Here is a 143,824-nt window from a genome sequence, read left to right as displayed (position 1 = left end):
TGTCTGAAACGACACTGGAGTGCACCTTCAGGGGTGAAGTCAAACCACTGGAGAATCACAAAGAGCAAAACATCAACTGGGGTGGTGGGTGCAAGCCCTATGTAGTATACTGCATAGCATACCTATGTAGTAATACTACATTTTGGATTGGGTGATTGCAGAATTCCAGATTCATTGGGCAGAATCACCCAAGTGTATATATAACATGTCATTTCCTAGCTTTGATCTTACTCTTAGTGGAGTGTGTTGGGAAGTCATTAAAACTGCATGTAGTGGCATGGTTACACACACACTGTTTCAACTGATGAGACATCACCACCACTCAAAATAATCTCAAAAATGAAGTGATTGAATAGAAGGCACTAGTGCAAAAGACATTCACTTAGAATTTAAGAATTCTGAGCACAGGGATTTGAGTATGACAGCTGAACTGAGCTCACAGTCCTTCCATACAAAAAACCACCTGTGGTTACCCACCCACCCAGATTTCTTCATTTCACAGTATATCAAGGTGGGGTGGGTGAGTCATTTTGTTGCAGCCTTTGTTAAAACAAGTGGGAGTCCTAAAGCATTGCTGATCTACTTCAGATCACAGTGAGATCTACCAGCAGATGCCAATCTCCCTTCTGCCCTTCTAGATCTGGACAGGCCGCTGCAGAAGAGACTTCACAAAAGGTTTTGCAGCAGCAGTTACATGACTACTTGGACAGGACTCCCCTTGAGTTAAATGGTCTGGATATTTTAGCACGGTGCTCCAAATTCTAAGCCCTGTTACTTGCGACAACTAAATCCCATGGATTTCAAATAAACTTATTTTAAAATGTGCCTTTGGAATGCAGCCTGAATATTTTTGCACCATAAATAATTCCAGTAGTCTTAAAAAAAAAAAAAAGTTTGTATGCAGTGTGCATCCTGTGAATTTATGATGGGTGGCAGCAAATGCCAACCACCACCTGACTTCGTGTCAGGCCATGATGAGCTGCCTCTTACTCAGAGAGTAGAGTGGCTACTACAGCAGCCTGACCAAATGGTTGCTGATGTGGATTTTGCTGCAGCTGTTGTCCTTTGTCTGCTTTCTTCTATCATGTCATCACTGAGGATGCCAACTGGCAGCAGTACCCTGGGAAAGCACACCAGTGGCTATGAAAATACAATGGCCTAGTCGTTCCGAATCGGTGGTTTATGCCAACAAGATTTCACCTCTCTGCTGCAACACAGACCACCAGGACAAATGCAATGGCCTGGGATGTGCAACACGGACCAAATGAGCAAACAGGAGCCTGGCATTCTGTGCAAGGGGAGAGGTATGGATGTAGAGGTCAACAATCCTTTTCTTATGACCCAGGAGCCACTTCACAGCCACTCTGAGGTGGAGGCATCAAATAGGGTCCTAAAAAAAGATTAGGTTTGGCTGTATTCTTGTTTGTTTCTTTTATTTATTTATTTGTGACTTAGCCCCACTGTGCTCATAGAAATTGCAGATGAAAATAAAATGAAGGGGTGACAAGCAATTTGGAGGCTACGTTTTGGATTCCAGATATAATAGTTAATTTGGAGAACTATATTTTATCCTGTAAAGAATGAAAAGGAAGTTAACTTACTAGGTTTCTTTTAATTGATATTGTTATTGCTTTTAAATCAGCTTTTCCTCTTCCTCTTCCTGTCCCTCAATTGTTTTTTTTTTTTTAAATATTGCAAGCCTTTGGCAAGAAATGTGCTTTGTATGTGCATTTGACAATAAAGTGTTGCATTCAAAAATGGGATATTTTGTTAGATAACTTCATTGCCGAGAGGAATTGACTGCTATAATGGACAATAAACTGTTTGTGATTCAGCAGTGTAGTATAACTATGTCATGGATATTCATAGCATATGTAGATATATACTATCAAAACCCATTTTCTATTCCCATGTTCTAGGACAAGTGTAGACAAACTAAATAAAATTCTAAAGCGACTGGCAAAGATGGCAGAAGGTTTTGCAAGCACATCATTGGAAGACAAATCCAAGACATCACCTTTGTTTAGTTTGAAAAGAAGCTCAAGAAAGGACACGGTAGATATTAAAATGTCACAAACAAGATGGATGCAGAAATTGTTCGCTATATTATTGGAGACAGTGGTACAACAAGCAAGCAGAGAGTTACTATAATTCAGGCTTCCTTAAACCCGGCCCTCCAGATGTTTTTGGCCTACAACTCCCATGATCCCTAGCTAGCAGGACCAGTGGTCAGGGATGATGGGAATTGTAGTCTCAAAACATCTGGAGGGCCGAGTTTGAGGAAGCCTGCTGTAATTGACGCCTGGTTCATTTTTTTCTATTCTGACACCTCTCCCAACCAGTTCCTTTATATAGTCCTACACTGCCTTCTGGTCTGCTCCCAGCTCCAGAACCAACTATTTGTGCTTGCCTTCAAAACCTTCCCTGGCCTTTTCTTTCCCCTCCTCTCTCATATCCCACTATGAACGTGCTTGTGACCTTCTCTCCTGGCCCACCCCAGCTAAGAAAGCCACAAATCTGATACTTTATTTTTTATTGACAAAAGAAGCACTTGCAGCAACTCCCACAGTGCTCTGGATTAATATGCACACACATGCCTCTAGCATTAGGCAGCTGTCCCCCAGATATGTGTCCTACTGTCGTAGCCCCATTGCTGAGCAAGCATGGGCTAGGAGTCTCTGAGGAACCCTTGTCTGAGAGCAGAATTCATATAGTCAGGGGATCCAGAGGTCAGGGGATCCAGATGATCACAGAGACAAGGGACCAGCAGGAAGCAGGAAGGTTGGACCAGGAACCATAGACATTATTTCCAGCATCTGAGTGCTGCTGAGAGCTCTGTTTAAGAATGCTGTAGCCAGCTGATTCCCACCAGTGCCTTCTTCTCCTGTCCTTGAAAGCTGATCAGCTGCAGTGGAGACATTCTGCCTTCTACCCCTTCAGGCTGCTGCTCAGCAGGTGAAATGGACTCCTGGCCCATGACACCTGCAGAGCAGTTACAGCCACAGTGAGACCCTGCCCTTCTGCCAGCTTATATACTGTCCCCTGTTGGGTTGTATTTCTGCAACCTGAGACTTCTTCTGCATGGAAGTCGCCGCTGCTCTTCCTGCTTCAAGCCCCTCCTGGTTCTGAGACAACAAGGTGGGGAATCTACTGACCCATCTGTTGCCTGAATAGCCTCTTCTTCTTCTGCCACAGACTGCATCAGACCTGTCAGTCAGACATGTAGTGCCAGACTAGGAGTTGGGAGACCAGGGTTCAAATCCCCACTCAGCCATGAAGCTCATTAGGTGATGTTGGGCCACCTAACCTACCTCACTGGGTGGTTATGTGAATTAAACGTTGAGCTCCTTGCAGACAATTTGGGATAGAAATGCAATAAATAAATAATAATAATAATTAATGCATTTTCTCCTATTGACTGTTAAGCCTTGCCTCCACTTCTTCTGTTTCATTCCTATGTAGAATTTTAGCTTGTAGACTCACTGCCTTCTCGTACTCTCTATAGAGCATCATTCCCTTGACATCGCCATATATTTAATATACAGGGGAAAACACCAGACCATAAAAGTTATTGGTCAAGGGAATAAATTGGCCACAAGAGTAGGACAGACTCCCCACCCCCACCTCCACTGGAGGCTTTCCATGAGAAGCCAAATAAATCTTTAGGCAACATGGATTTTCTTTAGAAAGCCCTGCTTGGATACAAGAGGCTAGATGAGATTATCTCCCAATATGATTAGGGAGAAATATGGTTCTTTCTCTCTCTCTCTCTCTCTCTCTCTCTCTCTCTCTCTCACACACACACACACACACCACACATATATATGAAGCAAACTGGTACCAACTTCTCCCAGGATCAGACTGAACAACACAGGATGTCTAAACAAAGAAATCTAACCATGACCACCACAGATTGAAAAATACATACTGTGCAGATTCATTAATTGTTCACACACTTGATACCCTAGCCTAATAGAAAAATCAATGGAGGAATCAAGTATTAGGAATATACTGCTCATTCCCCTGTAAGATTAATTACTTGTGTCCCCTTTTAATCTTATCCCCTTCTATTATTCTTTCTGCATTTGCAACAGGTTTTGAAAAACCTACAGAATCCATCAGATGCTGCCATAAGACGATTATTTTTGCTCCCACACAGAAACAAAGGGCTGTGCTTGCTTTCCTTCAACCAAGGAAAATGTTCTGTCAGATGCAATTAGTGGGTCGGGATCTTACAGCATTTTCTTTTTTAACTAAATAGCACAGCCTCGCTAATGGCGCTGGGTGAGATTTGGCACTCAGCGTTCATGCAGATGGTCTGGCTGTTAGACCATGATGATGCATTTGTCTGCTGCATTTATAAGCCCTGGAAAAACAAAGCTTCTGCCATCCGTGGCAAAGCCCGCATTGTATTCCTTCTGCCATAGTTGGAAAACTTGACGCCGTTTGATCCTAGCACTAGGCTGTGGTGCACTATTTTAAGAGTACCTCTAGGAGGCAGTGTGGTCCAGAGAATTCCTTCTGAAAAACAGAAGCTCATCAGGTCGAAGAGCCAGGACTCAGCAAAGTGCTTAGTTTGAAAGGCCAAAACTGGGAAGAGACACTGAAAATCTGCGATTGGCTTCAAGGTGGAGGGAAATTGCTTGGTGGGGAGGAAGCTTAATCCCATTCTCCAAATGCCATGGTTCCAATCTCATTCATTTTCCCACCTGATGACTTGAAGAGAAGAGAAGAAGAAGAGTTTGGATTTGATATCCCGCTTTATCACTACCCTAAGGACGCGGGTGGCGCTGTGGGTAAAACCTCAGCGCCTAGGACTTGCCGATCGTATGGTCGGCGGTTCGAATCCCCGCGGCGGGGTGAGCTCCCGTCGTTCGGTCCCAGCTCCTGCCCACCTAGCAGTTCGATAGCACTCTTAAGTGCAAGTAGATAAATAGGTACCGCTTCATAGCGGGAAGGTAAACGGTGTTTCTGTGTGTGGCTTTGGCTCGCCAGAGCAGCTTCGTCACGCTGGCCACGTGACCCGGAAGTGTCTCCGGACAGCGCTGGCCCCCGGCCTCTTAAGTGAGATGGGTGCACAACCCTAGAGTCAGACATGACTGGCCCGTACGGGCAGGGGTACCTTTACCTTTACCTTAAGGAGTCTCAAAGCGGCTAACAATCTCCTTTCCCTTCCTCCCCCACAACAAACACTCTGTGAGGTGAGTGAGGCCCAAGGTCACCCAGCAGCTGCATGTGGAGGAGTGGGGACGGGAACCCGGTTCACCAGATTACAAGTCCACTGCTCTTAACCACTACACCACACTGGCTTGGAGAAAGTGTTAACCCCTCACCCAGTTCTGTGGCTCATATCTAATTTACCCCCCTTTTTCCAAAAAGAAAGCGAAAGAAATTAAAGAGATGGAGGTGCAGAACATGGCTCTGTAGGATGTCCTTGGGTTTGGCTTATGGTGCTGTAGCATAGCTGGAAAAAATATGCTTTTCCACGGAATTCCTCCAAGGAGTGAGTGGGATGCCTGTTTATGATTCAGAGATGAAGGGAAAACACTGGCAAGATGCAGGATTTGATGAACTGAGTCTGCCCATGTATCTTGAATCAAAGGATCAGTAGGATTACCTACTTTGTCACTTTTAATAAGCTCTTGGGAAGGGAACTAAAACCAGACCCCCTTTTACTTGAATAAAATTACAAATGAAATTTTGAATAAAAATTTAAACTGAGTTTTTAAAATGTAAACCAAGTGGTACTATTATTATTATTATTATTATTATTATTATTAATTAAAATGTACACACATCTTGTTTTAAATCAACTGGATAAAACCCCTGTTAAACCTATGATTATAATTACTTAAAACTGAACGAGCAGCTCTCCATCATGCACTGAATTAAAGGCAACTTTATGTGTGTCAGTGAAGGACTACATGGAATTTTTTCTGGACAAGAACTATAACTGCGGCACAATTGGTTTTGTACTATATTGTTAAAAGTGGGGGCCAAGAATTAGGAAGTCACCACAGATTTTGGAATCCAGCTCCTGGTCTTCACAAGAAAGATAATTCACTTTACCCATTTTAGCAAACTGGTGCATTTCTATTTTTATATAACTAAGGGGGGGGGGAGCAATTCTAACTCCCCAATTCACTAGTTTGAAGGGGTTAGGAGTGATTAGATGTGTGTCCAGCAGAGAAGGGTTTTGCAAGCACATGGGCACGTCTGCTGCAGAGGCCCCCAGTATACCTACGGATAGTTCCAAGGGCATAAAGATACAACTGCTAGTGGTTTTTGCAGTAGTAGTTGGTGTAAGGCTGCAAAACAAATCCACTGAATCCAAAGTCCCTTTATTCTTTTTTTTGGGGGGGGGGGCAAGCAATGGACTTCCTCATCTAGGCTTGGAGCTGTTAGTAAAACTAATTTCCACTGCATTAGAACCAAGGAGTGGAATTTTTAAAATGTGGAGATCAGGGTAGACAATTCACCACTTCACACCCTCCCAATTTCACTGTGAGCTTTGTAATTTGCTACAAATTTGTTTGAATTAGGGACACTTCCTTTTCGTCCTAGAAAAGCCCAGGGCCGTGTTTAGCAGATGCGGTGCCAGGGTGCAAATATCCGCCCAGCGCCCACAAATTACTATGGATAGTGGGGGGAGGGAGCGAAGCTGCGCACTGCCAGCCATGGGGGGGGGGGCAACTCTCCCCCATGCCGCTGTGGGAAAGCAATCCCCATGGAGGCTTGAGAAGAAAGCTGCACACCCGCCAGCCATATGGTTGGCGGGGTGCAGCTGGCAGGTGTGCAGGTAAAGGGGAGGCCACTGGCAAAGCCGCACAGTTCCCCCACTCTCTGGGATGCCCCTGAGAGGCCAGCGCCCTGGCCCATAAGCCCTATGGGACAGACAGCTCTGCATCTGCCCAGTATCTCCCAACCAGCCCCTGCGGCTGGAACGTTCTGAGCCATTGTTGTCTCTAAAAGAAACAGACATGTGCCGTGAGCAAAAATGTTGAAATTTGGTTATGTCTCATCAGTCCTATTGTGTTCAGTGGGACTTACTCCCATGGAAGCGTGTCTGGGATTGCATCCTTCATTTAATGCAACTTTGTACTGTTTTTCGTGGGTGTATCCTGCTTCTAATTAGCATTCTTAATTCACTGCAGCTTGACACAGAGTGAACATACACATTTAAATAAACTATGTATACTGTAAAATCAGTCAAAATACCAATGAACTTATAAAACATGTATACCCTCTTATTATTTGTTTGTTGCATAAACCATATATATCCCACTTTTTGAGGAACTTCCTCCACAAAGGAGCTTATAATCTCCAGTAAAAAACAAGACCACATGACAATAAAATATACAAAATGTAAAATACAGTAAAGCTAAAAGTTAAAGCAGCATAAAAGTACAAAAATAGTAAATAAAGCATGATGCAGAAAGAAAAACAATATTCTAGGCAGAGTAAATAGTCCATTTAATTGTAAATGAACTTTTGGTGGTTGAATTAATCATTTAGTATGTATCATTGTTTAAGAAATATGTAGGTAAGGTAAAGGACCACTGGATGGTTAAGTCCTTCCAATCGGTAAGCCCAAGAGGCTCAGCGGTTTAGACCACAGCATCACCCACATCTCTGTTAAGAAATACATGAAGTACTTATGAGAAAGATTATTGAATTCTTTTTTGTAAAAATAACCAAAGGAAGCTGTATAGGTCCATAAGAAAAATGCTACAATCCACAGCTGGGCAACATCTTAATAGGATCATCTACAGGTTCCCAAAATAGTAAACACACTTCTGAGCTCTTCAGAATTATCAGGATGGATGGATGTTGCGCAAAAAAAAGGGGGTAGACCGAAGGAGGATGTGTGCCAAAAATGGCTTTGTGTTGTAGCCATGAAGTCTGCATCACCTTAAAACCAAGATGGAGTGAGGGGAAGATTGCAGTGCTGATTTAAATCAGCTTCTGTTCTGCTATAACTACTTTTGTGTTATATCACTTCCTTCAAAGAACACTTTAACTGTACTTGGTAGGATGCCAAGAATTCTTCTCAGCTCTTTTGCGCCTCCTCCCGCCCCAGTCCAAGCTGCAGTTCCCTCAAAGATGGGACAGAAACAAAAAGGTATTGAAGCAATTTGAGGCTGCGGTGGAGACATACCTGGAGTAGATCATTGTCATACAAGAGTATATGAAGTTGTCTTATATCAAGTTAGACCACACCAGTGGTCTGCTGCTTTTATCTATTTACAGTGACTGGCAGCAGCTCTCCACCATTTCAGACAGGGGTAGGGGGTATTTTTTATCCCTACCTAGATCAGGGACCTTTTCCATGCAAAAGATCTGCACTACCACTCCCTGAGAGATGTACCCTCCCAGGTGAAGATGCCATCGCATTGCTGCATGTGGTTTGTTTTCAGGCAACTCGAACTAGAATGTCCACCCTTGCTCTTGCTCTTCATAAATGTTCCCCCAAAACTGTAGCAAAAATGTTCAGAGGTGAGAAAAGCTATTGAATGTGTGTAAGGGTTTTGATTTGCACAGAAACGATCCCTAGATGATCTGAGGTTTACCCTGTGCGCACACATATGGGCACACACATGCCCGTCCACCCATTTATTGTAAGGGACTGAAATCAAAAAAGATTTCATGAAGAGCATGAGGGAAGCCCCTTAATTATATTCCGGTTGGTGAATGGTGCAGCAGATGGAAACCGTCTGAAGATTTGCTTAAAATAGCTGCTTGTTGCCAAACTGTGCCACCCAGAGAGCAAACTTTTAGGTGGATCATTTGAGCTAAAGCCATAGGTGGGCATTCAATCTTTCAGGAAGTTTTCCCGTTGCCATTGGCTGTGTTGAAATTACTTGGCAAACATAATTCATCCATTGCACATCATTTATGGTACTTAAGGGTTTGTAGGGCACACCCCAAAGCAGCAGGAACTGTTTAAGATTATATCCCCTACTTTTCTGTAACCCATTTACAAGCTGTTCCTGCGTGACTGGGCACCCAATGACACTTTATGCAAACATCTATAATTAGCTATTTACTTTGCTTGCCCATCCCAGTATAAAGTATGAGCATATAAGCAAAATAAAAATCATTTGTGTTGTCTGAAAGAGCCTTCTTCAGATCATGCAATCTTGCCTCTAAGAAGCATCAGTAAGAAAGGTAAGTTCTAACCTCCATTTTCTCTCCTTACTAGATTTAGTTCTTCTTATTCAAAACAGGCTGTTAAACTTCGGCACAACATACAACCTCACTCCCCCTATTGTTCTTTGAAAAGAGCATAACTGCCATGTTTAAGATCAATAACATGTTGACTGTCAAAATTATGTCCCAAGTTCTAAAATATAATTGCGGGGTTTATGTGCCACTTTTCAAATTCTTGGAGAAGTTCAAAAACCCCAGCCTGCCAGCTAGTCTGAAGAGACCCATATTGGGCATCAAATACAATATGTTATGTATATCAATATTATCACAAATAATAGGGACCTTGGGTAGATAGTCCCTAGCCTAAGGATCCTACAACCCAGTCAGACAACAGGTAAAGACAATGGAAACAAAGAAACAAGAAGCAAAGATTTAAGATTTAAAATGAACTGTGTCCATATAAATAGTGCTGCATTCTGAGTAAGCAACTATTTTCATTAGATAGTCAGCAGTGATTGGGTAACTAACATATAGATACTAAGCCTGTGTCTGGGTAACTAACATATAGATTGGGTAACTAACATATAGATACTAAGCCTGTGTCTGGTTTACTTAATCGGCTCCAATGACAAGGCAAGAGTGTTGGTACCTTTGGAGCTAAAATTTGGAGCAAGAGCACAGTTAAGTCTTATTGGGAGAAAGGGTGCATGGTATGGTTGTTGATTGCAGTGGATATCCTCATGTTTTTCTGTCCCACCATGATATCCCATTGAATTGGTGTAAAGGCATCAGTAGCACTTCAGGTTTTACCCTGAGAAAACTAAAACTGTTCTCCAGAAATGTGTTCAGATCTGGAACAATAAATGAATTTATTCATTTCATTAATACTGCCCTTTATCCAAGGATTACAGGATGGTTTACAATATAAAAGCACCAAAAGACACAACATAGTAACAAACAAAACAATAACCCCCCATCCCAGTACGTTGGCTGCAAAGTTAGACCTACAGCCACATACCTGGAACTAAGCCCCATAGAACTAAATGGGACATACTTCTGAGTAGAAATGTATAGGAATGCGCCTGAAGTTAATTGTCCTGCTGAAATGAAATGGGTTTGGGACTTTGCTCAACTCCTATTGATTTCAGTGGGAATTAAACACAACAAACTTAATTCAACTACATTTTGGAGTGGTGGTTGCAATGATCATTTTAAAGTTTTCCAAAAGGAATTCTTTTTTTAGTGCACAGTATACATGTGGCTCGCCCCCCCCCCCCGCCAAAAAAGCAGTGTCTCCTTCTATTAGCCAAGCCAGTTTTATTATTCTGTTGCCATGTACAGAATTTAGGAAAGAAATTAAGTTTTGAATTAGGAAACAGAAATAAACAGGCTTTCAGTCCTAAAGCCAGGCTTTAATCTCAACCAGTACATTTGTATAGTTATCAAAGTGCAAAGGCTTCATCGGATCTCTGATGCTAAGCAGAAACAATCATTGACACACAGTAACAGACCACTCCATTTCTAGGCATTCAGGAAAAGTCCCCAGCATTAACAGTTTATTTTATTAATTTTCGGGTTCAAAAAAGAAAAATTCCATCAAATTTCCAAGGGGACCTAAGGATACATGTGATCCTGTACATCTGGGGCTGTGTACACATTACTGCCTTACAATGCAGCAAGGTTGTCCTGTTTCACTGTGTTTGAAACAGCATTTGCACATTGCTGAATGTATCAGAATGGTTCGATGTTTATCCAAGTCTCCCATCTAAGTCCACGCTAGTGGGATGTCTTCATCTGATGAGCGGTTCTGAATTTGGTTGAAGTTGGGGTTTTATTGTGGGGGAGGGAATGCATCAAAACACAGTGCCTCACAGACAAAAAAGCTACAGGATAGCTGTAGACTGTGTGCACAAGGCTTCCCAAAACGAGTGGTGGGAGCACATTGGATACAGAGTACATGGAAGTGTGTACATTGATTCTTAACTTATTCCAATGTCTGTTATTTCCTAGTCCTTTCTACTGATTTCTTTTTAAAATTAATTATACATATTTTTGGCTCTGAGTTATGTTGCAGAAATTGTTATAAGAAGGTATATCTGGAAGTGGTTCACAGAGTACAAAATGCCACTAGATCGCAGAAGATAATGATTTTAATTCCTGCACTGGAAGAGGCCTTTTGTCAGAAGGCAGTCATTCACAGTACAGTGGTACCCCGGGTTAAGTACTTAATTTGTTCCAGAGGTCTGTTCTTAACCTGAAACTGTTCTTAACCTGAAGCACCACTTTAGCTAATGGGGCCTCCTCCTCCTGCTGCTGCGCTGCCAGAGCACGATTTCTGTTCTCATCCTGAAGCAAAGTTCTTAACCCGAGGTACTATTTCTGGGTTAGCGGAGTCTGTAACCTGAAGTGTATGTAACTCGAGGTACCACTGTAGTTCCCTTAGGAAGATGGCGGCGTTGAACCTATTTGTTCATGGCCTGGTCTTTTTCCTCTCCAGGTTCCCAAGATGCTACTTTACTCTTCTCTTTGTTTCTGCGTTCTCATTTCCATTTCATCATCTTTAACCAAGGATGAGCTGTTATCAAAAATTGCCAATAAACATATGCTGACAACCAAGGACACTGCTTCCCTGATTAATGCTGGAAAAAACGTTTATGAAGGTAACAAAAAGCCCTGAAATGCTACTCAAATGAAATGAAAATGTAAGAAGAGAGGAAATTTGGTAAGGTGCCATTGCTACCTGATGCAGGGATGGAGAAGCTGTAGACTCTCCAAAAGTTGTTGGAAAACAACTCCTGTCAGCCCAGTTCATTGGCCATGTTGGCTTGGAAGCTGATGGGAGTTGTAGGCCTAGGCATCTAGAGAAGTCCCCCATCTACTGCTAATGATCACTGGTGATACTCATTGCAAATCTCTTCTGGTCTCCATAGGGCTTACGGTATGTCTGCTAAGGGAGGGGTTATGTAGCAAAGCCCTAATAGAACTGAATTGAGGCCAGCTGGCAATGGTGCTTCCAGATCATTTTAGACTGGTCTTAATGATGGATTTATTACTTCATGTTCATGTTGTAAGTCAGCCCTCTTGCCTATTCCGCAGAGCGGGGCCCTTGACCTCTTTCTCAAAGTGATGGCGCCACTGCCAGTGAGGGGTATTTAAAAGATTTATAAACTGCTTTATAAATTAAAAAATCAGAGCAGGGTACACAGAAAACCAACAATGTATGAAATGTACACCAGAAATAATACAGTTAAAATAACACCAGAAGACGTTCAGCAAGTCATCAATTTAAAAATGCATTCGGAAAAGGCCTTAAGCGTGCTTCGGAAAGAGCAGATTGTTGGAGCATGTCTTATCTCCAGTGGTGATAAGTTCCTTATTAAAGGGTCCACAGCACCAGTCCAAAAATCTCAGCTTGTTGAATTGCTTGTAGGTTTTATTTATTTCTGCCTGCAAGGTACTTACAAGGAGTCTGGTTCTTCTGTTTCAGAATACATTGCAAGGGACTGCAGAGCAGCTCACCTCCGTGGCAGGAAGCAAAGCGGCCTGTATGTCATCCGTCCCAAATACTCTCCCTTGCTGGCGGTCTACTGTGACATGGAGTATGATGGGGGCGGCTGGACGGTCTTGCACAGAAACAATGTCAACTCAAAGACAACCTGGTCATACCCATGGCAGTCTTATAAGCATGGCTTTGGGGACCTGCAGGGAAACCACTGGCTTGGCAATGAATACATGCACCTCTTAACCAACCAGAACGCCTTCTCTGTACGATTTGTCATAACTAACAGTCAAGGGCAAACCAAGTACGCTGAATACCAGAGTTTTAAAGTGGATGATGAAGACAGTGGTTATGCTTTGAGGCTAGGGAACTATACAGGGGATGCTGGGGATTCACTGACCACTATAGGTGAATGGGGAACCCATGACAACATGAGGTTTTCTACTGAAGACAAGGATAATGACCGGAGGGCCAGTACAAACTGTGCACTAGATAATGGTGGCGGCTGGTGGTACGATAACTGTTACTCAGCCCTCCTAACAGGCGACATTCGCTGGAGGGGGTTGTGCTCAGAGGCCATGCCCTGTACATCAGCATACATCATGATTCGACCCAATGGGAAAAATTGCAACATACCTCCAAGATATTAATGAATTGTTTCCCACCACTATAAGAGGCTTCCTCTCATTTTAGATCAGCTCCAAAAACCAACCACCAATATGTAGTTTTTATAAGGCCCCAAGATTTAGGACACAATAGTTCTCCAGGAATTTGTTGTAAACCCTCATTGAAAGGAATGAGAGCTACATAAGAGCACAGTAGCTGTGTTCTTAAGCAACTCCCATTCCTTTCAGTGGGGCTTATCAGGAGAACTTCCCAGTGGTATCTGCTTTCTTTTCCACCTACCTGAAACAACTGTTAAACATTTTGGCCAAAATCTAGTCTATGTATCACAGTGCTGATGTCAAGAGAATTACAATACTCTATTGCGCATTTCTGAGTGTGAAAAAGTAGTAGCTTATTTAAAAGAGAAGACCCATATAGAGCTGAAATGTCTTTATCTCTGTGCTTTTAATGAAAAATACAAAAATTCATTTGTGATTTACAAATACCTGCAATAAAAGAGAGGGAAATGGCTATTGTTTCATTGTCAAATAAACTCTATACAAGCATAAATGGAGAATGATTTTGAAGTTGTTTCTCAAATGTGATATTAAGAATAGAATCTTTTATATGCACATTTACCTGAGAGTAGGTCCTATTGGATTTGCATAAACTTGTATGAGATTTAACTGCATTTCTCTTAAAATTAGAGGTGTAAAAATATTCTTGAGGGTTATGGTTTGACACCTTCTGAACCTGAAAATTACAGATAGTCCAGCCCCTTACTACCTCAGTGGTGCACGATAGCTAGCATACCAGAAGGCTTACAGTCTCACATTTTTTATTCATCCTAGTTCTGTCCATCCCCGTCGCTTCCTCAATGGAGCTAAAAGTGGTGTGCACTGCCTGTTTCTCCTCTCTCTCCCCTTTTGTCCCCTCAACAACATCGTGAAGTAGGTTAGACTGAGAGATAGTGACTAGCCTAAGATCATCCAGTAAAATTCATAGCTGAGTGGGGATTTCCACCTCGGTCTATACAAACTGCACCACACTAAAGCTTAAAGAAAACTCCAGTGTGGTCTAAGTGGTTAGATGACTGGACTAAACTAAATCCCCATTCAACTATGAACCTCACTGTGGGATCCTAGGCCAGTCACTATGTGCATGTGATGTGTGTAGTTGTGGTGGCTGTGCCCACATTTTGGGCATGCTGGCATGTGGGCCCCAGAGGGGTTGTAAAGTGGTAACGCAGCCTCCAGGTCTAAAAATGTTAGCCACTCCTGCATTAAGTTAATGCACTACATGTTAATGCAATATATAATGGCACTTGAGGAAAAACAGACACATTTTCATGCAATGGGGGGGGGGGGAGCTTTCCCAGGAAAATTTCCTCCTGTGCCTTCCATAAACCTATGTCAAACTTCCCTGTGCCAAAGAGAACTTTCTGTTCTAGTGATATTGCACAAATGTAAAGAATAGGCGCAATGTGAACTGTCCTGCATTGACAGAACTCATATTGGTATATTCATTATACAAAATGTGCTCTATCAGCCATGTGTGGTTCATCAATCATGCAAAATTAACTGCTGTCCACAGACCTTTATTCCTCTTAAGAAACCTTTATCAGACTCTTTCAGTAGCACATTTTTTAACTTAATAGGGGCAGAATTACTGGTATATAGCCAGTCCATAAAAAGAGAAGAAAGTAACTCTCTATGGGCTCTCTGGCTGAACTTGCACTCTCTTTCCTTCCCCTCATAAACTATGAGCAGGAATCCTGGGTCTGCAGAAGAAAAGTGTAGCCTGCTCAGAGTTACAGGGAAATGTTAGCCAGGACAGGTTTAGCTTCCAGAGTATGAAGAACATTGCCTCTCTACTCTGCAAGAATGGGAAAGAGCTGTAGTTCAGTGGGTAGTGCCTCTGCTTTGCATGTAGAATGTCCCAGCGTCAACCCATGGTATCTCTAAGTCGTGCTGGGAAAGATTCCTCTCTGAAATCCTGGAGAGCTGCTGCCAGTCAGCATAGAAAATACTGAGCTACATGGACCAGTGTTCTGACTCAGTTCCTCCCCTCTGTTGTTTAGTCATTTAATCGTGTCCGACTCTTCGTGACCCCATGGACCAGAGCACGCCAGGCACTCCTGTCTTCCACTGCCTCCCGGAGTTTGGTCAGACTCATGTTTGTAGCTTTGAGAACACTGTCCAACCACCTCGTCCTCTGTCGTCCCCTTCTCCTTGTGCCCTCCATCTTTCCCAACATCAGGGTCTTTTCCAGGGAGTCTTCTCTTCTCATGAGGTGGCCAAAGTATTGGAGTCTCAGCTTCAGGATCTGTCTTTCCAGTGAGCACTTGGGGCTGATTTCCTTCAGAATGGATAGGTTTGATCTTCTTGCAGTCCATGGGACTCTCAAGAGTCTCCTCCAGCACCATAATTCAAAAGCATCAATTCTTCAGCGATCAGCCTTCTTTATGGTCCTCCCCTCTAGGCAACCTATTTATTGAGCATTCATTCTGGTTTGTTTGCTCCAGATGCTCCACAATCTTTGTCACTGTCCTCTGGACACATTCCTCTCTTTTTTTTTTGTAAATTTATTTATTTGGGTTTTTCCAATTAAAATTTTACAATAGGATATCAATATATAATATAGAAACAAGATTCTACATAATCTCCTGGACTTCCCTCTGCCGCTTTGTGGGTCCTATTGTTGGTCCTTTCCTCCTGCATCTTTTACAATAATCCAAATATTTTGCATCTCCATTATGTCCAAAATTCACCATTAAACTACAAGTGTTATTCCAGTCCCACTAATGATTTTAGCTGTTTACCATGGTTTGAAAGATAGATTGTAAATTTTCCCCATTCCTTATTAAGATTTTGCTCTTCCTGAGTTCTGATTCTTCCGGCCATTTTTGCCATTTCGGCATAGTCCATCAACTTTCCTCTGGACACATTCCAGTTTATCAAATTACTTCTTAAACTGTGATGTCTTCTGTCAATACATTCTAGAATATCATTAGCCCTTTGCCAACGCATCACACTGCTGCATCATGTTTAACTTGCAGTTTACTTAAACCCTTAGAGCCTTTCCCACGTCATCATGTCAAGATCCTGTATCCTGTTTCTATCTCTTAAGATATCTCTTAACCACCACACCCAGTTTAGTGTCATCTGCAAGTTTAAAGAGCATCCCCTCCACCCCTTCATCCAAGTTATTTATAAAGATGTTAAACACCAGCCATTAATTAGCACTCTTTCAGTTTCTATTAATCAACTGCAAACAGTAACACCATCTTGTCCACATTTTACCAATTGGCCAACAAAAATGTAATGGGGGATCTTATTAAAAGTCTTGCTAAAATTAAGATATATTATGTTAAGAGGATTCCCCTGATCTACCAGGGTAATAACAGGGCTGGTGCTAGGATGAGGCAAACTGGGGCAACTGTCTCAAGGAGAAGGTTTGGCAAATGGCACCCCTTGGACCCCCACACTTACTTCACTACTGGCCCTGCTGCTGCCATCAGCCCAGAGCCTCCGAGTTTTCAGCAGGGCTTTCTCACACAAACAAATATTTGTGTGTATTTATTGTATTATGAAATCACTTTGTGGTACTTCATAGGAAGTGATTCATAAATGAAATAAGCAAATAATATTATAATGGATGTACATTTCAACACACTTTTTATGTGTCTCCCTTACCTCACTGACACAAGTAAATGTAGATATGAACATTTAAAGCAAAAAAAGTTTTGGACTGTGTATTATTGTCAAAGTTCTTGCTTATTTCTGAATCAATCAAAACATATGCTCTAATTCAGTGTTTCCCAACCTTGGGCCTCCAGCTGTTTTCGAACTACAATTCCCATCATCCCTGAGCACTGGTCTTGCTAGCTGAGGATTATGGGAGTTGTAGTCGAAAAACAGCTGGAGGCCCAAGGTTGGGGAATGCTGCTCTAATTCAGCCACAAATTAGTAAACCATATATTCTTTTCTATAAGAAGAAAAGAATGGCGAAGTGAGACCCTGTGACTCTGTTTTTCTATGTTATTATAACCAACATATTCCAGACCTTAAAGCCTGTTAGTGACGGTACAATATGTTGAACAGAACTACAATATGTAAGAATGGATGCATGTCCAAACCCTGAATCAGATGTGGCTAAGCACTGATAGTAATAGCACAATAAACTATGGAACTCACTCACACAGAAGGAAGTGATGGCCACCAACTTGGATGGCTTCAAAAGGGGATTAAAGAAAGTGATGTGACGATAAGGCCATGATCACTAGCCATGATGGCTGCGCTCTGCCTCCATGGTTAGAAGCAGTCTTGCTTTTGAATACCACTTGCTGGAAACCACAGGAGTGGTGAGTTTTCTTATGCTTGAGTCCTGCTTGTGAGTTTCCCACAGGCATCTGGTTGGCCACTGTGAGAAATGGATGCTGGACTAGATGGGCCCTTGGCTTGATCCAGCATGCTCTTCTTATGTTCTAATGTTCTTGGATTATTATTATTTTATTCTGGACCCAGAAAGCCAGTTGCAGTTGTCACACTCGTTGTCCTTTATTTTATATAACTATCTTAATCTAGCCAGCACTTTCCCCACACCAATATGTGATTTAGCCTAGGACTTGCCGATCAGAAGGTTGGCGGTTCGAATTCCCGCGATGGGGTGAGCTCCCGTTGCTCGGTCCCTGCTCCTGCCAACCTAGCAGTTCGAAAGCACGTCAAAGTGCAAGTAGATAAATAGGTACCACTCTGACAGGAAGGTAAACAGCGTTTCCGTGTCCTGCTCTGGTTCACCAGAAGCGGCTTAGTCATGCTGGCCACATGACCCGGAAGTTGTACGCCGGCTCCCTCGGCCAATAAAGTGAGATGAGCGCCGCAACCCCAGAGTCGGTCACGACTGGACCTAATGGTCAGGGGTCCCTTTACCTTTAACCTGATTCAGACTGAAATTCTCAGGTGTCAGAAAAGGTTATTTATGTATACTGCAACTGCAGCCCATGTTTTGTTAGCCCCAAAATGGAAAACTAGCAAGGTCCGAACCAAAGAAGAGTGGCAACTTAAGTTGACAGAATATGCACAACTTGCAGACTTAACATATAGAATAAGAGAACAAACATTTAAAGAAGATTGGAAAATGTTTATTGAATATATGGAAAATAATTGTGTACAGCTGAAAATGCTGGCAGCATTAAGATAAATTCAACAGTGTAAATAAGTTTTGATGGATGCAATAATGGAATACTGATTGGTATATTTCTTGTAAAATATGCAGGGATTTTTGATACATAAAATAAACCATGGAAAGAGAAGAAGGGAAGTCACTGATATCTTAAGGAGATAAAATGAGTATTTTAAATTGTAAAACAGAAAACTGGAGAAAAATAAAATTATACACACACACACACGCGCGCACACACACACAATTCCCATCACCCCTGACCATTGGCCCTGCTGGCTGAGACTGATAGGAGTCCGACAACACCTGGAGGTTAGCCATCCTTGATTAAAAGACTTAAAGAGCAGAAACCCTATACACAATCTCATCTGCCTCCCTCACATTCCCTCAACAATATGAAAAGCAGAAAGATGTTCTTCCTTGTGACACCACTTTTAGAGGAAGAATGTGTGTGAATGTGTTAGCAGCCTAGTCACTTGCCAGTTCCAATGTATAAAACAGAAAGTACAGAATGACTTTCTGTACTTTCCAGATCTGCTGTTCAGCTTCCTTCTTCCTCCAGTCTTGAGTTAATCTTCATTTACAGTGTTTGCCATCAGGAGGTGGCCCGTCAGACAGTCTATATGTCCACGCAAGTCTGCTATCTTTCTAGAACTTGAGGTCTCTAGTAAAGATAACGTCTTAAGAGCAAACAGATGGCATGCACGCACATGCTGTGTGTTGCTCCTGGTAGTGCCCCGCTCATTAAATATACAGCTCAAAGTTTCCACTGTGGATAGCAGAAGTTGAAATCAAATGCCTTAGGAAAGCATGAAGCTACCTAGAACTGACTCAAACCATTGGTCCATCTAGCGTTGTCCATAGTGACTGAGAGTGACTCTCTAGGGCAGGCATGGCCAAACTTCGCCCTCCAGATGTTTTGGGACTACAACTCCCATCATCCCTAGCTAACAGGACCAGTGGTCAGGGATGATGGGAGTTGTAGTCCCAAAACATCTGGAGAGCCAAGTTTGGCCATGCCTGCTCTAGGGTTTCAAGCAGGGGTCCCTCCCAGGACTACCTGGAAATGCCTGGGATTGAACCTGGGACCTTCTGCATGTAGAGCAGATGCTCTACCACTGGGCCAAGACCCTAATCCATAGAGAAAATCAAGTCTTGTTATTCTCCTGGAGTAAGGAATATGCCATGAAATTATACCAAGAAATTGTGGAAGATGGTAGTATGGAATCTAGTGCAAAAGAGTTATGAGTTTATGTGCAAAGTCTGATTCTTGCATTTAAGCTGGCTTATTGTTTTTAATCATAGTCAATGGTACTGCAATGGCACAAATACAAGTCCTCACCTTTAATCAGTTCATTTAAAAACAAACAAACAATTTGCATTTTTAAAAAACTTTTAAAAAGATTGTACAAATTTCTACAAATTACAGTGTTATCAAAAAGGAGTTGATGACATTCTTCATAATCCATATATGATTATAGATCACTGTTGAACAAAAACAAACATAAAGTCAAAAGAAAGAAACCACAGGTACGTGAATGCATGAAAGGTAGCAACTGGAACTATTTATAGCACAGACATAACGGTGCACTATCAAGTCTTTATTGTGCAAATTTTGATTGCCCTCGTCAAATATAGACAAAAGGACTAATAGAGCTGTTGGGATAAAGTGGCAGTTTGAGATATTATCAATTTCTCTGAATACTGTTGCCCAAAATTCTTGCCCTCTAGTACAACCCCACCATAGGTGGAGGTATTGTCCAATTTCTAAACATCCCCTCCAGCATCTTGATGCAGATGGACTTATGCATATTTTAAATATTCTATGGCCTTTTAAATGTGTTTGTGGGAGGGGGTTATTGGTTTTGTTTGTTTGCTTGTTTTAACCATTTATTTTGTGTTAATCCTGTATTTTTATCTTATGAACCACCCTAAGATGTTCAGATGAAGCGTAGTATATAAATTTTATTATTATTAATAATAGTAACAATAATTTACTAGAAGTCATGTACCACTTATGAATCAACTTTAATGGCAGTTATTTGTGTTTAGCTGATGAAAAGGAGGACTCCGCCACCCAAAATGGCCAACCAAGTAGTTATGTCACATTCTGTGTTCCATGACATTCTTAAACACATTTGGTGTCCAAGCCCATATTTGAGCAAAATTTTATAAATATTTGAAATTATACCTTTTGAATAAAAATTCAAAATTATACCTTTTGAATAAATAAAAAAAAGAAATTTTACTTTTAATGCCTCTGAATATGGAGAAGTGAACATGGAAAGCTAGCAAGTCAGAAGGATGTTAGTCTCATTTTTAAGATATGCCTATTTTCTACATATTCATTTTTTATATGTGAAGCAATCAACATTTCCATTTTCCACCCACAATGTGAAGTGGTACATTCCAGCAAGAGCTATGCTATATGGTTTCACTGATAACAAGGCATGGCAATTAATATACTGAATGCAAAACTTTCTATAGGCGATTTCCCTTGCTCCTGGTGTCCAGGTGCAGCTGGAATGTTAATTGCTGAGTTATTTGCTTGCTCTGGATTTATGATGGGAGTGTAGCAAAAGCCAAGCAGAACAAACTAATCATAGATGTAGGTGCTGATTTTTCATGAGAATTATGATGGAGGGAATTTTACTGCTTTTTTGTTTGTTAATTTAGTCCTGTATCCTGGCATGGGTGTGACCTAATATATTTGCAGAGTTAACAAATAAAACATGTTCACAGTTGCTAAGAGAAACTAGGCCACATTTGAGATTTTTAAATTTTTTTGGGGGGGGGGCAGGTACAGTCTATAAAATGCTTTTTTATCATCCTGACTGTCAAATTTAACCAAACCAAAGTCACTGATGAATGGAAAAGAGGATCTAATAATGGCAAATTTGCATTATGATAGTGATTGCAGCATCAATGCTACAATCATATGATCTGTTATGCTTAGGCGAAGAGTTGTGTTTTCCATGTCATTTGACTTTGTGTGATTCTGGGTCTTTTATGGGAAAAATACAAGTAGTAGGTACAGAAGGACCCAAGCAAGATCTGGGCTGTGGTATTCAAAAGGCTTTAGCCTTTTGTCCCTGCTGTGGTCCTGATATAGCTCTATACATCATATAGATGTAGAGGAAGTGGCAGGGTCAGCCCAAAAAGTGCTTTTCTGAATCCAAGCTATTGTCTTCACTCCCTGAAAACAACTGGCTGGCCATTGTTGAAATCAGAGGGTGGAATTCAACATCTGCTTGCCAGATGGAATGATCTTTCTCTCCCCCCCCCACTCCGTGTGTTGTTCTGGAGGTTCTCCAACCCTCCCAAGAAGATTTGGGGAGGATGCAGCAGGGGGACAAGAAGGGGGAGAGTCACATTGCATTGGCAGGACTCATTGCGTTGGATTCCAATAGTGTAACAATTTAGCTGAATCTGGCCCTTACTACTGAAAATGACGGGACCTTTTGTTTGATCTGGCAGGGCACTCAATTTTTAAAATGTCCCTTTGCCCACAATGAGCTCTTCTCCAGACTAGCTAATGCTCCATGAAGCAGTCCTCCTTGTGGGAAGCCCTCCTGTAGCACTTCTTACCATTTCAGCTTCATTTTAGCTCTGGGGTGAACATTCTGAGAATTTTATTATGGGTCTTGTCATTGTAATCATGAATAGGCAACAGGCATGGCGTGCTAAAGGGACGTGGGTGGCGCTGTGGATTAAACCACAGAGCCTAGGGCTTGCCGCTCAGAAGGTCAGTGGTTCAAATCTCCGCGACGGGGTGAGCTCCCATTGCTCGGTCCGTGCTCCTGCCAACCTAGCAGTTTGAAAGCACGTCAAAATGCAAGTAGATCAATAGGTAGCGCTCCAGCGGGAAGGTAAATGGCGTTTCCGTGCGCTGCTCTGATTTGCCAGAAGCGGCTTAGTCATGCTGGCCACATGACCCGGAAGCTGTCTGCGGACAAACACCAGCTCCCTCGGCCAATAAAGCGAGATGAGCGTCGCAACCCTAGAGTCGGTCACGACTGGACCTAATGGTCAGGGGTCCCTTTACCTTTACCTATGGCGTGCTAAACCTTTAGCTAGCAATCAGTGTGCAGCACTATACACAACTTCTGGGATAAACTTTCTCCTCTCCACTATCTTGGGCATATTTCATCTCTGGAGGCAAGGTTGCCAGGAGAGGGAGAGATGGAGGGAGAGAGATGCTCACAATAATCAGAAGAATACAGATCCAAAAGTCAGTGAGCATTATGTGTAAGCAAACCTGAAATGCAAGCTGACAGGAAAACTCTCTCGTCTGAGCACCAGCGTTCCTCTTGGGAGTGTGTGTTGAGCTCAGGTTTTACATTTGCCTTATCTGATGCACAAGTTGTGTTTGTCTTTTTCCAGTCCTCTCAGGTGTGTGTTGCAAAAACGGCTCTAACAAGTTTCGGTCTGCATTTTGAAATAGCTACATTAGACGTTTAATTAAACTATCCGGACCTAGGCTATGTGACTGATGCTTTACAAAAGAAACACTGCCAATCCATTTGAAATATACTCAGAGTCGCAAAGTGATTTCATGCTCTTTATTCAGCTCATAGTGGTGAGGAGGAATGAATAAATGTCCCCTCACAGTATCTGCTTTATATACATTATTTACACAATGGGCTGCACATGATTGGCTAATTCTGGAATTCTACTGTAAGCCAATCAGGTTGTGGATTCACTTCTATCTGGAGCAGGATTGGGTGGTTCCTGCCAACCAATCATACTGCTGCATTGTTCTAGGACCAATCAGACTGCTGCATTCTGAATCCTATTGTTCTAGGACCAATCAGACTGCTGCCTTTTGGATCCTATTGTTCTAGGACCAATCAGACTGCTACAGTTTGGATCCTATTCAACTCAGTACATAACACCCCTCCCCTCTAAGTTCCAGTCCTGCCCGGGAGGTCGCATTCATAGTCCTCAAGGTATGCCGGCGGCCTACGTGTGCGTTGTGGCCTGGGGTGTTCCCTGGTCCGGGCTCCGGGTTCTGGCTCGTGTTCCAAGGATGCTGGCTGTGATGCGGCTGTTTGGTCTGGTGCAACCGGCTCGCTCAGTCGTGGTTCTGGTTCCGGTGTCCTTTCGGCCTCACGGGTCCTCTCTGTATTTACTGATTCTGCCTCTCCTGCTGGCCCCTCCTGCTCTATGGGCCTCACTGCCCCGCTGTTCCCTTGGGACTCCTCTGACCTGTCCTCCTCCTGGTTTTCTCCCGGGAATCGTCGCCGTATCTGGTCGCAGTGGCGGCGCCAGCATTGCCCCCCATCCGTTAGCACCTCGTACGACACGGGGCCAGTGACCCTGGTGATTGTGGCGGGTACCCATGCTGGGCCTGCCCCAAAATTCTTTGCGTACACTGGGTCCTGGGCCTCGAAGGTCCGGGGGTTCCTGCCTTCCCCCACCACTACCTCATCCTGAGCTCTATCGGGGTGAAGGCGGTCCAATCTGATTGCAAGGCGCCGACCCATTAGTAGTTCAGCAGGGCTCCGGCCAGTCGTTGAGCTGGGGGTGCTGTGCTGTGCTAGAAGGAATGTGGCAAGGCGGTACTCCCAGTCCCCTTGCGTCATGCGGCGAAGGGTGTCCTTGGTGGTCCGCACCATGCGTTCTGCTTGGCCATTGGTGGCAGGGTGGAACGGCGCCGAACGGATGTGGCGGATGGCGTTCTGCGCTGTGAAGGTTTGGAATTCTCCTGACGTAAATGCAGTCCCGTTGTCTGAGACGAGAGTGTCAGGGAGCCCGTGGGTTGCAAACAGCCTGCGTAGTACCCGGATGGCTGCGGACGTGGAAGTGGACGGTACCAGTGCGACTTCCAGCCATTTGGTGTAGGAGTCCACCACTATGAAGAATGTTTTCCCCTGAAAGGGGCCAGCGAAATCCACATGCAGGCGTGACCATGGTGCTCGGGCGGACTCCCAGGACTGGACTGGGGCCCTTGGGGGATCTGGGCGGGATTCTTGGCAGGCCTGGCAGTGTTTGACCCAGGCCTCTATCTCTCCATCGATCCCCGGCCACCACACATAACTCCTGGCAAGGGCCTTCATTCTTACTACCCCTGGATGTGTCTCGTGTAGGGCTGTGAGGACCCTTTTGCAGAGGGGCTGGGGAACAACGACTCTGCTTCCCCATAACAGGCACCCCTTGTGGGCCGACAGTTCATGTTTGCGGGTTGTGTAGCCGGCGAATTCTGGCCCGGGGCTGCTGCTGGGCCATCCCCTCCACACCCAGTCCAGGACCCGGGAGATGACCCTATCTTTCTTGGAATGGTGTGCAACTTCTTGTGCCTGAATGGGGCGGTCGGGAAGCAGCTCCAGGCTCATAACCTCTTGTGCAGGTGCTGGGTCAGGGCCTGTTTCCGGTAGTGGTAGCCTGCTGAGGGCGTCCGCATGGCCCATCGCCTTCCCAGGTCGGTGAATCAGTGCATACTGGTAGCTGGCAAGGAAAATTGACCACCTGAGGACGCGAGGAGACAGCACTTGGGGGGTCTGCTTTTCGGGGGCAAACAAGCCAAGCAACGGCTTGTGGTCAGTCACCACGGTGAAGGGCCGCCCGTACAAGAAATCATGGAATTTTTTTACTCCCTTTACGATTGCCAGACCCTCCTTGTCGATTTGCGAGTAGTTCCGCTCGGTTGTGTTGAGTGTCTGGGAAAAGTACGCCACCGGTACCTCTCTTCCATCCGGGAGTTGGTGCCCCAGGACAGCTCCAATGCCATAGGGTGAGGCGTCGCATGCTAGCACCACCGGCAGCCTCTCGTCGAAGTGTGCCAAGACCGAGTTTGAGACAAGCAAGTCCTTGACTGCCTGGAATGCGGCCTCCTGGCGCTGGCCCCACACCCAAGGGGCCCGCTTGTCCAGGAGTCTGTGTAGGGGCTCCGCTACCGCCGCCTTGTGGGGAAGGAAGGAATGGTAAAAGTTCAATAGTCCCAAGAAGGCCTGAAGTTCAGTCTTGCTCTTGGGCGCTGGGGCATCACAAATGGCCCGTACCTTGTCCCCAGTCGGGTGGACCCCTTCTGCGTCCACCATAAATCCCAGAAAGTCCACCTGAGGCACTCCTAGTAGACATTTTTCCCGCTTCACCTTGAGACCCGCCGTCTGGAAACGGTGCAGAACGGTGCGGAGGCGGTCCTCAAACTCCTCTGGTGTGGGGCCGGCAATCAACACATCATCGAAGAAGGGGGTGACGCCAGGAATCCCTTTAAGGAGAGAGTCCATTATATTCTGGAATATGCCTGGTGCCACGCTGACACCGAATTGCAGCCGCTTTACCCTGAACGCTCCTCTGTGCGTCACAATCGTCTGTGCCTCTGCTGTGGCCTCATCTACTGGCAGCTGTTGATATGCTTGGGCCAAGTCCAGCTTGCCAAAAATTTTCGACCCAGCCAGGGTGGCAAGGACATGGCTGACCACTGGCACTGGGTATGCGTGGGCCGTGAGGGCCTTGTTTATGGTACATTTGTAGTCTGCGCAGATGCGGACCGAACCATTAGGCTTGACGGGTGTGACGATTGGGGTTTCCCAGGGAGCATTAGGCACCGGCTCCAGCACTCCTTGCTCTACGAGTCGGTCCAATTCCTCGTCTATACGGGGTTTCAAGGCGAACGGGACCCGGCGGGCCTTGAGCCTGACCGGTCGTACTGCGGGGTCAAGCTGTAGCGCAATGGGGGGGCCCGTATACTGTCCCAATTTCCCATCGAAAACCCCTGGAAATTCCTTGCATATGGCGTCCACGTCCACTTGTAAGCTAGTGTGGTTCACCCCGGTGACAGCTAGCCCCAGTGGTCCAAACCATGCCAATCCCAGTAAGCTAATGTAGGGGCCCTTGACCACAAGCAAGTCCAGTTGCCGCGTCCGCCCTCGGTATTGCACCCTGAAGGTCCCCACCCCCATTGTGGGGACCTTACGTTTCTGGAAGTCCCGGAGGGTGAATGGGGCCGGCCTGAGTTTGGGACCCCCAGTGGGACACAGTTTCCTTAAGGTCCTTGCCGAGATTATGGATAGAGTTGAACCCGTGTCAAGCTCCATGCGGCATGGGGCCCCCTCTATCTGTACCTCTACATAAATTTTCTCTACGTTGGGGTGGGGCAACTGGTATACCTGGAAGTCCGTGAGCTCCGTCGAGTTGCCTTGGTGCGTTGGGCCCCGGGACCTGGGGCTCTTGGATTGGTCATCTGATGCCTGGTGTCGGGTGGGCCGAGCCCGACACACCCGGGCGATGTGTCCCGATTTTCTGCACTGCCTGCACTCTGCGTTGCGGAAACGGCAGGTCCTCCTCTCGTGACTCTCCCCGCAGCTTGCGCAGTTCCCTCCTTCTCGTCGAGGCAGCTGTGGTCTGTGCGCTGCTTGAGTGCGCTGCTGTACTCGGTGCACCTCCTCCCTGTCGGATCCTGAGTCGTCGGTGAGGTCTTCATGGTGGACCCTCGGTTGGGATGGCAGGCTCGGCCGTGCCTCTTGGGTCGACCTCTCGGCAGCTTCTGTTGCCAGGGCCTCCTCCAGAGCGACCTGGAACGTTAGGTCCTTCTTAGCGTAGAGGCGCCGTTGCAGCTTCTCATCCTTCAGGCCACCGACGAGGCGGTCACGAAGCATGTTCTCCAGCTCTGAGAAGTTGCAGAACCGGGCGGCTTGGCGGAGAGAGGTCACAAACCCAGTTATGGTTTCCCCAGGGGCTTGCCGCTTTGCGTAGAAGGCATTTCGACGAGCCACCACTGAGGGCTGCGGCGAAAAGTGCCCCTTCAGCTGTTCCATTATTGTTTTGTATGGAACAGTAGCGACGTCTTCAGGCGCAAGGAGAGCCCGGGCGATTTCAAACGTCTCCTCTCCGCAGACGCTGAAGAATATCGCCCTCTTCTTGGCGTCTTCTTCGTCGGTGACCCCTTTGGCTTCTAGGAGGAAGGTGAAACGGGAGGCGTACGCTTCCCAGTCTCCAGATGCTGGGTTGAATGGGGAGAAGCTGCTGTTGGCTGCCATTCTGAGTTCCTTGTGCCCCGGAGCTGAAGCCTGGATACACGGTGCGAGGCAGCGGTGCGGCAGTTGGCGGTGCTGCGGTGCTGTGTGTGGCAGTCAGCTCAGCGGGATCCCATCCTCGTCGCCAGTGAAATATACTCAGAGTCGCAAAGTGATTTCATGCTCTTTATTCAGCTCATAGTGGTGAGGAGGAATGAATAAATGTCCCCTCACAGTATCTGCTTTATATACATTATTTACACAATGGGCTGCACATGATTGGCTAATTCTGGAATTCTACTGTAAGCCAATCAGGTTGTGGATTCACTTCTATCTGGAGCAGGATTGGGTGGTTCCTGCCAACCAATCATACTGCTGCATTGTTCTAGGACCAATCAGACTGCTGCATTCTGAATCCTATTGTTCTAGGACCAATCAGACTGCTGCCTTTTGGATCCTATTGTTCTAGGACCAATCAGACTGCTACAGTTTGGATCCTATTCAACTCAGTACATAACACCATTCTTCTTATGCCATAAGTAAAAACATTATGTCTGAAATGTAGCCATAAGGAGGCACTGAACAGTAGGGGAGAGAAGAAGCAATGGAGAGGCAAGACCTGGGAACTGAAACTTCCAATGGATCAGAGATCACAGCAAGGAATTTACATAGGGCCCTTCCAGACCGGTGCTTTTTTTGGCGAATGCATTCTGCAACATGTCACTGGTGCAATATAGTCATGGATTTATTTATACTGCACCATCCGCACATCATTCTGCTCTGTTAATTGTTTTGTGATGCTTCCACGATGCTACTGCATTATTGCCATCCGAAAGAGCACTTTTATGCTATATATCACAACAAAAGCAGGACACAGAGAGAGAGAGAACATTTATGGTGTAAAAAGTTGCATGAACTGAGCAGGAAGTTATGGGGCCTGCAGTGATTGGAAAGCAAGCTCTATGTCTGCACCAAAATCTTTGCAGGCATAAACAGTATTGAAAACTGGATTCCATATAACTACCCTGAGTCCCTCATGATGAGCACAAGTCATCATGAATGCAGAATAAAAAGGATGTCTGGAGGGGCCCATACTATGAATTTTATGTACATTTCCTGAGAGCAGCTCAGGCATTCCCCGCTCAGGTGGCATATTGCTTTGGCATATTGATTGTGCAGAACAAGCAGCTCAGTTGTCACTTGCATTTGATGCTCCTTGACCTGTATTTTGTTTTACTTTTTAATCAATCAATCAATCAATCAATCATAGCTCACCCAGTAGAGTACGGTCTACAGAGAGCTAAAAAAAGAGCATGGATTTTCTAAAGCACAACTGGATTGCTTGAGGCAGAAGCTCAAAACAAAGCCACTGAATCTGCCCAAAAAGGAAAAAGAAAGGGGAAAGAAGGTGGTTGGACTCTCTCGTCTATAATCATTTGCTGTCAGGAAAGTCTGTCCATCAGTCTCAAGCAGATCAACACACAGAATCCAGCCCCAAAGTATGCCACAAACAGAGAGCTGTGGTCCAGGAAGTTTGACATGTTCACACACACAGTACAAATCTGAAAGAACCCTCTAAAAAATATCCAGGCTGGGATACAGACACAGGATGCAAGTATAAGGATCCTTTGAGTTTCTATTTTTCAGATGGATTGCTTATTTAATGTTAGGGATGTCTATTGTTCAAAGAGGTGGAAGGAGTCAGATTCCAAGAGCTATGCAGCTACCTTAGCCACTTGGCTACTGGCACCCATTATTCTTACTACTTTATCTGAAGCAATTTTTATCTCACTCGTCAGCTGAAAAAGGCTCCCACAGAGGCTTTCAAACGCAAGCAGTAAGGAAGCCCTTGCCCTCAGCCTTACAATCTAAAAGACACAACACAAAAGGAAAAATGATTGGGAGGGAGGAGGAAAAACAAGCAAACTAGGCACCTTTTCTCAGTTACACAGTTTATGTAATGAAAGAAGGAGTGGAAAGTTTTCAGAGAGAGAGGAGCCAAGAGCTGCTGCTCTTTCAGCAGAGTGGATGGAGATCCCTCTCCTATAACATGATGGAAGGTTGCTATATATGACTAGCAGTCATTGGCCACTCCCAGGTGATCTCTTCCTCCAAAAAGATCTCTGCAGGATCTGGTCAGACAGAATCCTGATCCCTTCCCCTATTAGCACTGAGCCATGCCCATATCCAAATTTATATTCACTGGCAACCTATCGTTTCCCTGCAAAGGATTTTCTGTCTTCTCTCACACACCAACATTACAAAGACCCAACGTGTTATCATTTAATTCTTAGAGAATGTCTCATCTTAAAGATGCACCTGTTGCTACTGAGGAACATGTTATATTGACTTTACAAAGGACAATCAAATAAACTTCCATTTAGGAAAGGCAGTAAAGTCAACAGCACTGAGGAGTGTAGCAGCTGTTATGGTGGAGGCACTGGCAAATATTGCATACTAAAGTTAACTAGTAACAAGGTTAGTCATCCAGGATCTTATCTCCACTTATAAAACATAAATGGAGAATCTGCCGCAGCACTTTCTCCATTTGAATTTAGCTTCAAAAAGTGCTGTAAGTTTGTCAAGCAGTCTGTTACATCTGAGGTGTTGGAGCCTCATATCTATTATTAATTTGCGTGTGGCCTCTTTCAGATATCTGTCTGCACAATGCATCCCCCCAATGTCCTGCTGGCTACAGTTGCTCTTCTTTTTCTGATCCCTGTGACAAGCTCACTGAATGAGGAAAAACTGAGGAAACAACTCAGCGAAATTGTCAACCTAGACTTGGTCAAGAATGTCACTCAGATTCGGAACTGGAGAATTATTGTGCAAAGAAAAGGTAATTTATGTTTAATGATTTGTGAAGTCACACTATTGTTTATTGCGCCTATGTGTTGCTGTTAAGTATTAAGGAGTGTGTGTTTGAGATGTAAAATAACTTTTTTTAAAAAAGAAAAAAGATTAAGAACAACTCCAGCATTCTGAACTCTAGCATTCTGAATTGTTATGGAAAGAACAGACAAGAAAACCATTCATTTCTGATATAGTTAGGATTCTGGAAAGCAAAAGCAGGTAATTTGTGGACCTTCAGATGTTATTGGACTCCAGCTCCTATCATTCATGACCGTTGGCCAGGCTGGCTTTGGCTGATGAGATTTGGAGTCCAGCAACATTTGGGGGGCACAATTTCATCATGTTGTTCTAAATATCTCACTGACTGGCTAACATGAGAGATAATTCTTCCCCCATAATAACGCTACTAGATTTATTTCTTCCTCCTTTCTAAACTGGTGAATTCCAGTGAATGCAGACTGAATACGGGGATGACTTTGAACACCCAGTCTCAGTTCTGTTGGATTCGTCCTCACAAAAGTGTTTTCCATGCCCCCATCAAAAGAAGGTTTTCCAATAATTATTTTCAAGATGCTGTGCTTAAATTTCAGTTTGGGTTTTTTCCTTAATTTTATTCTTAGTTTCCAAATGATGTTGCTTGAATCCACGTTTTCTGAGCCACTTGAAAATACAATCTCTGAAGAAACATTTAAATAACCTATTGGATTATTGGTCTTCCGTTTTTCGATAACATTTCCCTGCTAACTCCTGAGTATCTAACAAATGTCCAAATATTAGAATGTGTGGCAATGCTTTAAATGGATAAAATTGTGACCTTCATTAATGAGGAGTTATAAGGCACACTTTAAATGGTACACTCAGATTTCAGCAGCTTCACTGTATAAAATACTCCATACTTTGTTTGTATCCACTGAGAATTATATAACGCGTTTTATAACATCATCACAGAGAGGTTCATGTCACTGAAGATCAAGAATTATGCGGTTACAAACTACTCTTTCTAAAGAAGAATTCTTCCTCTATTCTTGTTTTAAAATATTTATATAGGTCTCTGGTTTTGTGACTGGATGAAAAAGCATTCCAAAGCTATTATGATTAAAATAAGACACCATCGAATAGCCTCTCATGTAGTTAGGAGTAGAGGCAGAGGGAGAATTGATGGATTATTACAGACTTCCTCAACCTGGTGCCCTCCAGATAGTTTGGGCTATAACTCCCATCAATCCTACACCTGCTAGTATGGTGAATGATCTGGGATTATAGGAGTTGGGCCAAAGAAACAGAACAGGGATCCGGTTGGCGCAGCGCCCACCCCACTGCCCAGCAGCTTCCCTGGCAGAGGTAGTCTCAGACATGGTGCTGGAATACTGTTACAAATATATGTTCACTGAGAGAAGCTATGAACATTGTTATTATTTGCTTAATTTATGTACATTGAGTGTCCCTGGTAGGTTTTTCCTTCTCTCTCTCTCTCTCTCTCTCTCTCCCTCTCTCTCTCTCTCACACACACACACCTCACATACTACAGATTTCTTCGCAATGTTTATGGGTGGCATTCAATTGACCCGATCAGCGGAAGCTTCCACTTACACAACAGGTCTTTGTTGTGGTCCTTCCCCTCTTTCCCATTGCATCCCTTGAAATTGGCTGTGGGGCAGATCAGAAGAACCCCCCAGATAGCAGCATGCAGAGGGAGAAAACGGGGGGGGGGGGGGTCATTTTATGCTCACCCTGTTGGAACGGTTGTCTTTGTGTGACATTTGCATTTCTCCCTGTGTCTTTAAATGCAGAGTGAGGCAATTCACGAGATGTCATTTCTGAAAATCTCAATCACATGCAATAGTGTAAATCTGAATGAAACTGAGGCTTGCTTAGCAAATACGGCTCAGTCCTAACAAGCTGGTACCACACTTTGTTAAAGAGTGTTCACAGTGCCCTTTGTCCCTGTCATGGAGTTCCTGGAAAATTAGGAGCGCCATTGAAGTGAGTGGCCCAAGAGATCTTCTGAAGGTGCAGCATGGATTTCAAGAGCTTGTATTTAGGAGGCCAAGTTAGCTGAAGAAGGGAAGCTTGTTAGAATGGCCTAAGAGGCACAAGTCAGTAGACAGTGGAGGTGATTTGCACAGTACAGTAAGAAGAGATGTGAAGGAAGCACAAGAACAGCTTTGCCATTCCCACTGGTGAGCCACTCCGACAGATGATAAGAATGCATGTTGGCAGAAGGCATCGGGCCCATGCGAAGGAATGCTTCTCTGGAAATCCAGCACTAGAGAGTCATTAAAGGCATCCTTTATACCATCAGCCTTAATGATTTGCTCTTCTCACGGCATTCAGTTCATTGGTTTTTGCTGCTATAACAGGCAGCGAGCAATGGTATTTGTCACATTTTTAGATACATGAATAAATGCAGATGAGTAATAGCTGCTGCTTCGCTGGCCGTTTTGGCAACTCAATCGCACACTAGCTGAGTTTTCACTTCACCTCACATCAAGACCCTCTGCTGCCTAACTCAGTTTGCTAACCCCCCTGCCTTACCTCTCTCTCACTGCCGCCCTTCACTCTTTCCCCATAACCCTTTATAACTAAGACCCTTTATTGCAAGTACGCTTTCTTATACCACTGATTTTCTATATAAAACAACAACATACAGCTACGCTCTGCCTCCATTGTCAGAGGCTGTAATGCTTCATAATACTCGTTGCTAGAAACCACTGCAGGGAAGAGTGCCCTTGGGGGCAGGTGGCGTTTGCACATTTCCCAAAAGGCACCTGCTTGGCTGCTGTGAGAACATGTTGCTGGACTGGACAAGAAAAACTTGAGTCCAATCCCAATGTCTTATATAACTTCCGTCTGTCACAGATTAGCAATTATTATGAGGGCAATAGGGAGGCGGGTGTAGCTGTGGGTTAAACCACAGAGCCTAGGACTTGCCGATCAGAAGGTCAGCGGTTCGAATCCCCGTGACGGGGTGAGCTCCCGTTGCTCAGTCCCTGCTCCTGCCAACCTAGCAGTTCGAAAGCATGTCAAAGTGCAAGTAGATAAACAGGTACCGCTCTGGCGGGAAGGTAAACGGCGTTTCCGTGCGCTGCTCTGGTTCGCCAGAAGCGGCTTAGTCATGCTGGCCACATGACCCGGAAGCTGTCTGCGGACAAACGCCGGCTCCCTCGGCCTACAGAGCGAGATGAGCGCTACAACCCCAGAGGCGGTCACGACTGGACCTAATGGTCACTGGTCCCTTTACCTTTATGAGGACGAGAAAATATTTCAACATATCAGATGTTTGTTTGACTAGGAATTCAAACTCACAAGGCTTGCACACATTTCTACAAGGATGCTGCAGAGAACTTGGCTGTGTTGAAACTCACCATCCAATCAATCTTTTGTTCCCTAGCGATCCCTTACATGCGGGACTGTGACGAAATGTTCCAGGCAGGCCACACAGAGAGTGGCCTCTATATATTACGTCCCGAGAACGCCATCAAGCTCGTAGCCTGGTGCCACATGGATGGATGCAATGGGTGGACAGTTATCCAACACAACACCCACAACACTGAACTCACCTGGTCAGAGACCTGGACAACTTATAAATATGGGTTTGGTAACTTGGTGGGAGATCACTGGTTGGGCACCGAGTACATTTCCTTAATAAGCCAGCAGAAATGGTACAAAGTCAGAATAAATTTAGTAGATGCAGGTGGACACCATAGATATGCAGAATACGATAGCTTTGTCCTGAGAAATGAGAACGATGAATATATGCTCAAGTTAGGGACCTACGAGGGTAATGCAGGGGACTCTCTCACTTCTTCCAAGGCCAAAAACATGCACGACAACATGAGGTTCTCTTGTAAAGACAAGGACAATGACAGATCTACCAAACAAAACTGTGCAGATGTCCACGGTGGGGGCTGGTGGTACGACTCCTGCTTTGATGCACAGCTCAACCGCAAAGGTGGGCTTCACTGGGGCACATTATGCGATGAGAACTGCAGGAGCTCAGTTATAATGCTGAAGCCCATCCACATGTATTGCAGCAGGGTGTAGAAATGCACTCAGCCTCTCATGTCGCGAACTGCTGTAATGGGATGCAGGGGGTGCAACAAAACTGCAAATTCCTTTGCTTCCAGACCTTTCTATATAAATAAATTAATAGTGGTTTCTTTTGCTACCTCTCAATGACATGGGAATGTATTTCTGACAGAATTGCAAGCCAATATTCCTGTATAACTTTTTCACTGATTTCAACACTGTGAAGTCTTCCAGTTCTTTATTAAAATAGTTTTTCAGCCGCAACAGAGAGGTGTCTTTTTTTAAGAACAAAAACCCACAACCCTTAATTTTATTCTCACGTCAATCAAAGACTCACAGGAAAGGCCAAGTAAAGTATGGACCAATCACTGTCATTATGCCAGTTAAGGACAGCTAGGGTTGCCATATTTCAAAAAAGTAAAAACCAGGACACCCTGAAAGTTGTTGAGCTTTTACTTTTACTTTTTAAAAAAAATGCCAAAGCACATCAATTCTGCCTTTGAAATCCCAGACGTATTATTTCTGCTGAACCACACATAACTCTTGCAAGATTTTGGGCGTAATCCATTTCCTTCTGCATCCACGAGAGGGCATCCCATAAGGACTCATTCAAGCCGCCACATGTCCTGTCCAACAGTGATCTTGGAGAAACAGAAGAGTATGTTGTGCAGCGGGGCCTTGGGAAGCAGGCCACTGTATACTTCTCTAAGAGGCTCAGCAGGACCTCATACTCACAGTAGTGGGAGCTGTGCACTCAGCACTATACACGCCTACCTGGTTAGTTCAGTTGGTTAGAGCATGGTGCTGACGACCCCAAGGTTGCAGGTTCGATCCCCATAAAGGACAGCTACATATTTCTGCATTGCAGGGGCTTCGACTAGATGATCCTCAGGGTCCTTTACAACTCAATGATTGGAATGCATGGAAAGTTGATATTTAAAATGTCCAAGTCATTTCAAGCAGTGTTGGACACATTTGTGTATACATTTTCAAGCCTCCAGTGGTGCATGTTAGGATTCCTGCTCTGTGTTTGCAGTCATGGGATTGTTGTCTATCACATGATGGTGTATGTTTTCATTCCACAGAGTGGGAAGTGACGGAGACAGGATGTTTTGGTATTACTGTGTTCCGGAAAGTGGGACTGTTGTCCTTTGTTCTTTCTCTCTGCTGTCTGATGAGAAAGAGGAAGGAACTAAGTCAGAATGCTCAGAGTGTATTATATGTAAATAAATGTAGATTAGCCAAAATGCTGAGCTACTGAGTTCTGTTACGCAAACTGTGAATAGTCTGCGGATCCCTAAGTGTGCTGATGCTTCTTGGTATCAGTCGCTGTGATGTTCGGGCTGAAGAAAGTTTTTGAAGCTCCTGAACAACCGACCAGGAGGGAGAGAACGCGCCAGTCGGGCATGTGTCTCTGCCAGGGCCTTACACGAGAGTAGGACTATCCTAACAGTGCAATGGGTCACTGAATCTGGCTGTTAATGTTAAGATTGTGGTTAGGATAACAATTGGCATTAAGGAATCAGAATGGGGGAATAGCATTTACACTAGATGCAGGTTTACACTGGGGAATAACATGGAACCATACAGGGCACCAGTAGCCTCATAGGCTCTGCTGAAAGTTTCAGCATTCTCAACACATGGATTCAATATTTAGCTAAACTTTCCTCCATAATCCGCAAGGACTAGAAACTTGCTTCCTCCATCTTTTCTTTAGATGTTCCTAAAGACACCAAGTTGCATGGCAGTTCTGCACCTGCCCACAGCTCTGCACACCACCCACTCTTTACATTAACAAGAGCACATCATGCTGCCCTCTGCATTTTATGTTCATTCAAAATAATATGCAAAATAAAGAGAATACTAGCTCTTCCAGCTCTGTGCTTGGCAAGCAACACTCCCTCAGAGTTTTAAGATGGAATTTAGAGGCATGTAGGACACAGAACCTTTGAAGCGAAGCTTTAATTTTTAAAGACAACCAGTGCATCCAGGACAGGGAGAAAAAATAAAATCAAGCCCCTTCTCCTCCCCGCCCCCCAAATAATAATAATGGAAATGCTAATGAAATCCTATGAAAAATGAAACCAGGCTGCAGTGTTCCAAAGAGAATACATAATCTAGAAGCTCAAAATTCAGCAGTGCCTCTACTCCTATGCCTGGGGCATGCTTAAAATATTGATAATCAAGTCTCTTCTGGAAGTGTATGATGCGTGCTTTAATCTGAACCAGTATCTTGGGAAAAGATTGCCACTTGGGGCATATATCTGCTCTCCTCGCTTGCCCATGAGCGTGCGGAAAATCTTGTTCTGGGACAGAATTTTATTATAGAACTCCACTCCACCTCTAGCAAAGCTGGTGGAAATGGTGGCTGTATTTCTGTCTGTCCTGTAATCCATTGCCTGACTCACAGCGTCGTACGAGAGACAATAGCCCACAAACCCAATCGCCATTACAGCAACGTTGTAAAGGCCTCTTAAGAGCACTGGACCCGAATACAAGCCCAGGAGCTGCTTTATGGCTACCCCAGAAATCCAAGTCCCAGCTAAACAAACGGGGGCAACGGCAGCACATATGAAGGGTCCGTTGCTTTGCAAGTACATGAGCTCTCTTGCAATGGCAAACTTCTGAGCCTCCGGAGAAAGGGTCAGGGCCTCCTTCAAGGCCAGGCCTTCTGTGCTGTCCCAGTCCACTTCTTTGCCTTCAATCACGACAACGTGGCTGGCAGTCCTGTTATCATCACTGTCTGCACCACTGAAATGGGCAGGAATGCCCACGACACAGCCTGCAGGCAACCATGGAAGCCCAGCGCTCACTGGGTGGAAGCTGTAGGCCACAAAGGCTTGGTAACGATTTGCTGATTTTACTCTGACGTCGCTGATGATGTCACGGAACAGGATCTGTAATTTTCCTGAGAGCTCCATTGGTTTCCCCTTGACCCAAGCCTGATACAATGGTCTGAATGTCTCCTCAGGAAAGATGTGAAAAGTCAGGTTAGCACCAAAGAGTCCAGCACAGGAAACTGCCAGGAAACCAGTCCTGTGCCTCTCCACCATGGCCACTGTCTTACAAAGGAACCGAACTGCCATATTCAGCTGCTGGCCTGTTCAATGTCAAGACAAGTGATGAATTAGCAGACTTACACATAAGCTCCATCTATGCTATACATTTAAAACAGTATCATGCCACTTTAAATGGTCGTGGCTTTTCCCAAATAGTGCTGGGAAGTATAGTTTCTTAGGGGAGCTAAGAGTTGTTAGCACACCCCTATTCCCCTCACAGAGCTACAGTTCCCCGAGTGGTTTAACAGTCAATGCCTCTGAGAATTGTGAGGGGAATGGGGTCTCCTAACAACACTCAGACAGTTCCCAGGAATCTGGGGGGGGGGGGGGGACCATGACTGGTTAATCACAAAATGGTGGCAGTGGGAGCCTGGCTAAACAGAAAGGACAGAGTAAATTGCTCAAGAAGCTGAGTACAAGGCAGAGTTTGGGTTCGAAACCACTCCTTTGGTCCCAGTGTTTTCTGCTGCAAATCGAAAAGCCATTTCAAAGGTGGTAAAAGTGAAATAAAACTTGTCCAAGAAATTGTGCACAGGGAAAAGCTGAAGCTCAGAACACAAAATCAAGTGTTCAGATGCTAAATACATTTTCCAAGATTAACTTTTTGTCCTGAAATCCGAGTTCCCATTTCACAGGTAGGGATGTGAGCACTCACAAAAATCAGAGTTAGTATTCATTTTCTTGGTCCCAGATGTTGTTGTGTAGTGTATACAGTGGTACCTCGGGTTAAGTACTTAATTCGTTCCGGAGGTCCGTTCTTAACCTGAAACTGTGCTTAACCTGAAGCACCACTTTAGCTAATGGAGCCTCCTGCTGCCGCTGTGCCGCCAGAGCCCGATTTCTGTTCTTATCCTGAAGCAAAGTTTTTAACCTGAAGCACTATTTCTGGGTTAGCGGAGTCTGTAACCTGAAGCGTATGTAACAGGAGGTACCACTGTATAACTAAATACTTTATTGCTAGTTAGTCTCAGGCAATAGATATAAAGAGAGTCAGTGTGGTATAATGGATATCAAGCTAGGACTTGCGAGATCCAGGTTCAAATCTCTATTCAACTCACTGTGATTGTATCTCAGCCTAATCTACCTTGCAGGGTTCTTATGAAGATAAAAATGACAGAGAGACAGCTATGACATATGCATGGTATGTTAAGGGTGCTTCTGGACTGCTTCTGTTTTGGGGGGTGGGATTCAATCACATACAAAATTTGAGTGTTTGTCAATCTGGCAGTATTGCACTACTCCCCACCCCACCCCAATCAGACTCTTTGCAATAAGGGAAGTGACAGGAAGTTGGAATAAGGCGACACTGTGGAAACCTCCTGCAAACAAATCATTTTGAATGCCCAAGACTGGTCATCTGGAAGCAACCTAAGTAACAATAATACATGCCTACAAGCAGTGCTATTTTTTTTTCCTAGAAAAAGAGGTGCTGGAACTTGTCATTAATACCTCCCTTGTTCTCTTAAAATGGCAATGGTGCCCACCTGAGAGGTGCCGGAACTGAGTTCTGGTGAGTTCCAGCTGAAAAAAAGCCTTGCCTACAAGGCCAGTTATTATGTCATTGCAGTGTAAGTATAAATGCCATGCTTTTTATAGCGTACCACAGACATAGCATAAAACAGATGCCACCCTAAACACTAATTTGCCAAAATAGCAGGTCATGCAACAAGATAACAAGTCAACCTATACTAATTGCAGATCGCAGAATTTAGCTGGGGGGGGGGGCCCTGAAACCCCCCCTCTAATTTTAACTAATTTTGCATCTAACTGCAACTAATTGTATCCATGCTTCGTTCCGTTTTGAACCCCTTCCATTTACAGAGGCAATTCTGAAACACGATTAAACGCGCATAAAAGCATCAAAAAACTACAACGCTCCCCCTCCGTTTTTAAGCACTGGTAATGGGCACGCGCTAAGGATAAGGACCTGATCTCCTACCAGCAGAATGGGCCAATACCTCTTTTAGCAACGCGGTGTTAAATCCCAACTCATTTCTACCTACCCACACTCCACCCGCAGCAGCAGCAGCAGCTTGAATTAATATACCGGAAAGGGAAAACGCACGTGGGTGCCGTAAAGAAAGTCAGCTGCTGAGAAAGCGGCGTGCTCAAGCTTAGCAAGAGAAAATAGCCGGCGGGAGTTCCGGGTTGCCTTGGCGACGAGGAACCCCTGCTGTTGCAAAAGGAATTGAAGCCCCCCCCCCCCCTACCGCCGGGCTATAATTGGACCTTTCACGTGTCTTCTTCTTGTGGTTCTCGATTTTGCCTTAGCCCGTTTTCCTGTCCTGGAGGATGGAGCGGGGAGGAAGACGCATATAATATATCCCACAAGGCAGCCAACACGAAGAGGTTTATTGAGCAAAGCTGAAATGCAAATTCGGGGAGTTTGCAAATGCAAACTGAAATGCAAACGGATAGAGAAAAGAAAGGAGGTGCCCTCGAAGTAATATATATGTGCAAATCATCCTTTGCAAGGGCGCGTTGCTCGGGCCAGTTACCCACGAGCCAGCTCCTTGGCGGGGCTTCTTTGCGAGAAGGGCCGCGCTGCTCATCTCCTCCCTGCAGCCCTTGCAAAGGAGGGCCTGCCTGACTCATAGCCACCCCCCCAACCCTCTCGTTTCCGCCAAGCTGCAGGCATATAGGCAGCGTTTGGCTTCGCCCTGCCGCCCCAGGGGCGCGGAGGAAAGGCGCAGACTGGGCAGCTGCCGAGCTGGCTTGCCATGCCTGCTGCCCTCGCCTACTACCGCGGACAGCTGCGCAGCCCGCCAGGAGCCTCGGAGGAACAGAGCAGCCATTGATCATGGCAAGGCTGGGCGAGATCTCTCACAGGAGAGGCATTCTGCGAGAAGCGTCCCGCTCTCTCTCAAGCCCTTCTGCTTTGTTGCACCGCCTTGTTAGGGGGTTAAGGTTTTTAAAAGGAAGTGTGTTTATGTGTGTGGCGGGTAGGCGGGGGTGATAAAGGCTACTCGCCTCGCAAAATAATCGCAATTAAGTTCCCTTAATCGCAGTCAAGAGGGTCGTTGTTGGGGGCTTCTTCCCCCCTTTTCTTTTGCACAACAAATGCACGCTTGTTATTTCTTGGGCCACGCAGTTTCCTCGGAGCTTGTGCTTCTGTTGTCATGATGGTGTGGCCGAGTGTGTTACAACTAACTTTCCTCCCCAGGAATGCACTGGTTTTTGGAGAGAGTTATGAAGCGCGCTAATGTCTGGGAAGGCTAATATTAGCCAAAACCTGTTGGTGTGATACACACAGCAAAAGAGCAGCAAAATAAACCCACCCCTCTCTTACCCACTCTTTTGTGGATCTTCCTTTAGAATAAATATATATTAAATTGTTTACAAATTGTATACACTCTTCTGAGATTTGTTATTTAGTCGTGTCTGACTCTTTGTGACCCCCATGGACCAGAGCACGCCGGGAACTCATGTCTTCCTCTGCCTCCCACAGCTTGGTCAAACACATGTCCATAGCTTCAAGAAGACTGTCCAACCATCTCGTCCTCTCTTCTGTTTATGATTTCTCTAACGTGGCTCATGCTAGCATTTTATGGTCATTACGAGACTTGCACTTTGAGCCTGGAAGGATAAACACCCATTGTCTATGACACAATGCCTTGAGGACCATTCTGGCTACATTGGAAGATACTCCTAGACATCTGTTTCATGTGGATACCCATATAAACAACTGGAGGGCTTATATTAAACCAGAAGTAGCTAATGTAGCCACCTGCTATTGTTGGCCTGCAACTCCCATAACCCCTTACCATTTACCATGCTGGCTGGGGCTGATGGGAGTTGGAGTGCAAAAACATCTGTAGGGCACCATATTGACTCCCCATGTACAGTGGTACCTCGGGTTACAGACGTTTCAGGTTACAGACGCTTCAGGCTACAGACTCCGCTAACCCAGAAATAGTACCTTGGGTTAAGAACTTTGCTTCAGAATGAGAACAGAAATCGTGCGGCGGCAGCGGGAGGCCTCATTAGCTAAAGTGGTACCTTTGGTTAAGAATAGTTTCAGGTTAAGAACGGACCTCCAGAACAAATTAAGTTCTTAACCTGAGTTATCACTGTATTAATGTTTAAGTTCGAATGGATGTATTGGTGGTTATTGTAGCCTTAATATGAGCCTTTGGTGGTTTTTAAGAAATTTGTTATTTTTCATATATTATTTCTTTTTCTTTCATAAAAAGGTGTTTATATTCCCTTAATATTTTCCCTCCCTCACTTAGTTAAATTTGCAAATAAAAAATTAACGTATGTTTTTAATATTTGATCTTTCTTGCTATGATCCAAGTTTCTCACTACACTCATGAACAAAAGTGATGGCTAAAGATCCTAGTTTTCAAAGATCCTTTAATTTGCATTGTTGTATTTATTAGCAGTGCTACTCTTAGAAGTGGTGATGGGCTGCTTGTGGACCAATGTATTAAAGCTGAATCCTGATAAGACAGAAGTGTTGCATGTCTGAGGACTGGGGACTGAGAAGTGGAAGAAGCAGGCCTGTAGATTAAGAATGCTCCTTGACCCAACATTGTCACTGAAGGCTTCAGGGGCCACTGTGGCTAGGAGTGCCTATTTCCAGCTACAGCTGGTTTGCTAGGTATGGCACCCTTTGGACACTGTAATCACTGTAATGAAATAAATAAACTATGCATAGTTTTCCAAATGCAGCTGTACCATAGATTTACATAAACAAACTGTGATACGTTAAATCTAACAGTGCTTCTTAATGGTACTGTACTGATTTTTGTTCAGACTGGGGTAACTTTTTCAGTCAGTCTGCTAGGTGGTGCTAGAGGACATGCTCTAAGCTAGTCATTTAGTGGAAATATATATTTATGTATTAACTGAAAGCAAAGTCCATGTAGGATTTTGCCTGATCTTCTGTCTGCACTATTCTGCATAAGGCTTTGTTGACTGCTGCCACATTAATTAAAGTGTTGGCTCTTATGAATGATGAGGTATGAAAACTCTGGCTGCATGAGTCCCTTTTTGGATAGTGAACACCATTTGTTTATTTGGAATAGTTTTCATTGTTAAGCACGTGGTGCTCTTTATGGAGACATTTATTTGTTCTATTTTTTGAACGTACCCCCAAACACCTCCCCACATGGTTCTTTTCTTCCCACCTTCCCTATTTACTAAGGAATAAAAACCACCTGTACCAAACCTTGATATTTGAAAACCGACAAATCTATAGATTGAGCAGCTGCTGTAATGCATTGGCTGTTTGATGGAAGAATTCAGGGTCATTGCTAGCACGAAGCCAGAACATGGTACCCAAAATATGAAGAGAAATTTATCCTGCCATTCACACAATATGGTAAATGCTTATTTTTCATACATGGAGATGCTTTGTGTAGGGAGGTTGTAGTGTAAAACAATAGCTAGGTGACAAGTTTTATTTGCTTATGAATAGCAAGTCACAAACTCTAGCATGCTATTTAAGACATGTCAACACATCATGCATTCCTATTTGTCAGAAAGCTCAATGATCCTTGTGATGCCTGACCACATATCACAAGGGTCCGAACATGGGAACATAGAAAGCTGTCAGACACCTGGTCCATTTAGTATTGTCTACACTGACTGGTGGTGGCACTCCAGGAGAGTGCAGAAAGGTTTTAAAATCAGAAATGCAATGCAATGGCTGGCAAACCTATTGAATTAGCAAGTGTGTCAGCTTCCCGCAGTTCATATATAGTACCCTGCAGTTGCACATCTGCCTTCAGGGATTAGGCAACTGATCTGCAGCACTGTTTAGGCTGTGAACACACCATACATTTAAAGTACATGGGAGAAAATATTGGGAACCATAGCCTACCCCCCTCACAGAGCTACAGCTCCCTGCACCTTAACAAACTACAGTTTAGGGGAAGTCACATACTTCAAATAGAGTATACATTTCATTCTGCCTCAGCAGTGTCGAACCCATTGCAAATTCCTGCCTTGGCAGCATAAGCTTAGCTGTCTTTTTCCTTCTAAGACGGCATTCCTCTTCCACCCCCGGTTTATGTTTTATTTGATTCCATAGGCCTTCCTGAAATGCAGCGTGTATAATAAAGCTGTTGGTTTGAGTATTATGCGTTAAGTATTAGAAGAAAAACAGCCCTGAGTCTAAATTAAGAAGCTGCTTATTCCTGTTTCTCATTCCAGCTGGTTTTCAGAGAATGAATTAATGCCCATAAAAATCAGAAATAAAACTACGTTGGAGCACATAAATACTTTTAATTTGTAGATGTACCATTTGCCACTACAGGAACCCATCTAGTAAAGTGGCAGTTGTAATAAATGCCAGTAAAGAATTAAAGAAAAGACCCTTTTGTTCAACCCTTCCCAGGAATAATGTATATAAACAGACAAGAGCGAGGACCTGTAATGCTTCCTGAATACAGGTCACTTGTGATGCAAGCGCCGCTTGCCATCTGCAGTTCACCATGCTGTTATGAGTCATTGTAACACCATCAGCAGCAGTCCTGACCCGCACATGGTATTGATCTCATACACATTTCTCATGGCAATCTGAGTCTACCAGTGTTCTGACACTTGTTTCCTGAGGGAGGAGGAAGCATTCTTTCCCAAATAGCCTGCGACAGCTGTGCATAAGAAAACAATCACATGCATCTCCCTATTGGCGTGCCCATTATGTGTGAGGAAATTTCCCTCTCCACACCGTGGCAAACACTGGTGGATTCAGTATACGGTGGAAAGAAACATCTCTTAGGCCTACACACACACCGTGCTTTGGGGGTGAGGATGCTTCCCTGAGGTATTGTCTCATAAGGTTAATGGTATTCATGCAGCCAAGTGGAATAGACCCTTGGGCCAAAAATGGAATCTTTTATAGGTGGGCACAAGCTAGGGGCCCACAGGGACCTAAAGTTACAGTTAGAACTGGTGGAGAATTGTAGCCCTCAACTTGAACAGTGCAGTGTAAGAGGAAGGATTTAAACCAGAATTGGGGGACTTCTGGCCTTTGGCCATGCTGGCTGGGGCAGATGGGAGCTGGATCCCAGCAACACCTGGAGGGCCACAGGTTCCCCACCCCTGGTTTAAACCCTTCCACTTCACACCCTAAACCTGAGCACAGTTGTGCTGCAGCACTGTGGAGGTTTTTATGAGGTTGGCTGAATGGTACAGCTCCTGGTTTTGTGACATTTCACATGCCACATAGTCACCTTAAGAAGCCCTCTGAGAGAAGCAGGTGCTCATGGATGAAGCCTGAATGCCCTATCAGCAGTGCTGGAAAACTGTGCACCAGCTACCCTAAAATGAGACCAATCAGAATCTGTCTGTAAATCCTCAGAACTCCTTTCGGAAAATATAATATTAGCTAAAAAAATGTTCACAGGGAGCTATTTACCCTAACTTGTTTTGCATCCCTTCCCTTTCTTTGTTTAACAACTACTGGCTCTATCACCAACACTTCTGTGCTTTAATCTGATTGGGCATTTCCAGATGACCTGCTTATTGAGTATTCAACTTGTTTTGTTTGCAGGGAGATTAAATGATGTTGCACCACAGCAAGTGTTACCTCACACTTTCCAGTGCATTTCCCCTTTAGTCTCCTTATCTCAAAATGTCTAGTCTTTTGGAGAAGCAGATTTGTTGTGCAGGGCCGTCCAATTGACGTTAATTGCACAACTTGAATTTGCCAGTGTGTGACTGAATCTCACCTGAAAAACAGTGACAGTGTGGAAGCACTCCAAGATTCAATTCACTTCTTGCACCAACACAGCTTCAGCAAGTTTGTAGTACCAGAGTGCCTGCCAAATGCCATCTTGCAGAGAAACCACTGGATTTTTAAAAATAAAAATACATTTTATTTATCATTTAAAAATATATCACAAAATCCAGAAGAGAACGAAAAAAACTCTTCACAGATGAATATTACATAAAATATCAGTGCATATAGTAATACAGTGGTACCTCAGGTTACATATGTTTCAGGTTACAGACTCCGCTAACCCAGAAATAGTGCTTCAGGTTAAGAACTTTGCTTCAGGATGAGAACAGAAATTGTGCTCCGGCTGTGCGGCAGCAGCGGGAGGCCCCATTAGCTAAAGTGGTGCTTCAGGTTAAGAACAGTTTCAGGTTAAGAACGGACCTCCGGAATGAATTAAGTACTTAACCCGAGGTACCACTGTACTTATACCCCATACCCAATGTTTAATTTATCTATTGTCATGGATAGATGGATGGAATGAAAGATAGATAAATAGATTGACAGATAGATAGATAAATTTGGGACAGTCCCCAAAGACATTATCATTTTATGTTCTTTCTGACATTTGTGTTCACCTCATCCATCAGCTTTTACTGTCATCTGCTGGTCACCTTTTCCATTCATTCCAAATGCAAAATGGCCGCCTGTAACTCACCAGTCACTCCCAAACCTTCCATTTTAATTTCCAAACACAATGAACTAGGGCTGGTTATCTTTCAGCTTTGAAAAGCAATCAGTCAGGCCCTCTGTCTGAAATACTAAGGGAAAGACTAATCCCTCCCTGTGGCACTGGATTCAGCCTGTAATCACTGTCACTTCCCTGGGTCAAACTCTGAATTCCATTAGGGTAGGACATAACTACAGAGAAAATCCATTGAAAGAAGCACTTGTGGAAGAGCTGCACAGTCCTTTCCCTTAATTTTATCTCTCCAATGCATCCAAAAGTGACAATTTTCCTGAGCTGATTCAAAGTAGGAGACTGAGTAGTACCAGACGCAACAAACCGCCTGACTTTCACCAGCAGGAAGAATGCATCAGCGATGAATTTCTGGCTTTTATGGGAAGAAATAATTGAACCCACTTCCTAATCCATAATTCCTTTAAAAAAATAAATGGACTCACATGCAAAATGTATGTTTATGAAACTGAAATCTCTGAAAATGTTTATTAGTGATCTCTGCCCCACTCATTGGCACTGTAGTGTAAGCCACTGAGCCTTGGGCTTGCCGATCAGAAGGTCAGTGGTTCGAATCCCCATGACGGGGTGAGCTCCCGTTGTTTGGTCCCTGCTCCTGCTAACCTAGCAGTTCGAAAGCATGTCAAAGTGCAAGTAGATAAATAGGTAACACTCCGGCGGGAGGGTAAACACCGTTTCCATACGCTGCTCTGGTTTTGCCAGAAGCGGCTTAGTCATGCTGGCCACATGACCCAGAAGCTGTACGCTGGCTCCCTCGGCCAGTAAAGCGAGATGAGCGCCGCAACCCCAGAGTCATTTGTGACTAGACTTAACTGTCAGGAGTCCTTTACCTTTACCTTTTTACCCCACTCATAATATTTCCTGAGGAGAAGGCAGAGTAGAGCAAAAGGGCCATAGCTCAGTAGGAAGGCTCATTTTTTGCTTGCAGAAGTTTCCAGGTTCAACTCCTCCTGCCTGAAACAATGGAGAGCCTCTCCCAGTCAGTCAGTGTTGAGCATACTAAGCTACATGACCAATGGAATAAGGCAGCTTCCTACATATTCCTATATTAAACTGTTTTAAATCTGTAGTGCTAATAAACCCATATATTAATCTATGCCCTGGTCTTCTGTTGTAAAGCAGTATCCTTGAAAATAGAGTCCCTACAGGTTGTCTAATACAAAGCTGACGCCTTTCTAGCCTGTCTGTGCAATGGTTTTGATGAAGAGCCATATATTGGTTTTTTAAATTCATATTCTGGCTGTCTGGAGGCATGACACATGTGTGCGTGATTTCATTGCTGCAATAAAGAAAAGAAGGAGTCAGAAGAGAATTAATTTATGGATAGCTCAGAAAGAGATGGATGCGGGTAGCGAAGGGAGAAGTGGAGCCAGAGATTATGCCGTTTTATCTTAATAGTGCTGGAGAACAGAACCAGGAAATGAGATTACAGTCCTATCTTTACATGCAAATACGATTCAGTTTCTTTGCATCTCTTAGTCATGATGCATTTGCTAGAGATGTGCATGTTTCTGATTGAAATGGACGGCATCCAGAGGTTAATATGAGCCAGAGCTCAGCTCCAGCATTTATTTTGAATGCTTGCCTTAGAACATAGGAAATATAGAAGAGAATGCTTCAGAGCATGAGCAGAGAGCCTTTCTTCAACTGCTGGATTTTTCAATCCATTTTTTCAGATTATGAGTATGCAGGGGCATTCCGAGGCAGGGGTGGAGGATGGGGTGGTGCGCCCCGGGTGTCATTCCAAAGGGGGGAAAACCAAATGCTGCCCCCGATTGGCGGCACCCTCAGGGCACATGCCCCGCCCCCTGGGATGTGCACTACGCCCCCTTGGACGCACACCACGCTGCCCAGGACGAGCACCGCTCTGGGTACTGGAGCAGGTTGCTCCGCCTCTGTGAGTATGTTGTAAAATCTGAGGATGAGGCTTCTGGGCTTGCTTCAGAATCAAGATAGGAAGTTTTAGAAGCTTAGCCTATCACACAACCATTGACAAAATGTTACTAACTGATTGGTTTCTGGTCAGATGTAAAGAGTAAAATCTGACTGAATTTTATTTTTTCGCATTAAAAAAAAAATCCCTTCACACAACAGCCAAAATGGCTCACCTTGACTATTTGCTTATTAATTTACTAAGGCTGCAATCTGAGCCTCACTTTTCTGTGTGTAAGCACCACAGAATTCCATAGGACTTCTGAGTATGCATGATTAGGAATCCAGCCTTACATCCTTTCTAATATATCTGTAGAGAGCCAGTGTGATACAGTGGTTAGGGTCCTAGATTGGGACCTGGGAGACCAGGGTTCAAATGCCCACTCAGCCATGCTGTTCACTGGGTATCCTTGGGCCAGTCACTATCTCCTAGCCTAAACTACTTCCCAGCATTGTTGTGAGGATAATATGGAGAGGGAGAGAGCCATGTACAGGTACACCAGCTTGAGCTCCTTGGAGGAAAGGTGGGATGTAAACAAAAGGTGGGATATAACAAAAATAAATAAATAAACTTTACTTATGTGCCTGCCTAATAAAGAAGTTCTCCCAGTGGTTCACAAACCAAACAAACCAACATTAAAGTAGATATACATTATGTTCTAGATTGTCAAGGTGAGAGCCTGGGAGCTGGTCAGAAATAATTCACAAGGTGTCGGTGAAGTTAACTCTTTCTTCAAAGAAACAAGACAGCTAGGAAACAAAGCAACTCTTCCCGATAGTTCTCGCCCCACTAAGGCAGTTGCAAGGAAGAAGAAGAAGAAGAAGAAGAAGAAGAAGAGTAGTTTGGATTTGATATCCCGCTTTATCACTACCCTAAGGAGTCTCAAAGTGGCTAACATTCTCCTTTCCCTTCCTCCCCCACAACAAACACTCTGTGAGGTGAGTGGGGCTGAGAAACTTCAGACAAGTGTGACTAGCCCAGCAGCTCCATGTGGAGGAGCGGAGACGCGAACCCGGTTCCCCAGATTACAAGTCTATTGCTCTTAACCACTACACCACTTTTCCACAGTTCTCTAAGTCTCCTCCTCCCCAGTTCCTTCCCAAGCAATTGGAGGCATCTTGTCTGTCTTTGCTCCACCCTCTTCGTACCTCTTCAGGTTCTGGAAGACCAGGGGGCAGGGGAGCTGGTCGCAGCAGGAGCAGAAGACTCCCTGGCTTCTTCAGCAGCCTGACTCATTGCTGCCTCTCGGCCCCGCTACTCTCCAGCCTCTGCTTCTGGACTGCTCTCTGCCACAGTCTCTTCCTGCTCACTAAACCCTGTTACCTCTTCAGTTTCCAACACCTTCTCCTCCCAGTCTGCTCCCTCTTCTTCCTCTGATCACTTATCATTGTCCCACCTCCAATCTCCTGGCTCTGAGCCTTCTTGCCTTGGGATTTCCCTTGGGGATTCCCCAGCTGATGCCTCCCACCACTCCTCTGTATCCAGCCAGTTTCATGAACTCGGTCATGATAGAAAAGGATGAGCAGCTACTCTGCTCAGCAATGGAGTTTCCTCCTTAAGAAAGGTCTACATATAGACAGATGCATTGAGATTTCAGATGGTACAGATAAATTTGGCTAATTTATTTGTTTGCTAAATGTAAATACCACCCTTTCTCCCAAAGGAGTTCAGGAAGATATACTGGGCAACATAATTGTAGAGAAAGATGATGCACAGGTTTATGTGCTTCTGGCATTGGTAATATCCTGGTATTGAATACATAAATTATCTTTCAGGTTAAATATTAACATTATACCAGTAAGCTCGCAGGAGACAAACTATCAACTCAGAGAACAGTTATTAAAGGCTGCTGATTGATTCTTTGAGAAAGAAGTGTACACATGGTATATTAACAAGACCATCATAAACGATCAGCGAACTCAATTCTTTGAACCCCAATCCTTAGGTAGCCGAACAGGCATGATTCATGCACAAGAGGAAGAGATCAGCAGGATTAGGGGAACACAAATATCTGCAGATGTACAAAAGATGGGGGGGGGGCCTTTAAAGGGGTGGTGGTGAGAAATCCAAACCAGCCCAATGAGGACTGTGCATGCTCAGTTAAAATGCTGACTGTTAGAGGGGTGGGATGGGACAATTGTCCCGGAAAAAGGCATGGTTGTGTGGAGCACAGAACAGGAGCATTCCACGCTGCAACATTTTGCTGAAGGTCCAGCTCAAATCCACTTAAAGCACTCCTATCACTTTAACGGTGATGCTCCCCCACCACCAAGAATCCTGAGAACTGTATTTTGTTAAGGCTGCTGAATGTTGTAGCTTCACAATGCTTCAGTTCCCATCACTCAGGAAGATTGTGGACCTTTGCTGTACAATGTTTTAAAGCACTGAATGCTTAATTCAATTAAACATATATTCACCCCTGCCTTCTTTTTTTTGAAAAATAAAGGCCTAATTTGTTTTTTGAATGTTGAAAAACTGCCAGAGGGTGGTTCATGATATTACCAGTACAGTGGTACCTTGGGTTAAGAACTTAATTCTTTCTGGAGGTCCGTTCTTAACCTGAAACTGTTCTTACCCTGAAGCACCACTTTAGCTAATGGGGCCTCCCGCTGCCGCTGCGGGCCGGAGCACGATTTCTGTTCTCATCCTGAAGCAAAGTTCTTAACCCGAGGTAATATTTCTGGGTTAGAGGAGTCTGTAACCCGAAGCGTCTGTAACCTGAAGCGTCTGTAACCCAAGGTACCACTGTACTATCCAGTCAGCTTTGCACTGGATACAGCTAGGTTCTCCTCTGTATGGATAGGCTCACAATAGTGTTGTACTCAACTAACTTTTACGAAGAATATGCCCATTGAAATGAATGAACCTTCATTAGTCACGGTAATTACTTTCAATAGGTCCACCCTGAGTAAAAGTTAAATGAATAAAACTAACAGTATACTAGGTGACACTTGACTTAAGAGTCATAGAATTGCAGAGTTGGGCGGGGTCCCAAGGGGTCATCGACTCCCTGCGATGCCTCTTAAAGCACTATACATTTAAAGCACATCCAAAGCACACACACCGCTCACTGAGTTTTGGGAACTGCAGTTTGATAAGGATGTGAATATCTAGAGCCCTGTGAGGAAAACCACAGTTCCCATGATTCTTGGGGTGTGTTCAGAAATGTACTGTACTTTAAATGTGTGAGTTTCATGTTGCTATTCTGTTCTTGAGATAATAAAAAGGTAAAGGGACCCTGACCATTAGGTCCAGTCATGACCGACTCTGGGGTTGTGTGCTCATCTTGCTCTATAGGCCGAGGGAGCCGGCGTTTGCCCGCAGACAGCTTCCGGGTCATGTGGCCAGCATGACTAAGCCGCTTCTGGTGAACCAGAGCAGCACACAGAAACGCTGTTTACCTTCCCGCCGGAGCGGTACCTATTTATCTACTTGCACTTTGACATGCTTTCGAACTGCTAGGTTGGCAGGAGCAGGGACCGAACAACGGGAGCTCACCCCGTCGCGGGGATTCGAACCGCCGACCTTCTGATCGGCAAGTCCTAGGCTCTATGGTTTAACCCACAGCGCCACCTGCATCCCTTGAGATAATAGTTCCTGTCTAACTTTTTGGCAGAGGTGCCCTCTAAGTCTTGAAAGGACAAAGGGAAGATTTGTCATGTGAACAAAATGGAGGACGTGTGCTTTCCATTGCTGAAATTATGTACATCTGTATGCATAACAAATATGGGCTTTAAACTGCTTCTTTTTCTTCATCTCATTGCGTTCTCCCACTTGTGTTCTGGCAGCTACTCACGTGCCTAGCAAACGCAGAGAATTTAGAAAAGAGGATGCCTTCGATTCCTCCCTCTCCAGACCCCACCATTTATCTGTTTTCCTTTACTTAAACTCCCTTTTCTGTCAAGCAAAAGAATACTGCTACCTTCCCATCTGCCAACTCTTACTAGAGACGATCGGCTGCTACACATTCCCTCTGAGCACAGCGTTGTCACTGCAAATGTGAGCCCAGAAGGCAGTTTCTGAAATGAAAGGAAATATGTATTTAAGGAGGGGGGGAGAGAGGAAAGCTTTCAAGTTAAGCAATGCTCCCACTTCACAGAGACCCAGGGGCACAGTGGCAGCTGGTACAAACACTCCTGCTTGAAGTGAAATACTACCTGAGGCAGTTTCATGCACTAGATTTTCCTGACTTTGTTTAAAGTAGTCTGAGTAAAACCTGGTGTCTTTGGAAAACATGCTTGAGATGCATCTGTGGCAACTGAGAGCTTTGCATTTGTTTGCTTGTTTATTCATACATATATACATATATACATACATACTTACAGCCTATCCGCATCATTCTATTGTGATATGAAGAGCCCATTTTGGACTCAATTCTGCTTTTTAACATCTATATGAAAGCACCAGGAGAGATCATCAGCGGGTTTGGGTTGGGTGTTCTCCAGTATGCAGATGATACCCAGCTCTAGCTCTTGTTTAAATCGAAACCAGTGAAATGTGAACGTCCTGTGTCTGGAAGTGGTTGGGGGGAATGGCAGTCAATGGATTGAGGTTGAATCTTGACAAGACAGAAGTACTATTTCTGGGGGACAAGTGGTAGGCAGGTGTGGGGGATTCTCTGGTCCTGAATGGGGTAACTGTGCCCCTAAAGGACCAGGTGTGCAGCCTGGGAGTCATTTTGGACTCACAGCTGTCCATGGAGGTGCAGGTCAATTCTGTGTCCAAGGCAGCTGTCTACCAGCTCCATCTGGTACAACGGCTGAGACCCTATGAGCCTGCACATGGTTGCGCCAAGGTGGTACATACTTTGGTTACCTCCCGCTTAGACTACTGCAATGTGCTTTACATGGGGCTAACTTTAAAGGTGACTTGGAAACTACAACTAATCCAGAATGCAGCTGCCAGACTGGTGACTGTGAGGGGCCGCCAAGATCATATAACACTGGTCCTAAGAGATCTACACTGGCCCCCAGTATGTTTCTGACCACAATTCAAAGACCTTTAAAAAGAAACCTTGACTTATGTTTTGTCAAAACTGCATGGCTTCCTTAGATTCTGCAACCATCTGTGTAAGGGCACCAGTAAACAACCCAACATATAGACATACAGATCTTTAACTTGCACATTTCCACATAGATCAACTTTTGTAAATTTAAACTGAACAATGTATTCCTTTAAGAAAAAGACAATGTGTAAGAAGGAGATGGAGGAGAGTGGGTGGTTAGTTATTTCTTTACTGCAGATTGACAGGCTGGCAGATTCAGAAAGAGAAAAAGGGCTTTTGTTCAGTTTCATATATAGTACAATACAGGCAGCTGACATTTTTTCCCCCTCTGACACCCACAACCTAGATAATCACACTGCATATTTTAGTTACTGTATGCAATGCAGCAAGAGAAACTTTAAGAGAAAGCATAAACACTTGAGAAAAGCTGTACACTTGATACTGATTAGCCAAGTAGTCAAACTATTAAACGATGAAACCAGAATTCATAAAAGACCAGTGAATCTTCTCTAAGGGTTCCAAAGAAGATACCCATCTAGAATGAGTATGAAAAAAGTGCTTGTATGCATATAATATTACCTTTAATTATTATTGTTATTTTCAAAAAATATTGTGGCAACTTAAAAACAGGCAGATTTATTGTGACATAAACCTCTGTAGGCTAGAGGACACTTTGTCAAAACACATCTTGTGTTTTCTACAGTTGGCAGATACATGCATTAGAACATAAATATATACAGCACCTGCTCATTGGAATGTCCTACACATTAATATTAGACAGGTACCTTTACTATACTGCTTTCGGCATCTGCTAAAAAACTTTTTTGTTATGGCAAGCCTACCCAGGCATGGAATTTTTGGTATATAATTTGATTATGTGGAATTGTTTTGAAATTGCTGGTTTTATTTACATTTAAAAGATTTGCATTAACTTGCTTTTCATGTTTCTTTTTAACAGTAATTTTTAATTGCTTTAAAAAAAATATGAAACAAGTTCTTTGTAAAGCACAGAGGAAGGCCTTTTGTCAGGTCATTTCAGAGAAGAATCTCTGTTATCTCCTGGCAGGGCTGGGGAAGTCCCTTGTCTGAAACCCTGGACAGCTCTTGTCAGTCAGTGTTGACAACCCTCAGCTTGATGAGCTAATAATGGCTTCCTATTTAGCCAGAATCTAGTACTAAAAGGGTTTTAGAACTGATTCAAGAATTTGGTCAAGTGGCGGGATTTAAATTGAATAAGTTAAAAACCAAGGTTTTAGAGAAAAATTTAACACCGATTGAAAGAGAGAGGTTTCAGAATGAGACAGGTTTAACAGTGGTTAAGAAAGATAAATATTCGGGGATTAATATGACAGCAAAAAATGGGAACTTATTTAAAGAAAACTATGAAAAATGCTGGTCTGAAGTGAAAAAAGATTTAGAAATTTGGTCAAATTTGAAGCTTTCACTGCTGGGCCGTATTGCTGCGATAAAAATGAATGTATTGCCTAGAATGTTGTTTTTGTTCCAAACTTTGCAGATTGTGGACAAAATGGATTGTTTCAAGAGGTGGCAGAAAGATATTTCTAAATTTGTCTGGCAGGGCAAGAAGCCTAGAATAAAATTTAAAATACTAACAGATGCAAAGGAAAGAGGTGGATTTGCCCTGCCAGACCTTAAACTTTATTATGAATCAGCAGCTTTTTGCTGGTTGAAAGAATGGCTACTTCTTGAAAACACTGACATTTTGGACTTGGAAGGTTTTAATAATGTATTTGGATGGCATGCATATCTATGGTATGATAAGGTCAAAGCACATAAAGCATTTAGAAACCATATTGTCAGGAAAGTGCTATTTAATGTTTGGTTAAGATATAAGGATTTGCTAGAAAACAAAACCCCAAGGTGGCTGTCACCAATGGAAGCGAAAGCCTTGAAAAAGGTCAATATGGAGGTCAAATGGCCGAAATATTGGGAAATTCTGGAACAAGACGGAGATAGACTGAAATTGCAGAGTTTTGAAAAACTAAAAAACAAAGTGCGAGACTGGCTTCATTATTATCAGATAATGGAGGCATTTAAATTGGACAGGAAAATTGGCTTCCAGGTGGAAAGATCCAAATTAGAAACAGAATTGTTAGAACCCAAAACTAAGAATTTGTCAAGAATGTATAACTTGCTGCTGAAATGGAATACTCAGGATGAAACGGTAAAATCGGCTATGATTAAATGGGCACAGGACGTTGGTCATAATATTATGTTCGCTGACTGGGAACAGTTATGGACCACACGTATGAAATTTACGGCATGTAATGCCTTAAGAGAGAATATTATGAAAATGATATACAGGTGGTACATAACCCCAGTCAAGCTTGCAAAAATCTATCACTTGCCCGATAACAAATGTTGGAAATGTAAAGAAACTGAAGGTACATTTTTTCACCTTTGGTGGACGTGCCCAAAGATTAAGGCTTTCTGGGAAATGATATATAATGAATTAAAAAAGGTATTTAAGTATACCTTCCCTAAGAAACCAGAGGCCTTTCTCCTGGGCATAGTCGGCCAAATGGTGTTAAAAAAGGATAGAACTTTCTTTATGTATGCAACAACAGCAGCAAGAATACTTATTGCAAAGCATTGGAAGACACAAGAACTTCCCACGCTGGAGGAATGGCAGATGAAACTTATGGACCATATGGAATTGGCGGAAATGACTGGTAGAATCCGTGACCAGGGAGAAGAGTCGATGGAGGAAGATTGGAAGAAATTCAAAGACTATCTTCAGAAACATTGTAAAATTAAAGAATGTTAGAGTGATGTTGGACTGAAAATAAGCGGTTTCCAGCTGTACAGGTTAAAGCCAATGAAAGACTAAGATTAAAAATTAGGATTAAAGATGTTTAAAGAAATGGAAATTTGATATTAAGAGGAAAAACCTCAACGGTATATGATACTAAGACTAAAGATCAGGTTTAAAGAAGTTGAAGTTATATATTTTAATATTTTATTAAAGCTAAAGATTGGGATTAAAAAAGTGGAAAAGAAATTGCTGGACAAACAATTTGGATTGGAATACAAAAGAGGGAGGTATGAGGAAGTCCAGAAAATAAGTAACTAAAAAACGGAAATGGAAAAGAGATACTGTTTTTAATTGTTATGTTTTTTGTTCTTTTATTGTTGAATTTTGTTTTTGTGTGTGTGTGTTTTTGTTATATGTATGGTGTATGTTTTTCTTTTTTCTTTTCTTTGTTGCTCAAAACTTTAATAAAAAATTATAAAAAAATAATAAAAAATAATGGCTTCCTATTTTTCCATGTCCCAGATGGTTTCTGAGGTTCCTGCAGCACAGTGAACACCATCAAGTTCAAAATTGTCCTCTGGAATTTCGCATTTGCTTACATTTTCTTTTAAAGAGCAAGGAGTACTCCAGAGAACTCTTTTACATTGCTAATAAGCCATGAACACACTCGAGAAAGAAATGAGAGGGCTTTGTATACTTATTTGGAATACAAGTTGTAATTTAAGGGAATGCCTGTTACTGGAAAATAATTAGGCTGGTCCCGTTGAGGCACTAGACATCCCCCTCCAGTGTGTGTTTACACTTTTTTAATGTCAGCTTTAGTCATCATCCTCTTGCTTGGCTGCTGCAGAAAATCAAGCAGAGCAAGGCTGAGTCTGGGCCTGCAGATTGTCCAAGTCTCAGGCCTGTGCTTACTTGAAGAACAATTCTCCCTCTCTCCTTGGTTCCATAGGGAGGCCTGGCTTCAATATGATACTCTGCAGATGGATCTTTGGACTCCAGCTCATCACTCATAACCACTGTAAATAGATGTCACTGTGCAGAGCTCATTTATAAAGGCAGATCTATGGCTTTGCTCCTAAAATCTGTACGTCAGGTTTATCCTGAGTAATGCTTTAGTTACTGGGGAATATCTTTAAGAATTACCCAGTGCTGTCAAGGGACCTACTTTTCTTTGGCCCTTATCTTTCTCTAGAAATCAGGGGACCACTTAATCACGATGAGATATACGTTGCCTGTAATGGCCTCTTTGATTTACGTCCCGGTCCCTGCTCTTTATTTTGAACCCTCCAGCATTATTAGCTGGCAGAAGCAGGAAAAGACCCCGTGAAATGGGGAGACTTTGTGCTGAATTAGCTCTATAGCGGTGTGAATTATTCATGGCTCTGGGATGGCTCTACAGCTAAAGGACTGGTGAACCCCATGGCAATTGACAGTGATCGATCAGGAAGATGGGTAGCCACAATTAATCGGCCAAAGGTAGGTGATGCACGCCTGGCTACTAGAAGTGGGTCCTGGAGGCAACACATGGTAAGAAGCTGGTAGAATGATGACTTCTGGGTAAATGAGATGAACTGGCAGGCAGACATTGAGTAAGGACAAAAACCAACAACAATCTTGGTGTGTTCATTTAGTAATAAACCACTTAAAATCACTGAGAGGTTTCCCCTCCCTTTTAGTGATTTGTGTATGCTTGGGCATTACACAGATCTTTTTGTGCACGTATGCAGATTTGTATTCTATCCTGTTCTGCTTGGCCCAGAGTGGCTAATGGTACTATTGAATGGCATATCCATGACTCTTACAGAGATGTTTGATGGGATTTGCTTGTCCTGCAGGTGTTTTCTTGGTAATTTGAGGCTGCAATTTCCTTGGTCAGTGCGTCCAGGCAGCTTGAGAGTACATGACTGAGAGGTGAGGCTGCCAAATCCAATGTTCCAGCAAAAAGATCCAGTTGTACAAAACGTCTGGCAGGAACAGAAAAACTCCTTATCATTCTGGTTATCTGTAGCTTGACTCTGCCAGAATGCAATCCATTTTTTTCCTCTTTCCATATTTACACATGGATAACACAAAGTCCTCTTGAGGCTTGTGTGGGTGTGTGTTTATGTATGATACCCTTAATTTTTAAAATGAAAACTGCTGAGTGTGGGTTTTTGTGGGGTGTGTCTATAAACAAGGACTGATAAAAAAGAAAGCTGTAATCTGTACATTGGTCCAGAAGACTTAAGCCTTCCTGCCTCCTAACAGTCTCATGTGACTTTAGGCAATTCCCTGCATTACCCTTTACTTAACATGGTTACTTAGTGTCTCATAGAAAGGAATCTCTCTGAATTATAAACCACAGTGAAGTTCCACCTGGAAGTCCTTCTCTGACAGTGGCTCCCACTGTTGGCTGATGCCCACTGGGACTGGGAGGATGGAAGACAAGGAGACAGACAGTAAGCAGAGCCAATGGCAGCCAGAGCTAATTCTAGTTTTGCCCTATCCTCCTCCCCGGCAGAGTTCTATGCAAGAGCAACACTGAGGAAGCTGGCAGGCAATTCCACCCATTGGACTTGTTGTCAATATGAAAGCAGACACAGAGGCTGGCTAAGGGCAGGCTGATGTTGGTGGGGTCTTAAACAACTATTGCCCAGTAGCAAATATCACTTTTTTATGTGCAAGGTGCTTGAGAAGTTGGTGGCGGTATCACTTTAGGTATGCTCAGAGGAACTGACTACTTGCATCCATTCCAGTCCAGCTTCAGATCTGGCCATGACATTGAAACTGCCTTGGTTGTTGTCCTGATTGATAACATTTGCCAGAAGAGACAGAGGGAGCGTGAGCCTGCTCGTTCTCCTTGATACCTCAGCGGCTTTCAATACCGGTGACAAACTTTTTTAGCAGGGGACCGGTCCACTGTCCCTCAGACTTTGTGGGGAGCCGGACTATATTTTGAAAAAGAAAAAAAAAGAACGAATTCCTATGCCCCACAAATAACCCAGAGATGCATTTTAAATAAAAGTACACGTCCTACTCATGTAAAAACATGCTGATTTCTGGACCATCCGTGGGCTGGATTTAGAAGGCGATTGGGCTGGGCCTTAGTTTGCCTACCCATGATCTGGAGTAAGGTGTCATCAATAGGCAGAGAACACCCAGCTTTGACCCGGGAGAGGTGATTGAGGTGTTAGTGCTTGAAGGTGGTGAAACGAAGAGGTGTTATAACACACAACTCAGTCTCACATCCAGGAGGTGGGGAGATGGCTTCTCATGGTGGGTTTGCACTCCTCTGGAAGGAGAAGGTTCACAGCTTGGGGGTTGCTTCTGGATTCAGCACGGTCAGGCGGTCTCAGTGGCTAGGAATGCCTTTCTCTAGCTACAACTGATTCATTACCTATTCCCCTTTTTTGGACAGAGATGAGCAGGCCATTGTATTCCATGCTCTGGTAACTTCCAGATTGGATCATTAGAATGCACCATGCTTAGGACCAGTGCTTTCCCCCTAGGAAAACAGGTGCCTGTGGTATAGGTGCAATATACTCTGAACAAAAGGCTAAATTAATTGTAAATAATGTGGTGATGGAAGAATTTAAGATAGAAAAAGGGACACGACAGGGGTGCCCAATCTCCCCACTGCTTTTTATATCGGTCCTGGAGGTTCTGCTGAATATGATTAGAAGGGACCGGTTGGTTAAAGGTATACAGGTCGGAGCCAAACAGTACAAACTGAGAGCATTTGCAGATGACTTAGTATTGACGTTACAGGAGCCAGAATCTAGTACTAAAAGGGTTTTAGAACTAATTCAAGAATTTGGTCAACTGGCAGGATTTAAACTGAACAAGTTAAAAACTAAGGTTTTAGAGAAAAATTTAACACCGATTGAAAGAGAGAGGTTTCAGAATGAGACAGGCCTGACTGTGGTTAAGAAAGTGAAATACCTGGGGATTAATATGACAGCCAAAAATGGGAACTTATTTAAAGATAATTATGAAAAATGTTGGACAGAAGTGAAAAAAGATTTAGAAATCTGGTCAAATTTGAAGCTTTCACTGTTGGGTCGTATTGCTGTGATAAAAATGAATGTATTGCCTAGAATGCTGTTTTTGTTTCAAACATTGCAAATTGTGGACAAGATGGACTGTTTCAAGAAGTGGCAGAGAGATATTTCTAGATTTGTCTGGCAGGGCAAGAAGCCCAGAATAAAATTTAAGATATTAACTGATGCAAAGGAAAGGGGTGGATTTGCCCTGCCAGACTTTAAACTTTACTATGAATCAGCAGCTTTTTGCTGGTTGAAAGAATGGCTACTTCTTGAAAACACAGACATTTTGGACTTAGAAGGTTTTAACAATGTATTTGGATGGCATGCATATCTGTGGTATGACAAGGTCAAAGCGCATAAAGCATTTAAAAACCATATTGTCAGGAAAGCACTGTTTAATGTTTGGATAAGATACAAGGATTTATTGGAAAACAAAACCCCAAGGTGGCTGTCACCGATGGAAGCGAAAGCTCTGAAAAGGCTCAATATGGAGGCCAATTGGCCGAAATATTGGGAAATTTTGGAACAAGATGGAGATAGACTGAAACTGCAGAGTTTTGAGAAACTAAAAAATAAAGTGCGAGACTGGCTTCATTATTATCAGATAATGGAGGCATATGATTTGGACAAGAAAATTGGCTTCCAGGTGGAAAAATCAAAATTAGAAACAGAACTGTTAGAACCCAAAACTAAGAATTTGTCAAGAATGTATAACTTGCTGTTGAAATGGAATATTCAGGATGAAACGGTGAAATCTGCTATGATTAAATGGGCACAAGATGTTGGACATAATATTATGTTTGCTGACTGGGAACAGTTATGGACCACAGGTATGAAGTTTACGGCATGTAATGCCCTAAGAGAGAATATTATGAAAATGATATACAGGTGGTACATGACCCCAGTCAAGCTTGCAAAAATCTATCATTTGCCCGACAATAAATGCTGGAAATGTAAAAAAACTGAAGGTACATTCTTTCACCTTTGGTGGACGTGCCCAAGGATTAAGGCTTTCTGGGAAATGATATATAATGAACTGAAAAAGGTATTTAAACATACCTTCTTGAAGAAACCAGAGGCCTTTCTCCTAGGCATAGTCGGCCAATTGGTGCCAAAGAAGGACAGAACTTTTTTTATGTATGCCACAACAGCAGCAAGAATACTCATTGCAAAGTATTGGAAGACACAAGATTTACCCACTGTGGAAGAATGGCAGATGAAGCTGATGGACTATATGGAACTGGCAGAAATGACTGGCAGAATCCGAGACCAGGGAGAAGAGTCGTTGGAAGAAGATTGGAAGAAATTCAAAGATTATCTACAGAAATATTGTAAAATTAATGAATGTTAGAATGATGTTGGATAGTAATTAAGTGGTTTCCAGCTGTAATGCTTTAAGGGAATATGAAAAAAGGGTTATAAATAGGTAAAAATCTAATATTATTACTTTTAAAGGATTTGCTGAACCAACAGATTGAAGTGGAATACAAAAAAGGGAGGTATGAGGAGGTCCGGGAAATAAGTCAAAGGAAAATAAGTAATGGAAAATCTGTGTGTTTTTAACTATTTTTATTTTGTATTTTTGTTATTTTTTTCATTTTTATTGTAATATTTTAAAAAATCTTAATAAATATCTTATATAAAAAAAAAAAAAGGAAAACAGGTGCCTGTACTCACCAAGAAGTTGTTACAGTAAGTGTAACACCTTTTAACAACAACAAAAAAGAGGTGCTGGTACCCTGAAAAAAAAAGCACTGCCTTGGGCTGCTCTTGAATATGACTCAGAAACTTCAGTTGTTCCAAAATGTAGCAGCCAGATTGCTGGTCAGGGTTCCATTTACCCCCTGTTTTGTTGTCAGTTCATTTCTGGGCCTGATTCAAAGTCTGCACATTAGTGTTTAAATATCTAAGTGACTCAGGCCCCAAATATCTGAGACTCCTTCTCTGTGGCCCCCTCCAGATATCATGAGACTCTAATTCCCACAAGCCCCAGCCAGCATGGCCAGATGTTACAGATGATGGGATTTGTAGTCCAGCAACATCTGAAGGTTCACAGGTTTTCCCATCCTTGCTTTCCATGGAGAAAATGGGGAATAAATGCAGAACGTCCCTGTTGTGTTTCAGCAGGAGGCAAATGGCATATAGGAACCTCCCCCTGCCTCCCCCATGCTTTTAATGACACAAAGTTATCCCACTTGGCCTTTTCATTGGCATCGCAGCCTTTGTTTCCAGTGGAAAAATACGATTACGCCATCACAGCCTGTCATTAGGGCTGAGCATGTGTCAGGTTGCACTTAACCTTGATGCCCTCTTGAGTATACGTATTTTTAAAAAATCACTTTCAAGCATATGCTAATGGAAACAGCTCCTGGAGCTGAGTACAGTGTACAGTGTAAGTTCCTCCTGCTCATGAGTTCATAAAACCTAACTGAAATATTATTTGTATATACTACTTCTGCTAATTTTGCTGCTAATGTCAAGCTGATGCATGCTTAACATTTCATGTATTGGGTGTTCATGATGGGTTATTTATTTAATGCCAGCAACTAATCCTCTTAAGTACAAATGAATGCACACTTAACTGCATGTGAAGGATGTGCCTGCGTATATAGTGGTTTTATTATGGCATGAGGTCAAGCCGATAATCTCCTGTTTTCCTCCCTGAATTAAAGCAGAACTGAATTTTCTTGTGCCCTTTGGGCAAACTGGGGGGGGGGGGGGCTGCGCAGTTTCTGGAGTCTTAAAAAGCAGACTAGGGAGGAAAAATAGATGAGCTGGAGGAGACAGTACAGAGCAGAAGGAAACATCTAGAAAAACAACAACAGCAGAGGTGGGCTTTTTGTGTATAAAAGCCAAAGCAAGAAGACTGATGCACCTCAGCACTCTCAGTCAATCTACAAGAATGTTAATGTGACCTTTGCAACCTTTCCATTAGGTCATTTTTGCCTTCATGCAACAGAAGCCCAGCACTGCAATAGATAGCCTGCAACACACACACACACACAGAGGACAAAGAAAACCATAGATGCTGGCTGTGGTACATGTCATAGCCCTCATTATAGAACCTTTTCATCTGGCTGGGTGGAGAGGAGAGGAGAGGAGAGAAGAGAAGGACACACACATTGCCTCAGGGACCATCTCTCCCTGTATGAACCAACCCAGACCCTGCAACCTTAATCTGAGCCCTTCTTCATGTGCTTCCTATGTGAGAGGTTTGGAGGGCAGCAACATGAGAATGGGCTTTTTTATGGCTCCCCATTTGTGGAATGCTCTCACCAGGGAGACTCACTTGGCGCCTTCATTACATATCTTTAGGTGCCAGGCAAGAACATTGCTCTTCTCCCTGGCTAATTAAACCATCTATGGTCTTTTAAACTGGGGGCGGGGTTGGGTTGTTGTTGTTTGTGGCATGTTGCTATGTTATGTATTTTTGGTGCTTTTATATTGTAAATTGCTCTGTGCTCTTTGGATGAAGGGTGCTCTAGGAATTCATTTAATTAATTAATTAATTAATAATTGCAGTTGAAGTCGGTGAAGAAGAGCAGGCACAGAGAGAGAGAGAGAGAGAGAGAGAGAGAGAGAGAGAGAGAGAGAGAGAGATGGCAAAAAGCTGAAGAGGACTATGTAGGTCAACAATGTGTGCATAATGTTCTTGTAGGAGGAATTTTCTTATGGCTACAGCAGGATTTGTCACGTGCCACACCCGCTCTTGATAATACACCCACTCTTTCAGTTGGGCTGCTGTGAAAAAGCACATCCAGCAATATTTCCATCTCCAGACAAAAATTAAAAGAAAATGTTAGCATCTTATTTGAAATTCCAGAGTGTGTTAATGCTTCCTGCATTCAGATCATGTTCAGTGAAGAATGGGGCATGTGATAAAAGGAGCTTCGTTTTCTGACATGATGTTTGGCTCAAGCAGCCAAAAGGACATTCTCTCTTTCGCCCGCTGACTCCAATTTATAATTCAAACTCAATTTAGGCAGAAGATAAGTCATTCTTTTACAGCAGGCTTCCTCAAACTTGGCCGCCAGATGTTTTTAGCCTCCAACTCCCATGATTCCTAGCTAGCAGGACCAGTGGTCAGGGATGATGGGAATTGTAGTCTCAAAACATCTGGAGGGCCGAGTTTGAGGAAGCCTGTTTTACACACTGCCCAACTACTTTAGTAACTTAGAGCCAGCACAACTTCGCCCTTGCATTTGTGGAGCTTATGGATCCCAAAGGCTTGTACCATACCATGCCAGGGCACATTTCATGCAGCTCCTAGTGGAGGAATGGATCATGTTGTTAGAGCTGAATAGGGGTCACTTGTCCATCCTACCACAAAAGGAAACATGGGCATTCCAACATGCTCTGCTGCATATGGGGATGAGGGAGGGACAATCCAGGCATACTAGTGGATACCCAGTTTCACTGTGGACACCACACATGCACTGTTTCAGAGTCCAGTCCTGATCCACTCAGATCCAAACTTCAAGCTAGGTGGAGACACACAGATGCTGCTGACCTGTATTTGCTCTGCCATGAAGTTGTGGAGTTTATGGGCAGGGGGAAGCAGTGGCGTAGCATGGTTTGCCAGTGCCCGGGGCCGTGTGGAGGGGGGGTGGGAGGGAGGAAAATGGACAGAGCATGCATGCACTGCCTAATGGTGTCTGCAGAAGAATCGTTCCATTATCTGGAGAGATCACCTCCTGGTTTGCATGGAGAAGCCGTTTTCAACAGAGACCGGCGACGGAAGCACGGAGCACTGGGTGCTGAAATTCTGCACCCAGGACAACCTCCTCTGTGGTCTCCTCATGCTACGCCACTGAGGGGAAGCAAGATGTGACATCCTCACATTTCCCCGAACTCTGCAAGCAGCAACCAGTACAGCTGTTGGGTAGGCCACAGACTCTGGCAGCTGATCTGATCAAGTCCCTAAATGTGGCAACAGATTCTGATTTATTCTGGAATCAGGCAACAATAGGGGTGCTTTTCTGTGTTGTCAATACACATGGATGACACAATATAAATAATAATAACAATTATAATAGTAGTAGTATTAATAATAATAAAAGTTACCCATCCCTAGTGTGCAAACATACTGAGAATCACTTTTCAGCAAGAAAACCTGGGAATGAAGAAATAGCTAGTTCTACCTGGGATGCTGCACAAACTACTTTCCCCATTATAAATATCAGCAGTAAATAAATTGCTGCTACAGACACACCCTTTCAGGAACGGGCAACCTGTGGCTCTCTACATGCTGTTTGACAAAATTTTCAATACCCCTGACTCTTGGCTGTGCTGGGTTTGGTGGCAGCTGAAGTCCAGCACCATCTGCAGGATCGCAGGCTCCTCACCTCTGCTCTCTCCTTTGCCTATTAGGTTATTAAATGCCTACCTATATTTTATTCTAGAAAGAGTCCAATTGTTACAGATCTGTCTATCTCTCAACGAAGTATCTTTGCACAGGACTCAGGATTCTTAAGAAGAGGATGGTCAGAAATGAAAATACCCTTCTCCAGGAATTTTTGTTGGCATCCATCTGTCTCAAAAGACAATGGAGTGCGCCTCTGGGGGCAAAGTCAAACCAGGAATTGTGGGCACATATATATGAGAGCATCAACCTTGAATGTATAGCAGTGAGGAGCATTCAGTTCAGAAACTAGGTCTTGGAAGTCAGCAGTGATGGAAGGCAGGAAGTTCAGAAAGGAAAGGGAGGATCCTGCTGGGTGCCCTGTTCACACCATTGTGTTTTCTTCCCTCTTCACAATGGTGTGAGCTGGAACAGGGTGCAGTGGCCCTCATTTTGGATTTCCTGCTTTTTCGTTGCTGCTGGTGTTGTGTTGCATCCTTAACGCTGTCTTTGTTTGGAATAAGTCAGTTTTCAGTCTAAAGTAGGCAAGAAAAGAGTGTGTGCTGTGCCAGAAGCCTATGCCCAGACTCTTTGGCTGGTTCCCACAGCTCAGGCGCTGGGGCTGCCGAGAGCAGAAAAGGCACTCATGCCATTAAGATGCAAAATGTGCACAGGAGACCCTCACTCTGTCTTAGAAATGCCTTGCCCTAACCTAATTGTCAAAGACCAAAAACGGTGGCTTCCATACAGCCACTGCATGTTAATTGCTCTTTTGGCTGGAGGATTAGCGGTTTTAACTGGGTAGCAAGAGAAGGAAACCTGGAATGGGTCACATCCACACCGTATATATTGCACACCTTTAAAGCACATGGTTTCCCTCTTGGGAACTGTAGTTTATCTGCCACTGAGCTACAATTCCCAGTACCCTGAACAAACAACAGTTCCCAGGATTCTTCGGGTCACGTCAACCCGCTACAAATCCACCTAAGCATATCGTGGGGGACTTTGTCAAAAGTCTTACTGAAATTAAGATACACTATGTCCACAGCATTCCCCTGATCCACCATGCTTGTTACTCTATAAAATAAGAAATGAGCTTAGTCAGGCATGAATTGTTTTTGAGAAACCCATGCTGGGACATGGTAATCACAGCATCCTTTTCTAAGTGCTCATTGACTGTTTAATTATCTGTTCTAGGACCTTTCCTAGTACTGATGTCAAGCTGACTGGCTGGTAGCTACCTGGGTCTTCCCCCCCCCTCCATTTTTGAAGATAGGGACAACATTTACCCACCTCCAATCCACAGGGACCTCACCTGTTCTCCAAGAATTCTCAAAGATTTTAGACAGAGGTTCTAAGTTCCTATAGTACCCTTGGGTGTAGCTCATCAGGCCCTGGAGATTTGAATTTATTTAATGTAGCTAGGTATTCCCTTACTGTCTCTTTTCCTATATTGGGCAGCAGCTCCCTCCTTGCATCATTTATTCTGTTATCACCAGGTTGGGCATTGCTTTCCCTTTGGGTGAAGACAGAGGCAAAGTAGGTATTGAGCAGTTTCACCTTTTCCCCCCTGCCACCCAACGGCATTTCTCTGTCATCTCCACACAAAGGACCTACCACATGCTTGTTCTTCCTCTTGCTCCGAACATAGCCAAATAAACACACACACACACAACCTCTGTTGCAAGCCTGAGCACTTTCACTCCTAGCTTGTTCACACGAGCAGGGCCTCATCATTCTCAGATTTGTTCCTGTTCGTTTCTGCACTTTGGGGGTTGACAGGACAGGGATGTCTCTATCCTATGCAAAGCTATTCACACCTTGGCTAAAGACAAATTAGGAACTGCTTAAAGGGCTCCAGTTGGTGTGAAGCTGGAATAAAAAACAATGTGCAGAACAGCAGTATTTTGTACCAAAATACAGTGGTACCTGGCAAGACGAATGCCTCGCAAGACGAAAAACACGCAAGACGAAAGAGTTTTTCGTTTTTTGAGTTGCTTCGCAAGACGAATTTCCCTATGGGCTTGCTTCGCAAGACGAAAAATGAAAACGTCTTGCAAGTTTGTTTCCTTTTTCTTAAAACCGTTAATACCCTATGGGAAACCGTGCTTCGCAAGACGAAAAATTCGCAAGACGAAAAAACTCGCAGAACGAATTAATTTTGTCTTGCGAGGCACCACTGTACATACGCATTTGGGATAGCATTGTGTGACCACAGATTAAAAACTCAGCACTGGAAATGCAGTTAATGGGAGTGTAAACAAAGCCACTGTCTCTCAATCTTACCTTACAGGGTTCTTGGGAAGATAAAAATAGGAAGGAGAAGAACCCTGTGTGTTACTTGGACCTCCTTGGAGGAGCGCTGGTATGTAAACATTCATTCATTAATAAAACTCAAAACTATTTGACTTCATAAATGAAAGGCAAGGCAAAGGAATTAATAAACTGAACCGAGCCTCACCCCTCACCGTTCAACACCAAAATGCATAGGCACACAACTGTATTCAATTTGCATCAGTATAAAGTTTCTCTCTTAAAACCAATCATACTCTTATTATTTTGTAAATAACGTTTTAATTTAAATATTGTCAGGATTAGCAAAATGACTGCTTTTCTCCTTTTCTCCCCTCATGGCAGTTTGCTAACAGAAATACAGCCCCCCCTCCCCAAACTGGGATTAATAAGAAGGACAATGACAACAAACAAACAAACAAACCCCTCCGTCCTTTCACTGGCATTTTACAGACGGAGAGCTGGCTGCCCTCCAGGATCTGACACAATGTCTGGAATCCCCAGAGCAGCTGGAATTCATTTTCTCCCTTCAAATCTATGCAATTTCATATGAAACTGCAGTTTGGCTGCATAGCCAAGTACTTCTGGGAGTGTACAGTGCAAGAACACACACACACACACACACACACACACACACACACCCTGCTGTTTCTTCCTCACTCCACACTTGCTGAGCAAGGAAGTTCCGACTGCCAGTCACCTCCCCCCACCCCAAACAACTGTACAAAATGGAATCATTCATGACTGTATAGAAACGGGCTGTGCCCAGAAATGTGTGCAAGTATAACCGAGAACACTGTGTCTCCATTACAAAACAAAAGATTGTCGAGATGGTGAATGTTCACAAATACTCCCAAGTCCGAGTAGTTTGCCCTCTGCTTTGGGGGCGCTTTCTTTTCTTCCTTTTCCTTTTTTTAAAATAAAACCACCCTGTGCCGTTTGTCAAGCAGCCTTTTGGCTGCGCTTCAAAAATGCCTTTGAGGTTCTGCTCCCCATTGAGTCCTTCTGTGCAAGGATTGCCGTTTTCGAAACATTACGTTGCAGTTAGGTGGCACAGGGCTTCAAGGCTGGATTCTTCCCCCCGCTTCCTCCTTTTGAGTTTCAAATTAGGTTCAAGTTGGAATGGATTGAGAGAAAGATGGGAGAGACAGTCACAAAATCACACACTGCAGTTTGTGGGAGCTGGGTGCTCGGTCCCCACGCCACTTGGTCTTCCTCTTCTTCTTCTGACTTTTCTCTGGGACCTGTTGCCTGAACAGAAAAGAAAAGAAAGAGGCTTTCAGGACATTAAGGATTTCTTTCCCAAAAAGTAACATGTGTTTGGATCTGCGCCATTGGCATAGATCAGTAAATTGTAAGTTTCTTTGAGTTTACAGTTCATTAGGACCAAGACTCATTGGTCCTAATGATGATGATGATGATGATAAGAAGAAGAAGTGGTGAATGTAGAAAAGGATAAGCAACTCACAAATCCCTCCTGCTTCCCTGATCTCTCTTGAAGAAGGGTACATAGAGATCACATATGTAAATAGTACTTCCAACTCCCCACCCTAAGAATCCTGGGAATGGTAGTTTGCTAAAGATGCTGGGCACTGGAGTTCTGTGAGATGTTAACTACAGCTTCCAGGGATTCTTTGTCTGAGGGGGCAGAATGTGCCCTGAATGCACTTTAGATGTATGGTGTGGTCACAGCCAAAGCTTCCTCCCTCTTTAAAAAAAGTGGTTGACAGGGTTTCACTACGCATACCTGCATGTGTGTGTACATTGAGTTAGGTCTTGAGCTTTCTGGGCTGGAGTCAATTAACAGGGTGTGCAAACAGTAGGGCTCCCACTAGTCCAATAGGACTTTTCTCCTCCTCCAAATCCACTCTGGAGGGTCAGGAGTGTGGGTAATTGCAGTCAAACATAACTATGCATAAGTGCTATTTTGTGCATGAAGCGGTTAACATAGAGAAGCCTCTTCCTGGACACAACTAGGAAGTTAACCTGCTTCTTTTCCTTTATTCTCTTTCTCTCTCTGTGCCATGTAATCAATCAAAGTTCAGACCACATGTTTGAAACTATATTGTGTATTTTGACCCAAGAGCAATCTACCAGTGTTCTTCTCGCTGCAGCATGGAACAATGCTTGAATCAGACTTTTGGATTTAGTAAGTAAAGCTTTTAAACTTACTTAACAGGGTGTGGTGTGTTCATTGCTAGAGTGGTAGAGAGAGGGGGCAAGCATTTTAAGGAAGACTAAATGGGATATGCAAAAGGGTTTGACAACCTATATTCCACACTATGCTGCGGGTTAATTCTAACAGTGTTTTTAACTATGCTGGGGGCTCTCTCCCACTGGAAAGTGTGCAAAGCCCTGTGTTTTGAATCTAGATGCCCAGCCGATTCTTTTTGTTAATTACCCACACGTGGGTCAGATCTATTTTCCACCTCCACAAGGAGAACCCCCCAGAACTGCACAGCGGGGGAGATCTTTCCATCTGGCAAGCAGAAATACTTGAGCTGATGGAATGATCATAAGAGTGTGATGCTGAATTCTTTCCTCTGTCTCCAGCATTCTGAGGCCCTTGGAGCGAAGCAGACTTCCCTCCCTAACAGCTGGTACAGAGTTGTGCCCTGAAGGGAGAGCAGATTTTAATCATTATGCTAAGTACTTTTCTAATTAGAGCCTGACTGAACTGGGGACCTTGCTGTGGCTAAATTCGCTCAGTGTAAAAAGTGGGCAGGGCTTGCTCTGTGCACTTGGTCTCTTGAAAAAGAAAAAATTGTCATAGCATCTGCTTAATCCTTTGTATTTGAGCACCACCTTCTGACCCCAGCTATTTCACTCTCCCTCTCCCAAGGAACAGAGATGGATTTCCTAGAGTGAAAAAAAGAAGAGGATGGTGGATCAATCCCTTCTTCCCCTTCACTGTTTCTCCACTAGATCTCACAACCTTCTGAAGCGGCTTTGGATTTTTATTTTTATTTTAAAGTTGGTATAAAGAGGCACATGACCTGTATGCAATAGTGACTCATGTCCAACGGAGGAGCTACCCTCTCAACAGCTTACTTGAACAGGACTCGGGGGGGGGGGGGCAGAGCAGTGGTTTGGGTGGGGCTGCATGGACATACCAACAGAGCCAATCTGGCACTCGTGGCCTGCAGCTCTCCATTCAGGTAAGCTGCAGCTACGCTGGGGTCAGGAGTTATGGGGTTGCCATAGTTATGCTGCACCCCCCTTCCTGCTATTCTTTCGAAACCTGTTGTGAGCAGAGGTGTAAGAAACATGCAAGAAACCAAGGAGAACAGCAACTCACTCACACTACTTTCATTTCCCTCAAAAACTATTTTCTGTCTCTAGTCTTGAACTTTGACAGCCGAGAAAATTCATGTCATAGAAAAGGTGTGTTCTTATAATAAAGGAGCTGGTAGTTTCATCTAGTGGCTGCAAGCCCACAGCATCTAATGTGGTGAGTTGAGAGATGGGCTCCTCTACCCAGCTCTAGTCTCAAGAACAAGAGACTTTGGCCCCAGGATGGGGAACCTGCAGGCCACTGAATGTTGCTCTCCTCATCCTTGAACACTGGGCTGGAGTTGATGGAAGTTCAACAGCCTCTGGAGGGCTACAGGTTTCTTTGCTTCACCCATTCCAAGGATGCCCTCTGTCGCTGATCTATAGCCCCCTCCATTTCCAGCTCAAGGTAGACCTTTGCCATTTCCTCCCATAGGACTTGGTACAAATCAGTGAATGCAGAAAGGTGCCAACGTAAGTATTTTCTGTATAGAATTTTGTTGAAAGGGCAGAACAAAATGTCACTATGGTGTGGCATGGCTGTGGCTCTGGTTCTGAAGTGTGTGTCATGTCGTTTAGGTGTAACACCAAGAGCAGCAGCATTTCTCAAGCTTTTCCCTTCCACTGAATCCTCCTTCTATCTCACATCCCTTCTCTGCAAGCCAGGAAAAGCCGGAAGAGTCTTGCAATGACTGAAAAGCTTGTATGCTGGAGAAGCAGAGTCTATGCTGCCTCCTCTGTGCAAAACTGGGGCTGGCAGGCATATAAAGCCTCCATTCTAGCAGAGCTTCCTAGAGAACACAACTGCAAGGCAAGGCTGGATTATCTTTCCTGGCTGAATGGGTCAGTGTGGCATAATGGACATATACAAATGCCAGATGTCCCATTCCAGTTAAAGGCCTACAGTTAATGAAGATGGGAAGGCAGCACAGAAATCCATTTTGAGATGGATTAATGCAGGGATGCCCAGCAGATCGATCACGATCTACTGGTAGATCCCCGGGAGGTTTTGGTTGGTCATGGTCAATCGCTGGGTCCCTTTCCTTAGTGTAAAATAGAATTCTGCAGAACTGAAGACGGAGTTTACTCAGCGAGGCTGTTTGTTTCCCCAGCGATCTATTGGTGAGTGGCTGTCCCCCTTTCTCCCTAAAAAAAGCTCAACAGAAAAAAAATATTCAAAGGGATATTCAAAGAAAGAGAGAGGCTTACAAATCAGCATTGCTTCACAGAAAGCAAAGAAATAAACAAAGAACAGCAGCTCTCCTTATTACCTAAGCTTGCAACAGATCTTTCTATTTAAAACATACTTATAAGGAAGCATGTCCTATTGGGCCTAATGGAACTTACTTCTTTGTCAACGTTTTCCCCCCTCACAGGATAAAATCAGCTACCTGTCTTTAAGGACACGGCAGAGCATGTTAGTGACAGGTGCCACATCATCCCTATGAAATTCCAATTGAATGTGCAGAATTTCTTATGAGTCACAATGAAAATGAGGAAGATAATATTTATAGCATTTTATTTTCAGTGCAGAATGGAATTAATGGTCACCAACATTCTGATTCCATGCATCCGCATGACGTCATTCACATATGGGCTGGGAGGCTCCCAGTCCTTTTTTGCAGAAACATTGGCTGTATATACACTATACCTTTAAAGCTCATTTGAAGCACATTCCGCCCCCCCCTCGAATTATGGGCCCTGTAGTTTACTGAGTTGCAACTCCTAGCAACTATTCACAAACCACATTGACAATAATTCTTCGAGGCGGGGAGGACATGTGCTTTGAATAGTGTGTACACAGCCCTTATGATGCCCAAGTTAAGCAAGTTAATGTTGTGCTGCTATAAAAATGGTTTGGCTTGTAACTGGTTAACTGCATGAGAAGAAAAGAATTGCAGTTTACTCTCAAGGCCTGAGAAATAAAATGTTTGGGGGTTTTGAGTTGCCAGTGTGCAAAGAAACTGTCTGACACATAGTTACCTCTTTAGTAACTGTGTCTTGTGAGTTTGGGGTGTGCGTGCGTGCGTGCGTGTGTGTGTGGAGATAAGAGAACCCTAACCAGAAGGAAGACTTTTAGGTTAAAACCCTCTGGAAAGCCTGTGAACAAAAGGGGTGTTAGTTAAAAAAAAAAAAAAAAAGGACAAAGGACAAAGAAATAGATTTCTTTAGAAGTAACTATCATTTTGAAGATAATTTCAAAGTATCGTTAAACATCTAACTTTCAGACAAGCCTGTTATATGACATTCTAAACAAGTTTTAATAAATTGTTTGAATTTTAAATTAAAATTTAAAATTCTGGAGGGTAGAACTCAAACCAATGGCTTCAAGTTGCAAGAAATGAGATTCAGACTAAACATTTGAAAAAACTTTCTGACAGTAAAAGCTGTTCAGCAGTGGAACAGACTCCCACGAGAGGTGGTGGACTCTCCTTCCTTGGAGGTTTTTAAGCAGAGGTTGGATGGCCACCTGTCAGGGATGCTTTAGTTGAGATTCCTGCATTGCAGGGGGTTGGACTAGATGACCCTTGGGATCCCTTCCAACTCTAAACTTCTATGATTCTAAGTCTCCCAGCCTGTTAGGGTGCTTCCAGACTGTTACTAATTTTGGTTAGGATTCAAGCACATAGCAGAAATTCCTGTTGCAAAATTACAGTTGACTGAAGTCTTGTGCAACAAGCCTGCTTCCCCAGAATGCCAGACTTTTGGCAATAAGGAAAGTGTCGGGAAAATGCAGTGGAAAGTGTGGGATAATACTTGCTTTGATGCAATGTCACCTAATCTCCCTGCTAGCAAATCAAGCTGATCGCTCAATAAGCAGGTCCTCTGGAAGTGGCCTCAGTCCTGTGCCTAGACCCAGCTACTGTGTGTGGGTGTGCAGTGATATGTGAACAGGGGAGTATTTAGAATTTATTTCATGATGGCAGCAGAGTTCAAAGGAATAAGGTTAGCAGGTACCATCGTTGTATAAGGGTTAAGTGGTAGGGATTCTACCTGTAAAAATACAAAGGTGGAATGGTAAAACAGGAAGGCTTTCAGTTCTGTATCAGACACAGAAACAGACACATAATTTTGGCAAAATGGGGCAGAACTGTCACAGGTATTTTCATGCAAGGGGATCAAAAGCGATGCTTGCTTCAGGTATGGTTTACTATATGAATGTAAATCTGGCACTGCCACTCACAAGTTAGGAATGGATGAATCTGTCCATTTCGGTCTCTCTTGGTTTACCATTATTCCAGTTTTAAATTCAATCTTAATTTCTTCAGCAGTTTGCCATTTTTTTCAAAGATCCTCATGAAAATGCATCATGGATCCATTCTCTACCAGATCAACTTCAACAGCAGAGATGCCCTGTAACAGGAGTTGGCAAACTAAGGCCCGAGAACCGGATCAGGCCCAATTGCCTTCAGGATCCGGCTTGCGGACTGTCCGTGGGGATTCTGTTTGGGCTGCGCCATTTCCCCCACTGCACCATTTCCCCCCTCCCTCTCACACACCACGGTGGTGCCTCCTCCCTCCCTCCTCCTGGCTTCTCCCTGCCCTGCCTAGAGGAGGAAGGGAGCTGGGTTGAGCTGGCTGGGCGCCATTTTAAGCAGCCCCTCTCCGGAGCCAGCCCTTTCACGCCGCTCATCTTCCCGCCGCCACCCTGGTGCTCCTGTGGGCAGTCCAGTGCTCTCCCCGCTGGCTGCACGGTGATCTGGCCTCCGCTGCCGGCAGGAAAGCTCCGGACTGTGGGAAGGCCTCTGGAGACCTTCCCGCAGTCCAGAACTCACTCCGCTGCTGCTGCGGCTGCTGCAATTCGGCCTCCGCTGCTGGCGGGAGGGCCCCCATCCCACCCTCAAAGTGCGGAAGAGGTGCCGGCAGCAGGAGGCCCAGCAAGCCACAATGCAGCCCCAAACCCAGGCGAGGACCCCCCATCCAAACAATGACTATCATCAGTGCAGGTAAGAAAAAACCAATAATTTTAATTTTTATCATCTACAATACTGCCTGGCCTACCTGGTGCTCTTGCATGGAATATATCCTTTTAAAATGCATCTGTGGGTTATTTGGGGGGCCTGCCTGGTGTGCATAGTAATTCGTTCATTCTCCCCCCCCAAAAAATAGTCCAGCCCCCCACAAGGTCTTAGGGACAGTGGACTGCTGAAAAAGTTTGCTGACCCCTAGAAGGCAATTAGCAAATGGAAAACCAGAGCAACCAGATGCTTCGCCATCCTTATGATGAAGATTCTTTGGGCAGAACCAGATGTTGCCCAATTTGCCACAGTGTCGTGCGGGCGCCTGTCCTTGACGCAAGATTTAAATGACGGGGGCTGCACCAGCTCAGCTCTGAGGGAGTCTTCTCAGTGCCAGCTTTACTAATGAGGAAAATGGTTTGAAAACAACATGGCACAATTCCAGCTTGCATCTGTCCTCCCAAAGCGACTTCTCACCACCACCCACTCCCTATTTCTGCTGCCAAAGGAGATGATCTAGGATGAGTGGGTAGTGGCACCTGCTTTCCTGAGAAACAGGCATAAATCAGCAAAAGATATGACTGCAAGGAAGAAGGAAGCGCCACGTATTCCTCCTTTCTCTGCACTGCTTGGGAAAATGGCCATGATAATGGTAGCGTTTCTGCAGGCCTATATCCTCAGCTCAGTTGAGGCAGGGGGAGGAGAGAGGCATCACACAACATGTTTTCCAACTCTCTTGTACATGAAATCTTGTAAAACTGACCATTTCCATGGAAGCACATTTTCCAGGTGGAGTTATTTTTCAGCAGATTCATAGACATGCCAGTTCAGAGGTGTCACTGAGTTCAGCGGGCTTATACCCAGGTAAGCATTATAGTATTGCAGCTTTAGTAGGCAGGTTGTGTAGAAATTCAGCAAACAAACCCCCTTGAAGAAAATCTGCAGCCGAACTGGAAATATAATCCCAGTTTAGACAGGAGAGATTGATGGTTCATCCATTCCACCACAGTGGGTTCTCAACTTGAACTGGCAGTGCTTTTTCCACTCAATGGGCGAGTAAAACAACTCGGCAGCTAAATAAATGGACAAAGACATCCAGTGCTTTTGGACTTTGGCCAAAATAAGATATAGAGGAAAACCAGACACTGTAATACAAGTAAGAGTAATGAAAACTTCCAAGCTAAGTGGCAGAGTTGAGAGGAGAAGCACATTAAGCCCATATTTTAGACTTTTGTTTACATAAAAGCCAACTGGACTTTTCCTAATTTTGCATGTGGCAGAATATGGGTTCACGTTACATTGGGCCACTGTTGCACATGAGATTCAATGGTTTAAAGCAGGTATTTCCAGTTCTGAGGAGTCTCTTCTATTCCAGAGAACCTTCTCTGGGGCTGTACTACCAAGCTGGTTTCTCGTTCCCCCAGCTAAGCACCCACACCCAGTCCAACAGCTTTCAGGCTAGATTGGAGCTAAGCACCTCTCGTCTTAGAAATGGACAATTACCCTGAGCTAGTGGTTCTAAGAAGGGTTCTGAGAAAACCTGGAGCTTATTTGAAACTTCTCTAGGGTTTCAGCATAAGAGAGTCCTCTTCCTTGAAAGGCACCTTGCCCACCATTACTGATCAGGGTGCAGCTGTAGAAGAATGTTCCAGGAGCACAGTAAGTTTGATTGGAGGCTTAAGACGATTGGATGATACCCAATGAACACTGAGCATGGATCTTAGGACCTGCCCCCAAATTACCTAGCAGGTAATTTCCCCCCCTCCCCCCAGTTTTCAAAAAGAAGAAAGTTTGAAAGTCACCGCCGTAGACCATCTCAGAAGGCATTAACCTTCAAGGATCAGGTGATACAATGGCCTGAGCTGGAAGGGGCATGTTGAGCTTAGATGACATCATGTCATCAGAACTCAAGGCTGACCAAGCTCACAAGGGCCATTTGAGTTGATCATGTGGACCACCTGTGATAGAGAGATCAAATGGTTCCACAGCTGATCTGGGATAAGTATTGTGCTACCAAGATGGTCATTTGTGTGCTGAAATATATATATGTAAACAGTGCATTATATTAAAACTGGCATTTAGCAGTGAGATATGAACTAGCTCTTGCTTCTAGCAGGTGGATGATAGATTCATTAAACCCTTGCAAACCATGTCAGTATTTGGCCAACTCAACAGGCTGATGGCTCACCTGATTACTCGAACAAGATCATGGAAGGCTTTGTCAACATTCAATGGGGGATCCTTTGCACTGGTTTCTATATATGGAATCTGGAAAATAAAGGCCCAGTAACTCTTAAAAATGTATATTATTGGGGAAATGGTTTTATGTAATGATTCACGAGAAAGAAAACATTTGATTGGACAGTAGGGATTCCATTATAACAAAGAAGGAAGGTGGCTTGCACCGAATATAGAGTTTCATTTTTATTTCCCCAATCTGCCTGAAGACAGTTTGAATAACTAGAAGCTCAGAAAGATTAAAGAGCTGTTCACAGATAGAGCTTGTCACACTAATACTTGATAATGCGGACAAGAAGAGGGTGGGTTACATGTTCCAGGGTTTCTTCTGCTACATGTTGTACACTATTCCATGGCAGAAAATAACTTGATAAAGGTGCTCTCTAGTGGCATAGTTGCACTATAACCTTGCATCAGTTTTATACCAGTTTAACTGACATAGTCTCATGTAAAGAAACTTGGGAATGGGTAGTTTGGAGAGAGCTTTGCCGCCCCTCTCAAAATTACAGTTCCCAGAGTTTCCTGGGGAGAAGGAATGGCTGTCTGCAAAATATATATGTACTTACAAGGAGATCCATATTATTATTATTACTACTTCATTTTTAAACCACACTTCATTCTGTAACATCCCAGTGTGGGTCACAACATAATCAAATAAAATACAGTAGCACATAGCAGAACAGAAGACCATGGAAAAGGGATATTCAAAAGCATTCATACGAAATATAGAAATTTGCTGCTGATGTAGCCCTAGCAATGATAGTATATTTTTAGAATACATACAATGCCTTTATAGTACAGTGGTATCTCTGGTTATGAACTTAATTTGTTCCGGAGGTCCGTTCTTAACCTGAAACCGTTCTTAACCTGAGGTACCACTTTAGCTAATGGGGCCTCCCACTGCTGTCGAGCTGCTGGCATGTGATTTCTGTTCTCATCCTGAGGTAAAGTTCTTAACCTGAGGTACTACTTCCAGGTTAGCAGAGTCTGTAACCTGAAGTGTTTGTAACCTGAGGAGTTTGTAACCCGAGGTACCACTGTACCTTATTTTTTTAAAGCCATCTTGTGGAAATTTTTGGTGAAGGCACCACAGAAATTTCTGAAATAAATATATTCATATATTCTAGAAAAGACATATACTTGGTGGGTTAGGTGTACAAATGGGCACATGTGCATGCAAACAGACAACCTAGTCATACAAAATATAGTGGTTTTTTTGCTGATGGAAGAACAGACCTAGCATCCTATGTACTTCCAATAGGCCATAGGCTCTTACAGGTCATTGAACGGTCAAAGAAAACATCATGGAAAGAAACCAAAATACTTACATTGTGCTTTGCTGCCATCTCCTTTCCTTGCTCCCGGGTGATTTTTCGCAAATGCATTAAGTCTACTTTGTTGGCCACCAGGATCATTGGAAAAGATTCCCTGGAAGAAGCGAATAAAGAGAGAACATCAGTACAAAAACTCCCTGCTTCTTGGGTGTCACATTATTTCTAGTATCTGAAGAAGACAGAAACCACGAACCAAAGCACTTGCTGCTTAATTGAAGAACAGAGCTTGATCAAATCATGAATGAATGCCGTAGTGATCTACCAAGGCTTTTCTTATCTTTTGCTTGTGCATTAAATAGCAAATGTTAATAGCAAATGTACTTGCAGTGGACACCTAAAACCAGTCTAGAAATCTGAGCTTTGGCCTGGTTCACACATGCAAGGACACTGCTTAATTTCTCTTCTTGGTCATTGTCAGCAACTAGGAGCTGAATGTATGGACTGACTACTCGGTTATAAATGTTATTTATTGATGATGTTTATATACTGCTTAACTATTCAAATTTCTAAGCGGTACACATAAAAACAATCCACAGAAAATAGGACAACGTCAGTGGACTGGATGCTGGGAGGGCAATTTACATTCAAGGAGGAAATAGTTTCCATTCTTCCTCCCTGCACTTGCAGTCACCTGTAACCCCCCAAAAGCTTATCTGGAGGGTGAGTAGGCACTCCTGAACAATGTGGGATGAGGCATGTGCCTGCTGGGAGACTGGGGAATTTGGATTCGAAGGCAACTTCAGGGAACTCACTGAAGGGAACATTTCTCTCCCTTGCTCCCTCCAGCATCTCTGTCACATCCCCAAATGTACTTGTGTTCAATGTAACATGTAAACAAGCATACTTTACACACAGGCTGGCAGCATAAAACTGAGGATGTCACTTTCAAAGATTTTATAACTGGGTATGACATCTTATTGTTACAAGAGACCCGGGCTAGAGAGAATCTGGTTTTGAATGGCCACATCAGAAACACCAATGCTGTTCATTAAAAAATCTCCATAGGGCAGCATGCAGATATTTTAAATATAACTAATGGGTTAAAGGATGGGTCATAAAAATATAAAGTCATAAAAAATGTAGGAGATAAGGATGCAAATCAATTCAATGTCCACTCAGTCAAGAGCCAAACAAAAAAGTTCAGTCTCTCGAGGGAGGGCTCTGGCATTTTTACTCCTCAAAAGAATCCATGGGAGTTCAGAGTACTTGCAGCTCAAATGCACTCACCTGTCTTTGACTCGGAGAATGAGCTGGTGGAACCTGTCCACATGCTCGAAGCTGGCTTTATCTGTGACTGAGTAGACTATGAGGAATCCATCCCCCGTCCTCATGTACTGCTCCCTCATTGCGCTGAATTCTTCTTGGCCTGCCGTGTCCAGAACTAGGAATGGCAAGGGAATAGAGAAAGTAGAAGATGGTCAGTTGGCCTGCACCCAAATTGTGTGTCCGTCCTGACTCTCCTGCCCTAAACATATCTGCTTGAGAGCTAAGCCTCCTTTGTACACGTTGCCAGGTCTATGCTGGAGGAAGGTGGGGCTGTGCATAGCTAACCCTGCCCCACTTCCAGCCCTACCTACATCTGCACACTGACCAAGAAAGGTAAAAAGAGTTTAAGGGTGCATGCATGTAGGTGCTCCTTATGGCTATGCCCAGCTCAACATTTGGATGTTGGGAGGGTGCAGCCAGGGCAGCGGGGTACAGCACTCCCCTACATGTGTTCAGTGCATGTGTGAAGTCACACGCAAAGAGGGTGGCAGATGTGCTTAGGATGACAGCTGAAGTCTCCCAGATTATTAGTTTTAGCATTGATGAACACCCCATTGTAACCCAAGAACTAGACTGAAAGGGGGATTGAGCCTTGCAACAGTAAGATTCCCCTCTGACAATCTTCTTCTCCCTTTGCATTGCGGATGTACAGCCGTATCTTGGAAGTTGAACGGAATCCGTTCCAGAAATCCGTTCTACTTCCAAAACATTTGAAAACCAAATCACAGCTTCTGATTGGCTGCGGGAAGCTCCTGCAGCCAATCAGAAGCTGCAGAAGCCCCACCAGACATTTGGGTTCCCAAAGAACGTTTGCAAACCGAAACAATCACTTCTGGGTTTGCGGCGTTCGGAAGCCAAAACGTCCGAGTTCCAGGGCGTTCGACCACCAAGATACGACTGTATATATTAAAACTCAAACCCCAGCATTTGAGGACCAAGCTAGACAGGGCATTTTGTCACATCGTATCTTGTGTAACTGCATTTTGTTAAACACATAGGCAGCAAAGGAGTCCCTGGACCATGGAATAATCCATAGAGACCAAGCCCAGGGCAGCTTCACATGGTACACTTTTGGCAGATGCACTAGTATATTTCTGAAAAATAAACTATGCTCAAGCACCTGTAGTGAAGAGCAGAGCAGAGGCCACTTCTATCTACCTCCATCCCGGCAACCAACAGAGGTTTGGCTCTTTCATGTTCTTATAGAAGTATTTAGCTACTCACTGTTAGAAACAGGATACTGGTCTAGAGAACCCAACGGGCCTGTGGTGGTTGTTGCTTTTTAAAACATCAGTCCCACTGTATGCTTGGTGTACGCTTGGTGAAATAAATGTTGCTGTTACAATTATAACGTCTTTGTATTCTTTAACCTGCCCCTTCTGAAACATTAGCTTCTCTCCTTGGCTAGGAGGAGGGAAGGCGAACCCTGCTCCATATATTTGCAGTCTGCGTGGGTCCAATTCTGAGGCACCCTTTGGGGGGGGGGGAATGGTTGAGAACATTCTTTCCTTCTTATAAAAGTTATTTTCCATAACTCTTTGTTGCCAGACGGAGAAAGGCATGACCTCAAGGCTACTCCTGAATGACTGTTCTAAAGCCATTAAGCAAAAGCAAACCAAAAGCCCAGGAAGAAAAAAAAGAGAAGGAATTATGCTATAATTGCTTTCTTTTAATATCGTGCCCTTGTTTCTCCGGCAGACCTTGTGAGTGGATTTAAGTGCCGAGGGATGGCACGTGGTACAGTCTTCTCATGGAACAATGACAATCTCTGAATGCATACAAGTGGAGTTGTTTGAAACTGCCTCATGTCAAGCTAGCGGGTTACAGTGGTACCTCGGGTTACATACGCTTCAGGTTACATACGCTTCAGGTTACAGACTCCGCTAACCCAGAAATAGTGCTTCAGGTTAAGAACTTTGCTTCAGGATGAGAACAGAAATTGCGCAGTGGCAGCGGCAGGCCCCATTAGCTAAAGTGGTGCTTCAGGTTCAGAACAGTTTCAGGTTAAGTACAGACCTCCGGAACGAATTAAGTACTTAACCTGAGGTACCACTGTACTTAGAAAACTAGCACACCAGAGAAGGCACCAAGCTTGGCCTTTATCCTGAAATGCTTTGCATATGCAGGGAGATTTTGACATGGAAGCACTTGACCTGCCCCCTGAAGCTTCAAATGGAACAGTTAGAATCATATTACTGCAGAGCTAGCAGGGACTGTGAGGGTCATCTAGTCCAACCCCCTGCATTGCAGGAATCTCAACACTTAAGGGTGTACCACATTTTCTCCTTAATATCTAAAGTAAGGTTACCAGACGTCCCCGTTTCCTGGGGACGGTCCCCGGATTTACGAACCAGTCCCCATACAAAATCCATTGAAGTTGAAAAGTGTCCCCAGATTCACTGAAAAAGATCTGGTAACCTTAAAGAGGTTCTTATGCCTCAGAGCATGTACAGAATGCATTTCCCCCCACCACAAACTATAGAGCCACAGCCAGCCTCTATATATTTGGGATTAGGGAGCACAGAGGCTCCAGGTCAAAGACTGTGGCCTCCAGGCAAGTTTACACCTCTGTTTTTCAAAGTCACCGTATTTTTCGCTCTATAAGACGCACCCGACCAAAAAATATTCTGAATCAAATGTTGTTGAAGAGGAAGGAGGAGGGATGATCAGGCTAAGGCATCATAACAAGAGGTTCTGCGCAGCTCTCCCTCTTGCTGTGCTGGGTTCAGCAGAGCAGTGCAAAGCCTCTTCAGCAAAGCGGGAGGAGGAATGCTCCCACTTCGCTGAAGAGGCTTTGCGCAGCTATCACTGAAGCCAGAACAGCAAGAGGGATTGCTGGGCAGCTCTCCCTCTTACTGTTCTGGCTTCAGCGATAGCTGCGCAGCCTGCATTCGCTCCATAAGACACACACACATTCCCTCTTACTTTTTAGGAGGGAAAAAGTGCGTCTTATGGAGTGAAAAATATGGAAAGCCCTCTGCTCACTAGATATACAGTTCAACATGTTATGCTAAGGTGATTGTTCTGTCAGTGCAAGCATTTCTGCTTGACAGACAGAATGACCTCCCTTCTCCTCCCACTGTACACTGTTCTGGGAGTTTTCCCAATTCTCCCAATAGGATTTGGGGAGGATGAGGGGAAGAGCGGGAAAAGTCCTGATGCGCTAGCAGAACTCATTGTGCTTGCTTCTGCCAGGACAACTACTTAGTTGAATCTGGTCCACTGTATCCACTGCTTGGTGAAATGTAAAGGCAGATTCAGGCCCCTAGATCTTAGCTCCCCCCCCCCATTAAAAATTAAAAAAGCAATATGTAAGGTATACACTTACACTATCTATTTAGAGCCCCTCAGATATGATTTTTATTGTGCATTGTTGTGCATTGTGATGATTTGTGCTCGTGATGGTATTGGGGTGGTTATATATGTTCTTGCTTTCAATACTTTCTGTGGCTACAAAATTTCAAAGTGGAAGTACTGTTCCATTTCTAATTAGTGTATATCCCATAATATCCTCCTGAAATCCTGAAATTTTTTTTGTACCACAAATGTCTTGGTTTACTTTTCGTCCCTCAAGACACCAATAATGACACAGCGTTGGGGAAGCATCTTAGAACAAATAATAGAGCAAAATGATCTGTGGCCGGTCCAGTGTAAATCCATCACTAATGCACTTTTGTTGTGTCAAAGACATGTTATGGAATACGCTCACACACAAAAAACCAATATGGAAGGCTTTGCATTTCTGTATCATAAAATATCAGAGTAGCATACAACACTTCTGAATCGCTGCTATGCTAATTTGTGATCTGTTGCTCTGATTCTGCATTTGCCATGATGTGATGGCATACCACATGATACGAGAAATCCTTAGAAGATTTACAACCAGTGAGGGTGGTGTGAAACAGCCAACGCTTTTTCCCCTTCAAAGAAAGAGAGAAAGGGATCTAATTTTGGGGAGAGGGGAGGGATTGATTCTAATACAAAAAAAGCAAACATCAGGATTCAAAACTATCCCTCTCCTCTGTAAGGGAAGAAATAATTTCACTTCTGATGAAGCATGGATTTGGAGTGCTAAGAAGAGATGGCAGAACTAGGAACCTGTTCACTGACCTTGGTGCAAAAAGGGCCTGAAGAATAGAGGCAAAAACCCTAACTGTTTAGCTTATTTAGATTTTAAAACAAAACAAGATTTTAAAACAAAACAAGAAACCCAGGCACCAGCTCCTCAGTGACAGCGACTATGCAAGCATGAATGCTTTCAGAATGATCGCCGGCCCTTCAACCTTCTGGTTAGATTATTCCCAAGCTGTTTTTTATGATCTTTGCAGAAGCGAGGCAGACAAACCAGCGTGATCTTGGTGTGAAGCAAGAGCACATCTGGAGGTGGGCCAAGACAAACACAGCAAGAAACGCTGACAGAACTTATGGGAAGAATTTAGGCAACCAGCTTACACGTACTTGTTTAGGGGAAGGCTAAATTGACCCAAGTGGAATTCACTTCTGAGCCAACAGAAGCATACATACTTGTGCAGTTAGTACCAGAGCATAAATGCATAAGATTGTAATTCTAAATATCCTGGATGACTATGGTGTTGTGGGCATAGCGCCTTGTCTTAACCAGATTTGCTCACGTCTCAGGGATTTTGATGGAATTTGTTTCCAATCAAGTAGGCTTACAATGCCAGCCAGAAATCAAAACTGTGAAGGTACCTCCCAAGCATCCTTTAAAACAAAATAAAATCCGCACCTCTTCTTTCCCATTTTTTTTACCTGCTCTGGTTCGCCAGAAGCGGCTTAGTCATGCTGGCCACATGACCCGAAAGCTGTACGCCGGCTCCCTTGGCCAATAAAGCGAGATGAGTGCCGCAACCCCAGAGTCGGTCACAACTGGACCTAATGGTCAGGGGTCCCTTTACCTTTACCTTACCAAGGTACACTTACACTTGGTTTGAAGGAGGGATGCAAGTACAGGCTGCAACTTTAGACTTGCACAGTTGAAGTTGATAAAATGGATTTGTCACCCTGGTGCAACAAATCCTACCCTGCAGCCCCCCCTTTTTTAAAAAAGAAAAAAACCCCAAAACTTTTTGCAGTTAGGAAAGTGAAAAGTGTGGAACAAATGAAGGATTAATGGGAAGACATATAAAACACCTTGCAAGCAAGTCAGGATGAATGCTGATTGTCATCTAACATCCTTGCACACAAATCACAATGAATGCTCAATAAAGATTGGCTGGAGCCTAACTTCTGTTTAAGCTTTGTGCAAGCAAATCAGGATGGAGGCTCAATGAACAGGTTGCCTGCGGGGGGCTGGTGCTCAGGTTCTTGTGAGCCAATATGCTCAGGAGACTTCTGTTCGCCTGCCTTGTTAAAGCATTTTTCTTTGGCTTCAGATTTGGAGCACCAGCACCAGACTGGCCTCCAGCAAATTAAATAATAATAATAATAATAATAATAATACTCTGTAAGCATCAGATTCAGCAGCAAATAGAAGATGTTGGGTGGTTGCAGCAGCAGTGGGAGAAAACAGGAGTCTAAAACAAGTTGTTTGATCCAAACTGTTCAAAACAAAGGTGGAATTAATTTAGTGTAGCAAGATTAATTCTTGGATTCCAGCCGTGTGTGCATAAACATTGCATGTATACAAATGCACCGAGTTTGTGAGCAACTGGACAAGCAGCCCCAGGAGAGAAATGATGAAAATAGCTACGTGCAGAGAAAGTGGTAGTGGTTATCAAAAAACATCCCTTGCATAATAATTCACAAGTTTATGAATAGCGCCTGCCTTGGTTACCTTTATTTTCCTACATTGTTCTCTTGTAAAAGTAAAAGTTCAAGAGGGGGTCAGATTTCTTTTCAGACCCGTAAGAGTTGCTTTTCAAGTGCACATGTCATCTGAAGCAAAAACAGCAAAGACAACAACAATGCAAAATGTGAATCTGTAGCTGAGTCGATTTCAGGAATGGCTTCAGTTTGTGTAAATTTGGGGACACTTTGAAGGGCTGGTGCAGTGGATTAATAAAGAGGGTGTTTGAGGAGACGTGGGTTCAAATCTTCACTTCACAAAGCTCATGGAGTAACCTAGATCAAGCCACATTCTCTCTTTCTCTCTTCGCCTCACCTGTTCCGTAGCATAGTTGTGAGAATTGAATCCCATATATGCCCCTCTCAGGTCCTTGAAGAAAAACCAGGAACTCAGCATGGCAAACAAATAAATACCATCAATCTCACCTTCATACCACTGCTCAGTCTGGGAGCCAGTACTGAGAGAAATACAGTACAATGCTAATGTACTGAAATACGCTCCTGGAACAACAGGTAGGAGAGAACTTCTGAGTTTCTTTATTTGAACTAGGGGAGGGTGTAGCACAGAAGTTTCATTGCTTCCAGCCAGGCCTAGTAGCCATTGATAGCCTTCTCCTCCATGAATTTGTCCAATCCTTATTTAAAGTCATCAAAGTTGGTGGCCACCACTGCACCTTGTGGCAGTGAGTTCCACAGTTTAACTACACATTATACTTGCCTCTAGCAAAATCTACTTCTATCCAAGTGTTTCATTCTTTTTGTGTGTGTTCTTGGCTTGACTTCTGTCTGGTGCCTTTTTGTCTGTTGTATTGTTTTCTCTCTCTCTCAGTGGTTTTTATATTTTCTCTGTAGCACGCTGCCTAGCAAGATAAACATATTTTTGAATACCAGGGCAAAACACTCCATTAAAGACCCAAATGCCTGTGTGTTCTGGCCATGATCTCCCAAACCAAAACTTCAGTGATTTAAATCATTATCATTAAAATAACTTTCATTTGGAGAAGAAATGCCAAGGCAGGTTGATAAATATACTCTGCATGGAATAAAGGGCAAATCGGAATAGCTCCACTTGATTCTTGCATCTCATTTATCTACACTGAGATATAACATATGCAATCAATAAGATATATGGAATTTATGCACACACAAAAGTTGAGCAGCATCAGATGAAAGCCCATCAATTCAAAATAGGTGGCTCACCATCTAGAATGGCCCACTGCCCATCTATCTCCGTATGCTTCAGGTAAGAGTCTTCAATAGTTGGATCATAGTCTGGCACAAAGATCTTCTGGAAAAACTGAATGGTGAGGGCACTCTTCCCCACACCCCCATCTCCGACCACCACCAACTTGTACGTGGGAAGGTTTTCACTTGGAACAGCACTTGTAGCCATGGTACCGATAGGTTAGAACTGGAAAAGAGAGAGAATTCTTGTGTCACAACAAAACAGCATGCAAGCTTTCGAGTTCTCCAAAACTCTTCGACAAGAAGATGGTAAACAAAGAAATTTGTGGGGTGGGTATTGAAAAAAGGTAGCTGGTAGTAAAGCTATGGACCTGGTTCTCATAAGCGCCTAATACGAAACACAGAAGGAGGTAGCAGTCATGCAGATGAGCAGGTACTATGAAGGAATCAAGGAAGCCATATGTCTCCCTAAGGATGGCATAAAAGTCAGAGATGAGGAAATGGCCATTACATGTTTCTCCTTCCCAAAAGGCCATGGTGCAACTCACTCCCACCTATCATCCTACAAAGCCTCATTTATATGTTTGCTACCTCCTCCCATGTTATGTCTTAAGACTCTGGCAAGATGCTCTTCAGGTCTGAGTAGGTACATGTTGTAGTAACCTGCCTGATAAAGCACTGGTGTTAATAGGGTTGTATTGTATCATCCAGTCCCAGTTAGTGATCTCATAGCCTTATTCTAGGCCAGGAGTAGCCCATGTGGTTCTCCCCAGAAGTTCTTTGACCACAACTCCCATAATCCCTGGCCACCGGACATGTCGACTTCACCTGATGGGAGTTGTAGTCCAAGGACATCTGGAAGACACCAGGTTAGCCGCTTCCATTCTAGGCTAACTGATGTTTCCAGATCCTTTTCAAAGCAGCATCATGTGCTGTTGTAATCCACCTTGGAGGTACCAGGACTTGGATACACAACTGAAGCCAGGAAAGGCCATAGTTGGCACCCCATCCTAGGTTGCTAAGAGAGTTCTCCATTCCAGAGAGACCACATGTGTCTCATTGTCATCTGCAAACTACAAACCTGATCCTTATAAGGGAAGTATAACCCCACAATCTCCTTCAGAACAGCTGGAACCCCACTCACTCGGGGCAGGATGAACCTCCCACAAAGATCTCTGTCTTCTCTGACTTGGACTTCAGCTTACTTGCCTTCACCCATTACCACACCCAGGATTTAGCACTACCCCTAAATTTTCAGTGTCTAATCCAGGTTTGGATTAGCTTGGCTTCATTTGCAAGACAAGCCTGATTCAAGGTCTGTAAGTGGGGGAGACAGGAGACAAAAGATGGCGGGAGACCTCAGTTCTTCTTTTCCCTTCTGGTCAAAGTCAATACATAGTCCATGCCTTTTAGAAGAGAGCATGAAGCTCAGAACCAAAACATCTCATCTTGCTGAAAAAAGAAATAAAAAGTTATCTGGGGGGGAAAAGCCTTTCTGAGTATGTATAAACTCCTCGGCTGAGAAACTGCTCATGACAATGATTTACAGTATCCATGGTAACCTGTGTGACGTTGAAATTGCCTAATCCTGTTATGAAACCTGTAAAGGGGGGGGGGCACTTAGATACAACAACAGCAGCTGGAGCTGCCTCGGTGTTCCTCCTTCTCTCTTCCAGATGGTTCTCTCAAAATCTGTAGCTTTCATATTTAGAAGCAGCTACAGGACACTATTGATGTTTAATTGTGGCCATGAAGCTGATAATAAAAAGAGAGGGAAACGTCCAGTGTTACAGACTAGGCACTAAATCCCTGAACAGTGCAACAGTGGTGGGTCTGCACATGGCTTTCCTTAGGGACATGGAGCTCACCCAGTACACCCAGTCATTGCGAACCTGTATCTCCCAACCTGCTCTCTGTCCCAGCCCAACTGCACAGGAGATGGAAATGATAAATTATCACCAGTGAGCCATTTAGAGCAACCTTGTTTGTTCATGACACGTGTCCCCAGATGTACTAAGCCTCTGAACATCGGGGTTAAACCAATCAGGAGAAGCCATCACCTTCCTGCCCCTGTTTCGGAATTGTCAGGGTCCCTGGGGCTGGTCTCCTTCCTAAATCAGACCTACGTTCGTCTAGTCCGCAATTCTGTAGTATCCAGCGTATTCTGGTTGGTTCTCACATACCAACCATTGCCCATTTCCCTAGCTCAAGGCAGCTTTGCTTGGAGCCCTAGGAAATCTTGTTGTTCCAGCTCAGGTTGGGAGCTTATACAGGAGCAGGTAGCTCCAGAGGAGATCAGGAGAACTCAGAGATGGAAGTAAACCTGGTGAGGGTCAGTCATGACTTGAGGCCTAGATGGCTGAACAGGTGTCTCTCCCCATAACAGCCTACCCCTTATAGCTGGTATGGCAGAGGGAGGCCTTTCTTGTTATCACACCATTGAGGGAGATTCGCCTGGTGGTGACACAGGGTAGGGTCTTCTCTGTGGTGGTGCCCCATTGTGGATTGTTCTCCTGGAAGCAGTTCTGGTGCCAGAGCTTACAGCATATTGGCACCAGGAAAAGACCTGCCTGTTTGCCTGGGCATTTATGGGACATAAGCTGCACCTGGGAGCTGTAAGGAGGATTTTTATTAGTTGCTGGGCTGAAACCTGCCCTCCAGTTTATCAAAAGATTTATTTCAGTTCAAATGTGGCTTCTGTTTTTTGGTCTCATTCTAATGGTACTTTAGAATTCACTGGGTATGAGGTTTTTTTTATTATGCCTTGTTGCACGGTGGCCAAAGGTGGGGTGCGCATGCTCTCCACTTGAGTTTTTTTTTTTTTTGTACTTCAGCAGCCTTCTTGATCTCAAAAATCACCATGGGAGGAGTTACCGGTACTTTGTGGCATCTTCTCCTGAGCTTTAATGGAAGTGTGGAAAGCCATGGAGGATGGCTACCAAACGCCTAAGATTGGTGCACTCACTAATACTGTTTAACGGAAGTCTTTCCTTTTGCATTTTACGTACCCAACAAAATGTTCCACGTGCATTTCTTTAAAAGTAAAAAACCCAACAACTTCAACTTAAAACAACCAACAAAAAGCTGTCAGGTGTACCATCCAGCTGAGGTCTTCAGGGAAGGTGAGCACTTAAGAATGCTGCAGAGTACAGACCCCTGGAGAGATAATTTGCAGAACAATACAACACTCACAGACCTCCCTCAGCCACCTTGAAAGTAGGGTCAGCTCAACACAGCTCTGCATCCCATCCATGAGAATGTCACTGGCATTTTCTCTCCACCCTTTGAGAATTTTCAGATTAAATCTTTTTTTTTTTCATTAACAGATGGGAAATTTTTTTTTATTATTATTAAAAAAGGACAATTTTTTGACACACCGCTAGTTTTTATGAATGAATGTTAGTGGATTTTTTTTTTTAAATGTTCTTAATTGTTTAGAATGGATTTTTTTTTAAATTGCATTGAAACTCTCCCTGGGATCATACAACAAAAGTCAGGCTAAACTATACATTTAATAAATAAATAACAACAAATAATGGAGAGGGGCAAGCTTCCTCGAAAGACGGAGCTTGCTCTCTCTCTCATTGTCAATCTGCCCTTGTAATGTGCATCTGCAGCAGACTGGTGGGCAAAGGGGAGGCCAAGTGATAGACTATCAATATTGGTTTTTGCTTCCCTGGATGTTTCAGCCTTATTAATGAAGGGTTTCAGACCCAGGGATGAATGCTGGAGTGAATGAGAAAGCTGTTCATTAGACCTAGAGGCACAGTCTCCATCTAGTTCTATAGTTATTGCCAGCAGCTCAACACATGTCTAGGATACAGCAATCAGTGGAACTACAGGGATGGTATCAGGGATAAACGGGAAATAAGAAAATGGGCACTTTAGAGTTGCCTTTCAGAATAAGAATGGACAATGACACCCATCTGTTAACTAAGTATGTGTCCTACATGCACCCCAGAACTTGCTGTGTAATCCATAGCGGTTTCAAGGTAAGTACATAAAGGGACCCACAGTGGACAGATCTATGTGGAAAATGTACCTGAAGGACAAAAGGTTTGAAAACCATTGCTAAGTACAGTGGAAAACTTTGTTCAGGCTGCATTTAAATGAACCAACCAAATTCAAATGTCTTAGACTAATACATTGGTGGAATGCAACAATCCTTTGGATTCCTCTGAATTTTGAGATGCAGATCTTGGCTCAAAGAGGTGGCAAAGTGCATAAAAACACATATTTTAGGATTACATCTGTTTCAAATTGTGTACATCAAGAGAAAAAATATGTTTTTAAGATTGTGAGGAATATATATTTAACTGTAAGTTTTCACTTTTTTTAAAAAGTAACCACAAATTACTGCAAAAATGGGACAGAATGGACATGTGAACATGTGTAAAACTGACATGGTCTGTTCGTCCCTAACTATGGCTTGAATGAGGGACGTGGGTGGCACTGTGGGTTAAACCACAGAGCCTAAGACTTGCCGATCAGAAGGTTGGCAGTTCGAATCCCCGCGATGGGGTGAGCTCCCGTTGCTCGGTCCCTGCTCCTGCCCACCTAGCAGTTCAAAAGCACGTCAAAGTGCAAGTAGATAAATAGGTACTGCTCAGGCAGGAAGGTAAACGGCATTTCCGTGCGCTGCTCTGGTTCACCAGAAGCGGCTTAGTCATACTGGCCACATGACCCGGAAGCTGTACGCCGGCTCCCTCGGCCAATAAAGCGAGATGAGCGCGCAACCCCAGAGTCGGTCACGACTGGACCTAATGGTCAGGGTTCCCTTTACCTATGGCTTGAATTACTATTCAAGTTCGGCTGGTTTATTTTTTAAAAAAAACCTATGGCTTATATTCAAAGCATTGCCAAGTCCCCCATTCCATTAGTGCAAGAATTTACACATGTGCGCCCAAACGTCCCCCCTCTCCTCTCCCTAAATCTGTTCTTTTGTTTTCCCCAAAGCCCTGGGTGCATATGAGGGAAAGGGTGGGGGTGGGGGAGAACTCTAATGAGAATGTGTTTATCCTTCCACTTTCGAAACAAGGGCAATGACTCCTACCCCCACTCTCTCACTGCCGCCATTTCTAAAATTCTCACAAGTCAACTTGGTGGCTGAAATGAGAACACTTCTGTACATTTTCCTGTGAAGAGTGAATGACCCTTCAAGGCTGATTCATATGATGCTGGCAATTCTTAACCTCATTTTACGGTTGCCAGCTGTTCTCTCCCCGCTACCCCCCAAATCTCACATAAGGGAACCAGAGCTCTTCACCTGATGCCCTTTCCATCTCTGCTGAAAGAGAAGCATTTGCTCGCTTTGCCATCTATGTGGAGTGCGTTTAAGAAGAAACACAGTCCTGGAATTGCACAAAGGAACAGCCAAAGGCCTTTGCTCCTTGATGAACATTTAACAGTTATTTCGGGAAACACAAAATTATAGCTTCAGTGATCAAACCCACGTCACCGTAAATTACTGTGGTAGGCAGAATCAGAGTGTCACGGCGCTGCAAACTTTCCAAGAAGACAGGCAGCTAAAGGGCTGAGTGGAGAGAGCAATTTCACACCCCCCTCCTGCTTATAGGTTAATTAGCAAAACTAAAAAGCGCCTGTAGATTTCCCAGGAGACCTGCAGTGTGAGGACAGAAGAGGCTCCTAGGATTGCACTTGCAAAAGCTTGTGGGATGGCTAGACGCCATTTTCATACTCTTCTTTGCCCTTTTTCATGCCACTTCCAGTTTTGCGGTGATGTGTGCAGTCGCATGTAAAAAGGTAAAGGAAAAGGACCCCTGACAGCTAAGTCCAGTCACAAACGACTCTGGGGTTGTGGCGCTCATCTCGCTTTACTGGCCGAGGGAGCCAATGTTTGTCCGCAGACTAAGCCGCTTTTGGCGAAACCAGAGCAGTGCACGGAAACACCGTTTACCTTCCCGCCTGAGTGGTACCTATTAATCTACTTGCACTTTGATGTGCTTTCGAACTGCTAGGTTGGCAGGAGAAGGGACCGAGCAACGGGAGCTCACCCCGTCGCAGGAATTTGAAACACTGACCTTGTGATCAGCAAGCCCTAGGCTCAGTGGTTTAGACCACAGTGCCACCCGTGTCCCGCAGTCGCATGTACACATGAATAAATGGGTAATTGCCTGTAGGTGTTTATATTCCCTCCACACTGCCCCCGCTTTTAAATGGAAACTTTCAAAAGCCAGCCCTGTCTTATTTCAGGGCCCACTTGTTGAGTGTGGCCCTAGACCTCTGCCCCAAAGTTGTTCCCTGAGGGCCCCACTGTTCCCTGTGTGCAGGTCCAGAACCCAGGCCATTGCAGCACATTGCTTTTCTCATTAAGTGCTTTTTAAATCTCCTTGCATCTCAATGAGAGGGTGAAATTTGCACTTAGACCTCTCCCAGCAGAAATAAATGACACATAAAAGGGCTTAACTTTGGCTGCACTGTGCCCTATTCTTTCTTCCTTTATTATTATTTTTTTAAAAAAATATTATTCTCCATTTTGCTCCTGGAGAAAATTATTATTGTTCCTTTTTTAAACAATAAAAAATACCGCCTTCAATGAAAGTACTTAATGCAAAGGAAGCGATTCTCATTTCAGTAGTAATCACCAACACGGTGGATTTGAATTAACTAGGCAGGAGAAAGAAATCCGATACTCGAGAAGTCCATATGCCTGCCTATGTAGACGTAACAGAAAGAAAGCTAATCCACACAAGGAGGAAATTGCTTGGAATTCCAAAATACCCCTGCCCTTCCTTTTAGCACAATCCCTGGAAATGGGCAAGTTCCCTCTTGGAAATCACAGCTTTCTAGTAAATGAATTAATAATCCCTCCTGTTCACCACCCTTGGCTGTTCCAGATCAAACTTCCTCAAAACACCAGGAAATCAAGGGGAAACGTCTTAATTGCCTTTGATCACTGTTATAACTGTCACTATTTTGGATATTTCTTTTGGATGTTGCACAAAAAAGAAGACTTTATATGTGTAGTATGTCTATTGGACTTTATGGGAGGAGGGTGTAAAGATGCAATATTTTAAAAAGAGCTCATGCAGCAAGACCTGGTGTCACAACCAAAATGACAGGCATGCAAAGCAGCAAACTGAGCAGCGGCTAAGCGCTTCTCCCATACAATTCAGGCATCTATTATTTCATATATTTTTTAATGCCACACAAAGGCTTATCAATTAACTTATCATGTATTCACTGAATAACACAACTTCCCTTCCCCATGCAAACTTCTTCCAGGATGGGGAAATTTCTTAATGACGTCACAGACACCAGCCAATCAGTGCCATGCACAGACAAGTTCTTATTCCACTTTGCTGAACTCATCCCCCCACCCCAGGCTGTACCTGCGAAGGGAAAATGTATTTTAGAATTTATTTTATTTATTATTGCTGAGTATAGGCCTTTCCCTGGTGTGCTAGCTTTACTGCATGCAGGAAGTTTTTGATGTGAAGCAGGGAAGGTGATTCAGAAATGTAAACTCCCTCCCTACCTCCTCCAAGCTACCCTTTCATTCTACAGGAATGGTTCCAGGATCCCACGGCTAGACTGGTAGCTGAACTCAGGCTCTCAAATGTGCATCTATTAACACTTTCATTAGCCCTTTGTGGTTTGGCAGGGGATCTGCATTATGGATTTTAACATAGTAGGTGAGCACATTTAGACACTACTTTGGGACAAGGCGCAATCATTTTTAACGGCACAAAGCTCCTTATGCGCATACACCTAAAGCTCTGAAATTCTGTACTCTGCTTGGAAGGTTTCAAAGCCTAGCAACAGCTCCAGGCTTGATCACTTGCATAAACTGTAGCTGAGAAAGGTGCCTTCAGCTCTGAGAGCAGTAATTCTTATTTAAGCTCAAGACTCCCTGTTTCCATCTGTTCTCAGACTCTCAAGGGCATCTCACACTTGTTGCAAAGGAAGTTTCAATCCATTTTAACTTTAGTCGACTACAAGCAAACAAAAACAGCAAATCACCAAGTTGTCAGAAAGGCCTATATGGACTTGTCTGCACACAACTAGTTTTGGAACTACGCAGAAAAGGCCAGTCTAGGATCACAAATCCTGTCGGAAGCTTGTTGGTACATGCTCTAGTGCCACACGGGTGCAAGACAAGAGTTCTCCATCTCCAAGATACAGGTGGAGGAAAAGCAGCTGGAGCTGACAATTTGAGGGCAGGAAAATGGCTGGGGTTGAATGTGTTTCACCGCCACCATTGCCACCTTCCTGTGAAATTGCAATCTAAGCAGCTGCATTTCGTAAAACAAAAGCCACCTGTAAACACAGATAACAGAACTACAGATTGCTTGTTGTTCTATCAGTAGGTGTTAGAGCACAGGGCTGCACACACACAACATTATATTCAACATTCAGTGTACACTGCCATCTTGATTTTGTTGCTTCGCACACACATACAATCTAGACCTACTGCATGTCCCCCCAAAAGAGCTTTTTCACAAATTAGTTTAAATCCAGAAATAAAATATCAGAGCAGGTTGATTCTACATTACAACCATTGTGTCTGAAGGAGTGGATGTGCTTCCAGCAACGGGGGGTGCACCCCCACACCCATGTTGTGGGTGGGTGCAAATACCAAGGGAGAAATTCAACATCATGCTGTTGATTGTTCTGTCTGGGCATGCATGTTAGCTCACCAGATCCCCAACTCTGGCAGTTTTCCTGACCCACACATAGTCAATTTCAGATGGGCATGGAGGAGGAAAGGTGAAATTGCACCATGGAGGGCTTCCACTGATGGGACTCATGAGCTGAATCCTGCCTCAAGATCACAATTACTTTTCTCCTTCTTCATTCACCTGGGGGGTGTGCAGGGACAAAAAAGGGATGGATAACCTAATTACCATATTTTCCTATGTATAAAACGCCCCCATGTATAAGATACCCCTATTTTGGGGGACTCCAAATTAAGAAAACACCCCTTAGCACTACCCATGTATAAGATGAGCCCCAATTTTAAACCTAATTTTTTGGTAAAAAAAATCTTATACATGGAAAAATACGGTATGTGGTGGGTTTTCACGTAAGTGTCATGTAGCCGCAGCCACCACAGTGGTAGAAAGGATCTAGACTCAAAGCAGCATGTTGAGGATGAGCATGGAAGGTTCCGTATAGAGGAAAAACCTATTTGCGTCACAAGTTCACACACACTGCCAGTGGATATACTTTGTAACAGTAAGTTGTTATTGTTATGAATGCAAGGTCCCTCTGCCAATTGGCAAGAGGGGTTGGTTCACAAAAGAAAAGTGGCTTCACGCTGCTTACATGCCCTCAGAGAGTCACATTTAATATTAAGAACCATCATTTAAAGGGAAAGCAGAGACTGCTGTACTAAAGGCAGGCCTCTGCAACTTGTGACCCACAAGAGCTCAATAAACCTTTGCTTTCTGTTTTGCTGTCGATCTGGGGCTGCAAAAATGTGTGTGTGTTCCTGAGCAGACAAAGCATCAGCAGCTTCTGGGGCTAAAAGAGGACTGGGCCACCATTTGGCAGAGAGACGAGGGGCAGCAGCAAGGCGTTGATTCTTTGCGTGTCACACAGACTGCCCATCTCTCCAAAGCTGGATGGGGAAGGGTGACAGCCAGAGCACCTGCCTTGTACACAGAAAATCCCAGGTTCAGTCCCCTACATCTGGGCTGAGAATGTCCCCTGTCTGAGACGCTGGGGAGTTGTTGCCAGTCAGTGTGGACGGTACTGAGTTAGATGGACCAGTGGTCTGATTTGGTCTAAAGCAGCATACCCAACTCCTAAGCAAACCTACTATCCTCAGGTGTGCTCCTACCAGCATGGAAAACAAACTCAACTCCTAGTCCAGTCAGCTTCTAAACTTGGAATGGGTGTGTTCATCTACTTCAGGCAGCCAAATGTTTTGGGCCAACCAAAACAATACTCTTCACATCAAAAGGTCCTAATCTTTGGTTCCTTTAGGACCAGCATGTGGAACTGTTTCAACAATTGTGCACACATGAAGGTGTATAAAGGACATCCACTTCTCCTCCCACTCTAAAACTGCATATATTCAATTTTGTGTGCTTCAACAGACTTCTAAACTTCAAGAACACAGCTAAGATCTGCCTCCAGAGGTTTATTTTCTCCTGGCCTTAATGGATGTCGACAGTGTAATGTATTTTACCTTGACCACCAACCCAAGAAGGCCCACTCTTGACATTTTCTTGACAAGCTCCTGGACAGAAAATCCTCTCTGCTGAAAAGAAAAGCACAAAAGGAAACAGAGACGCGTGCCACTGCTTTTAAAACAGAGTTCCTTTAAAACAAACACATGAAATTATACAAAACCTCCTTGGGGGATGATTAAGAAAGGAATTGCTCTTGGCCTACCACAACATGTTTTCATTTAGCCACTAGTCACATTCAGCAGTTTTTGTACCTCCAAGTATTCACTGTCAAACCAAGTGAACAACATTATCTACACATTTATTTTAACCAATGGAAATAAAAACACAATTTTATATTTGTGGAAGGACTCCAGTCCCTGGAGGCTGATTGTGAAAATTATATAGTAAACAAGGGAAGGAAAAGAAAAGAAAAGAAAAGAAAAGAAAAGGATCCAAAGTTACTAGGGGTGGAGGAGAAATTCAAAAAGTTGAACTTTCCAACAAAATAAGCAAACTGAAATGGACATCCCTCCTCCAAAGTTTGAAATGCACTTCTCCAGTCAAGTAATGTGTACAAAACTGTGTATAGAAGGGTAGAGCATGCATAAACACAAATATATTGGTGGAAAGAATATACGGAAATGCATTGTATTAGTGGAAATTGTTTTGTAAAATTGCATATATTAGGCAAAACTGCATACAAAAATGTCAGGAATTAATTCTCAACAAAATGCTGATGAATTTTCATAAGGACTTTTGAAAAATCACAAACTGATTTGGAAACGTGGAGAACTGAACTTAAGGTTGGAAAAACCGGGAGAAATGGAAATTGACATTTTTGCCCATCCCTAACTTAAACCCAAGGTACAGTAAAAGGCATTCCATAACACAACATGGACCTTTAGTGACTAAGGAGGAAACTGCATTTCCCTGTAATAAAAGATACACCATTTACGTATATATTTTGAAGACAAAAGTGTGAAAAGGGGAATTGCTTGTGCAAGTACTTTTCAACCCTTCTTGTAACATGACAGTTACAAGAGGTGTAATGACAGGGTAGTGTAGTGATTACAGCAAAGAGACTTGGGACACCAGGTTCAAGTCCCCACTCTGTCACAAGGTGACACTGGGCCAGATGCTATCCCAGTTTATCCTACCTCACAGGTTGTTGTATGGATTAAATGGATGGGTGCTGAAGGAAGAACCATGGATGATGATGATGGTGGTGGTATATATATCACCCTAAGCTCCTTGGAGGAATGTTGGGCTCTGAGTGTAGTAACCCAATTAAAAACAGCTCAGTTTTATTTAATTCAATCTTATTAGTTCATTTAATTCCTTTCATCTTTATTGGATTGGAAGTTAAGCTGTTATTTTGCTGGCATGTAAAAGACACATTTGGCACACAGGAACTAGGAAGCGGTATGCACTGTGTATACATCTTACAAATATGGACTCATCAATATGAGGGAAATGACCCACAAAACAAAGAGAACCCAAGTGAACACAACCACACTGTGAGTGGCAAGTATTTGGCAAAGCCATAAGAGTTGGTAGAACAACTTGGAAAAACAGAGGCAAATGTGTGATTTTTCTCAAAGCCATGCACTATAGAAGATTCAGCTTGCTTCTGATCTGGAGGAAAGCCCAAAAAATTCAATGTTGATTGGTGCAGCTATCACACAGGTTCTAGCGTTCAACTCCATCCAAGTTTTGTGATGTAGTAATATCTCCTGGCGCTGTGGGTAAAACCTCAGTGCCTAGGACTTGCCGATCGTATGGTCGGCGGTTCGAATCCCCGCAGTGGGGTGAGCTCCCATCGTTCGGTCCCAGCTCCTGCCCACCTAGCAGTTCGAAAGCACCCCTAAGTGCAAGTAGATAAATAGGTACTGCTTTATAGTGGGAAGGTAAACGGCGTTTCCGTGCGCTGCGCTGGTGCTGGCTCGCCAGAGCAGCTTCGTCACGCTGGCCACGTGACCTGGAAGTGTCTTTGGACAGCGCTGGCTCCCGGCCTCTTAAGCGAGATGAGCACGCAACCCTAGAGTCGGACACGACTGGCCCGTACGGGCAGGGGTACCTTTACCTTTAATATCTCCTGGGGACCTTAACCCACATAAGAAGTGAACATCTGAACATTCTAAAGTAACATCCTAGCGAATTCCTAAAGAAAATGGGGTTTAAATATTCCTCAGAAATTTGGGATAATAGCTTGTTGATAGTCACGGCAAAAGATTATAGCAACCAGAGCTGTCCCTTGAGTAGTGTGCAATTTATATCCCTGCTGAAATTGAGATGGAGTGGGGAGGTCTGACTGAAACAACCAGCACATGCAGTTTTTAAAAATATGGAATGGGATAGGGTTGCTCTGCCACATGTTTGTAAAACATCCCCATTTTGCTTTCATTATCCAATCTCTTAAAAAATAGGTCAATAATGGTCTGGTAGGCGCATTAGCTAGGGAACAAAAGCAGACAGAAACTGCTCTGTTATTTAATAATTCAAATCCCAAATGCTTAATTAAAAACAGTTTTGCTAGATGGGGAAAAAAGTGAGTAAGAAACCACATCTTCCTTCATGGGCTCCGCTGACTGGCATCAAAGAGTTGCCTCCCTCTTTTTACAACGCAACACAGAGCATGATTTGGGGAGAGGGAATGTGGGGGGCCTCTCAGGGAAAATAAGAGTGTAATAAAATACTCCTCACTTGGTATTCTTGTGGCACCTTTCTGCAACCTTAGTTTATACTTCAGACAACACGGTGCCAGGTTAAATTCACAGCCAGAATAGCATAAGCTGTAAAGACCCTTCAGTAGAATAATTCTAGGATGATGATTAATGTAAATTGCTTCTCCCCCAGCCCACATCCTATTTTTCCTGTGGAGAATATAAATTTGAACAGGATTACTGCTGCTTTGTTGCCTATTTGCACCATTCTTTCAGGTAGCTTGGAAAACAGCCAATGTCTGGGGTCTGCCATGCTGCCTTCTACGCAATATGCTGCTCATTAATAAGTTTGGCTTATTGACAGTAGACAACAGCACCCAAAATTATATACTATATAGACATTCATGGAACAGTCTCTCAAGAGTGAACAGAGTGCACATTTCACAGTAGAGTTGTGTGGCCAATAGCCCATAAGTGGTTTCTTGGGGGATCAGATGGAAAGGTCTATGCAGCCCAGATGTCTCTGGGAAGACCACAGATGGAAAATGAGGGCAATAGCACTCTCCTCCTTTCCAGCAGCTGCTTTTGACTGGTTATGAGTTGTGTTCTACTGCATTGTTTTCTTATTCTGTAGCCTTCTCTGGGAAGTTCTGGTGAAAGGTATGAGTTGGAGGGTTGGCTGAAAAAAAGAGAAGGTGCTGGTATTCCTAGCTTGATAAAAGTGCCATGAATGCTAGAACTAAACAGCTACCACAGGCAGCAAAGACACACTCACACGCAAGGTGATGAACATCAACAAAAAGAAAGCACTGAGTTTGGAAGGATGAGTTTGGGAAGACAACTGGCTGGACACTGTGAGAACAGGATGCTGGCTTGATCCAGCAGGGCTCTTCTAATATTCTAGGGTAGATTACTGAAATGTGTTATATGTAGGGCTGCCTCTGAAGATGGTTCAGAAACTTCAACTAGGACAGAATTCGGCAGCCAGGTTGCTCACTGGGTCAAGACAGTTTGAGCATATTACATCAATCCTGGCCCAATTGCAATGGCTGCCAGTTAGTTTCCGGGCCCAATTCAAAGTGCTGGTTTTGACCTGAGCTTAAATGGCTCAGGACCGCAATACCTCAAGGACCACCTCTCCCCATATGAACCTACTCAGGCCCTGAGATCATCCTCGGAGGCCCTTCTTTGTGTGCCTCCTCCACATGAAGTCCAGAGGGTGGCAGTGGCTCTCCATTTGTGGAACGCTCTCCTCAGGGAGGTTCAGCTATAGATTATAGATCTTTAGGCGCAAGGAAAAAATGTTCCTCTTCAACCAGACCTTTGGATGATTGGCATCCAATGCCCTTTTAAATACGTTGTGAGGGAGGGGAATTATTGGTTTGCTGTTGCTTTTATTTTTCCTATGTATTTTGTGGGTTTTATATTGCAATTTTATGTTGTGAACCGCCCTGAGATCCGGGGATGAAGGGCTGTACACAAATTTAATGAATAATAAGAATAATAATGCATTTTCATTACTGGGAGGAGACGATGCACACCAAGTCAAAGTTCCGTCCTCTTGTCATGTAAGGCTTAGAGGATGCTCGACTCGGGAAGACAGACAAGAACATTATTGTATCTCCTAAACAAGAACAGTAAGAAGAAACTTCTGAGTCCATCTAGTGACTAACTTAGCAACACTTTCAGCGCCCCTCCCCATTCTAGCATCCATGGGTGCATTTGGACCTCTTGAAAGAAGCACAAAAAGGTTTTTGAACTGGCCTTCCACCAGGTACCATTTCTGAGCTGAATCTGGCAGTGACATTATAACACAGCCTTTCGGAATAGCTATAGTATAGATTAGAGCTAAGTATTGCAAGAAATGAAAGGGTATGGTTGTTTTAATTGGAATGGGGGTGGGGGGAAGAGAAGAGGCATTTTAAAGTCAGATCTATTTTCCACAGAGAGAGAAAATCTCCACTTTTTTCTATTTCTTTTTTTAAAACAGCCTGGAACATGAACATATTTGAAATGCAGACTCCCACATAAGTATGCCATCTGTGAAGAATTTGCAGCAAATCCCACCCCCATCCTGCCACGGTTTGATGGGGAGGGCAGGGAGAAATTGTATTACAATGTTGTATTGAGTTACACCGCAACTATTAGGATTTTTTCTTTTTTTAAAAAAACAAAACCCCAGACCTCTCAGGGTTTCAAGCCTGGATATCAGGGAATATTGAACAGTTCAGCTGCAGCTGAACTCTCTGGGCATCCCAAGGCAGGAAAAGGAAAGGAGGTTGCAGATTCATGCCGCATGTTGCTGCATACAGAACACCTTGCTCAAACCATGTCCAGAGGAAGACCAGGGCAGTGTTCTGGAAACAGCTGAATGAGGAATGGTTGAAAGAGTTGGGTGTGCTTAGCCGGGAGATGTGACAACAGTCTTCAAATATCTGATCTGCTGTAATGGAGAAGATGGAACAGACTTAGGATGTTGTAGAGAGCAGGACTGCCCTGGCTACCAATTAGTTTCCAAGCCCAATTCAAGTACTGGTTTTGACCTATAAAGGCTTAAACGGCTCAGGACCACAATACCTCAAGTACTGCCTCTTTCCATATGAACCTACTCGGACCCTGATATCATTTTCTGAGGCCCTCCTTGATGTGCCTCCTCCTTGAGAGGTCTGGAGGGTGGCAACACGAGAACGGGCCTTCCCTGCAGTGGCTCCCCCTCTGTGGGAAGTTCCCCTCCCCACCAGGGAAGTTCGCCTGGTGCCTTCATTGTACACCTTTAGGCACCAGGCAAAAACATTCTTTTTTAACCAAGCCTTGGGTTGATCTGATTGGCATCCTATTCCTTTCTAAAATGTGGGGTTTGGGGGGGGGCAGTGGTCCATCAAGTCCAGAATCCTATTCTCACAGTGGCTGATGAGATGTCTGTGAGAAGCCTGCAATCTGCACAACAGCACTCTGCCCGCCTGAGATTCCCAGCAACTGGTATTCAGAGACATAACACCTCTGACAGTGCAGGTAAAATATAGCTATCATGGCCAGTAGCTGCTGGTAATATCAGAGGTAGCAACTCTGCCAGTCATATTTAGGAACGCAATGTGGCCAGCTCAGAAGGCCTCAACTGTTATGCTGCCTTCCACAAAACAGGCAGCATAGATGGGTCACAAATAGGTAAGACTCCAAGTAGGGTTGCCATACATCTGGGAATTCCTGGACATGTCCTCTTTTGGGGGTCCTACATGCACGTTTGGAGGAAATTTTACATTTTAAAGCAAATGCCCTGGATTTTGGGTTTTCCATTTTTTTTGTTTGTGTGTGCATGGGTGGTTTGGGTTCAGGCTCTGGCAACCCGGGCTCTGGCAGTGATTGCCCTAAAAAAGCTCAACAACTTTTTGTGTCCGCATTTTTACCTCTTGAAATATGGTCCTGGATATGATGGTCTTTCTGCAAGAGTCCGTTGCAGATACTCCGGAAGAAAGACACAGAACATATTTTGCATGATTGATCTTTCCCCCCTCCTCTCCCATTGCCTGCCAGATTTCCACACCAAGTCTAAACTGCTGCGACAAATGCTGTCCCAAAACCCATCCCGCTTTTGCCTGCTCTCTTATCTCCTGCTTTTGCACAAGTTCTGTTTCAAATTGGGACTCAGTCCCTCGTGTTCTTTACTTTCTCAGCATTTCACAGGAGTCCGGCCTCTTTGATCTTTAAAGCAATAGTTCTGAGTGATGTTTCCTTAACCTTTCAAGTTCCTTCTCAAGCTTGTGGATAATATGATCCCCTTGTAGCCTTGAAAGTGAATTACTTATCAGATTTGCCTTACACACACACACACACACACGTGTGTTATTATAGCACAGATTAGAAAAACACTTTCGCTTACCCTTCTACTCTTATTATTTTCAGAGCTCATACCAATCTTCAGAAATCAAGTACAAATACATTGGATTCCAAAACTCTGCATAAGGAAAACTCAGCTGTTCTTTTTTTCTTTTCCTTTTTTCACATTTAGATTTCCACAGAGTTGTGTCACACTGAAATGTCACAAATGACTGTTTTAAGTAACTGAAAGGGCATTCATGCTGAGGCAGCTTGCCATTTTTACACAGCTTTGGAAGAACAGGAATCATCTACCCTTCTCAAGCGCCTTCAGTCTGCAAACCTGTGTAAGCCCCACTGAACACCATTGTGGAGCAGATCCTGCACTTTGCTGGCATGACATATTACTATCAGTGTTGCTGCAGGGATCTCAGATAACAGGGATGGAAAATGCTTGTGTCTGAAATGTTGGAAAGCTGGATTTGTTATACCGGACTGTGGGAAGTAAGTGTCTGGCTGGTATGTGGAGACTTCTGCCTTGGGATGGAGAGTTGGCCAGATGACATCTTGGGTTCCTTCTAGCTTTGCAATATACCTATGGTCCATCCAGCCTATGACCAACTCAGAGGAAGACTCTAGAGTCTAAGAAGCTGCTTTCTATATGTTGCCAAATAAGTGAAAGACAAACAGGACGGTGTGGGACCAGTTTGGGATTTGGGTCTGATCCAGCAGGGAACTCCTCAAGTACAGACAGAATTTGAATTTTGAAAAATGAATCAATTATAAATAAGGAGAAGGGCTTTATTGTATTTGGTGCTATAGTATGGTATTTTAAGATGCAGTAAGGTAAAGGTAAAGGGACCCCTGACCATTAGGTCCAGTCGTGACCGACTCTGGGGTTGCGGCGCTTATCTCGCTTTATTGGCCGAGGGAGCTGGCGTACAGCTTCCAGGTCATGTGGCCAGCATGGCTAAGCCACTTCTGGCGAACCAGAGCAGTGCACGGAAACGGCGTTTACCTTCCTGCCGGAGTGGTACCTATTTGTCTACTTGCACTTTGGCGTGCTTTCGAACTGCTAGGTTGGCAGGAGCAGGGACCGAGCAATGGGAGCTCACCCTGTCGTGGGGATTCAAACCACCGACCTTCTGATCGGCAAGCCCTAGGCTCTGTGGTTTAACCCACAGTGCCACCCGCGTCCCTTAAGATGCAGTAGTCCCTTCCTGTTTTCACAGATGCCCCAAATGGAAAACAGCAAGCAGCACCTGAGAACAATAGCATGATTTCCAGCAACTGGTGTTCAGAAGGATTTCACCTCCAGCCGTGGAAGTAGAGCACAGTCTCCAGAATGGCTAGCAGCCATTGACAGACTTATCCTCCACGATTTTGTCTCGTCTTTTTTTTTATTTTTATAAAACCATCCAAACTGGAGGTCATCACTGCCTCCTGTGGAAGTGAGTTCCATATTTTAACTACGATACCGGGGAACTCAGAATAATGAGTTGATCGTATTATTAATAGATATCCCCTTTGATATATGGGGCGTGATGGATGCTTTTAACTGAATTCTTCTTGCATAACATATATAGATGGAAAATAATTATGCACACACACACATACTTGCCTGCCTCAATTCTATTTGCAAGAACTCAGGTAGGGGGTGATCACATGGCTGAGCACCTCATTCCCCACCTACCCCCCCCCCCCCATTCAGCCATCAACACACCCAAGAATGACTTATTTGTTCCACACGGAATAGCACGAAGTTTCCGAGGCACACACAGAGCAGTTCTTGCTCCATGCAGTCCTAGCCTCCTGTTGCTGCATCTTCTGCTAGGAAGCACACGCGAGGCGCTGTGCCAGTTACGAGCGTGATTCATCATCTCCATGCTCTCCACTTACATCACGATGCACCGCTGCCAATTAAAAGCACAAGCCTGCGTATGGCCGGGGCTGGCGTCCAGCTGCTTGGGCAGACGGAACCCATCAGGTTTGATTTTTTTTCATGTCTCTCTGGTGTCTCTTTGGCAGCCCCACCCTCACACAGTTAGCATTTCTCAGGCCGATAAAGGCAGAAAAAGCAAAAAGCAAAACCCCTTTGCTGTTTCAGATTGCGGATCAGTTGTTCATCCATCCCCTTTCACTTTCTTGGGATGTTCCACCCAGTTTAAGAATCTCTCTCTCTCTCTCTTGTAAGGAAAAAAGGGGAAAGGCGTTTTATTTTATGCAATGTTCACTTCCTCTGTAAAACTGTGAGTAAGTGAAATCAGCCCGCAAGTCTGCTAGTAAACAGAAATTGGGTTTCACATCCTTCCTGGACAAATAAAGTCGTGAGTGTGTGTGTGGTCACCAAAGCTATTCTTGAGATGATAAGAATGACAAGATCTCACTCTGCAACAGATTACACGGAAGTTCAATCAGAGTCATTATTACTTAAGGTCAAACTACGTGTAGCTTGCCTTTGCATCGTTTACAGCCTGCACACAGAGCAGATTGGGGTGCATGACACTGGGGTAGAGGGCTTTAACCCTTTGCCCCCCTCTCCCTGTCCTGTAATCCCAAATACAGCCCTCCCTTATGCCTGCTACTTGCAATGAGAGGAAAACTGTACAGAGTTATCCCTCTTTGGGGAAAGGGACATAGGCTAGCAGGCAGAGGAGGACTTGGAGTGTAAGCAGAATTGAGGGGCGAAACTTGTCTTGATGGGGTAGGGCCTACCTTGATCAGGCAGGGGTGATCAAATCACATAGTCAAGCACCCCAGTCCGTAGCTATAGAGCTTTGTTCCAACTAAGCAAGCATAGGGTTGCTTTGTGAACCTAGTAATACAAGACTCCCATCTTCTTTCTATAGGCTGCATGATAACCTCTGACCTTGCTGTTAAGAGTATGAGTCAGTGGGTCGGAACCCAGATCTGAGGGAGTGAACTTCCTTCTGTTCCTCTCCATTTTTGCAGTTATAATAAATGCAGCTCCACCAGCAAAAGTCACACCATGCCAAAGCTGAAGACACAACCCTCTTTGTCTAGACATAGCAAAACCGATAACTCTTGTGTGCTTTAGCAGAATTGAAAAATAAAATACCCAAAGCTAGGAGACAGGTAAATTAGTAATATTCACCTAACCAGCCCCATCAGCAAAAGCCCTGTGCAATAACCTCTACTTGCATCATGGGGCTTTCCTCCCCCCTGCAATTGGCCCTGGGGGCAGTGGTTGGGAGAAGCCCAGAAGAGCATATTGGAGGGGGGGGGGCATTGTTCTGTCTGGCAAGCTGGAATGCTTCTGCAGGCATGAATGACTGGAACAGCGTGAAGTTGAATTCTACCTTCAGTATTTAGAACACCCACAAAGTATATATTTCATAAGCTATCTGTATTTGCCAAAATTTAAGAATAGTTGGCAGGCCACCCCTTCAGCAGGCAGCATGTTTTGGGGGCCAATTCTGATGAGATGCTCTTTCTCCATAGGTCAGCAGGCAGGAAAAAAGAGGCATGAATCTGACAGGAAGATGGAGGCATCATTCCTATACTAACATACCTGTGGTAGCTGCTGATTCATTTTCAAGGGCAGCCCCACGTACAGTGCATTGCAGTAATCCAACCAAGAGATAATCAGAGTGTGGATTACTCTAGCCAGGCTCTGTCCAAGAATGGTCATAGCTGGCAAACCACTGGGCACCCAGGGTCAAAGCAGGATCTAAAGTGCTCCTGAACGACATATGGGTGTGTGTGTGTGTGTGTGTGTGTGTGTGTGTAACCATGTTCAGAGCTGGGCTACCTAATTCCCAGACCAGAGAAGCACCTAACCACAGCATCTCCATCTTGTTGAGATTCAGCTTCAGCTTATAGGTTCTCATCCACTCCATTACAATGGTCTGGCACCTCCCCAGTCTCAAATCCAGGCTGATGGATATGACCCCCTATAATAGGGGGCGGCAACTTTTTGTGCGTGTACCCATGGTAACTATTCATTAGTTGCCTGACATTAGTCCCAAGCAGAAGCTGCAGTTGTAGAGCACACCTTATTCCATACTGAGAGTTCTGGCAGCCAGAAGTATTTCACTGCCGTGGGCAAATTGGACTTCTTTGCCAGTTAACTTTTCCCTTGCTAATTTCTCTTAATTGCATCCATCCTAGAACCCAGCCCCACACAAATGGATTTTTGCAGCCATTTAAAATGTCCATCGATTTCCAGCAAATGTTATGGGAAGATTCAGTTTCAAGGTCAGGACCTTTCATGTTGTATTGAATATATTTAGGGTATATATGCTTCTTTTTGATGCTGACAGAGTCCCTCTAACACTACACATGCATTTTTATTATTATTATTATCAAGGGACTGATTCCTAAAAGGGAAATACATTTCATTAATGCATTTTTAAAAATTAAAATACTTCTATACCACTTTCACAGCAATTCAGAGTTGTTCATAGTGAATGTCTTTTTAAAAATCCAATTAAAACTGAAAACACAACAACATCATTACAGAATTTCTTGAACTATAAAAAGCAGTTTTTTAAAAAATTAAAAAACCCAGAGCTAAATGGATGAGGTGGGTCTTACACCACCTCCAAACAGATGGGAAGAAGATCCATAGTTTGTAAGCATCCAACAAGATCTGGAGGTTCACAGGGTCCCCACCCCTGTGGGAGGAGATCAGGAGACCTCATTTGGCAAGTGGGCTCGTATCTTAATCTGAAACATTTTGTCCAACTGGTTTGGTGGGGCAGTGCAATAGATCTTAGAAGATTACAAACTTGATTACAGCTTTTGGCATAGCACAATGAACAATAAAAGGTGGCAACATGTAGAATACAAGCTGCCAAAAAGGAAAACATAAAAGCATACACCATACAATACTATGAAGGCATAAATGCCTGTGAAAACAAGAAAGCTAATAGCTATATAAGTCATGAATCTCACTAGGAGGTCTTGCTTAAGAATAACCTACCATGCAAGAATGTTCCAATGATAAAGGTAGGTGTGTGTGTGGGTGGGGGTGGGGGAGTAATAGGAACACAGAAAGACTCAAGTGAGGCATATGGTCCTATTTAACCTTTAGGGAGATCAGGGCAGCCCATGGAAGGTTATCCTCATTCATCCGCCCAGCAACCCAGTGAGTTGGTTAGGCTAGGACACAGTAAATGGGCCAAGGCTGTCTGAGGAGTTTAGTGCAGCCTTTCGCGACCACCAGGTATTTTGGACTACAACTCCCATCAGTCCCAGGAAGAATGGCCAATGATTAAGGATGATGGGAGTTGTAGTCCAAAACATTGGGAGGACCCAGGTTAGTGAAATACTGTATGGCTTAGTGGCTGAATCAGCAGTTGAACCCAGTCAAGCACTCTATCCACTACAGCACGCTTGACTTGATTGTCACACACTGCATTCACAATGGATTCCTTCATACATCTCTTGTCTTTGGGGAAAATGAACCATCTATTTAGTTGTATCAATTGACTCTTCACCAAGACTTGATACTCTGTGTGCATGTGTGAGGCATCTTGGCTGTGAGTCCTGGAAGACCTGCTCCTTGCCTTGCTGGCCTTTTCCCACCCGGCTTGGGATGACAGAGCCCTGAGTGACTCCAATGACAAAAACAGAGGCTGTTGCACTCTTGTTGGTTTTTGGTATCTTTATTTTAGATCTTGTTGTGAGTTATGTGGAAATTGTTCAGTTTGTCTGCGTACTTTTGATGTTTGGTTTACTGATTATGACTGCTTTTGTTATGTTGCAGTTATTATTATTATTTTCATGTTGTAAGCCACCTTGAACATGGATAAACTGGCAACGTGGCATACAAACAACTTGATATATGTATCTTCTGATCCTCCAGTCTTTGCGTTTTATTTATTGAAAATACTTATACCCACATTCCTCTCAATGGATACTAAGTTAACAAATAAGGCAACCATACAGCAGAGTTACTAAATGTAGCAACAGCAAATTAAGGCAGCTAAAATCTGCCAATCGCAGAGCAGGTTAAACAATCCAGACTGAATACTCAGAGCAAATAAATACGTCTTAAAACTTTGGACTAAATCAGTGTTGGCTCAGGTTGCTCCACTTAGTGGAGGGCATTCCACATCACTGCAGAGAAATCTCTCCCCACCACAAAATAATACTTTTACTTTCTTGTGAAAGTGATGTCGACTCCTAGACAAAAAACAACACAAAAAACCCAGCCACAAACAGGCAATGCATTTAAAATTATGAATAAGCCTTGGTTTAAAAGTTCATTTACTTATACTATGCCATTCTTCCAAATCCATTCCTTCACTTTACAATAGTTGCGTGAGAAAGATTAATCTAAAACAAGGGTAAGCAACATGGTGCCCTCCAGATGTTGCCGACGGCAACTTCTATCATTCCCAACTATTGGCCATGCTAGCTGATGGGAGTGGAGCTGGAGGGTACCAGTGGCTACTGTGGAACTAAGGATAGTGACTGGTCCAAGAACTGTCTGCAAGTTTGATGAGGTGGCTATAGTTCCTCCCATCCATCTCCTCTCTCGTCTTTTCACCAGCCCTCCTCCCCTGTCTGCACAAAAGGAAACATGCTTGCAAACATTCCATATCTCTTCTATATTCCACCATGCATCAGAGGCATTCATGCAAGGCACAAATACGAGTTTCAAAAGTGCCTTTTAGTCCTGTGACAAAATGGGCTAGCAACAATTTGCATTCTGAACTAATGCAGCTGAGAATATGGAAGCAGTGAATCCGGGCACAAACATGGCATGTGGTGAATGGGGGTGCAGGGAGGGCAGCTGCCCCCCTAAACCATGTAAATAAATAAAATATTGTGTCGCAGATAACTTGATTCTGCCCCCCCCCTAAATCCTGGCTATGCCCGTGATGTGGCGTATGTAGTCAGTTTCCCCTCTTACAGGCTCAAGTTTGCAGCTACACTTGCAATGTGGCTGAAGCGTTGTTGTGACAAAGGGGCAACAGTTTCCATGCACGCCACTGCAGGAGACGCAAATGCATAGAATAGGCATAACACATTGTGCTAATTCCCCCCGCCCCCCCACGTACAAGGAAAATCACGTGTAAAGAAGCCCTAAATGTTGCAAGCTAGATGTGTGGCAATGCTGTCACATGGCTACATGCCAAAGAGTCAAGTCACATGCAACTTTTTGAGAGAAGCAGTTCATCACAAGGTTATTTTACCTCATCCATTTCACATTTCGACCCTCAGAGGGATAACCATATTAGTCTATTACTTTGTGCGTGACACAAAAGAAGTAGCTCCTTAAAAAGGCTGAAAAGTTTACTGTGACAAAAGCTTCTGAGGATGAGAGTCCATTCCATCTGATGCACTGAAAAACTAGTCTTGTTTTGACATTGTCAAGCACAGATACACCTTCTGAACTCTTAACAATGACCAGTATCAGTTACTTTCTTAAGGCTGCAATTTCCTGAGAATAAGACTGACAGGGGCTTGCTTTAAGAGCAGAAGAACAGAGGCTTCGGCTGTAAACTCCTACAATAAATTGGGCAAAGATGGGGTAATCCACTTTCCAACTATTCATATTTTCACTTAGCCAAGTCCACAGTGCCAGATTCTGGACAAACCCAACACTGCACAACACAGAATCAATCTGGTAGATCAGCCTTATGTTGCTTATATGAATTGGCTTAACTACTGACTGGGTTTTTCCGCATGAAATCTGTTTCATACCTAGCTAGAGACCAGATTTTCAGTCAGGACATTACATTCTGTATGCTAGTTGTTCTTTGTGTACAAAAAAAAATATTCGTTAAGGCTGCAACCCTAGAACCACTTACTTGGGAGCAAGTCCCATTGAACAAAGTGAGACTTATTTCTGAGTAAACGTGCATGCTACTGTGGTATAAGCTTGCTATTCATTCATTTCCTTCATCTTCCCCTGCTGTGAAGCAGCTTTTTGTTTTTGTTTCCAGCTCTTTATTATGTACCTTTCAGGCCAATAGCTTCAGTTCTGAGGCTTTCGGTTTTTGAGCCAATGATCTTTTAGAAAAGAGAGGTGTATGCATTTTCCTTTTTTTTTTTTTTTTTTTTTAAAAAAGTATATTCTTGAAAGGAATCTCCAAAAGCAGCCAGAGAAGAGTCCAAGCATAAAGGTCAGGCATGTGAAATATACTATGATCAACTGAGGCTGCAGTTCTGTACAAATTTAGCTTGGAAACAAACCGCACTTAGTACAATGGGACATGCTTCTGAGTAAACACAGAACCGACGCGGGGGGGGGGAGCATTCCTAAGTATGCTGCATAAATTATTATTGCTCACGAATAACTGTACTGCTAAACAGTTACCAAAAAAGAGGCTTCTCCCTATATCGCCCAACAAATTAGGTCATCCGAACAGAACTATATTTAGTCATTTAAAGAACAGAAAATAGTTTGCAGGAAAGAGGCGAACTACACAGGCAAAGTTCTTCACTGGCACCTCTTCGAAGGGGTAGAATTATAACTCTGGCCAGGCTAGTTAATACAAAGAGAGATCTACATTTCTGGAAATGAGAGATCTTCAAGTTACAGGGTGTGCAGCGTTTGACAATCGCAAGCTTTGATAGCAGAACTCTGCTCAAGATTCACATGCATCGCCTCTCGGTGGGGGAAAACAAAACAAAAAAGATTGCGCTTTATGCAGCCCAGAAGTCACTCACCGCCAGCACCCGGCTTGGCCCAAGCCTCGCCCGTCCCAGGACAAGACGCTCTCTGGCTCCAGTTGGCGCTTCTTTCTCTTCAAAGTAAATCCTTCCCTTTGGAAAAGCACTCCGAGGAGAAGATGGTCATGAAACCGCCCCCTCCCCGTCAGTCACGCCTTCTCCTGCCCCCTCCCCGTCCGCGTCCAATCAGCCCGGCTCTACCCTCTTAAAGCTACAGCGACCTCTCTGTGGGGTTCTTTAAAGGCCGACCGGGACGATTACAAATAGAATGGGCTCAAACGCGCGCGGGAAGGCGGCGGGGAGGGAAGAAAGCGATTGGCAGGCTTTATTTTTCTGAACGGGTTTGTTTAAGGCGGACAGAGACGGAGACAATCTTTTTGGCATCGGGGTCAGAAAGAGCGGACCCAGCTCCTTCAGGAAAATGGTCTGGTCCTTCCCCAGTTCCCTCCATGAATTGGCTTTTAAGGTGGATTTACAAGGTGCAGGCGTTTGGGGGGCGGCGGCGGCGGCGGCACCTTAAGGGGGCATTAGACGCGCTGCTCCTTCAGTCGTTTGGGATCCCTGGCTGTTTGCACGTGGGCTTGCTGGAGGGATCGTCCAGCAACGGTTAAGAAGGGAGGGGCGGCGGTTTTATTCCGCAAATAAAGCCAAGCTAGCGCTTCCCTAGCCATCATCGGTGCCAAAGAACGGCACGCGCCGCTCCCAACTCTGCGCTTTCCAGATCCCTGCCCTGTGTACGCGCTGCTATTTGATCCTGGCCACCCTTCGCTCCATCTTTTTTTCCTCCTTAATGGGAGGAAAAGATCCATTCCGCCCCCTTACGCTTCTTGCCTTTAGTGCATCGTTGTTGTGGGCTAGCATTGCGCGTCAGGACTCCAGAAGAGCCGTGCCGGGTCCCACCTAGTCAGTGCAGCATCCTGTTCTCACACCTGGCCGGTCAGATGCCGCTGGGAAGCCCACGATCTGAGCGCAGCATCCCATGCCACATTGGCAGGGCCCAGCACCTGGTATTCAGAAGTATTCTGCCTCTGCCTCTGAGAGTGGAGGGGGGAAAAAACACACACCTGGATGTACATTTCCAAAATATAAGATAAAAAACAAATAAAACTTACATACAGCAACAGTGTTTTGTATTGTGTAGGCTCCTATGATGTACATATTTTGTTATGTGCAAATAGCTTTAGATACCTATTAGGTCCATAAATTACCATATAGCATATATTCAACACAAAAAACAGTGACAATTTGTTGTTGCCAAAGGACAGCTGGACATACAAAGGGCCCCATTACCTTAGGGCCTCATCAAACCTAAATCCGGCCCTGGCTGAAAGCAACTGAAACAATAAACTGAGAAGGTACCTGGTTTAAATACCGTTTTTGCCACGTTTAGGTGGCCTAACTAGGCCAGGAATTCTCAGCCTCAGCAACCCCCCCCCCCAAGCATTAATACTACTAGATCTATCACAGAGGCCAGCTCATTAGTGGCTTCTAGTTATGATGGCTATGTAGTATCTCCAGAACCATTATCAGTTGCTGGGGTGTGTGTGTGTGTGTGTGTGTGTCACAAGATGGAAAAGCCAGTTGTGCTCATGTCCTCCATGTTGGCTAGTTGAAACCAGGGTTAGGATTGCATCCTTCATCTGGATTTACGATTTCTAGTTACTGGGGTTTTTTATTTTTTAGAAAAACACCAGATTTTCCATGGAAAAAGTAAATCCAGCTTTAAATGAGAAAATATTGTCATAGGTTTGAGGAACTGCTGAACTGGTTAAGCTAGTTTCTTTGTCAAACTGATGGCCAGTTAAATATCCTTATCTCTGTAACTGGAGGTATGGCCATGTTGTTATAGAGATTAACAGGAGATGCTCCCAGGAGGAGTGGGGTGGGCCTTTTCCTACCTCACCTGGATGGATGCCTTACCACCCTAGGAAGGAGAGCCATAGCCAGGAGGGTTAGCGTATGTGGGTGAGTTTTGCTGATGCTGGGAGCTCAAAGCTGACTTTCTTTGTGGGCTGAATCCAAAGCTATGGTTTGTGGGGCACCCCAGGAACTTAATGGAGACATGAGATCTGTTGGAGTGTTAATGCAGTCTCTCTCTCTCTCTCACACACACAAAATTTTAATTCAAGTTTTTGGGGGTTTCAAAAGCACGTCTATTGTCTATTTTCAGGTCATAGTATCTTTTCTACAAATCAGTTACTAGGTGTGTCTTGTTGTCTGGTGCGTCTTATAGAGCGAAAAATACGGTATGTCCTATGTGAGACATTGATGCTGTATACAGTATAAGGTTGGGGGAGGAGAGAAGTGGGTGGCAAACTTGCATTCTTTTACATAGTGTATGTGTGAGGTTTTGTGTCAGCGTCACTTGGGTAGATTCTCTTTCTATTCATTCATTATATTTCCTTGGCAGTGAGAGAGGTTGGGGGGGGGGGCAGAGCATGGTTGGTTGTCTTTAGTTGGCTGCAGTGAGATTTGTTTGCATGGAGGGGGGAGGGAGAGATTGTTGGGTCAAGTTAATCTTTGGAACTTGAGCTGTCATGTGCTAACAGAGTTGTACTCATTTAAATGCAAAAATCCTGTGCTTGTTCTATCCAAAATTAACTTTCCAAAACATGTTGTGGACCACAACATGGGAACCTCCCAACGGGATGCTTTTCCTTGGCTGCGTAACTTGTGCCTTTGGCATCAGGATGACTAGACGTTGCGCCAACTCACTTTCCTGCCACTTGGCATATCTGCACAGCAGGGACTATCTGGGAACTTGTAGTTCTCTGCGGGTGTGCAGGAGGGATGGTGACAGAGAATTCTCAACACCATCATTAAGGAACACAATCTTGGAATTGTTTGAGGGAAGCCATGACAATTACAATGGTACAATATGATGTACATTTGCAGTGTAAATATGCCTTCAGGGCTCCAGTGCTTGTATCCATTGTTGACTTATACACCAACTTGCAGCCATAGCAAAGGTGCTTTCACATACAAAAACCAAAAACACTGTCCTTCTCGGCATGTCATGAATGTAGCCTGGGTTTGGAAGGGGACCCTGGCAACGGTACCAGTTTTCAATCATTTATTAGTTCTATCTGTTCAAGAGTTCTCATCCATGCACACATGTTTGGCAGGGATAGCAAAAAAACCCCCACACATTTGCTCCGAGCCTCTTTCTCTGCTTACTCTGACGAGACAAGTTGGCATCATGATTACAGGGCTCTCTGGCCCTATCAGGATGCTTTTGTAAGACTACTGCCTCGATTGATGCCAATTCATGCCTTGCTGATTCGTAACTTGCAAGGAAAGTAGCTCACCTTCTCAGAGGCAAAGTCCTGTTTATTTGAGATAGCTAAACTGCTGAAAGCTATTGATGGCTAACATCCATTTAAACATTCACTCACTCCTTCAGTTCATAATTGATTACATTAAAAATAGTAAGAAGAATATAAGGATAAGTATCAAGAAAAGGTATCTGAACTTTGGTGCAAAATACTATCTGATTTATCATGATGTGTGACAGGCAGCTGGCTGCCCATGTCCATGACAATCCCTATTTTGGAAAACTTCAGTCTAGCCTTGTCAGAAGTGGGAATTCTTTGTTACTGGTGGAATAATGCAACATCCCATGTTTGTCCTTGCAGTAACCCTGTGAGGAGGTAGGTTAGGCTAACAGATTGTGACTGGCCCAAGTGAACTTAGCAGCTAAGTGGGAATTTGGACCCGGGGTTTCCTACTCCAAGTCTGACCCTCTAACCGTTATGTCACACTGGCCAATAACAGAAGTGGAAGCTGACTTCTTCCAGTTTCTTGCTTCATTCTGGCTAGCTTTACTTCTGTATATTTTATTTAACAACTTAGATATTTAGACTTTTCTAAATGTCCTGCCCCGTTGATTGGATTTCTTTCAGCTTTGCGTATAATCTGTCTGGGAGCATTTCTGGATGAGTCAACACAGGGTTCACTTGGTGTCCTGTTCTTCCTATTCATCTTGATGTGTGCAGCATTTCAGCCCATGGTTGTGCTGGGGGAGGAATGGGAGCTTCTGCTGACCCCCGCATCACTTCTTCTACACATGCCCCTCTGTACTTACATGGGGAGGGATCAGATCTGCCCAGATCTTGTGGTTGGTTTAGGATTATTAACGCCGATGTAACTCTGCAATAGGGGACGCAGGTGGCCTTGTGGGTTAAACCACAGAGCCTAGGGCTTGCCGATCAGAAGATTGGCAGTTTGAATCCCTGTGACGGGGTGAGCTCCCATTGCTCGGTCCCTGCTCCTGCCAACCTAGAAGTTTAAAAGTACGTCAGAGGGCAAGTAGATAAATAGGTACCGCTCGGGCAGGAAGGTAAACGGCGTTTCCATGCACTGCTCTGGTTCGCCAGAAGCGGCTTAGTCATGCTGGCCACATGACCCGGAAGCTGTACGCCAGCTCCCTTGGCCAGTAAAGCGAGATGAGCGCCGCAATACCAGAGTCGTCTGCGACTGGACCTAATGGTCAGGGGGTTCCTTTACCTTTAGCTCTGCATTACAGTCACGATTTTTACGCAGTGCTTGTCTTTGGATGGCTTTGCACAAATACTTCTGGTTTTCTTTTCTCTGCATCCCATTAGCAGTCACACACAGAGAGAGATGCCCATGTGAAAAGGGGATGTCGTGATTCATTTTAGAAAAAATGCCTCTGCAAACAGTCCCAGGGGGAAACGAACAGCGAACCTGCTTTTTGCCTTTACGATTGAGCCTGGCACGTTGCTGAACAACCAGATGTGGCATTTGACCGTGGCCTACGCAGTGTCATACGTGGAATAGAAATATTAAGGCGAGCACGAACGCTCCTTTTGTGTTGCCATCGAGAGTCGTGAAAGCCAGCGGAGAAGAAGTCAGCGACACCTAGTGGCCGTCAGATGTAACAAGGAGATCGTACAAGGAGCAGCGGTATGAAGAATAAAATAGAGTTCAAGCAATGTTGGAACATTGTGGGCAGCACATGCCTTTAATGTAGATTATGGGATGGGCTGGAGCATCAGCAGCCCTTGGTGTGGCAATAGGGGAGTTCTAAGCACAGAAATGTGTTTTCAAGTGAAATGGTGGATGATAGACAAACAGGCTCATTTTGTTCTACCTGAAACACATTGATGATGAAGGGGCCATTGGGAAGAGACAGATTTCATCTTCGAAAGATGCAGCACTCTGTTAGGCACCTGAGCATGAGTTTCTTGCATACTAGACATGATGGCTGTGTTCTGCCTCCATTGTTAGAAGCAGTAATGCTTCTGAACACCAGCTGCTGTGGACCACAAGAGGGGAGAGTGCTCTTGTGCTCGGATCCTGCTTGCTGGTTTCCCACAGGCATCTGGTTGGCCGCTGTGAGAACAGGATTCTGGACTAGATGGGTCATTAGCCTGATCCAGCAGGTTCTTCTCAGGTCCATACAGAGTCTGTCAGTCACCTAGATAGGCTCCTTGTAGAAGAGGAGAACCAACTGTCTTGTGGCAGCATAAACACGGACAAATTTATTGTGGCAAAAGCCTTTGAGGTCTAGAGTCAGTGCATGAAGATGCATTTCTCAGAATGCACGGGTGTAAGGGACAACAAGTATAGAGGCCGGAGTTAAATGACAATGAAACACACAAAGAACAGTACGTGACAATTCCATTAGAACTTGAATGTATGCAAAACAAACTTAAAATACCACTGACCAGACTGGAGCAGCTGTCCTACTTGCATGGCCATCTCCAGGGAGGGGGGTGTTGCTTGGGTGATGCTGTTTGGTCCTGTAGATCCCCCAAGGTGGGGTGCCACATAAATCAGTTTTATCCCCCATGCTGTTTAACATCTACATGAAACCACTGAGATGGGTTATCTGGGGATTTGGAGTACAACAATATAAAGATAAAATACAGCTCCATTTCTCCTTTGCATCTGTGGCAGTGGATGTGCCAGACCAGTGTCTGGACTTGGCAGTGGACTGGCAGAGAACCAATAAACTGAAGCTCAATCCAGGAGACTGAGGCACTGTGAGTGGGTGATTCCCTAGACTGGATAGGTGGTGTTCAGCCTGTTATGCACTGGGCTACTGTGGAAGAGGTGAAGATTGTCAGATAGCGATATATAAACCCGTTCTGTTTCTGACCTTACATGTACCCCCCCCCCCACCCTGGTGTGTGGGTGGCTTCAGCTTCTAGCCAGCCAAATATGTGATGGTTTAAAAACATATGAGATGCATCCCAAGAGGTTCTTAATAGTGATAATACATTTGATTTGCTTCAGTCTTCTGCCATTAAGCTCTGAAAGCCCTAGTTAGATTGACACATGCTATATCGTGGTGGGGGAATCATATTAGTCTGCGATGTGAGTAGCAAGACAAAGGAGATGTGGGAATTAATCATCCAGAGAGAACAAAAGCGATAATATCTAATGTAGCCCACTGATGAAATTTCCATGCAGTTTGCTTGCACTCTGTTCAGCAAATCCCATGGGCCGAGAAAGAATCTTGTAAGATGATGCAAGACACATTTGAACAATATCTCAGTGAATAATGCCATACAAAAACCATAATGTTTAATTTGTTTTTGCTGGCTATAGAAATTGGCTGCCTTCAAAGTTAAGGGGTTTTCTTTCTTTTTTTTGCAAACCATTAGCTTCTAGTTTTAGGAACTGACAAACACAGCATGGGAGCAAAAGCACAGCCTCAGTTGGATCCATTATTTGGGGGATAATTTATGGACAAGGGCTGTAGTTCAGTGGTGGTGCAATTGCTTTGCATACAGAAAGCCCAAGGTACAATCCCCAGCATGTTCAAGGAGGGCTGGGGGGGGGGGGGAGTATCTGAAACCCTATGCTGCCAGTCAGTGGAGACAATACTGAGGCCAATAGACCAATAGTTTGACTTGGTAGAAGGCAGCCTCTGAGTTCCCTTTTTGACTAAGTGAAATCTTACTGGTGAATCTGAATAGGGTTTTAGGTGTTTGCTTATTTGCTAACTATATCTGTCACACTGCCCAGTGACACATGTTCTCTGGGCTGATCACAAAGAAGTAGAAGAAAGAATAGATTTCAATATTAAAATATAATGTAAATTGCAGCAGAAAGCAATGCAAACATTTGTGGCTTTTTCCAGTAGAGGAATAAATAAAATAGTTAATGTGGATGTACAAATACAGTAGGAATCATAAATTGAGAAGCGCAGGATGTAAAAACAGAAGGTCTCTATATCTGGCACTGGAAAGGCAAGTTTGCTGCAACACTTTTTACAAAGTAAAAACAACAGCATTGACACAAACTTTCCCCTTCAGGCACATAATTTAGAAGTAAGCCACAACCTCTGGAAAACTTTGGGGATTTCTTTTTGCCACATCCCCCCAAAGCAACAGAAATTTCTCTCCATATTTTTCAGAGAGGGGTAAATGATTTCATGGGCGTGCCAAGCGATTTTCATGACACCACGAATCTCCATCTAGGTACTGCTGCAGCTGGCATATCAGCCAAAGCTGATAAAAAGGTGCTTCAAGTCATGGAGGCCACTTGAGTGGTAGCTCTGCAGATGGCTCAGTTTGTAGAGCATGAGACTCTTAGTCTCAGGGTTGTGGGTTCCAGCCCCACATGGAGCAAAAGATCCCCGCACTGCTGTGGGGGCTCTTAATTTTGGAGGGACTTTGAAACATGTTCTTAAATACCACATGCAGTTTAGTGTGGACTATGGAAAAGGGGCTGATTTGTTGAGAAGGGTCAAAAACATTGTTAAGCTGGAGTTCCCATGAGTGAAAGGAGCAGGAGACAAAGGAAAATACAGCTATAAATATGAAGAAGAGCCGCGGAAGGGACATGGAAGCGACTTAAGGGCCTCGGATATAAGATTACCAGGTTAATGCGCTAGATTGACGGGATAAAAAGGACTGACAAAACCCGGGACCAGGAGGAAGGGACGCTGGATGAAGATTGGATTGTTTTATTATTTCTTTTTTATTACTAGGATTGTTTTATAAAATTGATGAATGTTAGAAAAATGTTGGAATGAAATTATTTGGCTTTAGCAAAAATGTTTAAAGAATTATGTAAGAATATTATGGTTATGAGAAGTTGGTAAAAATAAGATTTAAGTTTTAAGCTTTAAGGTTTTTTATAGTAAGATAAGATTAAAATAGATTAAGGTAATGTAATGACAGAATATTATGAAATATGGAAAGGATTTGCTGCGACAATTAACAACTAGGATACAAAAAAAGGGAGGAGGAGGAGGTCAAAGAAAGAAGGTAATGACAGTTAAGGATTTGAGAATGTTGGATTTGTTTTTGAGTGTTTGTGGTGTATTTTTGTTTTTTGAATTTGTATTGTTTGATGTGGTTTGTTTTTTCTTTGTTTTTTCTTTCTCTTTTTCTGCTTTGTTCTTTTTTGTAATTCTAAAAAATTTCCAATAAATATCATTTAAACAAAAAAGATCCCCGCACTGCATGGGATTGGACTAGATGATCCCCCGTGGTCCCTTCCAACTCTGCAATTCTATGACAACAACGCCTGGTTGAATAAGCACCTTCAGACTGTGAACTTGATCCAGTAGCACAAGCCCATCCAGAAGGAGTGGAACACCATTCATTTGGGTGGATGAACCTCCGCCTTGTCTAGATTGAATCTCAGTTTGTTCACCCCCATCTACTACTGTGCACAAACGCTGATTCTGGACATCAGCAGCTTCCCCGGTATCTGATGAAATAAGAGAAAAAGGTGGGTGCCACCCAAATACTGATGACATCTCAGACAGAATGCCCTATATGATCTCTGCCAGCGGCTTCGTGTAGATGCTACATAGCACAGGGAAGAGAAGAGAATCCTGTGGGGAAAACATCTTTCATGGTAACATAATGTATTGTTTATATCGTAAATATAATACCTATTTGTTCATTCTCAGAATAACAAGTTTTCATGGGATTCCAGATTGCAAGCCGATTTACACGCCACTCTGGTATGTAGACTGAAGATTTGGTGGTGGATGGGAAGGGGTCTTGGGCCCATATTCTAATGTATGTTTTGTATTATTTGTAAACTGCTTAGAGCAGGGGACAGCAACCTTTTTCAGCAGGGGGCCAGTCCACTGTCCCTCAGACCGTGTGGTGGGCTGGATTATATTATTATTATTATTTTGGGGGGGGGGGAATGAACGAATTCCTATGTCCCACAAATAACCCAGAGATGCATTTTAAATAAAAGGACACATTCTACTCATGTAAAAACATCAGACAGGCCCCACAAATAACCCAGAGATGCATTTTAAATAAAAGGACACATTCTACTCATGTAAAAACACGCTGATTCCTGGACCGTCCGCGGGCCGGATTAAGAAGGCGATTGGGCCACATCCGGTCCCTGGGCCTTAGGTTGCCTACCCCTGGCTTGGAGACTTAATTTACAATTAAGCAGTATACAAGTTTTGTTAACTAAATGAATAAATAGGCCCTCTGATGCCTGTAAAACATATTGTGAAGCTGAGTGTGTTCCGAATGTCTTTGCACATGGATCATGCTGTTTCTTTTTCATTAGATACTTTGACTAGCCACCAGACTAAAGCTATGTTGGTTTGTAGGTTTTGGCTCTGTGTCTTGGGACTTGGTTATGATCCCCATTGTTCAGTGATCTTGAATACTGGGGCAAATGCTGCCCTTATGATGCTTTCCCTCTCCACCCCCCCCTAGTAAGAAAGGAAGGAGAGGTCAATTATTGGAAATGACAACCTGTTTTAGAATTTCATAGTACAGATTGGGCCACTTCTAACCACTTGCTTTTGTGTCAGGGAACTGCCATCAGTGCCGGAGGGAGAAAGCAAAATCCAGGGGGATTCCGGAGAGCGTCCCGGGAGTGGGAGAGGCAGCCCATCTTCTGGGGAAGAGAATCAGTGTAGCACCAGTGGAGAAGGGGGGCAGATGGGGGAAGCGGCGAGGCGGTCCCATGACTCCTTGCCGAGGACCAGCGGGGAGAGTAGAGGTCCTCCGCTGCCTACGCCCTCCTTGCGCAGAAGGCTTTTGCGCAGAGAGAGTAGGAGGAGACTAGGCGTCAAAGAGCTTCTTTGCTGGAAGAAGTTTAAGAAATGCCCACTGACGGATTCTGCCAGCGATTGAGACAGCCACGGGTGAGTGGCTGTTCAGACAGAAAAGGTTCACTCAGGCAACCCAGCCAGGTGTTTGCACCGGCTTACGCACGAGCAACCCCTAGAACCATTACATTTTGAATTTTAGTTTTCTGTATGCAAATGGCTAGCCCAGTTATGATCGGTTGCCTATGGTAGGACCCATCCATCTTTGAAACAATTATTCCGATATTAGTAGTTCCACTAGCATACAGTGGAAGAGACTGACTTTCATTTCACAGCAGGTGGAATAAGAGTAACCAAGATAACCGACCTCGGCAGCCCCTGCTTTTGGCCTTAGCAGCATACAAATCTCTCCTTGACTGTTGTGGATGGTTGAAGAGATGGAATGCAATGGGCCTGAATCTCCCATATCTGCTCAAGAGAGTGGGGAGGCCGCTTGACAGCTTCTCTGTAGCTGGAACAAGGCCATTATGAAGCTCTGCCAGAATGAATGAGGCTGAGTGAGCTGTAGAATCTCAGGAGAGAAGGCAGACCAGATGACCTCCCCCATTCTAGCTTCTGGCAAGTTGTGACACAAGACAGAACTTGGAAGATCCACAGGCTGAAAATGCCCATTGGCTGAGTGCTGGCAAGTGCAGGGAGGAGAGGCCTGTCCATTTCCTCCCCAGCAGGCAAAGGACCTGTCAAGATGCATCTGTGGGTTACTCTTGGCAAGCCATCTTCCCAGTTTATGCTCCAGTGACCGAAATTAGCTTTCTAAAACCAATATGCAAAGGTACAGTCAAGTGAGAATAGCTGGTTTCGTTAAAAATGAACAACACCTGTTCAAAATTTACAACTCAGTCAAAAGTGAAGGCAGACATAACTTGACACTACTTATCCCTGTCCCCCAACTGGTTTGATATAGTAGATAGAGTTTCTGCTCAAATCCTCTCCAACCTGGTGCCTTCCAGTAATGGCTGGAACCCTAACCATGACCAATACCCATGGATAATGGGAGATGAAATCCAAAACACGAGGCTGATGCATCAGGTCGGAAAAGGTTGCCCTACACATTCTGGATGATTTCAACAGCTACTTGAGGCAAGAAGGAGGACTGAATGGGGTGGAGAGACTTAAGCCTACTGAATTCTCCCAGGATTCTCTGCACCCTGAGTGGACTGTATCATGTCCTGAGTATCTCCCATCCATCATACACAGTAGTGTAGTGTTGGATTAAGACCTAGGAGACCAGGGTTCTAGTCTCTACTCAGCCATGAAGTTCACTGGGTGACTTTGGGTCAGTTGCTGTTCCTCAGCATATCCTACCTCACAGGGTTGTTGTGAGGATAAAATGGGGAGAGGGAGGACCCTGGACACCCCTTTGAGTTCCTTAGAGGAAAGGTGAGATATAATATAATAATAATTAATAATAATTTATTATTTATACCTTGCCCATCTGGCTGGGTTTTCCCAGCCACTCTGAGTGGCTTCCAACTGAATATGAAAAACAATACAGCATCAGACGTTAAAACCTTCCCTAAATGTAACAAACAAATAAATACATGCTACAAAACATACATAGTGATGATGCACACACAACATAGGCATATAATAATTCATTCCAATGATTATAGTCCCCAGCCATTATATTCACTAGCCAGTAGAGGAAACAAATGAAGTTTGTATCTGGCATAGAAATGTCAGGAAAAGGGTGCAGTGATTTTCTTCTCCTTTCTGACATTTTCTGCAGCTTTCCAAAAGACTAATGTTTTGATCCTCACAGTTCAAGTGAAAGCGCTGACCTTGTCACATTAGCTTGGCTCATCTTCTCTGGAATATGGAGAGTGCTGGGAGTCAACAGCCATGTTGGTTAAATAAATTGTCATAGTGTTTGCCTTTTGTTACAGAATGCTTGCCTGTTGGAGTGAAAGCACCCAGAAATCAGGTGTTGTTTTTTTGGAGGGGGGGGCAGTGGACTATCAAGTGCAAAGTTAAGACAGGAGGCTCACAAGTTCTGCTTTGTATGGTGAGGCAGCTCCTTTACACAAGCTAGTTAGATGGATGGAAGGAAAATGTTTCTTTGCTGATGCCAAGGTGGCTGATCGCAAGATGCAGACACTGACTGAGTCAGGTGAAGGAATGGAAGGAGCATAGTACAGTATCAAGAGGCAATGAAGCTGGTAGGAGGAAGAAGTTGCTGGGAGAAACTTGTTGCAAGGAGATTCTGCATGCTGCAACAACCAGGCATGAAGTCTACAAATAGGAGTCACAGGATTGGGTGCTAAAAGTAAAGTAGCCAGTGTTCTCCTGCTTTCAACAGCAGCTAATGTGTGTGACCCTGTATAACTGGAATGATGTAATAAATCAATATTTTGGCGTAGCAGCAGCTACACTATGGAACTCCCTGCCTATTGACATCAGGAGAGAATTAAAAACATTCCTGTTTGCCCAGGCATCCAGTGGCTGAAAGTTCTGGCCTGGCAAACTTGAAATTATTAGTTTGAGAGTAGGGAATTGCTTTTAGGATTCTCAAATTGTTGCTTTTAGAAGTTTAATTGGAGACTGGTATGCCTGGATTACTGAAGGATCATGTGACATAGCTGTCAACTTTTCCCTTTTCTTGCGAGGAATCCTATTCGGAATAAGGGAATTTCCCTTAAAAAAGGGAAACGTTGACAGCTATGTCATGTGACCATTTCCATGACTACTGCAAGAGCAGATAGCTCCCCACAGTGCTTCACCTCTCCCATATGACTGACCACTTTACGAGTGCTTCCAAACTGTTGCTATTTTCAGGTGATATTCAGTAACATGCAGGCAAATTCAGGATGCTTAGTTAAAGATGATATGATGCTCTTATGCCACAAACCTGTTTCAGTTTGAACGGCAAAATCACACTTTTTACAATAAGGAAAGTGATGAGGAAATGTTCTGGAAAGTATGGCATAACAATTGCTTGGTGTGGCATCATCTAACCTTCCCACCAAGTTTGTGCAAACAAATTGGGATGGATGCTCAATAAACAAGTCATCTGGAACCAGTGGGGGAGTTGCATCCTCCTCATACCACCCTCCCAGCACCCCCCAGAAACACCCAGGGCCATCGCCCCAGCAGCTCCCCCATGGTACATCCCTGTCTGGAATGCTTCCTGTCAGGAAGAAGTTTGTGCATTGTCCAGCAACCAAGAACTTGCAAACTCTGCTAAGGTTACAGTTACCCAAACTTTGCAGGTAAATGTCTAGATCAGAAGACCAAGAAAAGATTGCAGTCCCAGAGCAGCCAAGTTAACTAGTCGTTTTTCTAGTGGCATTTGCCTTACTCCTCCCAAACTGTGCTCCCCCCACTCCCTCAGTGACTCCCTGCGAATGTCCACTATTTCTATAAACTCCCACAATAAAGACCAGCAGGTTTTAAAGCTAGAGTTATGCAAGATACTTATTGAATGGTGGGGTCTTCTTTATGGAACGTTTTTAGGAAAATATGTTTTCTGGGGGGAAGTGGCAGGGCAGAGGTCAAACTGCTTGGACCCATGCTTTTCAGGCACGGAACAAGGGGAAGTGTGAACGACCCCTAATACATAGTGGTTTGTGTTGTTTTTTCTGAGAAATTTCAGTATAAACCTGGTTTTTTCCTATGTACCGTGCCCAAATTCTCAACGTTTCTATTTGGATCATTGTGTAGAAGGAAATATAATATTTTGATCCTTCTTGTGGGAAACAAATTAGCTTAATGTTAATTTCCATCCTCAAGCATCTGATTACAGATAATTTCCCCAAACAGTTTCTCCTAGAGTGGCACCCTTGTTATTTCCCCCTCTTTTCCAGGCAGAAAAATCACCACATGACTACTTTTCTTGATTACAAAATCAATGCAATCCATAGTGAAGGGGCAATATTGAACGAGAGGCGAATAATGAAAGGAAACCCTGATGTGAACCCATCAGGAGTCTGACATCCCCTCTTGCAGAGCTTTCAAAATAATTATATTAGCCATACATTATTTAGATGTACGACTCTTTCTTGATTTCCAGATTAAATACAAAGCCCAGCGCTGTACTTGCAAGCTAGTGCCACGTTTATATATCTCCACCCCCATTCTTCTTCTTCTGGAAGAAGTTACGCTTTGAAGATGTGACTGTTTTTGCACTGACAGATTGTCTGTGCACACATTACAGTAAGCAGTAAAGTGAAGTGGCACATTGACACCATCTTAACACTGACTGTAACATCTATATATAGTGTTGCTATAGTAATATAATGCTTTGTTAGAAGGGGAGAGGAAGGGAACATGAAAGCCAGACCCAATACCTGACAAACACGTGCAAAATCATACAGGTTGCAGGCATGTTGCAGCATGCACATGTTGAATCAATGGTGTTGCAGTTTGAATGTGGGTGTTGGACTCGATGGATTTGCTCCTCCCCCAGTAGCCTCCAGGATCAAAGAAGAAACAAGGAAGATCGTATTTGTCAGGGGTTCAGGAGCAGAGGCAAGGGCAAGGGAGGAAACAGAGAGCGAGGGGGAGGAGGCAGAAGAAAAGATGAGTGATGACGACGACCCGAGATCTCCGAGTCTTTCCAGTGAATCAGAAGATTCACAGAAAGGAGCACCAGTGGCCAGGGCAAGGGGGGAGCCTAGGGGGACACCCCAGGAAGATAGAGCCAGAGGGGACTCAGAGGGGAGCAGTTGGAAATCGGGACCAGCGTCACCGCCAGAGAGCAGGGAAGAGGAAGGGCGCCAGGGATCAAGCGCTGGCAGCTCACAACAGGGGGGAGGGCACGAGTCAGGAGTGGCCACACCTCCATCGGGGAGCGAAGAAACGGTCAGACGGAAGGTGGAAGGTTGGGCGCGCGCGCCTAGTTCAAATGCACAGGAAGGTGGCGCAGTAGGCAGCCCGGAAAGGGAGCCAGGTCCTAAAGCCCGCCGAAAGGAGGGAGAAGAGTCAGGGGGGTCAGCGTCAGCGTCAGAGGAATCCCGGAAGGAAGAGACCCCGGGGGGCAGAGGGACCCAGAGAAGAACAGTCAGGCGGAAAAGGTGGAGCAGGGCTAGGATATTAAGTTGGTGTACAAGGGGCGGAGACTCAGACGGAGCTTCGCCGATCTAACCATGAGACGTAGAGTTGCACGCAGCAGATTGAGAATGGAAACTGTAACTCAATAAAGACTTTTATTTAATGATCGCTGGCTAGCGTGATCCTCTGTGAGCTAGGATCTGGAAGCAGCTCTGACAGTAAGCTCCGTCCCCAAATTGTGGGCATCTACAGCCTCGCGGAGAGGAGAGAAAGCGGGTGCCTACTAGCGAGCTCACGAATGGCAGACAACATGACGGCCGAACAGCAGATAGCGGAACTCAGAGAAGCAGTGACACGACTGAATGCCGAGGCTCTTGCATCCAGGAAGAGAGAGGAGGACGCAGCTGCCGCCTACAGGGATCTCCAGGTCAGGTTGGAAGTGCTTACGAAGCAAGGGCAACTGACACCCAAACCGGAGGGGATTGGGTTGGGGAGACGAACAGGCGGTCTGGTCTCTCACTTCGATGGGAATTTGCAACAGTACCCCAACTTTAGAGCAGATGTAATGTGTGCACTGCAACTGCTGAACAACGACTTTAGAGATGAGCAAGAGAAGGTGGGATTCATCATGTCCCATTTGCATGGAGATGCTAAAGCATGGCTGCGCAATTTGTGGAGAGATAAGGATCCGGCGCTCCAAAATGCGGATGCCTTTATTAAAGCGATGGATGGGTGCTTTTTATCAAGCATAGACGTGGATCTTGCTCGGAAGCAGATACATGGACTGAAGCAAGGGAGGGCCAGCGTAAGGCAGTACCATGCCCGCTTTTTCGCTTTGGTCAGTGCCCTGGAATGGGACAGAGATTCGGCTCCAGTAAGAGACCTGTTTTGGGAGGGATTGCACAGCTCGGTTAAAGATGAAATTGCGAGGGGGGAGAGACCCCGGACCACGCAGGAGATCGTTCAGAGGGCGCTGGCGGTGGGGGTGCGGCTGGAAGAACGTCCGTGGAGCAGGGACGAAGGGCGTGGGGGGCGCGAACCAGCCAGGGGCTCCTCCTTCCTTCCCAGAGAAGCAGCGCGTGCGCAATTCACGCCTCCGCCAGGAGGAGGAGCGGAACCTATGGAGGTTGGAGGTGCAAGGGCTCAGTCAGCAGCCAGAGCCCTAGCACCGGCACCAGTGAAAGCGAAGCCTCCTAGAGGGAACAGGAAGTGTTACATCGGCGATGATCCACAGCATATGGCGAAAGAGTGTCCCCAGAGGCTCCACAAGCACACTGCAGCCTCAGCAATGGTAACTGCAGCAACGCAGCAAGGAGAACCACAGCAGGGAAACGACGGAGTCTGGCTGGAGGAAGAGGCACTGGGGCCCAGCCAGACGTGTCTGTGAAGCAGTCCCCAGAGATTTTACAGCCCATGGACCCCCTCCCGCCCAAACCAGTAGTGAAGCTCACCGCATCTCTCCAGCTGCCCAATGGAATCACCATGGACGTGCCAATCACCATTGACTCAGGAAGCAATGCGGACTTTATAGGGCAGGACTTTGTCGACCGGCACGCCATACAGTTGCTGCCTGCCACGCTGCCCCTGCAGGTTGTCACGGTGGATGGCAGGGAGCTGCTAGGGGGGCAAGTGGTGAAGCAGACGCCACCAATGGTGATGCGACTTGGGAATCACAGGGAAATCATCAGCTTCAACGTCACTCAACTATCGGACACGCCCATTGTATTGGGCATGAGTTGGCTGGACAAGCACAGCCCGACGCTGGCTTGGTACCAGAGGCAGCTGACCTTCGGCTCTTCCTTTTGCGCTGAACACTGCATCGTGCCCCGGCAGGAAGGAGAGGAAGAGGAGTCACAGCTGCAGCTAGGCACGCTGCAAGCGGTCCCCCACAAGTACGCAGACTTTTTGGAGGTTTTCTGTGAGAAGGAGGCAGACAGGCTACCCCCCCACAGACCATATGACTGCAAAATTGACCTGCTGCCGGGGGCGGCGCTGCCCAAAGGGAAGCTGTATTCCATGTCTGAGGACGAACTGCAGGAACTCAAAGAGTTCATAGATCATAATTTGGAGCGCGGTTTCATCCGAGAGTCCAAGGCAGCGGGGGGCAGTCCGGTATTCTTTGTTAAGAAGCGGGACACGCCCCAAAAAAGACTTGTAGTGGACTATCGCATTTTGAACAGTGTGACCAAGCCATCGGACTTCCCCATGCCCCGAATCGACGACCTCCTCGCAAAGGTACGGAAGGGCAGCGTGTTCACCAAGTTGGACCTGCGAGGGGCGTACAACCTCATTCGCATGCGGGAAGGAGATGAGTGGAAGACAGCCATGTTCACGCCCCTGGGCACCTACGAATATAGAGTTATGCCTTTTGGATTGCAAAATGGTTCCCACGTTTTTCAAGCTTTCATGCATCACGTGTTGGCGGGGCTCCTCTACAAGACGTGCGTCTGTTTCTTGGATGACATCCTGATCTTTTCGGAATCGCAGCAGGAGCATGACAGACACGTCAAGGAAGTGCTGAGCAGGCTACAGCAACATAGGCTTTACGCCAAGCTGGAGAAGTGCCAATTCGACGTGACCGAGGTGGATTTCCTGGGCTACAAGTTGTCTGACAAGGGGCTCGCCATGGACAGCGCCAAGGTTCGAGCAGTGTTGGATTGGAAAAGCCCACGCAACCGGAAGGAGGTCCAACGGTTTGTCGGCTTCGCGAACTTCTATCGCAAGTTTATCAAAGGCTTTGCCATGCAGACAGCGGCCATCACGGACACGCTCAGCTCCAAGAAAAAGAAGTTCATCTGGACAGAGCAGGCGGAGCAGTCCTTTCAGGCACTCAAGCGTCTCTTCGCGTCGGAAGAGCAGCTGCTTCATGTCAACCCCAGCAGGCCGATGAGGGTGGAGACAGACGCTTCGGACAGAGCCGTGGGAGCAGTCCTGCTGCAGAAAGACCCGCAGGGGGTTTGGAGGCCGGGAGCATTTTACTCAAGGAAGCTCAGCAAGTCCGAACAGAACTACACCATCTGGGACAGGGAGTTGCTGGCCATTCATGCAGCGTTCAAAGCGTGGAGGCACTTCCTGATCGGCGCCAAGCACACGGTGCAGGTCTGCATGGACCACAAGAATCTAGAGCACTGGCGCACGGCACAGTTCCTGAACCAGAGGCAGATACGTTGGGCTGAGTTCTTTGCGAATTTCGACTTCCGAATAGAGTATGTCCCGGGGGACACCAACATCATGGCGGATGCTCTCTCCCGTAAGCCACAGTATCTGGAGGAGGCAACGCCAGCGGCCGCCATGCACATCTTCGCACCGACAGTGTGGGCGTGCGCGGCGGCAACAGTTGACCTGGATGCGGTGCGACGAGCGTTGCAGGATGACTCCTTCGCGCAAGCAAAGATGGCAGAGGTGCACAGGGGCACGGCAGCGACCAACGAGTTCCAGCTGCGAGATGGTTTGCTCATCCGTAAAGGGGCCATCTACGTGCCGGGAGACGAACTTCGCGCCAAGGTACTGCAGCAGCTGCACGACGCGCCCACTGCCGGGCACTTTGGCAAGGAGAAGACGGTGGAATTAGTCGCCAGAGACTTCTAGTGGCCCGGAATGAGAGGGGAAGTCGCGGACTACGTGGCGAGGTGTGACACCTGCCAGAGGGCCAAACCAGTGCACAGACCGCCGGCCGGACTGCTGGAACCGCTGCAAACTCCGTTCGAACCATGGGAGAGAGTGGCCCTGGACTTTGTCACGGATCTGCCCAGCTCGAGGGGCAAGACGGCTGTGGTGGTGGACTTGTTCTCCAAGATGGCACATTTCATTCCGTGTGCGAAGGTGGCCACGGCGGAACAAACCGCCAAACTGTTCATAGACCACGTGTTCAAGGTTCACGGTCTGCCGCGGTCTATTCTGTCCGACCGAGGGCGACAGTTCATCTCGAACTTCTGGCAGAGGCTGATGGGCTTCCTGAACGTCAAGATCAACCTGGCGTCGGCTAGACACCCGCAGACCAACGGGCAAGCGGAGCGGGTCAATGCCATCATGCAGCAGTACCTGAGATGTTATGCGAATCAACAGCCTGCGACGTGGGTGGATTACCTGCCTCTCGCCGAGTTCGCCTACAACAACACGAAGCACGTGTCCACGGGGGTCACGCCGTTCTTCGCCAACAACGGGAGGCACCCCAGAACCTTCCCGGGACTGGAAAGAATGGGGGAGGGGGAGCCGCAGACAGCAGATGCATTCGCGTTGGAGTTGCAGGAGGTCCACGATCAGCTGCGGCGGCACCTGGAGCTGGCTAAACACGCATACAAGGTACAAGCGGACAAACACAGAAGGGTTGGCGAAGAGATCCATGTGGGAGACTGGGTCTGGTTAGCAGCCCACGCAGTGCCGGCCAGGTCGTTGGCGAAGAAGAAACTAGGGCATAAACAACTGGGGCCCTACCAAGTCGAAGAACAGGTCAACCCGGTGGCTTTCAGGCTGGCTCTTCCGGAGGGTTCCAGAATGCATCCGGTGTTCCACAGATCGGTGCTCACTCCCTACAAGGCACCTCACAGGTTTCAGGAACCAGGAACGGCACCGGGTCCGCTCCGAGAGAGAACCGGGCAGGGGGGAGTGGCACGGGAGGAGCGCATCAACGAAGTCACGGAGATTTTGGACTCCAGATGGGGGGAAGAGGGGGTAGAATACCTTCTCGCCAAGGAGGGCACCCCGGCCAGTGCCAACAGCTGGGTGCCGGGCTACGCTTTAGACGAACCTCTGCTCAAAGAAGAGTTTCATGCCCTCTTCCCACATAGGCCAATGCCAGCAGACTTTTTCGACGACTGGCTTTTCACGCCCACGCTTTCAGCCAGCACGTTCCGGGGGTTCGACTCGGACGAGGAACCGACACGAGACGCCCGTTCCCCGGAGGGGTCACCCTCGGGATCTGCTTCAGAACCCTCGTATTGGTGGGATGATCGACCAGAGGAGCAGTTCCGCAGAAGGTGGCTGGAGGGTCCAGGACGAGCAACGTCTCCAGAAGGCAACGAGGGAGAGACGGACATGGACGTTTTCGGGGACGACCCGGGTTTCGAGCACGGCGGCACAGAGATGGAAGCGGAGGTGACCGTCGTCAACGAGAGCAGGGAGGAAGAACCGGAAGACTTCAGATGGCGGCCCGCCACGGGAAGCGAACTGTATCCGACATTCGTCCCCCTGACACGGCAGCACCCAGATCCCGCACCGGAAGGAGGGGAGGGGGGAAGAGGGGGCTTCGAGGGGGGGATGGATGTCAGGGGTTCAGGAGCAGAGGCAAGGGCAAGGGAGGAAACAGAGAGCGAGGGGGAGGAGGCAGAAGAAAAGATGAGTGATGACGACGACCCGAGATCTCCGAGTCTTTCCAGTGAATCAGAAGATTCACAGAAAGGAGCACCAGTGGCCAGGGCAAGGGGGGAGCCTAGGGGGACACCCCAGGAAGATAGAGCCAGAGGGGACTCAGAGGGGAGCAGTTGGAAATCGGGACCAGCGTCACCGCCAGAGAGCAGGGAAGAGGAAGGGCGCCAGGGATCAAGCGCTGGCAGCTCACAACAGGGGGGAGGGCACGAGTCAGGAGTGGCCACACCTCCATCGGGGAGCGAAGAAACGGTCAGACGGAAGGTGGAAGGTTGGGCGCGCGCGCCTAGTTCAAATGCACAGGAAGGTGGCGCAGTAGGCAGCCCGGAAAGGGAGCCAGGTCCTAAAGCCCGCTGAAAGGAGGGAGAAGAGTCAGGGGGGTCAGCGTCAGCGTCAGAGGAATCCCGGAAGGAAGAGACCCCGGGGGGCAGAGGGACCCAGAGAAGAACAGTCAGGCGGAAAAGGTGGAGCAGGGCTAGGATATTAAGTTGGTGTACAAGGGGCGGAGACTCAGACGGAGCTTCGCCGATCTAACCATGAGACGTAGAGTTGCACGCAGCAGATTGAGAATGGAAACTGTAACTCAATAAAGACTTTTATTTAATGATCGCTGGCTAGCGTGATCCTCTGTGAGCTAGGATCTGGAAGCAGCTCTGACAGTATTTATGGTTTTATTCAGCAATTGTGGAGCAAGGCAACAAATCTAGTTCTGGACGCCATGGTGACGTTGCTCACTCTGAGTCCCTCCCTTTCATTCCCCAGCAACACCCTGTGTCCCTATAGGAGGTCTCAGGAGTCAATCAATGTTGCACTCTTTGCTCTTGAATTCTAAGTGACTGGTGAGTCCGTGGAGAGGGAGTTCCCAGACTCTCCAAGGATGTGTCTGCTCTCAGTTCTCCAACTCCTCCTCCTCCTCCCAATACCTCATAACTTGGCAGTTCAGCATCCTGTTGTAATTCAATCCTGTCTCCTCCTCCTCTTGCAGCTACTGGGGGGTGGGGTGATTCTTCCTCTCCCCTCCCCCTCTGAAGGAAGCAGAGGGGGAGAGGAGGGGGCAATTCCCAGCCCTCCTCTTCAGTCCGGTCCCTGGCAGTGGGGGATTGGGGAAAATCCCACACGGTATCAATTAAGTTCAGCCCTCAGCCCTTGTGATCCTGCCCCCACACAATAGGGAATGGGACTAGCCTTGGGAGTGTGTGATCCTGGCACGATGCAAATATGCACCCCATACCAGCTCGCCAGACACACACAATGCTCCCCACTTTTTGGCATATATATTACATATATTGGACATATATTACATATATATATTACATATATTGGACAAATCACACTAGCTAACATAGTGTAATGTCATACACATGAGCTCATGAAACTTGGCTGCAATCTAACTAAAGGTTCTATTGCACAGGCCCACGGTCACTCTGAAATGGCAGAAGCGTCACCATGGGTAAACAGCATCCTCTATATTAGCAAACTCTTAATTGTTGCATTGGTCCCACAGATCAGGAACAGAAAGCAGCAAGCACATCCTTTTGTCTAAATCGACAAAGAGATACACTGAGTTATGTAGGCCTTGGCTTCCAGATTTCTGCTCCAAAAGCAAATAGTATATGCTGTGTTGACAGGCGGCTGTGTTTATCTAGCCACGTCTGCCGTCTTTCAGTGTCAAGACGGAGGAAGTGAGTTGAAGCATTAATTTAATTACAAAAAGGCCCCACTGATAATTTGTTTTTAACATAAAGGGCCTCCAGGGACAAATGTCTTCATGGGATCAACGTAACGGAACTCTAATCCAATTAGCTCCAGTGAGCTTGCTGAAGAATTTATATTGTCTTGATGCAAACACATGGCAAGGCAACAAGCATGGACACACAACCTATTTTGTCATGAATGCTTCATTCTGAGGCTGGATGCTTCAAAAATGTGCACATGGCAAATTAAATGGCAATTGAATCTTAACTTTCACTAAGGAAAGCATGTATCTGAAAGAGGCAAGAAACCCCTCAATAAAAAATAAATCACATTTTAAAAATAAGCTGATGCTACAAAACTGCTTTTACGTACATAAGCTGAATTATAAGCCGCTGAAAAATAGTTTCAAAAACTTTGTGGTTATCTTGCATGCCCTACTACAAAGGAACAGCCGGTCCAAGCTAAGGGCTATGCAGCAGAAACCTATGGCTGTTTTCTCAGACCCACTGTGTTCAGTTAGGGCAATACTCCTAGTTAGGATGGCTGTGAAAAAGAAGACAGGAATCAAGTGGCAAGTTTTGAAACTCAGGATCTCGCCATTACAATCTCCATAGGCATGCCCCTAATGAGTCTTTAGAAAGCCGAGCATCTTTGTCAGTCCTTAAAATACACAAACCCAAAGAGCAGCAGAATACTGCACAATACCCACTTGATTAGGATCAGCATGATTGCAATCCTATGCGCCGTTTCCAGGGAGTAAGCTCCTACTGCTGAATGCATAGGTTAAACTTAAATTTTTTTAATGCTGATCTTTAGGAAAAGTCCATCTGCTTTTATATTAGACTAGGATCTGCACCCCTGCTCACTCCTCTCACCAACTCTGTTGCCATTCCCCCTATAATAACTCCCTGGAGCATCTCCTTCCAACCCCATGCAACTACTGGCCTCATTTTTCACCTTCCCAACTCCATTTCCGAAGCTTCTCATCTGTTCTGCAGCCCCACCTTGCACCCATTTTCACCTCCCCCCTGATGACCATGTCTTCCCCCTTATTTTGTGGACCCCCACCAAGCACACAAACCACCCCATGGTAACCTACTTGCAACTACCAAGTATCCTTATAACCTTTTGCCCAGCTATGAAGTCACCCTGCCATGCCCCTGCTCTCATCTTCATCCCTTTTGCCCATTCTTACTACAGTCATACCTCATGTTACGTCTGCTTCATGTTATGTTCTTTCAGGTTACGTCCTGCGGCGACCTGGAAGTACCGGAAAGGGTTACTTCCGGATTTCGCCACTTGCGTGTGCGCAGAAGCAGCAAATTGCAGCATATGCAGACACGCCGCTGCAGGTTGTACTCTTTTCATGTTGTGAACAGGCCTCTGGAATGGATCCCGTTCGCAACCAGAGGTAGCACTGTACTCCCTCCTTTTGTGCAACCATCCTTTGACTCCTGTGTTTACCTTCATTTCCTTCCCCAATTTCCCTCCTCTTTACTTTTCTCAACGCCCCCTTACCCATAGACTACCCCAATTTTCATGCTGTCCCTAATTCCATGTCACTGTATTTTTTAAGATGGATAGGCTCGTAAGCTTGTTAGCCTGTTCCGTCAGAGAAGGTTAAGTCCAGTTGCTGGATGTTGTGCATGCTCGGGTGTTCGCTTGTTAATAAGGTATCAGTTCTAAATTACTACATTGAATTTGAAGTTTTATGTTGAGGACAACACATGGTACCAAGAGTGAAATCCATTGTGTGAAGGTACTATGGAAAATTTGAGGTTTTCCCATGAAGAATGGAAGCGTGAGATGTTTGAGTACGGCAAGAAGCTAGAGACACTGAAAGGAAAAAAGTGGCTGTTTCAAACAACAGCAGAAGTTTAAGTAAAGCTGAGTGGAGGTACACTGAGGATGTTGGGATACTGCTGGGGAGACGGGGGCATCAGGCAGGCCACCAGCTGGCTCCAGCCACCGGCCAGCAGTCAGGCGATCACCAGTCTCCCTTGGAATAGCATCAAACAGCGACACGAGCCTCAGATACATTTAGAGACTCAGCATGCTCTATCAGCAGAGTGAATAAATCTTCTCACAACGGAAGTGGTGGACAGAGTCATGTGTAAGCATATTTACAGCATTTATTCAGCGTAGTTCAGGAACAAAGGAAAAAACATGTCTGCTTCCCTTCGTGTCCAAGCAAAAAGCAATAGCACAAAAGCTATATACAAATGGAAGTTCCCAGCGAGCCTGTGCTGGAAGTAAACAGGCATGTGACACACAACAGTCATGCCTGTACCCTTTTAAGGTGGAACAGAACCATATCCTAACAGAGGAAATGTGTTTCTTTAAACAAGGGCAAAGTAAAGGAGGGATGGGGAAACAGTAAGAGGGGGAAACTGGCTGTTTTAAACAGGTTGGAGTAGAACGAGGAGGGGGATGATGCTGAAGGAGGGAAGTGGCATTTTAAAACAAGGTTTGAGTGCAGTGAGAGGGGAGTTTGGAAAGGCTGTGCTGTGTTAGATTTTTGGTGTTAGCTTCTGTCTTGTACTCTGTTATTCCTCCTTGTTAAAACTGGTTTGTTTATTTACTTTTAAATTTTTACGAGGATATTTTTTAAAGTAATTGCAAAATGATGTGGAACTGTGAAGAAATGAATGGAAAAATCAGAAACTGAGTGAAACCAACATCCACCCAGCCCTACCCCAAGGCAAGTGTGTATAGGATTCCAGCTTTGAAGTCCCAGTGATTTCAGCAAGGGAACTGCAAGCATATTTTAAGCTTTCCCATTGAAATCAATCAGACCTGGAAGTGCTTAACTTTCTTGGATCGTGTTCTAGATTCACAAATTGGGCAGAAAACACTGTTGCATCTGGCCACCCTAAGCAATCTTGTGGCATCCAGCTGCTCAAATGCAGCTTTCCTTAAACTAAATAGATATAAAAAAAGAATTCCCCATTCCCCCATTTCTAAAGAGAGTAAATGAGGACATCAAGTGGAAGATCTTAGGAATTACATGCCAACGATTGGGGAAGGCTTCCATAGCAGCCTGTGGTTTGAAACAGAAGCAAAGGCGTCATTTCATTCATCAGCATCTGCAAATCACTGCACGGACTTATTCTGACAGCTTTGTCAGAATATAACACCTGCGGTCAGAGATCTGCACTGGTTGCTGATTTGCTACCGTGACAAGTAACTTGGGGCCAGCTTGCCTGAGAGATCGCCTCAACCCATATATGCACACTTGATGGCTTCAATTGGCAGAATTGGTGCTACTACAGGTGCCAGATAATACCCATTCCAAATTGATAAGATCTGTGCACTTTGGAACTCCCTGCCTATTGAGATCAAGCAGATGCCTTCACTTTACTCTTTTCAGCGCATGCTAAAAACATTCTTGTTTAGGCAAGCTTACCCAGAGGTTATTTTGGGTAATTTTAATCTGTTTTAGTATTTTAACCTTTGTATGTTTTAAAGTAGGGTTGTTTTATCTTTTTGTAAACTGCTTTAAGGTTTTTTTTGTAATCAACTGGTGTATAAATTTTGTGAAATAAATAAAATTATGTAAGAGTCATCTAGGTAAAGGTAAAGGGACCCCTGACCATTAGGTCCAGTCGTGACCGACTCTGGGGTTGCGGTGCTCATCTCGCTCTATTGGTCGAGGGAGCCGGCGTACAGCTTCCGGGTCATGTGGCCAGCATGACTAAGCCGCTTCTGGCAAACCAGAGCAGCGCACGGAAACGCCGCTTACCTTCCCGCTGGAGTGGTACCTATTTATCTACTTGCACTTTGATGTGCTTTCGAACTGCTAGGTTGGCAGGAGCAGGGACCGAGCAATGGGAGCTCACCCCATCGCGGGGATTCGAACCGCTGACCTTCTGATCGGCAAGTCCTAGGCTCTGTGGTTTAACCCACAGCGCCACCCGTGTCCCTAAGAGTCATCTAGCGAAGGTTAATCTGCCCTGCTTCTTCACTGTGTGAAAGTGCCCATTCTTTAACAGTGAACTATAATGGCTAATTATTATTATTTAAACATTAAAAACACAAGGTGCTCAGAAGCAGTTTGTTTCCACTTCAAACATGATGCTTCTGCATTTGAAGAAGAGTATCAGCCCATCAAATGTACCTTGTTTATATCCTTTTTAATTCTTAATTTAGATACAATATTTGTTTTATTTTATAAAATACTCAGCATACATGTAAGAGAAGGGCAAAGTTTCCATTTAATAATCAAATTGTTTACTTAAATATGTGTGAAATCATCAGAATATGTACATAACTACCTTGTCCCAGTTCTGTCATTTTGTACACATTTACCAGGAAAGAAAACTATGAAAGAACAAGTGCTTCCAGATGACCTATTTATTGAGCATTTATTTATTGAGCATCCCTATTATTATTCTCTTTATTTATTTATTACATTTTTATACTGCCCTCCACCTGCTGATCACAGGGCAATTCATAACATAAAAATACAAAATGAGAATACAAAATACATAATAAAACAAAAGCAAATAAAAGCAAATACAAATGTATTTGTGGGGGGAGCTTATACTATCCCACCTTTTCCAGCACATTTCTCCCATCACTTTTCATATTGCAGAAAGTGCAATTTTGGGCGGGAGGTGGTGATGGTGGATTTTAGTTTGTTGAACAGGAGCCCCAAATTAACTTTAATTGTGAAGCTTGAATTTGCCAGTATATAACTGAACCCCTCCTGCCAACCTAGCAGTTCGAAAGCAAGTCAAAGTGCAAGTAGATAAATAGGTACCGCTCCTGCGGGAAGGTAAACGGCATTTCCGTGCACTGCTCTGGTTCGCCAGAAGTGGCTTAGTCATGCTGGCCACATGACCCGGAAGCTGTACACCGGCTCCCTCAGCCAATAAAGCAAGATGAGCGCCGCAACCCCAGTGTCGGCCACGACTGGACCTAATGGTCAGGGGTCCCTTTACCTTTTAACTGAACCCCACTCCCAGTGGTGTGCAGGATTTTTGCTGTTGTTGTTGTTGTTGTTGTTGTTGTTGTTGTTGTAGGGAATAGTTAGGGCCAGAAAGCAACTGGGGGGCAGGACGGGACATTGTGTGCACGCTGTCCTCACACCCTGACATTGCACGCGTGAGCATCATACCTCCCTAAGCCAGGCAGACATGTCCTGGGCTTTGTGAAGGAGACACCAAGGCTCTGACAGGATGCTGGAGCCCTTCTGCCTCCTTCCAAAAGCCGGATGGCAGAATGGATCTTGGACCCATCAGAGCCTCATGCCTCCCTAAGCTGGGCAGAAACTTCTCAGGCTTTGGGAAGTAGGTGCCGGGGGAACATTTAGGAGCCAACAACAACAACAGTAATAGTAATAATAATAATAATAATAATAATAATAATAATCATTTATTACTTATCCTCCGCCCATCTGGGCCTCCCAGCCACTCCGTAAGGCTTCCAACAGGATATTAAAAACACAATAAAACATCAAACATTAAAAACTTCCCTAAACAGGGCTGCCTTCAGATGTCTTCTAAAAGTCAGATAGTTGTTTATTTCCTTGACATCTGGTGGGAGGGCGTTCCACAGCGCAGGTGCCACTACCAAAAAGGCCCTCTGCCTGGTTCCCTGTAACTTCACTTCTCACAGTGAGGGAACTGCCAGAAGGCCCTCAGAGCTGGACCTCAGTGTCCGGGCTGAACAGTGGGGGTGGAGACACTCCTTCAGGTACACTGGGCTGAGGCCGTTTAAGGCTTTTAAGGTCACCACCAACACTTTGGGTTGTGCTCAGACTAGCCTACTCCCCCTGGTCCACTTACCTCGCATCACTGCCCACCCCAAAATAGCAGCAGTCTGGAAGTGCCTTTGCTCTACCCAGCATTTACACTGATTGTACTAGAAAGCGAATGGCATTTATGCCACCCACCTTCCCACAAGGCCTCTGATCGCACAACCCCCATGATACTCTCTTGCCATAAGCGGCTGGAGGTGAGAGGGTTCCCTGACTGTTTAGGTCATGCACCTCTCGTTCCATCCTAAGGCTGCCTCCGATGATTTAATAATACTCCTATGGTATTATGGCTCCGAAGCACAGCAGATAAATAAATGAGCAGTGACAGCTCTTCCTTTCCCTTTAAGTGAGCAGTTTGCACTGATGGCTGCCAGTTCTGGTTATCTGCATCACAAGCCAGAGGACTGACAAGAGCATTTGTGCTGACATGTTGAACGAACCCCAGGAGATTTGATAAGTGTCCTTTGTGCTGCTTCACATCCCTCCAGCCTGCAGCTGAAATGATATTCTGCTTTTGACATCATTATTCCTTGGAACACGAGGCAGAAAAGGACCTCCCCTCCCCAGCTCTCCCAGCACATATGAGCTGCCTTCTATGCAAGGCTACAGTAAACAGTATGCGTAAAGAGGATTGAGAGGGAAACACAGAGACAGGTGACCAGGGACCACAGCCCAACACAGAGACGGGTCCAGACAAATGCTCTTTCACGTAAAAGAAGATGCAATGAGAATATAGCCTTGCCTGATAGACCATTGGCCATGCTTTCTGCCAGCTGCATGTCCAGTGGCCAGGAAATGGCCTGAGGCACATCATGATATACAGTGGTACCTCTGGTTACGTACTTAATTCGTTCTGCAGGTCTGTTCTTAACCTGAAACTGTTCTTAACCTGAAGCACCACTTTAGCTAATGGGGCCTCCTGCTGCCGCCGAGCTGCTGGAGCACGATTTCTGTTCTCATCCTGAAGCAAAGTTCTTAACCCGAGGTACTATTTCTGGGTTAGTGGAGTCTGTAACCTGAAGCGTATGTAACCCGAGGTACCACTGTACATGCATCGAGCTCCTTCATGCATGTTGTGTGTATGGATAGAAATCCTGAGCCAATAGGATCTTCTGCCATGTGGAGGAGCTCCATGTATACACAGGCATGTAGGCCTTTTTCACAGTGGCTGTGGCTGGTGGAGGCATTGGCTGGGAGTAGTCTGTGCAGCCCTGCACAAAGCCCTGATGGATTTAATCATTGGAAGCTGATTGATGCACACTGCCCCAATCACTGATGGGCACTGCCCCATCAACTTAAGTCCAGTCCCTGGCTGTCAGCTTTGTCCTCTTCAGTCTCAGTCAGGTAAAAAATGAGGCGCTAGCAGTCATACGTATATTGATAAAATTTCCAAGAGGGCCGGAATCCCCTCCCCACTTCCCAACATTTAAAATAGTGTTATATGACTGCACGCCAGTTCTCTGAGCTATGAGAACACCAGGGCTGCAGCATGTACTTAGGGGATTGGTTTCCTTTGGGTTGGGATGAGATGGCTGGAGTCTTGTGATCTATGGCTAGTTTAGACATCTATACAGATTGAGCACAGGCCAAGGTTTTTGTGCATAGATATTGCATCACAGAGGATATTAGTGTGGTGCCTGCAGGTTCCAGTGGGCCCACTATGGCATCCGTGGAAGTTCTCAGGAAATATTCCCTCAAAAATCTACAATACTGGAGAGACTGTTTAATGCATCCCTTCATACATAATACTAAACAGGGCTGCCTTCAGATGTCTTCTAAAAGTCAGATAGTTGTTTATTTCCTTGACATCTAATGGGAGGGTGTTCCACAGGATGGGCGCCACTACCTAGAAGGCCTTGTAACCTCACTTCTCACAGTTTAGAGTAGATAGTTTTAGAGCAGTGGTGTGACATAGAAGGAAAAAGCAGCAAACTGGAGAGAGGGTCGGAGAGCAATGTTTGATGTCTGTTTGAATCCAAGGCTGTGGCTATGGGAGAAACAAGACCCTTTTGGCTGTATATATGAAATGTGTAAATAAATGGTGTATCACGAAGACACCACAGCCTTCACTGTGCCTCCTTCCCCAAAGGAAACATGGACCCTGGGTCCTGGAACCTGTGGAATCTTGCACCACTCGGAGATTGGGTTGGGGTGCAACAATACTGTGGACCTGTTCTAGGACTTGTAAGACCTTGTGCCCTATATATTTACCTTGCTGTAATGGGAAGCACATTTTGTATCTTGTGTTCATATTTTCCTTTACCAGCTTCAAAATACATCTCCTGCCCGCTAGTGCCAATGATTATTTGAGAAATAAAAAGAGGCAGGTAACAGGTAGATATTTAATGGGGAACCTGGACTTCACAAAACCAGGTGGGCAATTTAATGAACGTTGCAAAGGAGTCCTGCTGATTCTACTTGCCTCAAGTGGAGTGAAACTAGAACTAATTGGGAGTAAAGGGTTTTGAAGCTCGAATGAAGTCTGCCTTGTGAGCTGATTGAGCAAGTTTCCTGCTTCTTCATAACTAGGCTGAGGGAACGTGAAGTTCAGGCATCAACTAATGCTTCAAAGTGGACCACACTGGGTATTTTTTAATTGAGTCTGCCTGCAAGAAGAATCCTAAACTGAAACATAGACAAAATGGCTAAAGTCACATTCAGAGTCTCACATGTTTTCTCTGTCCATGCTTCCTGAATTCATTTCAGATTTTCTGGGTAAACCATAAGTACTTTGCAATTTTCTGATATTTTCTCCATGACCATAATTTCATGGTTCATGTTCCTGGCAGAACCATCTTGCTCCAGCTTGCTTCAGACAGAGTGAGGCAACTGCCTCAGGCAGAAGGTGATAGGGGACAATGGTGGAGGCCCCCACTCCTTTCTCCTGAGGACCCCCCCCCCAGTTGTCTTCTACAGGTGGAATGAAGGGGCACAATCTTGCCTCACACTGCAACAGTTTTGGTTGGGCAATCCTTGGATCCTGCTGTCTAGAAGATACAACTTCTAAGGTAGACTTACATTTTCCTCATGGCTTCCTTAACTGTGTACCACTTGCCAGCTTCTGGTTTTCAAGTCTCAGTGCTTAGCAGAATTCTGGGGAAGACTGGCTCTCATTCAAGGCAATTGACCCTCCTAGAGAGGGTCAGAGTCACTACTGGTCTGAAGAACAACCACCCAAGATTAGCAAGCCAATATCTACTAGATGTCCAAAAATGTATCAAGCCAAATAAAATAAAATAAAATAAATCAGTGTGCAATGGTCTCCTGATATCATGCATTGCTCCTGGTATAAACTGGATCCTACTAATTCAGTCGATCATTAAAAATACAAATTGCCACACAATTCAGTGCTAGTATATAGTTATTTAATTTAATTTATTATTCATACCTCTGAGGTGTGAGCAGAGTGAGTGGGTGGTTGTTACAATTTAGTGGAATGTCATAAATACAGTGTTGCTGCCACACATTGTATCACCACATTTATTTGTTTGTAACGTTTTTACACCACCCATCAAAGGGGTCCTCCGACCAGTTTTTACAAAATGTATAAATCAGCAGAATGTAAAATACCATCAAAACATTTTTTTTTAAAAAAAAGAGCACAAAAGCAAAACAACTAGCATAAAATCAGTACAAGATCAACATAAAAACAATACTGTATAAAGAAGTTGTGTGTCGTTCTAGACTGATATATTTAGCCAAGATAAAATGGTTCCTTGAGTATCTTACCATTCTCCAGTGTGATTACCACAGCCTGAATACTTCCCCAAGTCAGGACATTAAACTATCAAGCAACTGTGTGATGTCTTTTACATATGAACCCAAATTAAAAAGAGTGGCAGACTGAATTAATAACCAATATGCTTCATGTTACACATGCACAAATGTGTCCTTAGTAAGACTCCAATATGGCCTGGAGTTTATCATGTGTTCATTTGTCTTCCTTGTTTGGAGCATTTCTAATGTGCATAATATGCAAGACTGAATGCACACCGATGTGAAATGGAAACTGTCCGAGCCTCTTCTATTGTATTTGTTACTGCATGCATCACAGACACTCTCAATTTATTTTGGCATTCATTATATAAAAAGAGAGGGGTAGGGAAGAGGATCTATAAAAATGACAAAGGGACTGCTGAGACAAATGCAGATACCGATACTGGCTTTTTACAGGCTCCTAGGCAGAAATTAAGAGGTAGGAAAAGTCTTGTGCTTTACAAACGACTTGGGTTATTGGAAAATAAATTAATTTGAAGGTAAATGGGCTGAGTTGAGGGTGTTGAAAAGAAGGTCCTTTGGGAGCCATAAACCTCTTCCCCCTGATTTCTGAATGAATGAGTGATGCTTAGCTTACCTGATCCCAAAATTCTTGGGCAGTTAACAGTGCACAACAGAGAACCAGTGTGGTACAAGCACAGGCAAATTTCTGGCCTTTGAGACTCTCCCTGAGGCTGGGCCACACCTTCTCCTCCCAAGTAGTT

General features: G+C 44.6%; 4 protein-coding genes and 3 long non-coding RNA genes across 11 annotated transcripts in view; 4 read left to right on the top strand and 3 right to left on the bottom strand.

Annotated features, from left to right (window-relative positions):
* The window catches only part of LOC308479623, a 17,508-nt gene extending 4,769 nt beyond the window's left edge, over positions 1-12,739 (bottom strand). The window contains exon 1 of the long non-coding RNA XR_013987762.1: positions 12,613-12,739. This is a non-coding gene — a long non-coding RNA (uncharacterized lncRNA). The remainder of the gene's footprint in view (positions 1-12,612) is intronic.
* LOC308478886 (fibrinogen-like protein 1-like protein) lies at positions 9,063-13,825 on the top strand. The gene is made up of 3 exons (XM_081009019.1): positions 9,063-9,168; positions 11,648-11,810; positions 12,638-13,825. Exons 2-3 carry the CDS (start codon positions 11,657-11,659, stop codon positions 13,297-13,299), a joined length of 816 nt encoding a protein of 271 aa, XP_080865145.1. The 5' UTR covers positions 9,063-9,168; positions 11,648-11,656; the 3' UTR covers positions 13,300-13,825.
* A 16,135-nt stretch (positions 13,826-29,960) lies between these two features.
* On the top strand, positions 29,961-34,564 carry LOC308478865 (fibrinogen-like protein 1-like protein). The gene is made up of 2 exons (XM_081008994.1): positions 29,961-30,232; positions 33,638-34,564. The coding sequence occupies exons 1-2, from the start codon at positions 30,061-30,063 to the stop codon at positions 34,288-34,290; spliced, it is 825 nt and encodes a 274-aa protein (XP_080865120.1). The 5' UTR covers positions 29,961-30,060; the 3' UTR covers positions 34,291-34,564.
* A 1,655-nt stretch (positions 34,565-36,219) lies between these two features.
* On the bottom strand, positions 36,220-40,599 carry TMEM177 (transmembrane protein 177). 3 transcript variants are annotated; one of them, XM_081008821.1, is made up of 2 exons: positions 39,338-40,599; positions 36,220-37,375 (listed from the first exon to the last, which is right to left on the bottom strand). In XM_081008821.1, the coding sequence occupies exon 2, from the start codon at positions 37,359-37,361 to the stop codon at positions 36,426-36,428; it is 936 nt and encodes a 311-aa protein (XP_080864947.1). In that variant the 5' UTR covers positions 37,362-37,375; positions 39,338-40,599; the 3' UTR covers positions 36,220-36,425. The 3 variants fall into 3 exon arrangements, with proteins under 3 accessions (XP_080864947.1, XP_080864948.1, XP_080864949.1); XM_081008822.1 differs by having other exon boundaries at positions 39,293-39,357; XM_081008823.1 differs by lacking the exon at positions 39,338-40,599 and adding an exon at positions 39,274-39,297.
* Positions 40,600-64,148: 23,549 nt separating this feature from the next.
* On the top strand, positions 64,149-68,046 carry LOC308479450. Its single transcript, XR_013987676.1, has 2 exons — positions 64,149-66,752; positions 67,017-68,046. It is a non-coding gene; the product is annotated as an uncharacterized lncRNA (long non-coding RNA).
* A 14-nt stretch (positions 68,047-68,060) lies between these two features.
* Positions 68,061-111,615, bottom strand: MRAS (muscle RAS oncogene homolog). 3 transcript variants are annotated; one of them, XM_081009240.1, is made up of 6 exons: positions 111,457-111,615; positions 86,211-86,421; positions 79,167-79,320; positions 77,934-78,033; positions 76,556-76,635; positions 68,061-68,386 (listed from the first exon to the last, which is right to left on the bottom strand). In XM_081009240.1, the coding sequence occupies exons 2-6, from the start codon at positions 86,401-86,403 to the stop codon at positions 68,287-68,289; spliced, it is 627 nt and encodes a 208-aa protein (XP_080865366.1). In that variant the 5' UTR covers positions 86,404-86,421; positions 111,457-111,615; the 3' UTR covers positions 68,061-68,286. The 3 variants fall into 3 exon arrangements, with proteins under 3 accessions (XP_080865366.1, XP_080865367.1, XP_080865368.1); XM_081009241.1 differs by lacking the exon at positions 111,457-111,615 and adding an exon at positions 96,352-96,375; XM_081009242.1 differs by lacking the exon at positions 86,211-86,421 and having other exon boundaries at positions 111,457-111,574.
* Positions 79,335-84,027, top strand: LOC308479416. The gene is made up of 3 exons (XR_013987667.1): positions 79,335-81,034; positions 81,268-81,791; positions 82,179-84,027. It is a non-coding gene; the product is annotated as an uncharacterized lncRNA (long non-coding RNA).
* Positions 111,616-143,824: the final 32,209 nt, after the last annotated feature.

The sequence above is a fragment of the Podarcis pityusensis genome (genome assembly GCF_964106645.2).
Source record: "Podarcis pityusensis genome assembly, chromosome: 1".
NCBI lineage: Eukaryota > Metazoa > Chordata > Lepidosauria > Squamata > Lacertidae > Podarcis > Podarcis pityusensis.
The sequence above is the reverse complement of the archived record's forward strand: the minus strand, read 5'-3'. Positions and strand labels throughout refer to the sequence as shown.

What these genes read in the sequence shown, in the direction of transcription:
- LOC308478886 (XM_081009019.1), top strand. Translation starts at nt 11,657, where the DNA reads ATGCTACTTTACTCTTCTCTTTGTTTCTGCGTTCTCATTTCCATTTCA. An exon ending in TGGAAAAAACGTTTATGAAG is followed by an intron (nt 11,811 to 12,637) that starts GTAACAAAAAGC and finishes CTTCTGTTTCAG; the next exon opens with AATACATTGCAAGGGACTGC.
- LOC308478865 (XM_081008994.1), top strand. Translation starts at nt 30,061, where the DNA reads ATGCATCCCCCCAATGTCCTGCTGGCTACAGTTGCTCTTCTTTTTCTG. An exon ending in AATTATTGTGCAAAGAAAAG is followed by an intron (nt 30,233 to 33,637) that starts GTAATTTATGTT and finishes TTTGTTCCCTAG; the next exon opens with CGATCCCTTACATGCGGGAC.
- TMEM177 (XM_081008821.1), bottom strand. Translation starts at nt 37,361, where the DNA reads ATGGCAGTTCGGTTCCTTTGTAAGACAGTGGCCATGGTGGAGAGGCAC.
- MRAS (XM_081009240.1), bottom strand. Translation starts at nt 86,403, where the DNA reads ATGGCTACAAGTGCTGTTCCAAGTGAAAACCTTCCCACGTACAAGTTG. An exon ending in GCAGTGGGCCATTCTAGATG is followed by an intron (nt 79,321 to 86,210) that starts GTGAGCCACCTA and finishes TGCCATTCCTAG; the next exon opens with TTCTGGACACGGCAGGCCAA. An exon ending in AGATGGCAGCAAAGCACAAT is followed by an intron (nt 76,636 to 77,933) that starts GTAAGTATTTTG and finishes TTTATTTTCCAG; the next exon opens with ATTCCATATATAGAAACCAG.